The following is a 144,179-nucleotide window of genomic DNA, read 5'->3' on the forward strand; positions in this document are numbered from 1 at the left end:
GGGGTAGATACCTTTCAACTCTCTGAAGAGTTTGAGGTCTCGGTTACCTTCAACTTGGTTTAGCCTGTCTGATGAGACAGTTTACCCGAGTATGGCTATTATACATGCTACAACTTCTTGGAGCCACAGATGAGAGTTGAGTTTCAGGTAGACACCAAGGGTGGACAGGCAGCCATGAAATAGGCTCAGCTAGTTCTCATACCAGAGCTGCTAGTTTTCCTTGAAAATCCCATACATGGTATTCTGCATGCCAACATTTGGTGAAGAATATGAAGTCCTGCGGAGACCCGGAGAAGGCTTCCCTTTTTGAGCTAGAGAATTCTGAGCCTCCTAGAGAATGATAAAGAGATCTAAATTCCTTCACTGCTCCTGTTTTCAGTTACCACTGAAAAAATGTATGACATTTTAAAAAAGTTCCCTACCCCTGTCAAAAAAGGACTTGAAAGACTGGGTAAGATGACAGGAAAAGATAATGACGAATGTTGGAGGGGATGTAGGAAAACTGGGACACTGATACATTGTTGGTGGATTTGTGAATGGATCCAACCATTCTGAAGAGCAGTTTGGAACTATGCTCAAAAAGTTATCAAACTGTGCATACCTTTTGATCCAGCAATGTTTCTATTGGGATTATATCCCAAAGAGATCTGAAAAGGGGGAAATTTTGCACCCACATATGCAAAAATGTTTTTGACAGTCCTTTTTGTAATGGCAAGAAACTGGAAACGGAGTGGATACCCATCAATTGGAGAATGGCTGAATAAATTATGATATATGAATGCTATGGAATACTATTGTTCGGTAAGAAATGACCAGCAGGATGATTTCAGAGAAGCCCAGACAGACTTACATGACCTGATACTGAGTGAAATGAGCAGAACCAGGAGATCATTATATATGGCAACAACAAGACTACATGATAATCAATTCTGACAGATGTGGCTCTCTTCAACACTGAGATGATTTGGCCCAGTTCCACTTGTGCAATGATGAAGAAAACCATCTATATCCAGAGAAAGAACCATGAGAACAGAGGGTGGAACACAGCATAGCATTCTCACTCTGTTATTATTTGTTTGCATTTTGTTTCTTTTTTTTTTTCTCAGTTTTTCTTTTTCTTCCTTTTTAATCTGCACAGCAGGATGGCTGTGTGAATATGTATACACACATTGGATCTGGCATGTATTCTGGCATATTTGACATGTATTGGACTGCCTGCCGGGTCGGGGAGGGGATGGGGAGCAAGAAGAGGAAAATTCGCGGCAGGGAGTTATGCAGGGGTCATGTTGGAAAAATTACCCATGCATATGCTTTGTGAATAAAAAGCTTTAATTAAAAAAATAGGACTTGAAACTATACTAGGATTCAAGGAAGAAACTAGGATTGTTAAATCTGGAAATGGGGGGGGGGAGGGTGTAAAAAGGTGGGTAGAATAGCTATCTTCAAATATTTAAAGGGCAGTCATGTACCAAGGAATTAGATTTGATTTGTTACACTGTAATGAGCTGAATTAGAAATAAATGAATAGAAACTACAAAGATAGATTTTGAGTTAGTTCCAAGAACATTTAAAATGAAAGTAGGACAACTGTTATAAAATGAAAGACTGCTACTGTTTACACAACATTGTATTTCATCATCAACAACCATGGAAACTCCACATTTAACTCTTAATAACTTAGCACTTGATGGTGAAAATGGCCTTTGTAACATATTTGAAAAGGCTGAATCATTTATTTCATTATCAGTCAATAAACATTTTTTAAGAACCTACTATGTGCCAGGTATTGTGCTAAGCACTAATAATATATGTAGAATACAAATGGAGAGAGAATGGACATTCTTGGAATATTAAAGAATTAAGATCCTAGAGTAATAGTCCAAGACCACTGGGTAGGTCTCTTGTGAAGGACTTATGGAAAAACATGTATAAAAATTATGCGTTGTGAGAAAGCATGGGTGTGTTGTGATCTGTATCATTGAAGGGAGCATCCAAATTCATGGGTTCAAAGAAACAGGGAATTCCTCAACCTAAAAGATCTTCATGTGAAAGCTAGATATTCACCTGTAAGAGATATTGTAGAAGGGAGTCTTCCTTCGATTATGAAGGACTGGAATAAAGACTGCAATAACTAAGCACCCAGCAAAGTTAAGGGAGATATCTAGAAATCATCAGTAAGGTGAAGTAATTTGGGTAGAACTGGTCTGGTAAATGGTTTTCCTACTGTGTGTGTGTAAATAAATTGTTTCATCCCTCTTCCCCACTGTTTAGGAACCTATTTGGAAAGCAGAAATAAAATGAAAAGAATAAGGTAGGTTTATTTAATTAAATAGTGTTGTGTTCAATCTTGTGTTTGCTTTTGGCTAAATAAACACCAAAAATTTCCAGGGATGGGGGAGGAGGCAGGCAGAGCTTAATAGGTTAGAAATCTAGAGGAATAGAAAGATTCCAGGGTCACAGAGACAAAAAGACCTCAAAGACCATCTAGTCCACTCCTCTCCATCTCCAATACACATTTTTATAAATGTGAAAAGGGCACCACATAGATATATAAGAGATAATTAAATAATTAGGCTACTGCTTCTGTTTGCTTTAGTCTGCCTTATGGTACTTCATGAGTAGGCAAATGGTCATCTAAAAGCAAGAAACAAGCCCTACATAAATTAAACATTACTTAAGACTACCAGTGACCAAACCTTTGGTTCATATTACAAAAAGGTGGCAAATGGGCAATTTATTTTAGCAATTAAATTGCCCCAGAAATTAGTTGTAAGAATTGGACAAGGGAGCTCCTAAAAAGTAGATGAAGGACTGTGAAGATCACTATAATCAAGCATAAAAAGTATGCTGGATTTTGTAGTGACCATTCTAAGTAATTAAAATTTGTGTAGGAATTAAGATAGTATGGTAGACTATGGTGGACTTAGAATCAGGAAGATCTAAATTTAAATATTGCTTCAGAAACTATATGATTCTTCAGGTTCTTAATCTGAAAAATGATAATGTAAAATGATATATACCTCTTAACAAATGTTGTAAAAATCAAATCAAACAACATATTCAAAACATTTTGCAAACTTTAAAATGTTATCATTATCATTATTATCCATGAAATACAAACTGGTAGGTGGAGACAGAGTCAAGATGATGCAGGAACTCATTTGAGCTCTCTCAAATTCTCCTAAGAAATTTTAAATAGTACCTTAAACAAATTCTGGAGTAGCAGAACCCACAAAAAGATGAGATGAAAATTTTCCAGTCCAAGACAACTTGGATAGTCAACAGAAAAAGTCTGCTCCACCAGAGTGAGAGGTAAATGTAGTCCAGTACAGGCCAGGTCCAAACAAACCAGTAAGTAGGCCTTAGAGGTGACTGAATCAGCAGTGGCAGCAGCAGTTTTCAAAGCTCTCAGACCACAGATAGTAAGGAGACTGAAAAACTGGTCAGAAAATTACAAGAATCCCTTTGTTGGCAATGGGTTCAAGATTGTTGCGTTCCTCACACGTGGATCCTGGTTATAGTCCTGGATCATAATCCCAAAGTGAGAAGGAATACTAGCACACTAGAGTTTGCAATAGCTGGGGAACAGGAACCCTGGTTATGGCTCCAGAGTGGAACCATGGAGTGCTTGGGGTCACTCACAGATCAGAGTACAGGCCAGGAAGATTAGTGACCAGACCTCTCCTTGGATCATAAGACTTTGGAAGAATTGAAAATTTGCTCTGAAAACAGTTGCACAAAACGACATTGGTCTTGATGCTGAGTCAAACTTTAATATAAAGTTAAAAATCAAGAAATATATTGGAAAAATGGACAAATAACAGAGAGAACCTGATCATAGAAAGTGACTATGGCAACAGGGAACATCAAAATACAAACTCAGAAGAAAACAAATTCAAAACTACTACATCCAAAGCTTCAGAGAAATATTCAAGTGGTCTCAGCACCGCCCCCCCCCCAAAAAAAAAAAAAAGTTCCTGGAAGAGCTCAAAAAATATTTTAAAAATCAACTATATGAGTTAGAGGAAATGTGGGAAAGAAATGAAAATGATGCAAGATAATCAAGAAAAAAAGAGTCAACTGCTTGGTAAAAGAGGCACACACACACACACACACACACACACACACACACACACACACACACAATACTGGAGAAAATACCTTAAAAACTGTAAGGCCAAATGGTAAAAGAGTCACAAAAACCCACTGAGAACACTTTGAAAAGTAGAACTGGACAAATGGAAAAGGAGGTACAAAATCTCATTGAAGAAAACAATTCATTAAAAATTAAAGTTGGGCAAGTAGAAGCTAATGATTTCACAAGATGTTAAGAAACAATAAAAGATCCAAAGAATGAAAAAAATTGAAGAAAATATGAAGTATCTCATCAGAAAAATTGATCTAGAAAATAGATTGAGGCAAGATAATTTAAGAATTATTGGACTATCTAAAAGCCATGATAAAACAAACAACATCTTTCAAGAAATTATCAAAAAAACTGCCCTTATATTCTAGAACCACAGAATAAAATAGAAACTGAAAGAATCTACAGATCACCTACTAATAGAGATCCTAAAATGAAAATTCCTAGGAATATTTTGGCCAAAATCCTACACTTCTCGGTCAAGGAGAAAATATTATAAACAGCTACAAAGTTAACAATTCATAGTCCGAATCACACAATATCTAGCAGCTTCTAGATTAAAGAACCAGAGGGCTTGATGACATACAATCTGGAGGGCAAAGGAGTTAGAATTACAACAGGAATCAAACTACCTAGCAAAACAGAATAATCCTTCAGGGAAAAATGATATTCAATGAAATAGAGAATTTTCTATTATTTCCTTTGAAAACACCAGAGCTGAACAGAAAATTGGGCTTCCACATACAAGCCTCAAGACAAGAGTAAAAAGGTAAATTGGAAAAAAAATCACAAACTGATTTAAAAAAGATTAAACTGTTTACATTCCTATATGGAAAGAAGATACTTGTAATTTCTAAGAACCTTTTCATTATTAGGGCAATTAGACAGGAGTATACAAGACAGAGAACATGGGTATGAGTTGAATATGATGGGATAATATACAAAAAATAAAATTATGAAGTGATAAAGAGAAATGCATCAGTAGAAAGATAAAACAAGAAAATGGGGGTAAATTATCTCACATAAAAGAGGCAATAAAGAGCTTTTGCAGAGGAGGGAAAGATAAAGAAGGTAAAGGAAAAGCGAGCTTAAATCTTACTCTCATCAGAATTGACTCAATAAACACCCTCAGCATATCATTTGGATATAGAAATCTGTATTATCCTAGAGGAAAGTAGTTCGGAAAGGGGATTGGGATAAGGGAGGTATTGTTAGAAGGGAGGACAGACTGAAGGAGGTAAAAATAAGTAAAACACTTTTGAGGATGGACAGGGTGAAAGAGGGGAAAGGGGAAAGGGAGGGAGGGAGGGAGGGAAGGAGGAAGGGAGAGAGAGAGAGAGAGAGAGAGAGAGGAGAATGGAGGGAAAGACAGAATGGAGGGAAAGAAATATACAGTAATTGTTACTATGTAAAAAAATTTTACACCGAGTTTCTCTCATAAGGCCTCATTTCTCAACTGAGCAAATGAGCAAAAATATAAAAATAAGAACTATTATACAATTGATAAAATATTGGGTGTGGTTAGCAAAGGAATTGATAATTAATCCCTGAGGCAAGCAGAGAGAAGGCTCTAATAAAGATCAGTTTAGCTCCATGATCCCACCCTCTGGGGAGACGGTCTAGTCAAACTCCTGAGACCTACCCTCTGTAGGGGTTTCAAGAACAGTCTTACCTTGCCATGCTCTGTCAAAAACCCCAGTCATGTCCCTGAGGTTAAATTTTCCCTACAAAAATCTACTAATGACCATACCATTGCTGATGCCTTTCTTTGGGTTAGTCCAACATGTCTCAAGATATCTTAAAAATGTAATGTGTAAATGTAATGTGTACAAAAATGATGAAAAGATATGAAAAGGCAGTTTTCAGTTGAGGTGTAATGCTGGAGAAACTGAGGCAAGATAGAGATTAGAGAGTTTTTAGTATTTTATTTGGGTTTCTGAGAGGGAGAGACCAAAGGATCTATTTTGGTCCCAAGGCTGATGTCTTAAAGCATTCAGCTTTGAATGTGAGATTCCAATGATTTTTATATGTAGCTCTAAGGAACCAGGGGAGACCAAAGGCAAGGGGTGGAGTTCGAGCATTGGTGAGCATGGGAATTTCCAGAAATGGACCATCAATCTGGTTCTGACAGGATGAGGGATAGGACCATAAATTCTGATAAACTGGTAGTGAAGGGGGACTCACTAGAGACAAAAAAGTCTGGAATTTAGAGAGAGAGGATGCCAATTAGGTATCTGAGATAGGACATATGGAGTTTTATCATTTGGAATACCAGAGTGGCCAGATCTCTACAGCCCTAATTATCTCAACCCTAATGAATAGGCAAAGGGGGGGGGGGTTGCAACCAGGGGGGACCGAGGCAGAATAATTCAGGAAAACTAAAGTAGAACAATTAGGGAAACTGAGGCAGGACAATTTGGGGAAGCAGGCAGAATGATAAAAGGAAACTGTAGCACAACAGAAATAATCAAAGCTATCTATAGTCATATGAAATAACGTTCTAAATAACTATTGATTAGAGAAAGATAAATTAAACCAACTCTGAAGTACCACCAACCACCTATCAAATTGTTTAATATGTCAGAAAAGGAAAATAACAAATTTTGAAGGGGACGTGGAAAAATTGAGATACTAATACACTGTTGGTGGAATTGTGAATGAATTCAATTACTTTGGAGAGCAATTTGGAACTATGTCCAAAGGACTATAAACTTGCGCATGCCCTTTGATCCTGGAATAACATTACTAGGTCTGTATGTAATACAGATTAAAAAAAAAGAAAAGAATCTATATGTATGAAAATGTTTTAACAGTTTTTTTTTGTGGTGACAAAGAATTGTTAATTAAGGGGTTACCCATCAGTTGAGGAATGGCTGAACAATTTGTGGCATATGATTGTGAAGGAACATTATTATACTATAAGGAATAACTAACAGGAAAATTCAAAAACATTTGGAAAGACTTGAACAGATTCAAAATGAAGTGGAGAAACAGAAGAACACTATACAAAATAACAGCAATCTTATGATTCAAGACAATCCTGAAGGGCTTATAATGAAAATATGCCATCTATCTCTAAAGAACTAATGAAGTATGAATGGAGGTTGAAACATACTTTTTAGGACTTTCTCCTTTTTGTGTTTTTTTTTTTCACAACATGACTAATATGGAAATGTTCTACATAACTACACATATATAACATATCATCTACTTGCCTTGTCAATGAGAGAAAAAAATTAACAACTCAAAACTTGAAAAAATAAATGGTAAATAAATGTTAAAAACTGTTTTTTTTTTGGATTTTTGTTTTTACATTTAATTGGAGATAAAAATATTAAGTAAAAATATAAGTTGTTCTAGAGGAAAAAAATGAAAGCTGTTAGACTAAATCTAAATACTATCAATTATTAAATCTCTTCTCTAGGATACCAGGAAGAATGAAGTTTTCTTAAGAAAAAGAAGTACTTCAATAAGGAAACAAAAGAAAATGAAGAGACACACTCCCAGGGGTCCTCAAACTATGGCCCGCGAGCCAGATGCAGCAGCTGAGGACGTTTATCCCCCTCACCCAGGGCTATGAAGTTTCTTTATTTAAAGGCCACAAAACAAAGGCTTTGTTTTTACTATAGTCCAACCCTCCAATAGTCTGAGGGACAGTGAACTGAGCCCCCTATTTAAAAAATTTGAGGACCCCTGCATCCTATGCCACAGGGTAGGGTGGTGGGGGTGGAAGAATGTGACCCAGAGAAGAAAAGAGCATAGAACATGTGAAACCAAGAAACAGGTATAAGGTTCCTCATGTATAAGAAAGAGCCTACCCTTAGAACATGGAATAGAGAAGACGATGTTGTCTAGCCTTTAAACCCCAAGCACCTGAGCAGATCTGGGGACTCTAACATGTGACCTAATTAGAATGAAAATAGGTAAAGCTTAAAAATGTCTTCTTTTCTCACCTTTCCCTTTCCCCATATTCCACCACAACTGCTTTGCAGGAATGAGAGAGGTCCACAGGTATGAAATATTATACATACATACATATATTTTTTTCAGATTTTTTTCTCCTATGAATTAATCGATTTTGCTGACTTTTTCTTTTAAAATATTCAATATTATATAGAATGGGTTTCTAGGGAGTAGGAAGAATTCAGGTGGAAATTTAGGTGATGTAAAAACAAAAGTTATCAATAAAATCATTCAAAAACAAAGATTTTCTTAACTGTAAATGTGATGGAAGATTAGGTTGGGTGGGACTGATCCATAGGTGTGAAAGTTTGTGTATATTATAAGATCCTCTCCCCACTATTGGTTTCCCCCCCGCCTTTTTCTTTTCTTTTATTAAAGTATTTGCTATAAGAAATAGCTCTCTGGAAAGGGTAAGAAAACGGATAACAGGGATATTGCGGCAATGCAAAAACAAAATATATCAATAAAACTTTAAAAAATTACAGGTCTTCTGAAGTCAGATCCTATTGAGCTGGGTCAATGCTCATGCTCTCTCTCACACTCTTTCCTATAGAGCTAAATGTTTGGCTTTGGGTACTTTGGTTCTCTTTTCTTTGTGTATCCAGCAGAGAAGGAAGAATAGGCTTCAACTCTCACTCCCTAATGCACTGAAGAGCAGGGCTCTTCTTACATCAGTTCTTTTTACCTATAGTCAGGAAAACAGAAATCTTTTGGCTTTATTCCTTTTCCTTATGGGAAACACAATACAGAATAAAGCTCACTCTTCTTTTTCTAAAAGTGGGCAAACAAGCAGGAACCAATGAGCTAAAACTTCACAAGAGTGATAGAAACTCAAAAGAAGAAATTATGAAAATATATACAGAAATCAATCCATTGATAGAAAAGGGAGAAGCTGCACAAATTTAAAAGAGACTAGCAGAAAATACCTTCAAAGTAATAGAAGACTGATGTAACCAAGCATGTGATTTTTTTAAGAGTAATGTTGGGATATATAGGACTGCTTGCCATTTAGGGGAGGGGGTGGAGGGAGAGAGGGGAAAAATCAGAACAGAAGTGGGTGCAAGGGATAATGTTGTAAAAAAATTATCCTGGCATGGGTTCTGTCAATAAAAAGTTATTATAATAAAAAACAATTTTTAAAAAAAAGTAATATTGGGGTAGCTAGGTGATGTAGTAAATAGAGCATCAGTCCTGAAGTCAGGAGGTTCTAAGTTCAAAATTGGGCTCAGACATTTAACACTTTCTAGCTATGTGACTCTAGGCAAGTCATTTAATCTCAATTGCTTCAGCAAAAAAGAAAAAAAAAAGAATTATGTCAAGAGTTCTAAAGTATAGAATGAGAACAATAAAAATATTTTTGTTGGGTTTCTTTTAAGGTATTTGGGTAGAAAAAGAATTATCAAAAAGAATGGATAAGCATGAAAAAGATGAACTAAGTACCCAGCAATGATCTTTAATTTTGAAAAAAAAAATTAGTTTGCAGCAAGTAGAACTCAAGATAAATGATAAGGAACTGAGAAAGCTTCTTGTTATCAGCTATGAGTTCATTTATGAAGTTGGACAAAGCCTAGGATAAAGAATTTTTATCCTAAGATAAAGAATTCACAGATGTAATTGCTGAGCCTCTATGGGTAATCTCTGAAATATCTTGAAGAGCTACAAAGATGCTACTGAAATTAACAACAGAAAATGACTAAAATTTTCCCAAAAGGGGAAAATAGGAGGGTAAAGACTCAAAAATTTATTGATAAAGAGTAATATAATTTTGTTATCTGTGGATAGTTAGCTGCAACTATACAGATAGTTATACTCTATTTTAAAGAACATTTTGAAATAAGCACTCATTTGCAAAAGTACAGTTACAAATATTTACCTATTCACAGGATGTGACTGTCTTTAATAATTCTGAAATTTCTCCAGAAATAAAACTAAGTTTGGACTTTACCTAAGCTTTACAGGAAAAAAGGAGGCAGCACCTATCATTCTCATTCAATGACTATTTAATCATAAAGTAAATGGTAGGTACAAGGAAAATATATCTTAGTAATTTACAACTCATATATGTCTAATGTTTTATAGCTACAAATCAACTTTACATGGGTTATTTGATTCATATAAGAAATTTATGAGGTAGATAATAAATTCTTTTATATAGACAATACAGGAGAGTCAGGAATTGAATTCAAGTCGTCTTAGATTGTCCAAAATGAGAATAAATCAGATTTCTTCCAAATATGAGACTATTTACTTAATTGTAGTTATCGATTCAGTTATATTTTATCACAGTTAATAATACCTAATACTTGGTAGTAACTCTATATGGCTGAGTTACATGACATTAAGGAAAGGCTGGATAGGGCAGAATCTTGGTAACTATTGAATGGGAATTATCAAGATTTAGATATTTTTTTCCAGAATCATACTTTGATTGAAACTAATCATACACAAGGCATAAAGATCTGATAAATACAAAAAGGCAAAATATTTCACTTAAAGCCTGTAACCTGATAATGACAAATGGTAAACCAATAAAGAAACTGAAAGATAAAGGTTTAAAGACTCAACATTATCCTAAAGAATGAGTTGGTTGAGGAACAAACCATAGAAATAATCTTATTAAATTTTAATAATAATTAAATATATCAAAATTTGTGGAATGCACTTAATGCAATCCTTAGTGGAAAACTGCTGCTGTTGAATATTTATATTAACAAGAGAAAAGGTGAATTGAGCCTGCAATTAGAAAAATAAAAAAAAAATTAATAAATTAAGCAGAAAAATGGAAATCATGAAAATTAAAAATACTAAAACATCAAAAAGTATACCAGAGATCAGGTTAGAAAACATCAACAAAACCAACTATTAGTTAATAACTTCAAATTAGGAAAAATAAAAATGAGGATTCAGAAAGATAAAGGATTTTAAATACAACCTAGTCCAATCCCACCATTTTCAGAGGAGGGAATTGAGGCCTAAAGAGTTTAAGTGCCTCACCCAAGATCACAGAGAGGTAATATGTGGCTTAGTCAGGGCTCAAACTCAGCACCTCTGACGCCTCTTTCCCACTAAATCATATTGTTCTTCCTTAAAATGGAGAAAGGAAAGTTTCAGATACTAATAAACAATTGTATTCCAATAAAACCAAAGATTTCAAAGAAATTGTTATTCATAAAAATCCAAAGTTTTAGAAAGAATTGATTAAAAACTAATCAATTCAGGAAGGACCTCTCCAAGTTTTTTTTTTTTTTAATTGCTGGTTAAGAAATAAATCTATCAAACAACTAAAATACAATGACTTCTTTGTTACATGAGCTTTCTACAAAATTAGAAGCTACCCTAACAAACTCCAGAGAGAGGGAGAAAGAGAGAGAGGTAAGAGGGGGAAAGTACCACTATAACTAATTAATTGTAATACAGAAATATTAAATAAAATATTAGCAAAGATGCTCTCCTGGCATATTAAAAATTTATCACGACCTAGTTTTATTTTTACAGAAATGTCAGAAATTTTAAACATTAGGAAAACAAAATAATAATTTAACAGAAATTTTATGATATTGACATATGTGGAAAACGATAAAATAAAGCACACATGTTAAATATTCTAAAAAAGCATAGAGATAAAAGGACTTTTTCTTGATAAGGATTAATTTAAAACCAAAAATTAGCATTGCTCATAATGGACAAACACTGGAATCTTTCTCCAGTAAATCTAGGGGGGAAGGGGCTGTGTGTGAAGCTAAGATTCTATCTCCATGGTTATGGAGTAGGAAGTAGTAGTAAGCTACTAGTAGTAGGAAGCTAGCTAGCTAAAGAAACATGCATTAGCAAGGAAATTCCTTGATAATTCACAAATATGGGTGAGAAAAAAATTCTGAACCACATGTTAAATAGAAAAAAGTCACAAAAGACAAAATAAATTACTTTGATCATATAAAAGTAAAAAATATTTACATAAATAAAACATGTGAATATGCTTTCAGGAAAAGGTCTCGGTTGTTATTCTGCACAAACTATTTCTAGTAAAATTTAATGTAAATCCATAGGGATTTGACACAAATCTCTAACTAAAAGCTATGGTTTGTAAGATAAGTGGTCTAAAAGACATGAAGTTTTCAAAAAAACAAACATAAACTATGTATATTCACTTAAAAGTACTCAAAATCACTATAAACAGAGAAATACAAATAAAACCAACATGAGGTATCACTTCACATTCATCAAGCTATCAAAGTTGGCTGAGAAAGGAAAATGAATTGTAATTCCCTGCTATGATGGTTCAACTATTCAACAATCAGTAGGAATTGTACAAAAAAAGTTGCTAAGCATTTTGGACCCATGAAATAATTTTATTGCCAGGATTATCCAAGGAGATTACTGGAAGAAAGAAAAGACATATATAAAGAAATTTTCGGGGCAGCTAGGTAATGCAGTGGATAGAGCACCAGCCCTAAAGTCAGGAAGGACCTGAGTTCAAATGTGGTCTCAGATACTTAATGAATTCTAACTGTATGACCATGGGCAAGTCACTTAACCCCAATTGCCTCAACAAAATAAAAAAAAAAAAAGAAATCTTCACAAAAGTTTATTTACAATAACAAAAGGCTAGAATTAAAATGTATGGCTAGTGATTAGGGAATGAACAAATTTTGGTGCAGTAATAATATAGTCAAGTGTTGTTGTTCTCAACATATAGAATGTTAAAAGCCTGAAATGATATAAAGCAAGCAGACCTAAAAGAACATGCATAATGTTGATAACAATGCAAATAAAGTTAACATGTAGAAATTCTGGTTAAGTATTATAATAGTGTTAAATATTAAAGGACATATACCCCCTGATTTTAATAACTGACATTGTTTCAGGGGGAAAATGTTCATAAAGAAGTTTGGATGTTTGGAAATGCTATAGTGTCAAAACCTATTATTAAATTTCAAAATAAAAAAGTATTTTTTTTTTCTAATTTCAGTATGTTTAATAATTAATATGTAGTGTAAGGTTTGCACTTCTCTCATTCTACAGTGTGGTACAAGATAGGAAAAAAGTAACCAAGGAGGACTCACAGAAAAGACTTTTCAACAGCAGATCTCTGATCTGCAATGTGAATACTCCTTTCAGTGATATACATCTATGCCTTCTCATCTTGTCTGATTCTTGTCAATGAATGTCTATAAATTCTGCGTTAAGTATCTATTAATAAACTTGCTAAAAGGCCTTTCTTTAGAACAGGGGGATTTAAATCCTTGCACCTCTCCCACAAGGGATATGAGAATCTGCTCAAGAGGACATGGGAAATTTTTGGAAAAGATGTCTATTATTCTATTAAAAGAATCCCAAAGTAGTAATGTTAATGAAAAAAAGATGGATTGGAGTGATAGAGCATTTATTAAGTACTTACTGTGTGGTAAACAATACAAGACTTTCACTACCCTCAAGAAATTTATAATCTTATGGATGAAGACAATACCCAAAAAGGAGCTGAAAAGCCTGGGTAAGCAGCTGATTAAGAGGTGAATAAGTCCAGAGACAGTTGAATCAATCCTGAGACTGGAAGTGAGGGAGGTGATGAGAAAAAGTAAGGAGAAAATGTTATACAGAACACCTAAAATTTTTGAAAGATATACTGACATAAACCGAATGAGTTTAAATACAAAACTCTTTTGATACTAAGTTAGAAAAAAGCAATGACAATAACCTCAATTGAGTTCAAATCAGTGAAGTTACAAAATGTTTGGTGACCCCTTGGAGAAGCCTATCTCTTTCTTTTTAAAAATTTATTATATATTTTATTTTCCCCCATTACAAGTACAAACAATTTTCAACATTCATTTTTAAAACTGAGTTCCAAATTCTCTTTCTCTCCTCAAAGCCCTCATTGAGAAGGTAACCAATTAGACATAGGTTATACATGTGTAATTATGCAAAATATATTTCTACTTTAGTCATGTTGAAAAGAAAACATAACCTAAAATTAAAACTCAAGAAAAATAAGGTTAAAAAAAAAGTGTTCAAATTCCATCACTTTTTTCTCTGGGGATACATAGTTCTTCAGAGCTGTCTTTTATCATTGTATCACTAAGAATAGCCAAGTAATTGACAATTGATCATTTTAAAATTTTGTTGTTACTGTGTACAATGTTCTCTGTATTATAATTTAGTAAATTTTCTAGACCGATTTAACAATTTGTAGTTCCACCAGAAGAAATATTAATAGTATTAAAAAAAAATTAGTAGTTTTTCCTTGGTCTGATAGTTCTGGAATTTAGCCACAATATTTTTTGGAGTTTTGATTTTGGAATCTCAGTAGGTGAACGAGAAATTCTTTCAATGTCTATTTTATCTTCTGTTTCTATAACATCTGGGCAATTCTCTTTGATGTTAAGTGTTTATTCGGACATACACACACACCACACACAGAGTAGGTGCTTAATTAATGCTTGTGTCTTTTTCCATTTATCTTTTATGATCACTAATATCAAAAGAACATAATTTACTTTTAAGAAAATGTCTTTATCTCTTCCTTATGAGCTCTGCTGGGTAATATACAGAAATGATGGTGTTATGTCCACTTATTTTGTATCCTGTAACCTTGCTTAAATTATTTTTTTAGTTGATCTCTACAATTCTCTGAGAAAACCACCATATCATTTTTTAAAAAAGGGCAATAATACTGTTTCTTCATCTATTTTATCCTCAGAAATTTCATTTTCTAGCAATAGCAAGAACTTCCAATGCTAGTAACCATAGTTAGCATTTATATAGCACTTTAAAATTTTTAAGTGTTTTACAAATGTTATCTCTTTTAACCATCTATCCTGAAGGCAGCTTTGTGATGGGGATAAAAGAGTTCTTTCCAATACATGGTATACCACAATATATCAAAAAATAATAGTGACAAAAGACAATTTTGCTTTACCTTTAATCTTAATGGATTAAGGAAAAGTTTATTTATTGCCATTTTGTGTGTGTACACACAACAGGAATATGTTTTATATCACAGCAAAAGCTTTTTTTGCATTTACTGACATAATTGTATGTATTTTTTTATTGATAAATTTCCTAATTTTGAACTGTTACATCCAACCTGGCCTAACTGTATTACTCTTTGCCACTATTTTATTTAAAATTTATGCATCAATGTTTATTGGGGATATTGGTTTATACTTTTCTTTCTCCGTTTTGACTCTTTGATTTAGTCATTATGATAGTAGTTGTATCAAATGAGGGAAACTGGTAGGACTTCTTTTAATATTTTTCAAATAGCATATGTTATATAGGAATTGTTCTTTAAATGTTTGATAGAACAAACTGTGCATACCCGTTGATCCAGCAGTGTTACTACTGGGATTATATCCCAAAGAGATTATAAAGAAGGGAAAGGGACCTGTATGTGCACGAATGTTTGTGGCAGCCCTTTTGTAGTGGATAGAAACTGGAAACTGAATGGATGTCCATCAGTTGGAGAATGGCTGAATAAATTTGTATATGAAAAATTATGGAATATTACTGTTCTGTAAGAAATGACCAACAGGATGATTTCAGAAAGGCCTGGAGAGACTTACACGAACTGATGCTGAGTGAAATGAGCAGGACCAGGAGATCATTTATACTTAACAACAATACTAGATGAGACCAGTTCTGATGGATCAGGCCATCCTCAGCAACAGATCAACCAAATCATTTCTAATGGAGTAGTAATGAACTGAACTAGCTATACCAGAAAAATAACTCTGGGAGATGACTAAAACCATTACATTAAATTCCTAATCCCTATATTTATGCACACATGCATTTTGATTTTCACAAGCTAATTGTACAATAATTCAGAGTCTGATTCTTTTGTACAGCAAAATAATGTTTTGGTCATGTATACTTATTGTGTATCTAAGTTATATTTAATATATTTAACATCTATGGTATCCTGCCATCTAGGGAGGGGTGGGGGGTAAGAGGTGAAAAATTGGAACAAGAGGTTTGGCAATTGTTAATGCTGTAAAGTTACCCATGTATATATCCTGTAAATAAAAGGCTATGAAATAATAAATAAATAAATGTTTGATAGAATATACTTGTAAATACATTTGATTAGTTCCCCTTTCTCCCTTCTTCATTTATACTTTATTTAGTTTCTCCCCCCATCCCTGAAAAATGGGTTATTTAAATTCTAGCTTCTATTAATTGGGACATTTTATATTTTTGTATATACTCATATTTCATCTGGGTTATTAGTTATATTATGGGCTTCTGATTTTTCTTTTGCTTTCAATTTTGGCAATTGTTTCTTTTCTTTCCAGAATTTTCATTTTAATTCTTTATTTGACTTTTTAAATTGATTGGTCTGATTTTTTTCTATTTTGCTGACGAATGCACATAGATATAAATTTTCCTCTGAGAACTGCTTTAGCTGCACCCCTTCCCCTCCTCCACATTTTACTATGTTGTTTTATTGTTACTGTATTTAGAGCAATTTTTGTTCCTGTGATTTGTTCTTTGACCTACAAATTCTTTAGGGTCAAAGTCTCCTTTAAAAAAAATAACATAATAAGACTACTGAAAAAAACTTCTAACTAAAAAGCCTTATTCATGCCTCCTTTCTTTAGAAGGCCAGAGGCCAGATTTGAACGTAGGTCCTTCTGACTTCAGGACTGGTACTCTACCCACTATACTATCTAGCTGCCTCCTTTATAAATTTTTTTAAAAGAGAATTAGCTATATTACATTGATATTCTATTGGTACTCTACCCACTATACTATCTAGCTGCCTCCTTTATAAATTTTTTAAAAAGAGAATTAGCTATATTACATATACATATATTACATATATACCAACTCTCTCAACAGCTCTCTGGAATTAATGCTGTATTCTATTATTCTACAGGAATCTTCACAGATGCTGGTGTTAAAGAGCCAATATATGCTACCATTGGTGCTGGTGCGGTGAATGTGGTTTTTACTGTAGTTTCGCTCTTTTTGGTGGAGCGAGCAGGAAGGAGAACCCTTCATCTAATAGGATTGATACTCATTTGTGGATGAGCTACATCTGTATCGCCGCCATCTTTGGATTTGTAGCCTTCTTTGAAATTGGCCCAGGACCCATTCTTTGGTTCATTGTTGCCAAGCTCTTCAGTCAAGGACCCCGCCCGGCCGCCATGGCCGTGGCTGGCTGTTCCAACTGGACTTCAAACTTCCTTGTGGGGATGCTCTTCCCTACGGCCATAAATATTTGGGATCCTACGTTTATTGTCTTTACTTTCTTCCTCATCTTCTTCTTTTTGTTCACCTTCTTCAAAGTCCCTGAGACCAAGGGCAGAACTTTTGAGAATATTGCCCAGGTCTTTGAAAGCAAGAGTCAGGGTTCTATGAACCCCACCTTAATGGCAGAGAAAAGCCCCAGTGTGGATGTAAACAACATTGATCCAGTCAAGGAGTCCTCATCATCCGCCCTCTAAAATCCCACCTCCTTCCATACCTCTCCTCTTCCAGTCTCCCAACATGGAAAAACATCTCTCTGAGGTGGTGGGCCCTCATCAGGATACTTATAACCCAGGACTGTTTGATTGCTGCTACTGTGTTTCTTTTTCACCTTACTCCAAGAGCACGGAGATGAACCTAGTGCTGGAGTCAACTCAGCTTTACCAGCTTTTAAACATTTAATATCATGGACGCTGAACATACTCTGCTAAAGAGAGATCAGGTGAACTTTCCCTCGTTTCTGGAGGGATTGGCTCCTTGGCACATGTGCCTAACCTTTGCCACTTCTTCATTTCCTTGGGTTCTAATAGTGATTCATTGAGGTACCTAGAAATCAGAAGAAGGGATATCATTCTCATCCCAATAACTACAAGAGATATTATTTCAATAGTTGGGATAGGAGCTGGGTACGCGAAAGAGTTGGGGACCAAATAAGAGCTTCTTCCTCGCCTTTTTTTTTTTTTTTAAACAACTGCAGAGTTCATTAACTTGAGTTTTATTTATTTTATCTGCCGGTTTTATTTCATAAATATTTATTTTTCTAGTGTAAAAAGAAAATTGCACAAAATAATGAAAACTGTTGAGGGCAGAGAAGGGAGAGGGGTATAAATTTAAAACAAAGACTGGGGAGAAGTAAAAAGTATTTTGGAGGACTTTATGCAGCAAGGATGGAAGAAATACAGGGAGAGATGGAGTGGAAGGGCATGTGAAATGGTAGTGGAGGTTTTCACATGACCTATAGCGATTTCTGTACTCCATGAAAACGATAATAGACTTGGGAAAGAAGACAGGCAGTGTTGTGATGCCTGCAGAAGCCACTGTTTTCCTTTGGGTATTTTTTTCCTTTTTCCTTTTTTTTTTTCCGTTAAACTATATAATGTTACTTGGAAACTGCAATATTATTGACATCATAGGCAGTGAAGTTGAATGCGGTTGGAGGGTTCTACCTCTGGAGAAAGATGGGTTTTCTAAATTTCTCTGAAAACTCCCCCTTTCACCAGATGGAACTCATTTCACTTTATAGCTTCTATTTTTCCCCTCCCCTTGAGGTGGGAAAATAATGTTGAGAATTGTTTCTCAGTACAGAAAGGCAAAATTTTCCTTGTTTTTGTTCTTTGGGATTTTCTTAGGTTTTGGGTGTCTTTGGTTTCCCCCACCCCCACATCCCATTTTAGAACAGGATTTAAGGGATAATATTCATAAGGCACTAGAAATTGGAATGGAGGTAGATTATGGGACTACGAGTTTTAGTTTTTAGTGGGAGGGGTGACGTTTTGCCCCTGTGTCCTTATTCAAGTGAAGAAATGGTCATGGCTTCCTTGTAAATATGTTGGCATCAGTCCACTGGAGGAAACTTGGGTTAGGTGAAGGTCCATTCATAATTCACATTTAATTTAGATAGTAACAATATATATCTAAAGTCATTGTCTTCCTCCAGGGTCAAATGTGTCTTAAATTGTTCATGAATATTGTTGCTGTTATGATTTATGTGTTACTCCTCATTCCTCCTGGTTCTCTGTGTGTATAAACAACTACTGCCTTGGCTGGACATTATTTAACCAGCCTCCCTACTAATACTCCTTGAATCTTAAGTTTCCCCAGGACAGACACACACACACCCATTCACACCCTCTACCTCCCTGATGCTGGCTAAATTGTATATTCTATTGAACCACCAATTAAGAGTCCTTTACTGAGAACAAAATAACCTTTAATGAGTTTCATCAATTCTAGGTGGAATGGGAAAGAAAGATGCTCTGAATATTTAAGGGGCTCGGGACAGGGAGAAGGTTTGACCTCTGTAGACAAAATGGGTATCAGAAAAAGGGTAAAGTGGGGGTACTATATCTCACAAAGAGGCAAAGGAAACCTATTATATCTGAGAGAAAGAATGGAGGGGGATGAATATAGTGGGTATTTTACTGCCATAAGAATTGACTTTAAGAGAAAAAATTTTAGACATATTCAATATATGGTGAAACTTCTCCCATCTCACTGAAAAGTGAGAAGGGAAAAGTGAAAAGGGAAGGAATAAGCTAAGCAGAAGGGAATACAGAAACTGAGAGGCAAAGGAGTAAGATGGGGGAGGAACTCTAAGGTGGGGAGGAGGGATACTAAAAAGGGAGGGCTGTGAGAAACAAGTGGTGCTCACAAGTTTAATACTGGGAAGGGTTGGGTAAGGGGGAAAGAAGGGAGAAAAGCATAAATAGGGGTTAACAAGATGGCAAGTAATACAGAATGGGTAATTTTAACCATAAATGTGAACGGGGTAAACTCCCCCATAAAGAGGAAGCGATTAGCAGAATGGATTAAAAGCCAGAATCCTACAATATGTTGTTTACAGGAAACACACCTGAAGCAGGGAGATACATGCAGAATAAACGTAAAAGGATGGAGCAAAATCTACTATGCTTCAGGTGAAGTCAAAAAAGCAGGGTAGCCATCCTGATCTCAGATCAAGCAAAAGAAAAATTGATCTAATTAAAAGAGATAAGGAAGGGCACTATATCTTGCTAAAGGGTAGCACAAATAATGAAGCAATATCAATATTAAACATATATGCACCAAGTGGTGTAGCATCTAAATTCTTAAAAGAGAAATTAAGAGAGCTGCAAGAAGAAATAGATAGCAAAACTATAATAGTGGGAGATCTCAACTTTGCACTCTCAGAATTAGATAAATCAAATCACAAAATAAATAAAAAAGAAGTCAAAGAGGTAAATAGAATACTAGAAAAGTTAGATATGATAGACCTCTGGAGAAAACAAAATGGAGACAGAAAGGAGTACACTTTCTTTTCAGCAGTTCATGGAACCTATACAAAAATAGACAATATATTAGGACATAAAAACCTCAAACTCAAATGCAGTAAGGCAGAAATAGTGAATGCATCCTTTTCAGACCATGATGCAATAAAAATTACACTCAACAAAAGCCAGGGGAAAGTAGACCAAAAAATAATTGGAAACTAAATAATCTCATACTAAAGAATGATTGGGTGAAACAGCAAATCATAGACATAATTAATAACTTTACCCAAGAAAATGACAATAATGAGACATCATATCAAAATGTGTGGGATGCAGCCAAAGCGGTAATAAGGGAAATTTCATATCTCTAGAGGCTTACTTGCATAAAGTAGAGAAAGAGAAGGTCAACAATTGACTTGCAACTAAAAATGCTAGAAAAGGAACAAATTAAAAACCCCAGTCAAACACTAAACTTGAAATTCTAAAATAAAAGGAGAGATCAATAAAATTGAAAGTAAAAAACTATTGAATTAATTAATAAAACTAAGAGTTGGTTCTATGAAAAAACCAACAAAATAGAACAAACTCTTAGTAAATCTGATTAAAAAAAGGAAAGAGGAAAATCAAATTGTTAGTCTTAAAAATGAAAAGGGAGAACTTGCCACTAATGAAGAGGAAATTAGAGCAATAATTAGGAATTATTTTGCCCAACTTTATGGCAATAAATTTGACAACTTAAATGAAATGGAAGAATACCTTCAAAAATATAGCTTTCCCAGATTAACAGAGGAAGAAGTAAATATCCTAAATAGTCCCATCTTAGAAAAAGAAATAGAACAAGCTATTAACCAACTCCCTAAGAAAAAATCCCCAGGACCAGATGGATTTACATGTGAATTCTACCAAACATTTAAAGAACAATTAACCCCAATGCTATATAAACTATTTGAAAAAATAGGGACTGAAGGAGTCCTACCAAACTCCTTTTACGACACAGACATGGTACTGATACCTAAACCAGGTAGGCTGAAAACAGAGAAAGAAAATTATAGACCAATCTCTCTAATGAATATCGATGCTAAAATCTTAAATAAAATATTAGCAAAAAGATTACAGAAAATCATCCCCAGGATAATACACTATGATCAAGTAGGATTTATACCAGGAATGCAGGGCTGGTTCAATATTAGGAAAACTATTAGCATAATTGACTATATCAATAAGCAAACTAACAAAACCATATGATCATCTCAATAGATGCAGAAAAAGCATTTGATAAAATCCAACATCCATTCCTAATAAAAACACTTGAGAGTATAGGAATAAATGGACTTTTTCTTAAAATAGTCAGGAGCATATATTTAAAACCATCAGTAAGCATCATATGCAATGGGGAAAAACTGGAATCTTTCCCAGTAAGATCTGGAGTGAAGCAAGGTGCCCACTGTCACCATTATTATTCAATATTGTATTAGAAACACTAGCCTCCAATAAGAGTCAGAAAGAGATTAAAGGAATCAGAATAGGCAGTGAGGAAACCAAACTATCACTCTTTGCAGATGATATGATGGTATACTTAGAGAACCCTAGAGATTCTACAAAAAAGCTATTAGAAATAATCCATAACTTTAGCAAAGTTGCAGGTTATAAAATAAATCCCCATAAATCCTCAGCATTTTTATACATCACCAACAAAATCCAACAGCAAGAGATACAAAGAGAAATTCCATTCAGAATAACTGTACAGCATAAAAATATTTGGAATCTATCTACCAAAGAAAAGTCAGGAATTATATGAGCTTAAATTACAAAAACTTTCCACACAAATAAAGTCAGACTTAAACAATTGAAAAATATCAATGCTCCTGGATAGGTTGATATATAATAAAGATGACAATACTCCCTAAACTAATCTATTTATTTAGTGCTATACCAATCAGGCTTCCAAGAAAATATTTTAATGATCTAGAAAAATAAAACAAAATTCATATGGAATAATAAAAGGTCAAGAATCTCAAAAGAATTAATGAAAAAAAAAATCAAATGAAGGTGGCTTAGCTGTACCTGATCTAAAACTATATTATAAAGCAGTAGTCACCAAAACCATTTGGTATTGGCTAAGAAATAGATTAGTTGATCAGTGGAACAGGTTAGGTACACAAGACAGAATAGTCAACTATAGCAATTTAGTGTTTGACAAACCCAAAGATCCTCACTTTTGGGATAAGAACTCATTATTTGACAAAACTGTTGGATAACTGGAAATTAGTATGGCAGAAATTAGGCATGGACCCACACTTAACACCGTATACCAAGATAAGATCAAAATGGGTCCATGATTTAGACATAAAGAACGAGATTATAAACAAATTGGAGGAACATAGGATAGTTTAGCTCTCAGACTTGTGGAAGAGGAAGAAATTTGTGACTAAAGACGAACTAGAGACCATAATTGATCACAAAATATAAAATTTTGATTACATCAAATTAAAAAGCTTCTGTACAAACAAAACTAATGTAAACAAGATTAGAAGGGAAGCAACAAACTGGGAAAACATCTTCACAGTTAAAGGTTCTGATAAAGGCCTCATTTACAAAATATATAGAGAATTGACTCTAATTTATAAGAAACCAAGCCATTCTCCAATTGATAAATGGTCAAAGGATATGAACAGACAATTTTCAGATGATGAAATTGAAATCATTATCACTCATATGAAAGAGTGTTCCAAATCATTATTAATCAGAGAAATGCAAATTAAGACAACTCTGAGATAGCACTACACACCTGTCAGATTGGCTAAGATGACAGGAAAAAATAATGATGATTGTTGGAGGGGATGCGGGAAAACTGGGACACTGATACATTGTTGGTGGAGCTGTGAACGAATCCAACCATAATCTGTAATTATGCCCAAAAAGTTATCAAACTGTGCATACCCTTTGATCCAGCAGTGTTTCTACTGGGCTTATACCCCAAGGAGATACTAAAGAAGGGAAAGGGACCAGTATGTGCCAAAATGTTTGTGGCAGCCCTGTTTGTAGTGGCTAGAATCTGAAACTGAGTGGATGCCCATCAATTGAGAATGGTTGGGTAAATTGTGGTATATGAATGTTATGGAATATTATTGTTCTGTAAGAAATGACCAGCAAGATGAATACAGAGAAGCTTGAGAGAATTACATGAACTGATGCTAAGTGAAATGAGAGAACCAAGAGATCATTATATACGCAACAACGATACTGTATGAAGATGTAATCTGATGGAAGTGGATTTCTTTGACAAAGAGACCTAATTCAGTTTCAATTGATCAATGATGGACTAGAAGAGGTACACCAAAGGAAAGAAAAAAAAAAACACTGGGAAATGAATGTAAACTGTTTGCATTTTTATTTGTCTTCCTGGGTTATTTCTACCTTCTGAATCCAATTCTTCCTGTACAACAAGAAAACTGTTTGGATCTGCACACATACATTGTATCTAGGATACACTAGGACATATTCAACATATATAGGACTGCTTGCCATCTAGGGAGGGGTGGAGGAGGGAGGGAAAAATCGAACAGAAGTGAGTGCAAGGGATAATGTTGTAAAAAAAAAAAATTACCCTGGCATGGATTCTGTCAATAAAAAGTTACTATAATTAAAAAAAAAAAAAAAAAAGAGAATTGGCTATATTATATTGAGAGTATTCTTAATAAAAATATGTGAAAGAAATATAGGCTTTGCAAACAAATTTCCATAGAAAGGAAAGTATTTAACATAATCCAGTTTACAGATAAACAGTCAAGATTTAAACTAGTATAATCTTAACTCAGTACTGTAATAATAACTACTTTGTGTGAATAGAAAAATCTAAAAATTAGATGAGAAACTAAGTATTAATACTAATACCACTGGCCTATCCAAAGTTCTAATGCTTCCATGGAGATTTGCATACTTCCGCCCATACTAGCATCTCCATTATGTGAATTTTTTTTTTCCTGTACCATATGAGTTAGGACTTTCTCTTTAAGTATGTGGTAAAGAATAAAAATGCTTGCATCATAGAACTTCATAGTATTTCAGTTGAGGAAATCACTAAAGAAACATGCTATTGATGTGCTTTAATATTCTCTCCCCATTTAGATAATAAAATTCCATGAAAGCCGACCCTCACAATGCCCAGTCCAGTTATGGGTATATAGAAGTCAATCATTCATTAAGCCTTGGTAGTCTAAGAGTAGGTAATGAGAATTTATCATCAATGTTTCTTAGATATGGAACTAAAACAGGAAAGTATCTTCCCCAAGGTAAACCAATAACTGGGTGGCAGAAAGAGTATTAAAATTTATACTTGCGTGAGTCTCCAATGCTTAGTAATTTAGTTTTATTACTAAAAAGTTTATTAGGAATACTAATACTACCTTCCACAGAAAATCCCCTAACACCACCTCTGGCAAAACATATTTTCTTACCTGATGGATATATTGCAGTAACAAAAAATGAAACCTAGGTTGTGTAGGAGAAAATTAGATGAAACTGAAAAGATCTCTTCAATTTTTTTCCTCTTTGACATGGACTGATGCAATTCACACTGTGAAACCTCTGGAGAGGATTCAATCTTTTCTAGAGTATCAAAGAGTTCAAGAAAAATAAATGAAAAAAGGAATACATTTGTTACACTGCTAAACTGTTTTCATAAAAAAAAAAAAAAATACTTTTTGTAGGCTTCCACATAAATCACTTGACTTTTCTGAGCCTTAGCTGACTTTGCTTCCTTCACAATCTCCAGGCTTTTTGATTTCTTCACATAATAGCCCACAATTTCTTTGGCATGTATTTTATTTCACCTTCAGTCATACTTTTTCTTTATTGTGGTCACATTAGTCAATGTTTATATAGCAGTAATCTTAATGAAACTTTGTAAAGACGTGTAAACTACTCAGAGAGTGCCACTTAATGGCTCTGACATATGTAGTCTACATTAAAAACTGGTCTAAGTATCTGAATAGAGAGAAGCCTATTTATGTACATATTTTGAGAGCAACATTAAATGTAAATACCCACGTGAAGATTTCAGATTTTTCCAGTATCCAATAAACTGATTTAGTACAGGAATTATGTATCTTAGTTACCTTTGTATTTCTCACAGCTCCCATAAAACAAGTATTTTAATTCATTCAATCAACAGTATTTATTAAGCGCCTATTATGAGTGTATTGGAAATATGAAGATTAAAAAGGAAAAAAAGTCTTTTTCTTTAAGAAGCTTCTAATTTAGCCAGTGGAATTGACATGTGTACACACATCCACACCCACATATGTATAAATAAAAAATTTGGGGGAGGAAGCTATAGTAGGGGTGGGAAGAAATAAAGAATTAAGAAAGACTTAATAACTTAAACCTTGAAGTTGACAGTACCTTTAAGCAGAAGTAAGGAGGGATCGAATTTCAGACATGGGGGTCAGGCAGTGCGAGGCAGAGAGATGGGATATGGAGTACTAGGTATGACAAACACCAAAGATGGCAAGTCTAGTTGGACAACAGTGTGTGAATGAAGGGAGAAATAAATAAGACTGGAATACTAGGTTTGGGCCAGGTTGTGATGGGTTGAAATGACAGAGGAGCTTGTATTTTATTTCATTGACAAAAGTGAGCCCATGGAATACATTTTAAGGACATGGCATGGACAGAACTATGCTTGTGGAAAAAATTTTTATTATAATGATTAGCTTTTCAGCATAATATTTTATTTTTAAGATTATAGACTGAGAGTTAGAAGGAAATCTAAATGTCACCTAGTTCAACACTTTTGTTTTACAAATGAGGAAACTGAGACTGAGAGAAATGAAGATACTTGTTTAAGGTTATAAAAATAGTTAATGGAAAAGAGAGGAAAATCTGAATGTAGGTCCTGACTCGAATGCACTTCTTAGGCTATTAAGCTCTATCCTTCCTAGGACTACATATGTCTATCTTCACCCTGGCCTTTCCTACTCTGCTGTTCCTATTTTACACTAAAGGCCATGTAGCCTTTCTGTACTCCATGGGACCATGAATCCTCATCTTTAGTACCTTTCCACACCTTTCTATTCCCTCCCTCTGCCTTTCCCTGAAAACTGTAATCAAATCACCACTATCTTATCCGCTGAAATGGTATGCTATGGACTGCTCCACTGTTCTAATCACCATCTTCCCCTGACCAACACAACTCCTTTTACTGGCCACAACTCTCCTCTTTGTGTTGTCTCCTCCATTAGAATATAAGTTCCTTGAGGGCAGAAATGATTTCACTTCTGTATTTAAATCTCCAGGGCTTAAGGCACTGGCACACAGAAAAATATATACATATATATATATGTATGTATGTATATGTATATCAAACCCTATGTCACCAAGATGTTAAGTTCTTTGGGTGATTTTATAAAACCATAAAAAATTCAATGGCTCTGATTTTAGACTGCATATGAAGACCAGTCTTCACTATGCAATGAGATATACTCAAGTTTTTCTGCAGGCAATGAACATATTTTTGAGGGGATGGAGGCAGGAAGAAGGGATTAATGAAAAAAATTGTTTTAAAATTTACTCATTTGAAAAATGGGAGAATTAGATATTTTCTAAAATTCCCTTCAATTCTAATAGTCTATAAAATGTTTCTGAAACAATCTTTCAAGAGGATTTTTAAAATCCACACACACACACACACACATACACACACACATATTACACAAATATAGTTTTTGTAAATTTTCAAATATATATTGACATATCATTTGAACATAAATTATACAGATCAAAACGTTTCTAAAAACGCCGCCCAGCAGAACCAATCCTTTTCTTTGAATAAGACTTAGCGTTTCTTCCAGGTGAATTTCCTGCGGGCTCCCTCTTGGCCTGGTTTCTTCCGTTCTCTGACACGAGGATCAGGAGTCAGTAGACCAGCTGTAACACAAGATGAAAATTAATGAATTAGGGGACTTACATGCTGCCTAAATAAGGAAGAAGGTGAATGGTATGCAATTTATAAGTACTGGGAAGAAAGATAATGAAGTAAGACAATTTCAGATGGCTGGTAAATTATTTTTTTTTTGTGGGGAATGAGGAACCAGATGTACTTGGGATTTAGCTGGTACACAAAACTTCCATTGAGAAAACTTCTTCCACCAATACAGATATGCAACTGTTCTGAAACTCCTGGTCTCTTAGAGAGTCACCTGGGGTACCCAAAGATTCAATCAATAAATATTCCCCATATATAATAAAACTGCATTTGTGAGCTGCCATTCAAAAACTAAAGATTCATAAAGATCATAAATCTCAGTGTGACCGATTTAAGATAAGAGGTATAGAATATGTGTAGTAACTTTTAAAAATATATATATATATATTTTAACATTTATTATTTTAAAATTGGGTTCCAAATTTTCCCCCTCCTCTCCTTGTTTATCTAACTCTTCTCTGAGAACAGTAAGCAATAAATGTGCAAACATGCAAAACATATTTCCATATTAATCATATTGTGAAAAAAGACAAACCAAAAGAAAAAAAAAATATGAAAAAAATAAAGTGAAAAATAGTATGCTGCGATCTGCATTCAGACTCCATCATTTTTTTTTCTGGATATGGATAACATTTTTCATCATGAATCTCTCAGAACTGTATTGGTCACTGTATTGCTGAGGATAATTATTCACAATCGATCATTATATAATATTGCCGTTACTGTGTACGATGTTGTCCTGGTTCTGTTCACTTCACTTTGCATCAGTTCGTGTCTTTCCAGGTTTTTCTGAAATTTTCTGAAATTCATCATTTCTTAAAGCACAATAGTATTCTATTACAATCACATACCACATTTTGTTCAGCTATTCCCCAATTAATGAGCATCCCCTCAATTTCCAATTCTTTTATGTGTAGCAATTTAAAGAGCCAAACTGGAGCTGCTAAGTAGACTAGTTTTGAGTGTGCATGTGTATGTGTGCATGCCTAACAAGTAACAAAGCTGGTTTCATCTTAAACCTGTTTCTTTCTTGATTTTTCTATCTTCTACTCACTGAGGTCTGGTTCCTTCTTGCCCTATCTCACTCCCTATAACACAGCTTTTCTGAGTATCCTTTCCTGGATACTCTCTGGAGCACTCTCTGGACCTGATGGAGGCACTCGGATATTAATGGCTCTCTATTGTCATTTACAAGCTTTCTCTCTACCATCATAACTTGAAACACTCTCCACATTAGAGGTTCATTCAAACCTTCTCTATCATACAATCAAGACTGTTATCTATTGACCTCTACGACATTCTTTACTTAATGAGTTCAGTGCCTCACTCAGAGTTTTCTATTTCCCCCTAATTCCTGTTCTCATATCAGGGGACTTACACATACAAAGTAATAATTTTCCAAGTTTAACCTACCAGTTCTTTAGCTTATTTTCTATAACTACTTGTCTATATCATCTCAATTACAAAATATGATAAGATGGTCATATCTTGACCTTGCCAAAATCCACAAGTACTCCACAATTATGTTCATGAACTCTGAAATTCCTTTATCTGATGATAACTTATTGCCATTCCAATTCTTCCCCTGCATTGTAACCCCTAATCATTTGTTCTTTGTTCTCATTGTCACCTATAATCTCTGTACTCAGTTCTTGCCAGGGCAGGGCCATTAACTGCTGGCTATATTTACCTTTTCCATTTTGATCTCTTGATTAACCTGCTTAATTCTATACTATCTTCTCCTTTTTAATTCTTTATTCTATCAGGGTCTTGCCATGTCAAGCCTCAGCTTTGGACATCTCCTGCTCATGTGCTGCTGAATAGAGCTTTAGAAAATCATGAAACCAAGTTGATGGTCCCTAACTACTAGTGGAATAGCCAGAAAGGTAGGGAGGTACTCCTTTTATAACTCCCTAACTGATCTATTATACCATTCCCTCTAGAGGGTTTTCCATATCTTTTCATACTTCCTCAAATCTCCCAAAGATCCCTTTAGCATGCAACCCTCTCAGTTAAAAACTCTGCCTCATATTTCACTGGAAAAACTGAGGCCATGTACCAAGAGCTCCCTCTTATCCCTTCCTCTCATATTTTTTCCACTACCATCTCCTCTTTTACTCCTGTCCCACATGAGAAGGAGGTCCTTCTCCTTGAAAAGGCAAATCTTTGTAGAATTATCCACAATTCATATCTTATTTTCTAGCAGTCTCCTTCCCACCATCCTCACTTTCATTAATGATTTAGCTTAATTACTCAGTGCTTCAGACAACTCTAAAACAATACCAGGCTGATCCACACTGACAAAGGAAATTTCCTTATAATGAGGTGCCATATGAAATCACAGATCTAATTTAAGAAAAAAAAAAAGCACATTTGATAAGGGGAAAGGAATAAACATTTATATGTTGTCAAGTTCTGTGTTAAGTGTTCTTACATATATTATCTCATTTGATAAGAAACAGTCAACTGACTAACAAAGTATACAAGAACAAATACTCTATTGTTTTAATGAATGTATATGATTAATAAATTAATTGATTGATTATCATTTGTTTGATAAATCATTTTCAAAGACAGCATAAAGATTACCTTTGCTTTAGGGACAAATAAGTTTACCATATATTCCAAAGACCCTAGTAAAAGATATTAGCCAACACTGTGGATCTTTATAAGAATGTACAAAGATGGGTCAGCTAGGTGGTGCAATGGTTAGAGCATAGCCCTAAAGTCAGGAAGACCTGAGTTCAAATATGGCCTCAGATACTAACACATCCTAGCTGTGTGACCCTGGGCAAGTCACTTAATCCCAAGTGCCAAGAAAAGAAAGAAAGAAAGAGAGAGAGAGAGAACAAAGATTTCTAGATCTCAAGAAGAAAATTAAATTCCAGCTATCATCATAATAGTAAAATAAAAATGTTTGCTAATTTTTAACTTGATATTATAATTAATCAACAAAAATGTTTATTACAATATGGAAAATGACCAAATATAATCTCATAAAAACAGCTTTACCTGCTTGATACATAGGGCAAATGGGCATACCTCAAGAACAAATTATATTTCTTTTTCCTCTAAAAGAATTTAGTATTTTATTTTCCCCTGGTTATATGTAAAAATAATTTTAAACACTTGTCTTTAAAACTTTGAGATCAGAGTTCCCTCCTTTTCTCCCTATCCTTTCTCATTGAGAAGGCAAGCATTTTGATATAGATTATAAAAATGTGGGCATGCAAAACATTTCTGTAACAGTCATGTTGTGAAAGAAAACAGACTAAAACCAAAACCAAAAATAAAACAAAAAAAAACCAAACAAACAAACCCAAACTCTCAAGAAAAATTAAAAAGAAAAAAAAAAAGCATGCTTTAATCTGTATGCAAAAAACCACCAGTTCTTTCTCTGGAGATGGGCAACATTTTTTCCCAACAACAATCCTTTAAAGCATTGTCTTAGATCACTGTATTGCTGAGAATAGTTAAGTCATTCATAGTTGATCATTTTACAATATTGCTATTACTTTGTATAGAGTATCAGATCACTGAAGTTTTTCCAGGTTTTTCTGAACATCCTGCTCATCATTTCTTATAGCAGAGCTGTTTTCCATCATAATCACATACCACATTTTGTTTAGCCATTCCACAAGGGATGGCCATCTCTTGAATTTCCAATTCTTTTCCCCAGGAAAAGAGCTGCTATAAATATTTTGGTACATACAATTCCTTTTCTTTTTTGTTTTTTAAAAATCTCTTTTGGGATTCAGATTTAATAATGGCTTTACTAGGATATGCATGTTTTTTTTGGTCCTTTGGGCATAGCTGCAAAATGCTCTAAAGCAAGCTTCTTAAACTATGGGTTACAACCCCATATGGAGTCTTATAACTGAATATGGGATTATAAAATTATGATTTATTATCAGTAAATGTTTGCATATTATATACAAATATACATTTGTATATTTTAGAGACTTACATATCTGAGACTGCATAAATATTTCTCAGGAGAAAAATGTCACAATTGAAAAAAGTGAAGAAGCACTGCTCTAGAGAAAGGTTGAATCAGCTTACAACTCTACCAACAATGCATTAATGTCTTATTTCCCACATCTCCTCCTTCTTTTGTTATTTTCCTTTTTTTGTGCTGTTATACAATCTAATAGGTATGAGGTAAGACCTCAGAATTGTTTTACTTTGCATTTCTTTAATCAATAATAAGTTAACAGTAGTTTTTTATATGTCTATAGTTTTGATTATTTCATCTGAAAACTTCAAATCTTTTGATTATTTATCAATTGGGGAATGACTTATTTTTATATATTTGATTCAGTTTTCTATATGTTTGAAAAATGAAGTCTTTATCAGAGCAAATTTTCAGATCTCCTCCAGTAAGTGACCAGTGGATTCTTTCAATTTCTATTTTATTTTCTGATTTTATAAGATCTGAGCAGTATACCTTGATAATTTTAAAAGATGATGTCTAGGCTCTTTTTTATGAACATGGATTTCAGTTAGTCAAATGATTTGTAGCTCTTTTTCTTGGATCTATTTTCCAGGTCAGTTGTTTTTCCAATGAGATATCTCATACTGTTACATTCTTTTTGTTTTGTTTTATTGTTTCCTGTTTTCTCATAGTTACTAGGTTCTATATGTTTAATTCTAATTTTTAAAGAATTATTTTTTTCAATGTAATTTTGTTCTTCCTTCTCCATTCAACCAATTCTACTCTTTAAGATTGTTTTCTTCAGAGAATTTTTGTGCTTCTCTTTCCTTTTGGCCAATTTTGCTTTTTTAAGGCATTCTTCTCTTCAATGGTTTTATAATATGGTCTGTTTTTTAAGGTGCTATTTTCTTCAGTATTTTTTTGTCTCTTTTACCAAGCTGTTGACTTTTTTTTCCTCATGATTTTCCTTCTCATTTCTCTTCCCAGGTTTTCCTTTAACCTTTTTACTTGATTTTCTTTCTTTCTTTCTTTTTTGCAAGGCAAATAGAGTTAATTGTCTCCTTTGCCAAACTGTTCATTTTTTTCCCCCAATGATTTTCTTTCTCATTTCTCTGTCCAATTTTTCCATTAGCTTTCTTAATTTTCTTTCTTTCTTTCTTCCTTTTTTGTGAGGCAAATAGTTAAGTGACTTGCCCAGGGTTACAGAGATAGCAAGTGTTAAGTGCCTGAGGACAGATTTGAACTTAGGTCCTTCTGACTCCAGGGCCAATGCTCTTATCTACTACATCATGTAGCTGCCTCTTTTTTCTTCTTTCTCTTACTTAATTTTCAAAATCCTTTCTGAGCTCTTCCATGACCTGAGACCAATTCATATTTTTCTTGGAGGTTCTGGATATATGAGCTTTGACTATGCTGACTCTTCTGAGTATGTATTTTGATCTTGTCACCATGGTAACTTTCTATAGTCAATTTTTCTTTCTGTTGTCTACTCAATTTTCCAGCTTATCACTTGACTTTTAATTTTTTTTTTTTTAAAGAAAAGCTCTGCTTCTAGGGTTTAGGGTGCACTGTCCCATACTTCATGAGTTTTTCTGTAACTGTTTTCAGAGAGATATTTCTAGGAAAGTTTTCAATTCCTTTAAGGTGATATAAACTAAGAAGAAGCGTTTACTACTCTGCTGGCATGTTCTCTGGTCTTTGAGTGACTACAAGCATTTTTTTTTTTTTGCCCTGAAACTTTGAGAAGGTTTCCCATTCCACTATAGTTGTGGATGAACATGACAGGAGGAAGTATATAATACGGTATAGAGAATAATAACATTCAACTGGCAAATCATCACGCTTTTCTGTCCTGATAAATGTAAAAAGTAGATCACAAAAACTTGCTTCTTTCTTATCCCACAAGAATTTTGTAAGAATTAAAAGACTCTATAAAGACTTAGACCCTAGGACTACAACTTAGATTTGAATATGAGAAAAACTTCCTTCCTCTAGTACCAACAAAGAGCCTATTAATCTCCTTGTGTCCAATTGTTTGATCCCCTTACTCTTTATGTAGGCTAAGAACTCCAGAAGTAGTTACTGTTGTAGCTGCTGATTCATACATTCCTAAGATCTGTTCCTGGTTTGTTGGTGCTTGGTTTCTGTTGGTGCAGTCTGCATCCAACTGACTGTGCTCTATTTTCACTCTGGTGCAATAGATCTTCTAACAAACTTTTAAGTTGTTTTGGGCTAGAAAACTGTTTCATCCCCATCCTTTTGTGAGTTCTGCAACTCCAGGATTTGCTTTAGGGTCTTATTTAAAGGGAAATTATGGGTCTTATTTGAGGGAAAGCTCAGACACCCTGCCTTCTTTCTGACATCTTGGCTTTAATCCCAGTTGCTATGTTTTTAAAGACATGAATTCTTTGATCTCAAGGGGAACCTATAGTTTATAAAGTTGTATCAATTTGTAGTTCCACCAAGAAGAAAAAGTAAGCATTAAAGAGTACTCTCCAACATTTGTCATTTTCCTTTTTCTTTTTTTTTGGTTAGCTCTGTCAATGTTATAGATGTGAGCTAGAACCTCAAACTGTTGGTTATTTGAAGCATCCCTCCTCCCCCCATATGTATGGATAGCTTGAATTTCTTTCTCTTCCCTCTGACTAATTTTTTTTATTTGGAGAATGGTTTTTATTGTAAATTTAAATCAGTTCCATATTAAATATTATCAGGGAAACTTGTGAAGATTTTCTCCTTTACTTAAATGTTCTTTCTTAATTTTAGCTCTGTTGATTTTTTTGGTGCAAAAACTTATTTTTATGCAATCCAAATTGCCCCTTTTGTCTCTTGTGATCTTTCTTATCTCTTGATTAGTTATGAATTGTTACCCTCTCAATAGTTTTGAAAGATAATTTCTTTTCTGCTCCTCAAACATAAAACATCATCCTTTATGTCCAACTCACATACTAATGAGTGAGCTTAATTTGCTGTACAGTACATTGTTCTGTATTTAGTTTCTGCCAACTTGTTTTCTAAAGCTCAGAGGAGTCCCTGCTTTCTTCAGCTATCTTCCTAAAATGTATTCTAAAACCTTCAGGTAAAGGAAATTTTAACAATGCTAAACAAGTTTCCTACTAATTCAAATTTACTATGGCAGAAATCAAGACTAAAAGTTATTGTTGTAAAAGTATGAAAGTTTCTGTCAGTAAAATCAAATATTTAGAAATATTATTTTCTTATTAAAGTTAGGCAGCTATTAGAAAAGTTAGTTAAACTAATATTACTGTGAAAATATGCCTCCTTCTTAAATTCATACCTTGTCTCATCCATTCTACTTCATTTTCAGTGATAAAACTACACAATGCATTTGCAGTTGCTAAGCGAAGTGCTCCCGCTTGTGCAGATCTCCCTCCACCTGAGACTGTGCAGTCCATGTCATGTTTTCCAAGTCGGTCAAGGAAATGGAATGGGAACATCAGTTGTTCTCTGTCAATATATATACACACACAAATAAAAATTAAAATAAGTATAGGTTAGTTCCATATCTACAAAATAAAAGCACATCATTACCTTATCATTTTTTAGGCTTGTTCTTTAACACATTACAGTGAGATATTAAATTGCTAACATGACAGGAGGAAGTATATAGTACGGTATAGAGAATAACAACATTCAACTGGCAAATCATCACGCTTTTCTGTCCTGATAAATGTAAAAAGTAGATCACAAAAACTTGCTTCTTTCTTCCCACAAGAATTTTGTAAGAATTAAAAGACTCTATAAAGACTTAATTTTTGAAATGAGTAAGGTTAATACAATTACTTTATGCTACATGATTATATTTATACTTTGAATATAAAATGCTTTGAGCTATGTAAACCATCATCTTTTGCTTCTATAATCATGTTCTTGATATGATTACTTTGCAAATTACCAATGATGACACTCAACTTTCTTTTATATAAAAATCTTATATTACTTACCTGTAGCCTAAGCCAACCACCTTAATAGGCTTTTGTAAAATGAAACAATTGTAGCCATATTAATTGCACTATCTTTTGTTCTGAATGAACAACCTTAGAGTAAGCCATTTCAATTATTTGTCTAAATGAGATAAGAAAATAAAGAAAACAACTGAATTCAATTTAATAATCATTCATTAAATACCTACTATGCATAAAGGACTGTACTTGGGTCAAGAAGAGGTAGAAACTTAGACATGTCCCTGAACTTTTGTTCCAAAATCTACTCAACATTTCTATTTACAAGAAGCAATTATGATTCCTAATTTCTGCAGACTAACTAGGTTCATCTTTCTGTCAGTTTTGTTTTCCAAAATTGAAGCAATGATTATTACCAAACAACTATGATAAGACTGATGACAAAACACTGAAGTAAATGCTAGATGAAGAATACTGGTGGAATAACCACAAAAAGGGTAGAGAGAAGAAAAACTTCAAAAGGGCAGCCTGAAGAACAATTTCCAGAAACATTGGGCTCTGACCATTGTGGCAGAATTCTGAAGGTAATTGGAGCAAAGAGATCAAAGTAGACATATATATTGATAAGAAACAAGGTTGCTCTTTTTCTCTCCAACAAAAGCTTTAGGATGAATTTTTAGGCAAAATGGAAGGGCCAAATACTGTGGCAGACTACAAAACAGCGTAATCAGAAAGTGAAAGGCACAATCATTTACTATTGCCTGTAGGAACATGTAAATAAGCCTAAAGAAATTTCTTATAAGCAGAATTTTAGAACACTTGAATAGAAAGGAAATTTCTGTTTTTAGAATATTTCAGGAAGATAAAAGATCATTTATTCTGGATGGTTTACATCAGCAGTTCTCAAACTTTTTGTTCAAGGATCCTTTTACATTTTTAAAAATTAAGACTTCCTCCCAGAAGAGCTTTTGTTTATGTAAGTTATATATTTTTATACTTACTATATTAGAAACTAAAATGTTTTATTATTATTAATATAATTTTTATTGAAGAAACCCCCTGAGAAAATTTAGGGAATCCCTAGGGGTCCCCAGACCACACCTCTGGTTTAGTAAATATTCATTAGCCCTTCCTATTTTATTTTGATTTACATTTTATAACTAAAGAAATTTAGGTTAATGAGCTTAAACAGGGACCAATTTGATTATCAGTATCAATATCAACAATTTACAATTATATAGCACTTTACATAATGATAGACAGATAAACAACCCTAACTCCCTTATCTGGGAGTTCCCTATCTTACAGTTAGATCATCTTACAGAGTTGTCTAGAGTTCTTAGGGATTAAATGACTTATCCAAGATCATACAGCCATAAACTATCAGAGACAGGACTTAAACACAGGTTCTCCTGATTTTGTAGCTGGTTCACTATTCATAAAGCCCTATGCTGCCTCTAAAAGCACTTTACATACACTACCTCAGTTGACTCTTTCAACAACCTAATGAGATAGGTACTATAAGTATTATTATTCCATTTTATAGATGAAGAAGGTTCAAAGAGGCAGTATATGAACCCAGTTCTTGACAGAATCAAAGTCCATTCAGATTTCCAGAACACTTTAAAATACTGGCTTTAGAATTAAAAGGTCGAAGACTAAAAACCAGCTTTGCCAATGACTATATGATTTTGGTATCACTCAGGTCCTTAATTTTCAAAACTGTAAAATGAAGGGATTGGACAATAGGCTCCTTAAACTCTAGATCTGTGACTCTCTGATGCCTCTTAGAGGAAATTACTTTGAGTGTAATTTATAATTTTATTTCAAAGGAGTTATTAACCAAGTAATACCTTCTGCTTCTTTTTAACTTTCCTTCAGTGAAAAAATTATTTGAAAGAAGCCCTAGTTTTAAGAACTAAATACCTGTGCAATTTATACATATTTGTGAAATACAAAATGACAGTAATAACAGAATTATAATTGATAACACAGGGAAACATGCTTATAAACAATGAGGTGCTAATACTGTCAATTCTCATTATTCTAGGGAGAAGAGAGGAAGGGAAGAAGTTGAAAAGAGAGAAAAAAGGAAAGGATGCTGTCACCTAAACTGACAAAAAGCAAGCTACTGGATATTTTTTTAAATGCATAAAAGAGCAAGGGAAGTTCAGAAGGAAGCACAAATAGTTACAAATTTTAAAGTAATTTATTCAATTTAATTCTTTTTTTTTTAAACTTTATAAAATGAAGATTAATGATTTCATTTATTCCTTTTGTGTTATTGGGTATAAGGAAATAAGTATATTCTGTGTGCACTTAAGTCCAGAATTTTAAAAAATTAATATAAAAAACTGCAATCACAACAAAAACAAAGCTGGAACACCAAGAATTCCAAGATCAAGATACAATGAATTGATTGTAGGATGAGAAGACTTTGAAGGCTTCTAAGTTCCATGCAAATGAGGTTTAAGTCTAGTGTATATATTTGGAATCTGCCCTTTTTTGGGTAAAGTGTCATATAATAGCAGCAGTAACTCATATTTATATAAGACATGTTCATCACAAAAATCTTATGAGATAGGCGCTATATTATTATCTTCATTATAAATGAGAAATCTGATCCTAACTCCTAGATCATACAACATTAAGTGGCGCAGCCAGGATGGAAACAACTATTACGTGGCAAAGTCAGGATCTCAGACTTTTTCCCTCAGGACAACTATGTTTCAAGTTGCCTTTTAAAAATTGCCTGCCCTATCCTAAATTCCACTGAAAATATATGTATGGTGGAAGTCAGGAGGACCTGAGTTCAAATCTGGTCTCAAATACTTGACATTTCCCAGCTTTGTGACCCTGGGCAAGTCACTTAATCCCAATTGCCTCAGCAAAAATAAATGAAGGAATGAATGAACAAATAAATAAATAAATAGATTGCCAAGCTTGGCACATTGGCACAATTTTCTATACATGGGAAGGGTTCAAATAAGTTTCCACTTATTTAACTAACTGAATCAAAAGGACTGAATGAAGGAACATTTGGTTTATATAAGAAAGTCAGTTGCTAGATGGTGGTCAGGAGACATATATAACATGATGTCTGAATAGTCTATGGAAATTTGGCTGTCACTGCTGAATGCATCAAAAAATGGCCTTAGATGGCCTTTGGCAACAATTTATAAGAACTCTGTAGTGGCTGATAGGAAAGCAACACATCTGACAAAACTTAAAAATCTGTTGTTTCATATTTAACCTAAGAAAAGAACTCTGCCTAAAAACACATTTCAATTCATACATATATTTTCAATGGAATTTAAGATAGGTCATGCTTTTTGATATAGAAATCAAAATAATATAATCCTTATTAAACATATATCCTGATGAGAAATTTATAGAGTATTAAGAGTAATAATACCCATAAGCATTGGGAATAGATGCCTGGGATTCTTATTTGACTGTATAGCCCAAGAAGCTTTAAAAAAAGAAAGAAGACAAAAGGTTACACATGGGATCATCAATAGAATTTCTGTTCCACTGAATAACCACATTTTCCTTTGGATGTCTTATGAAAATAGGAGTTCAGAAAGGCAACTAATGAAAAAATATGAAATGGTGGAAGAAAAGGTCTTTATTACAGTGATTTACTCAAAGAGAATTTGCCCATAATGATGATGACATTAATAAAAATTGAATTTATATAGTGCTCTAGAATTTGCATTAATCTTTATACACCAACTTACTTATAAGGTAGATACCATAGGAATTATCACCTCCATTTTATTGATGAGGAAAGAGATTCAAAAGATTAGATAACATGTCAATATTCTCCATAAAACTAGTAGGAATCAGAGAAGGAAACCAAAGTCAGGCTTTTCTGACTTCAAATCTAGTGCTAGTGTTCTTTCTAATCAACAACGATTGTTTGTATTTATTTCCTTACAGATAATATACAATTGAAAAAAATATAATGGCCACAGAGAAAAATGCAGTAATTACTGCACAGGATTTTGCTATTGTCCTAGACCACTAAAGGATAATTTCTTTGCCCCTCAACTCATAAGCAATTTTTCATACTGAATTAGAACTCTACTTCTTTTCTAACATTTGGGGAATCAAAGAAAAAAATGTCCTATCAAATAAATGGCAAGGAATTCATCGTTGCCAAGTTAAAATAGCTCAAGTTTCTCTGGAATTGAGAAAGACAGAAAAAAAAAAATAGACAGACAGACCAACATTGGTTCACCATAAGAAGATGAAATTGACAACTTCTAAGAGTACCTAAATTCTAATAATCTTGTGAAGAATTTTAGGCAAATTGTATAAAAATTTTAATGATGCCTATAAAATCTCCCTTTGCAGCTTAATGAATTCATCTTTCTTTAAAACAACAAAAAAAACTCAATGAGTCAGGAACACAAGATGGGAACTTACTTAAACGTGATCAAAGGAGCTTCATATCAAAAAGTAAGTCAAAACTTACCTGTCCTGTGTTACTGGAAAATAAAGCAAATAATCTATTCCATTTACTTTTATTCTTCCACTTCCATGTTCATAGACTATTACTTTTGCTTTTGCAGTTTTTCTTTTGCCTTAAAGATAGAAAGTTCTTATTAGTTCACTTTGGGCTATTTAAAAGTACACAGTATTTTTTAAAGTAATATATGCTGCTGAATAATCTTTGCATTAAAATTCAACTAAAAGAAATCTGATCACCCTGAAACTTTTCTAAATTATCTAAAAAAACTATATTTATATTTTTCATCCTTAAAATCATCACTTGGGAGAAAAAAGTTTTAATACATTATCATCAATCCAGGGTCATTTCCTGGTTTCTGTAAATCTTTTTTTTAGATATATTTCACATTTAACAAAAAAGAGATTTATGTTTGTAAAATTAAAAGTATTAAAGTAAAACTGCTGTCTAGTAAAAAAAATGTCTTTCAGAGAACCATCTGTAAAAATGGAAAGACAAAACTGAAAATAAAAAGTTTATTTAAAAGAAGATTCAAAAGAAGTACCGTAGTTTTTGCTACCTAGAGCTTAACAAATTCTGGTAAGCTACTCTGTAACAAATGTTTCTGCATACATAAAGAAGAAAAAATATTTAGGATAATATAAACTAAGTTTATTGTAAATACAGAGTAAATAAGTTTCACCTTGGTTGGCATATGGGTTCACTATGCACAGTCTTTTACAGAAGATTTATTTTAAACACTTTATTTAATCTCAGTTGAAAAAGAGATGTGTATACCATTAACAGATTCATATAATATAAAGACACACATCTACATTTCCCTTGAAATGTTATTATATATAGTTTTTTCTGAGAGACTACCTTTAGCACAATCTTAGAAATTGGGGAAATGTTAAATGAACATCAGGGATGGATGACAAATGAAAAAGTTATTTTTCTATCTGAGGTTAAAATGGAGAGATAGTCACTACCTTCCCCACTGCTGTAGGCCATTCCTTGTTCATCATATTGTAGAGGCTCGATCAGCTTTTTTTTGGATTGAATAGGTATATCTCTGCGAAACTTGCGTATGTATTCTTCTTCAGTGCTACCACATGGCAATGTCAATAACCTTTCGAGCAGCTGAATGAACCGCATATGCTAGAGACAATAAAAATTCATTAGAAGATGCAAGTGTAATTGCATTTGCTAAAATTTTCTATTTTTATATCCTTGATCTTTCCTATGTTGCTTTTCTTGATGAATTGTGACAGGATGACACTTTTGCATCCACATGCTGCTTTTAAAACTGCACACAGATGCATCTTATTCTAGGGGCCTGAAAATACTGAACCTTTTCCTTAGCAAACAATGAAGTCTTCCACTCAAACAGAAAAAAACCCCACAGTATTATAATGTTTGAATGATGTTTCTATTAATTTTCAAAGAAAACATATGGATGATCTTAAATGTGATTCTAATTCTTTTATTAGAACTGCATCAAGCAAAACTTGCATGCTTTTTCCAATAACTTGTGTACATTGAAATGGAAACAGTTTGATTTCATGAAAATGTACCTCTTAAATTATATTTTATAATACATTTGGCAAATATATCTTTGCCTGTTCAAGCTGTGTTCTTTTAATGTTTATGATTTCCTTTAAAACTGAACAATCAAGCTATTTAAAAATTCAAGAGATACTTGACTTAAAGGGCAACCTCTTGAAATAAATTATCCCTGCTACTCTGAGTTTTTTTTAATAGTTCTTGAACATGTGATTAGAAAGTAAACAACTTGATATTAACCCTTTACAAATGGAAGCTAAAATAACTCACCTCTAAAGTGTTAATGCAAAATCAAATAAATGTTATAAAGTTCCCTAAAATATGGCTAGCTCTGCCCTCATGGTGTTACTTAAAACATTCTTACAAAAAATTTTCAAACTTAAACATTTCAATAATTTACATAAAAAATTATTACCAAAAGCATTTTCACAAGAACCAATCTCCATTTCAAGCTCTGAATAATTCTTAGTGATGTATGAAATAATGCCAACGATGTCAAAGGTGGACAACCAAGAGTATCACAATAATCAACAAGTCCTCCCTTTTTTAGATGCTCTTCTATGTTTTTAATTCTTATAATTTTTCCCCCTCCTTTTTTGTCTATGCTTAGCACCTGCAGGGGTTACTTTAATTTTGCTGATGAGACTAATGGTTGAAACAGTTGCTGGGACTCCCACATTTTAGTCTGTCCCACATCACATACACTAGAAGGTGTAGAAATCATACTGTATACCTTAGAATGCTTAAAAATTGAAAATATAAATTCATAAAATGTGAGTAGCATGAAAATGCAGCTAACAATGAAATGATCCTCTGAAAGAATAAGGGGAAAAAAAAGTTACACCAAGAGTACTAGAACTGGAATTGTAATTCTGATTACAGAAAACAAGGTTTAGCTTTAACACTAACCAAACTCTTGACATCAAGCAAACCACAACCTCTCAAATTGAATTTATCAAATAAGGATAAAAATAATTAAAGTGAATATATAATAACATATTGTGTGTTGGGAAGGCTAAGTGTTAGTAGTACTTTTTCATAATGCTATTTGTTTTATATAGAGTTACAGAGATAGATGGCTACATTTGATGTTCAGCCCTCTCTCAGTTTATGAATTGTAGAATTCCTTCAGATAGATTTTAGCATGGACGCAACTATTATTTATTTAATTATTTATAGTGCAAGATATCCTACAGCTATGTATAGCCATGGCAAGATTTAACAGAATGTAATATAGGAAAAAAATATATAATAGTATAGACCAAATATAGCACAAAAGTTTTCTTCCATATCATTTTAGCTTATCTACTGTAAATAACAGTACCTTATTACTTACTGTTAGTCAGCACAAACTAGCTAATGTAACAGACTTATATTGAGTAATTCTATCTGCTAAGTTCACCAAAGCATTAGATAATGTTGGGGGTATTGATGAAGAAGTATCTGGAGAACACTCATGCCATTTTCCTACCCATAGATATTACCTCAAGGCAGAAAATAACTAAATGTTTGAAAAAGAAGAACATTTCCTTCAGAGCACCTGCCTCTGAGGAATATATCTATTGGGTTCTTAAATACTGCATGTGTCTGCTTTCTTATGACACAGGTCCCCTTAAATTAAAAGGATTAATTACTCACATCTTGATCTGACAGTTTTTCCACTAACATTTCTTCTAGTTCCTCCTTAATCAGCCATCTGTTGCCAATCAGGTCTCTGTTAAAATATCACATATATTCTCATTTTAATTAACTATGCAATTAGAGTTATATCACAAAGGATCACATATAGTCATGCATGATTCAGAAAAACATTTTTATACCATAAAAGAATTTAACTTCATTCAAGTACCAGGAAACTCACATCAATTTAGCTGCATTTTACTCTTTTGTTAATGTACTTTATGAGAGAGATCTTTATATATGTATAAAAAATGATCTTACTGTATCAAGAACCAAATAAGGAACTGAGTAACATATTTGCAATAAAAGGCTATCCTAAATTCTTTTTAAAAAATCATCTTTGCTTGTTTCATAATTAAAAATGTACTTTGGGATCAAACAAAATATTAATGGACAAAAATATTCTTAAAAATTAAGGTTATTTAGCAAATGTTAAAATATCAATGCAGCTCCAAGGATAATAAAAAGAAGCATGCAAAATCAAGGGAAGTTATTTTCAAAGATTTTATGCATAAAAATACAAAAAAAGGATGGATTTAAAACTCTATTAAAGTTTACAGAACTACTCACTGATTAATCTCTACATCAAAAAATACACCCAACATCAGTGAAAAAGCACATAACTTTTAAAAATGTACATTATGTTCACAGGTGAAAGGATATATTAAAACAAAGTATTATAACGTCTCAATCTTAACTATAAAAACAAAAACAAATAAACTAAGAATCCAAGTACTAGAAGTCAGAATCAAATCGTTAATTACAATATCTTTCCACATAAAAATAATGTAATATTATGGACCCAAATGATGATAAATCTTTAAGTAATACAGAATTTTTAAGCTTTGGAAAAATTATGTTAATACAAAATATTACAAGTTCTAAAACAAAATATAAGCTTTAGAAAAATAATAATTTTTAATACAAAATATAAACTTACTGTTTGTTTTTTTGAGGCAACAGACCTTTGGCTCTCAGGTAATCTGAGTGTTTTTGCAGGTCTAATGTCATTCCATATACTTCCTAGAACATCAGAAATAATCAAATAAAATGTGTACTATTTTAACTGTCTTATCAAAAAGTATATTCCATATTTCTTACTATATACAGTATTTAAACTTTTAAAAAGGGGCATCTCTTAGCCACCATCTAGATGCAGAAGGGTAAAACTAAGTATTAATTGGCTTAAATGGGAAGGATAGCCTTTACAGTAAAGAAGAGTTAGTTAATAGACACGGGACTGAATCCTGCCTTATTTTTAAAGTTATGTAAAAAAAAATCACAACTTTCACTAAACTTTTGAATGGCACAAATAAATCATTACAACTGTAACAACCTATATAAGGACATATTGAAAGAGAGGTGGTTGTGGATCTGAAAATAAAAATTACAAAATTCAATCAATTTTAAATGGAGAATTTGTCAAAATAATGTTCTGTAGATTATAAGTACTTGCACAATTTTTGCTAAAAAAAAAAAAAAGCATATTCTGTTAAATTTGTTTTCCATTTTGCTCTGTGTTCAACTATGACACTTTAGAACCAAGTGTTTGTATCCAAAAAACCTAAAACAACAAATACAGGGTTTTCCAAAAGTCTGTGCAGTTTTAGATCTTAACAGTTTAATTAAGTCATAGTCATAGTCATAGTAGCTTAAAACTTTTAAAATATAATAATCTTTTATAAAATCCTATTGTGCAAGCAGGGTAACGTTTGCAAACATCGGGTAATATGATAAGCCTTTCTTGGATTATCTCCTGCACTTATTTGAAGCAGTCATTTGCATGAAAACATTGAACAACAAAAATGTTGGTAAATTTTAAGTTACATCAGTTGGTTAATTTCTTTAGGAAAAATTTCTGTACAGAATCTTACAAATTATCCTTCCAATATTCAACCAGAAAAATCGGTCTTTGCCTTAAAACATGTATCAAGATTTAAATGCGCATTTATAAAATCTTAATTAGAACTACTTCCTTACCAAAGTAAAACGTTCAGCTTTTTGGAACAACTCTGAACCCTAAAATAGTCTCACTCCCCACATCTCTAATCTTTGAACAACCATAAATAACAAATATGTATGATCATTATAATGATAATGATTGAGATTTGAACCTAGGTTTCCTAACTAAATCAGGGCTCTTTCAATTATACCACATGGTATCTCCCAAACAAAAAGACCAGAATATTATATTCATAGACTCTGTTTTGTTTATTTCTGGTAAAAAGGGAAAAGAAGACTCTCACTATCTGGTCATGTTCATAAAAGGCTTATAAATGAGTACCATAAGTCAAAGTGACAGAAAGAAAGGAAAACAAAGGAGCCCCCCCCAAAAAAAGGAAGGGGAAAAATACTAAAGGTGATGGCAGGAACAGACAATAACAATAAGTGCCAAAAACATACAATTTGGAATAATATTTCTATCGTAAGGGGCAAATTCAATAAACATTCACTAATGATCTACTATATGTAGTGAAGGTTGCTAGTTCCTGGAGATACAAAGAATAGAAAAATGTCAGGTTCCACCCAAAAGGAACATTGAATATAGAGGGATAAGGCATGAATGGTCATTATTTGAGTATTAAAAATATCATTAATTGCATAAGCATATGATTAAAGTTAAGCATATTGGCATAAGCTATCCAAGGGAGAGGGATTTCTTCTAGCTAGAAATGAGATGTTTAAAAGGCAAACAAATTCTGAAGCTGCATCTGAAATAGAATTTGAAGAATGAGAAGTATTTCAGAGGGAATAATGTGAATGAGAAAAGTTCCAGTATCACTGGAGGAAGTTATTACCTCTACTTGGCTGATAATTGATTTTAGGAAGAAAAAAAGTATGAAATGAGGAAAGAAAGGTTAGTCTAGAACCAGACTGTGATAGGCCGTGAACAACAGGCTTAGGAGTTGTATTGAGAGGGCAATGCGAAATCACTAAAGGTTTTAAAGTAGGAAAACAATGCGATTAGCTTGGAGGAACACTAAGTGCACAAGATTGTAATGGCAATAACTTATAATTATAAGTTATAACTACAGTGAAAAAAGTGCACAATCAAAAAGCTGAGGATTTACAACAATGTCAGAAATATACTTGCTCTACAACAATCACCAGACATGGTCATTTAGCCTCTCACAGTCTTAGTGTCCTCAGCTATAAAATGGGAATACTGACAGCATTCTATTGAAAAAAGCATTTTCCAAACTTTAAAACACCCATTTATAAACAATTACTGATCACATTATGTCATCTGATCCTCACAACTCCTCGAGGTAGGTACATAGAATTATTACTATTTCCATTATGCGTTTAAAGAAACTGGATCTTTTTTTTTTTTTTTGGTTTGATTTTTACTTTTTTTGCTGAGGCAAGTGGGGTTAAGTGACTTGCCCAGGGTCACATAGCTAGGAAATATTAAGTATCTGAGGTCATATTTGAACTCAGAGCTGGTGCTCATCCAATGTGCTACCTAGGTGCCTTGAAGAAACTGGATATTTGAACTACTTCATGGTTTCTCAGCTAAATCTTCTGACTGAGCCTCAGTCCACTACTCTCTACTACATCACTGTTCCACACCATTACCACTTTACACCTGTATCTACAGCTGCAGTAGAGAATGAATATTTAAAATAATTCCCATGAAATAAAGGATACACCAATCAATAACACTAACTTTTCCAGAATAGAAAACCTTCCTTAAAGGTGCCAGATAATCTATCTTAGATTTTACTAAGTTTATTTTTATGTCTAATATTCTTTTAATTTTCAAAGAATTTAAAGAAGCTTTCAACCTTACAAATTAAACTGGAACAGTATGCCAAAAAAAAAATTCTATGTATCTCTGAAAAATATAAAGGGATTAATTCTCACATGTTCTGACAAAGTACAAAACTAGATAAAGATAAAATGTATAATTATATAATCCCACATCTCTGAGGAAGGCAAAGTACAAAAACTACTTTATAGGTAATGATTGTCTGCCATCCCGTGAACCTAGAAGATCCCAACTAATTCTCTACAATTTTTTTTTAGTTGGAGGTAGAAGGATGATTTTATCTTAAAAATACAAAGTCTCTAGATTTTGCAGGATTATATTAATTAGAGCCATGAAAAGGCCTTCTAAACATCAGTTTAGGAAACGTAACAATTTACCAAAGAGATATACATCAATCAATAATTAATATGATTAATAATTATTTATATTTATAGTTGATGCTTTAAGTTTACAAAATGCTTTTCTGGTAGCAATAGAATGCCACCAATATTCCCATTTGATAGATGAGGTAAGACTGTGAGAGTCTAAATGACAAGTCTGCCGATTGTTACAGAGCACATTTCTGACATTGTTGTCAATTCTAGGTCTTCTCTAATTATGCACTTTTCACTGTACCATCTTTTATTAAGAGCCTGCATTATTAGTGCATAGAAAGAAATACAGATGTTATCTAATACCAACTAGAGAAGTATTTTTCCTCTCTATTGTTTTATCATATTTTTCTTCAGAAATGAAGCAATTATCATAGCCCAAAGCAAGAATTTTCTTGTTTTTACTAGAATATGAAATCTATACTATATCTTGTTGATAAGCTTGTTAATATGAAGTCTGTTGAGAGAATTATCTGAAATATAAATTTTCTACATAAAAATCAATAAACTAAAATTGTTTTTTCCACTGCTGTATTTTGGAACAAGTAGAGTGTGAGTGAATTTGATGGATAGTAGAACAACAATGTTGGGGTTCTTTTACATTCTAAAATATCATGCATTTTAGATACATTAAGATGAGTTTCACTAAAATTATCTTAATATTCATTAAGTACCAATATGATTGTGAAACCTTTTAAGATACAGTTTTGTGTTCAGGATGCTGATGAATAAACAAGTAATACAACATATTCTAGCTAATTTTTCTTTTTACATACTAGAATTTTTTCTCAAATTTTACACAGTACACTAAAGAATAGATTATATAGCCTTAAGTCTCCAAAGAGAAGTTCTCATCTGTATCAAAAGATCCTTGAGAGGATAAAATATAACAGGAAATATAAAAATCAAAAAATTTCACTGGCAATTTCTCCTATATCATTTGGATTTCACTTAGTTTTACAGGGACACTAGAGAATTAGTATGAATACTCTTACAATAAGTTCATATACTCTATTTAGTAGTATAATTTTCAAATATGACAGAAATAACCCAGATGTGAAATGCTGAATCATTAATCACAGTCATGATTAATATTTCATAAAATCAAAGCAAGCCTATCCACCCCTAGTGTCATCAGATTTCCATAATGTATGAATCAAATTTAGAAGATGTCTGATTTGAAAATACCAGATGCTCAGGTTATAAAAAAGGAATGTTCAAAAACTATACCCAAGAACAGAACACTATTTAGCTTTACAGTTTAAACTTTTTAAAATATTAATCATGTGGAAATTATGAGTTTAGAAAGAATAAACAAGCAACATTAAATGGGAGGAGAAATAAAGCTAGCTGTATTTCTATGCTTAAACAATATATTAATATTTTAGAGATAATATTTTTCAAAAACAGAAAATAAAAGATTTAAAACTTAAAGACTACAGAAGAGATTCTAGTGATGCTACATGGTTTCAAAACACTACACTGAATTTCTTGAAGTTTTAGTCAGTGGTACTCACATACCAGATGAAAAAAAATGTGAGATCAAATAAAATCCTTTTTATCATAAAATCAGTAAAGGTTTACTTCAGTCCTGGAAGCTCAAATGACAGAAATCTACCGTTGGTCACTATTGATTTATGAACTATAAATTGCTAATATATTCTTCATTCATTGAGATATTACAAACAAAAAAAGCCTGTTAATGTAGGTCATATTGCAAAAATAAAAATACTCTGGGGAAATATGTACCCACTAGGAAAGTATGCTTTTAACTAAGGCCCCATATATTTCTCAAATTAAAAGCTAATTATTTACTATAACACTAGTTCAAGTATAACATAAGTAACTCGTTTAAAGTGAAAGTAATAACACTCAGGAAAAGTCAATCTTCAAACAAACGCTCTCTTAAGTAAATTTAAAATGTATTTCAACTTGCAAAAATTCAGTGAATACTATTTTTAGGAATTTACCTGACAAAAATATAATTCAGAACTCTTTTTTATAGCTACAATGTGTAAATATGCATATTAGCACCAATTGATGTATACTGGCAAACTTGTCAAGGTATGCTGACACATTATAAATTTTAATCTTGAGACTATGCATCCTGTTGGGGCTAAAAATCCAGCCTGACAGTAGAATGCACTTTTCAACAATTTCAGATAAGTATTTTCCTTCTTCCCTTAACCTTGTTATAAAATCTCCTTTACTACCATTTTTTCCTGAGCAAAAAAAGTGAGCAGGTATAAACAGTTTTGCAATATATGTGTGATGCTGTATATTCTGTATGAGGTTCTATTGATACAGTTAATAAGAATGAGTCATAAAATATTTTTTCATTTTCCTTACTCCTAAAGTAATTTTAAAAAATTAAAATGTCTTCTGGTCCCTCCTTTCCTCTCATAACAAATTTTTTAGAAAAAAAAATACTTGATGTAATAAAAGTCTTGTTAAAATTGAAATATAGCACTTTCCAAACTGATTTACCAAAGTTTTATACTATAAAATACATACTATTTTCCTCTCCCAACTCCAATACTACTCTTCTTTCATATGGACATCTTCAAGCAGAAGGTTAAAGATCAACTACTTGTTAGAGATATCATAATGGATGGACCTAATCTATGGGTGCTTGTTCAAGACATTTTTAACTCTGCTTAAAATTTTACAGTATAAATTCATATCTTTCTGCAAATTGTATATTTTGGAACTTATACAAGATTAGATAACCTCGAATCTTTCCTAAGAGTTTCTGTGAACCAATGACTCTATTGGTACCAGTTTCTCTTACCTACCATCCTCTTTCTTAGGGTCACTGTATGCATTTATATCCTCTTGAACCCCGAATATTTTCTAAACCCGTATTCATTAATCTCAGAAAAACTTCTAATTCTCTCTCATTTGTGAACTTCTAATTGACTCTAATCTCTCATGAAAAGCAAAAAAAGCAACGCCACACACACACACACACACACACACACACACACACACACACATTTTCAAGAAAACAGAAAGGTATATGTTTTGAATTGAAAGAAAAAAACTAGTGTCATCAACTTCAAAGATCAAAGAAGTATCTTTAGCATTCCCACAAGTCACCTGATACCTCATTTTTTTATCCATCAATTTTTCCCTTAATCACCAGTCTTCAAGATTTCAATTCCATTATTTAAAATGTTCATTACTAACTCTGCAATACTATTGTTTTCTATTATTTTTTCCATCACAAATATATAGTTTTCAGTTATATGGTTTCATACAAAAACTAACAACAAAATTATAACCAACTTTTAGGGAAAAGTTTTAGGGAAACAAATCTTATAAACAAACAAATTACAGACTTATGTAAGCAGCATCCTAATTTACATTTCTGAACTTCTATCTTCCTACTCCCTGTAATAATCTTTTGTCAGTCTCAAAAAAAAAAAAAAATAATGGGATTTTTAGTAACCTAAGAGAAAATATAATTGCATAAAACAGTACTCTAAAACTGCAATTTTTTTCACTCTTCCCTGAGCCCCTTTTAAAATAAGGTTGACAATCATATCTAGCTAATTTGCTGTTGGTAAAGGTTAGAATTCAGAGGCTAACAAAAAATACAAATCATTTAATGATTGCCCTAAAATTTAGAGTTGCATATAGAAACATTAGCTGCTATGCCTAAGTACCAACATATGATGAAAATAAGAAGGTTTAAATTTAAATAATAAATTTTCTGTGTAAAGAATGTAATATTGTTTCAGCATAGATTTATTATTGCATAACTAAGTCAAGCAATAAACACACTGCATCAGGAAAACCTTTTGGCACAACATGGACATCACTATATGTGATCTAAATCACTCTTGTCAAAAGGTTTGTTGGCCTCACACAAATTACATGTTTCCAGGCTATAATGTAGGAAAAAGATATTACTTTTGTATATCAAATTTTGATGCCAGGAAAGGAACTACGTTAACACAACACAAAAACTGTTAATAGCTTCAGATCTATTTAATAAATTACAATCTGAGAGGAATTAATTCTTTTAACTGTACACTGATGACTCTTACATATACTTTCTCCAGACTAGAGTTAACAAAAAAGAACAAAAAGGACAAATGAATACAAAAGATATTCAAATTTTAGCAAATATCATTTTGTATCTAAAAGGCTGAAATAGAAAACAAATTTTGTAAGCTTTAGAGTTCATGTGTTTATTCAGTAAAGTTAGATAAGCAAAAGAAATGATGCTGGGTACAATAACATCTACAAATTTAATAAAATGTATGATACATTATATTCAACTGGCACATACCTGGATTAATATTCAAATTTCTGAAGCACAGTAATTACTTTAAAAATTGCATTAAAGAATTCTCTAACATATTTTTATTAATACTTAATTATAGTTTTTCTGGTTTAATAAGTACATTTGTAATTTTAAAAAACGTAAACCAACTTGATTAAAGATCAAATGTTAAATATCAAGTTTCCTATAACTGTTTAATTAAATCTAATAACAGCCTGCAGAACAAAATGACCTAAACATTTTGTTTAATGAAAAGCTAAGTCATAAAAAATTCTTCAACAGCTAACCTTCCACTTCCACTATTGCTACTACCACCACCACTTCTACTATTACTACTACAAATTCACATGGTGTTCTCTGGTATTTTCCTCCCTCAAACCCTCAAAATGAGTTAATACAAATTTAAATACCACATAACAACTAATAAAATTGAAACTCTGGGGTTAAGTGAATTAGAGGCTCCTTGTCATAAAGTTAGTAAATGAGAAAGGTTTAATACTTCATACCTGAAGGTCAGGTTTTTCAACCATAATATGCTGTCTCATAATAATTCCAACTTGCATTTATAGCATTTAAAAATTTCCAAATGATTTTGCATATTATATTTCATCCTCAAAACAGCCCTGTGCTTCATAGGTTAGTACAAGTGTTATTACCCCCATTTTACAGGTCCAGAAAGCAAGATTATGGCTTTCTCAAGATTATACAACTAGTTAGTGTTGGGGTTTCAAACCCAGGTACTCTGACTTCAGATTTGATATTTTTCCAACTAAACACACAAAATGAATGCCAATCAGATATAGTTTGAAGTCTCAGTCAAGTGATAGGGAAACATTTGGCCCCTTGAGAAGTGGTATAATCTTGGACAATCTATATGTCTTAAAATAATACAAAGAATTAAAAGCAAAGTTATATTCCTTGTAAAATATGTAATTTCTTCATTATGATGGAATGCAACAAAACATCTTGCCCTTGGGTTGCTCTGTTTCAGCCAAAACAAATGCAAATGACTTGTCGGATGACAGCTGTTTGATAAGGCTCCTCTACAAGACCTGCATGCTTTACTTTTTTCCGTGAAACTTGGGATGAAAGGCAGAAGGCAGGAAGAGAATTAATGTAGCATACAGTCTAAAGGCAATGCTACAACCGTGATTAAGTAGAAAAGTTAAAAGGCACAGATTTTCCACAGCTTCGCTGCGTGCAACCCATCCGTGTAACAAGTTGACAGGCCTAGCGCGTCAGCTCCATCATCCTCTCCGACAGCTAAAACGCAGCATTGCATCCCTTTTCAGAGAAAATTTGCGTCTGCACCATGAAGCGTTGTACATTATTTCTTAGCACTGCAGGGGGCTCAAGTCCATATGGAACCTTCACAAATATTACCACAGATCAAACCAGCGGCGTTTCGAGGCAGATTTGACATACCTATTTAAATGAACAGCAGGGGTCCTTGGGCTGCCTCAGGCTGTGCAGGAGAAAACCTCTGTGGAAAGTCTCGGCTGTAGCTCCATTACTCAGCAAAGACACATTCTACATTTATCATTCATTTCATTTCTGCCAGGGCAAGAAGCTCATTTGCCCAAGGTCAACAAAAAATGAAAAAAAGGTTGTTTCCCCACCCCACCCCCTACCAAGAAATGAATGTATCTGACAAGTGGGGATTTTGTCCTTTGGGTTTGTGGAGCACAAATAAACACCAGATAATCTATGGATAGAAAAGCTTTGTATAGCATAGGAATGTTTGAAATCTGATATCAGATTGGGAAGGAGAGGATGGAGTATGTCTGATAAATACTTGAGTAACTTTTGAATAAGCATGAAATGGATGAAATAAAACTTGACAGGTTCAACTTATTTTTTAAAATGTTCAATGATTTCTTTCATTCATAAGTGACTATCTTTCTATAGGACAATTCTGGCAAGTCAAAGAATTTGCACACTATCAACGTCCATAGCTGTGAAAAAACTGTTAATAATATGGCAAAATGAAATGGAAGTTAGAATGTAATAAGCTGATATCTGAGATAGCATTATTGTAAAGGTAAATTTTAAGACTAAAATTCCAGACTCCTATTCATTTTCATCCACAAATATGAAAATCTCAGAACAATTTTAAAATGTAATTATATGTAACTGTTTAAATTCTCTCATGTCAAATGCCTAACTGAACCTAACAACTTTATGTCATACTAGATCCCTTCTTTTCTGCCTTGTTGCTTTACTAGACATCTAATAAAATGCCTTTAAAAAAAAATTTAACTCTCTAAGCAAATCATATTATAAAATAAAAGAACTGGTATATTTCAAACTACCTAGTAAAAGAAAATATTTAAAAAGAAAACAAACCATTCAATCATAAATTCAATAAATGAAACGTTTATTTAAATTAATAGCATCTATAACAAGCATAAAATCAAACCTCTAGAGGTCTTATTGTCCGTTATGAAAATGAGTAAGTAAATTCTGAAGCTTCTGAAAGCTTTAATGTAATTAGTTAACTTATAGTTTATATTATTTATCATAAAATATGATGTACTTACATGCATTAATGAGTAATATGACGGCTTGCCAGTATAAAATAGAAAGTGAAATGGACGGCCATCTTCTCCCCATTGGATTGCTAAATGAAAAGCCAGATGAGACCAAAAAAAATTTGTATATAGATCATGCCGAATTGTAATTCTAAACCACTTTTATAATGCTGATTAATTTTAAAAATACAAGCTAAAAAGAAATAAAGAAAAGAAATATCATAGATATTTAGTTAGATATTTAATAATTTAGGACATATCTTATTTAAATTTATTTTAATGAGAAATTACAATATTCTAATATAATCATCCTAGCTATTTCACCATAGGATAGATTCTTATTATGTTCTCAATAAAAATTTATATGAAATGGGCACTATCACATGATTACAAACAGAAATATTAAATGCGAATTTATTATGCCTATCAGGATGTGTAAGTATATCCAAAAATGACAAACTAGGTGCTATATGATACACTCTTAGCAATAGGAACTATCAATCAAATATAAGAATGTATGGGAAAAAGCTTTAAAAACTGAAACAATACATAAATCTTAAAAATTTTCTGAAGATTTTATTCTTGTACATGCTTTTCTACACTGTACTATTTGAATCAGTACTATTATATCAATCCACATACTTCCTAGTTTATTCACTTTTCAAATACAAGTTCTAAAGGTATTAATTAGAAATTAGGTCTGTAACAACAAATTATTCCTGTGGATAAACAATTTGATATACTAAGTTCTAATATGGGGAAATTAACATGGAATTGAAAATTAAATAAAAGATCCTTTAATTTAAAAAATACTTTAAAAAAGATATTTGTGTCTAACATAAGAATAGTTCCCTAATTTAGAGAATCTAGAACATTGTTGATATCTGGTAAAATTCATATAGGACTATTTTTTGGAACATTTATTACATTAAAACAATATCAGCTCAAAAGTCCTAATCTAGACAACCATTTATGCTAGTTTTAGAACCCTCAAAAATTCTATTAAATAAAAATTAAACTTGAACTATAGCCTAAATTGTAATATGCTTCCACATTGTAAAATATGGCTAAAGAAATAAAATTGTAGAAGAATGGGACAATAAAAAGTTACTTACAGAATCAATCTCTCTATATATTAGGTGTATAATCAATCAATATTAAGCACTTACTATGTGCTAGGCACTGTGCTAAGAATAATAAAAAGAAACAAAAGACAATCCTTGTCTTCAAGGAGCAGACAATCTAATAACAAGCCACCATCATGCAAATAAATATTTACAAACTAAGAATATGAAGTATAAATAGGAAATGATTTGCAGAGGGAAGTCACTGAAATTAAGAAGGGTTGGGGAAAGCTTCCTGTAGAGGTACAATTTTAGTTAATATAAGAATCTACTGTGACCACATAATCAGAACTTTAGAGATCATCTGTTTACACATAAAAATATATTGTTTAAAAAAAGTTTGTCATGAAGCTTCCCCCATAAATGAGCCTATGTTTAAAACAGCCCTGTTTAAAATGTATCTGAAAGATGCAGAACAGAATTGGGACAAATCTACTTCAAGCAGGGAAGTGAACAAATAGACTCCAGGAAGAAGAAACCTTAATAAAAGTAAAAAAAAAAAAAAAAGTCAAATTCACTTGGAATTACTGGGTTAGTAACACAAACATGAAGAATCCTTAGTGAAGATAGAGCCATAAGGCAATCATATTGTCTTTGATATTTTTCTTCATTAACCATAAATAAAATAGAAAAAGAAAAAACAAAAGTAAGCAAACAAAGAAAAACAAGAGAACCAATATATAAACTATGCTCCAAATGGGAAACAATTACCTACCTAGGAAACAATGTTTCAGAGCTCAAAAGTGATTTTATATTCTACTAAAAAGCAAACTCTAGAGAGATGCACATACCCTTCTAGGTTTTAACCTGAAAAGATACAGCTATAACTGATTAGCATTTAGGCTGAAAATATTTAGGCATTGTACTTCTCTATCAATTCATCTTTATAAAGAATGGTTAAGTAATTCATAGTTATTTCAAGAGATATATTTAACAGGAAAAAAAAAGCACAAAATTCTGAATTGTGAGCTTTTACTTCTTATTCAGCTATCCCATTTAACCATACCTGATGATAGTGTGGGTAACTATTTGGGCTTAGCACATCTTAGTCTCTACCTGAATTGCAGACCCAGAACACTTAAGAGCAAGTTTAGATTGAGCTTCTACCATAAAGATTCAATATTTTGAGAAAATATTTTAACTCAAATACTTCCATTACTATAATATAGACAGAATCCTATTTTAGTGACCTTTGGGTTTCATTTGGGCTATTGCTAAGAACATTGGACTACTATTAATGACTCTAGTTCCAGCTTAACCATTAAACTACTGGGTGACTGAAGGCAAAATCACTTATACACTTACTATACCTGTGTTTTGTCATTTGCTAAATGAGGCAGGTGGCCTACATAATTTCTAACCTTAACTTTTACAGCTCTAAAATTATGAAATAGCATACCCTTTGGTTATTGTAAAAATGATCTAAAAAGGTTAGGATCTGTCTGGACTTGTGTAATAGAGCACTTTCAGAGAAGCATTTCCCTCTACCAAGGCATAGTAGCACTGTTACTCTAACTCAGAGAATTGCCTCAAGTACTGTAAGAGTAAATAACTTGCTCAGGGTCATATAACCAAGTGTCACCCTGCTGTTTTTTTTTTTTTTTTTTTTCCTACACTCTCTTCCTATAATAGGGAAGGCTGTTTATTGCTACAAGATGCATAGAAATAAACTGTAGTGCTTATTTTTAAATATTCTGTTTCAGTTTTCAAATTTTTATGTAGACCAAATATTTGTTTTTTAATTTTTAAAGTTTTTTATTTTCAAAACATATGTATAGTTTTCAACATTCATCCTTATAAAACTTTATGTTCCAAATTTTTTTCTCCCTCCCTTGCCTTCAACCCCTCTCCTTGACAGCAAGTAATCCAATCTATGTTAAACATATGCAAATAGATCAAATATTTGTAAAAATAACTGGGAGAACAAATGAACATAAGGTTACACAAGAGGATGTTTTGTCAATTCCAAGGCAAAGCAATATTCCTGATTCCATTTAACAAGTTTTAAAAAGCACTATTAGTCAACAAACATTTATTAAGTGCTTAATATGTGAAAGACACTGATAAATACTGGAGATACCAAAGGCAAAAATACAGTGTCTGTCCTCAAGGTATATTCTAATAGAAGAGAAAATATGTAAATAAGTAGGTAGATACAAAATATGAAAACTGCAGAAGAAAGGTAATCTGAAAGAAAGGTCCTAGCATCTAGATGACCTTTTGCAGAAAGTGAGATACTAGCAGAACCTTGAAGGAAATCAAGAAGCAGAGGTAAATCATCAGATTACTCTAGGCAAGAGGGACAGTTACTACTGGTGGAATGGTGGGAAGTGACCACGAAAGGTATAGGGGTTATGATCTGGAAAAGGACTGAGGGGTGAGGGTAAAAAAGAGGGAATAGTGTTAGGGAAAATAAAGCAAATGGATCATGAACCAAGAATAGAACACTTGCGATGGCAAGATGAAAGGGGTAACAATCCTTATGTGTAGGTGAGGTAGAGGAAAAGGAGCAAATAGATCACAAAAATTAAAAAGATAGGCATTTTTTGTTGTTGTGTCACTCTTAATGACCTTGTTTGGGGTTTTCTTGGCAAAGACACTGATGTGGTTTGCCATTTCCTTTTTCAGAGGATTAAGGCAAACAAAGATTAAGTGACTTGCTCAGGATCACATGGCTTGTGAATGTCTGAATCCAAATTTGAACTCAGATCTTCTTAATACCACACCTAGTGATCTAACCACTGAGTTATTTAGCTGCCTTCAAATGCTAGCACTTAGCAGACATTTAATAAACAAACTTAGGTTGGCTGGTTGAAGGAAAAAGGACCAGGAGATCATAGATTTAGAGCTGGAAAGAAACTCAGAGGCCATTTAGTGCAACCATAGATAAGCAAAGTGAAGCCAAGAGAATGACTAGAAAGGCCACCCAGAGAGGAATGGTCAGAGCCAGGTTTCAAACCTTGATCCCCTGAGAAACAATCCAGCCAAATTCTGCTTTGGCCAGCAGCAATATGGTTTCTGTCCTCAAAGTTAGTTCCAATGTAATCTGGGGGGGAAAAAAAGTACTTGGGTCTGGGAGACATTCAAAAATGAAAGCAAAGAACCTGCTCAAAAAAAATTTTTTTTGAATAAAAAGCAATGGACAGTGAGCAACGCAACAATCAGAGATGGGTTAGACAAAAAGGTAGAAATCAGAACACCAGTCAATTTAGGGAAACTTCATAAGATACAAGATAGTAAAGACTCATGGTTGACCAAAAGAAAAGTCTAGCCATTCAGGGAGGAAAAACAAAATAGACTAATAATGTATATTACTTTGAAGATGCTGAAATATAGTAAGACAGCACTGAATTAATTCATTATTACATATGCATGCTTAGACCGTTGTGCAGCTATTTAAATCATAAAATGCTTGCTATAGTCAAGTCCATCTTTGAAATAAAAATTTTTTCAAATTTATTAAGAACAGGATGGCTAGTCTCTTGGTAATTTATTTATTTGATTGTCAACTCATGAAACAAACCAAAAAAATTCCAAAAAACTGGTATTTACTCCTTTGAATACGCTGGAATTCTGTAGTGTGATGGCAGACAAAAATCAATTATTTAGACCATCCATAAACATTAACAGCCACTGATCCTCTAAAAATGAAATCCTTATTCAAGGGCCAATGCAAAAGTGTACTACACTACTGTCAAAATAGAATTTTACCATTCAGGAGGTTCTGGCTATACACAAAAGCAGAAGAGAGAAGAAAGTTGAAGCTAAAAGGATGGTTCACAGGAACTATATTAACATGTAAACAAAGTTGGTGAAATGGTTTTATCATGCAAACAAAGGCAAAAGCAAACAACTGCATGGTTTATTTGGTGTTTGAAGATCACTAGAAGAATAACTGTAACCTATCTACTAATAGTTCTAGAATAAAAAGAGATAAATTCTTAATGAACTGAGGAGACTACATATAAATATACTAATCTATATTCTGATTCTCAGTAATTTAAAGGCAGAGAAGAAAAAGTTAATAGATGTGGTTTAGGAATTTGGAATTAAAGATTAAAAAAATTGTAGAATATACAAAAGCCTCACATAAATACATCTTGAATACTTTTCTTCTGTTCTTGTTCCTAGTTATCCTAAAAACTAGAGATGATGAGCAAAAACTAACATCACACAAAAAAGGAATTTGTTATATGTGAAAAACAGGAAGTTGCTTGTTACTGATATAGGAATCATTTCTGAATCAGCTGTCTGCATACACTAACTTGGTAGAACAAATTTCGCTTTTAGGAGAAATAAAAATTAGTATAGAATATGATGTACAATTAAAATACCTCCAAGCTGGCCTACTTAAATGAGTTACTGACATTGAAAAAAGAAATAGAAGGGGAAAAAATGCAAATATTTAATTTTAACAACTTTATAGAGACATTTAACTGATATAAATCAATTACTATGGAAACCAAAAGACCCTAAAAATCCCACTTAGCAAAAGACTTAATTACTTGCCAAGCAAGGAAATATGGCACTGAAAAACATGGCTTAGAATGTAAACTCTTTTGTAAAATAGGAGGAAGGATAGTGGAACATTATGAGCTACATTATCCCATGAGAAAATCAGTAGTAATGGAGAGAAAAGCATTTTAAGAAAGCTTGGAAAACAAAATTCCAAAATTCCAACTAAAGTCATCTAGATGTGATTTAAGAAAAGATAGAAAAGATCTGCAAATATTTCTATACAATCTTTTTCCCCAACAAGGATTCATTACATGAGTCATTACATTTGGACTCTAGAAGAAACACAAATCCTAATAAAGAAAAAAAAAGATGGGAAAAGATGTGGTACTGGAGTACCATAACTATACCAAAAGGAGGCTTGTGGTGGAAGCCAAACAATTTTGAAGACGATAAGTATAGGTGAAAAAGGGGGAGATATCAAAGGCAAAGTTATAATCTCAGAATTTATTCTTACCTCAAAAAAGTAACTGAGAACAACTGTTAAGACAGGTCACCTAGAGTTCTCATAACACAGTGAGACAACAAAAGGAAAAAAAAGTTTTTGGTTTAATTTACTTACAGAGGAAAAATGAAGTAAAGAATGATGTGAAGTTGAATGGACAACATATAAAATTTGTCATCATCTTTTTCTCCCTCTGTCTACCTGTCTGTCTATATCTCAGAAAGACACTGCAGCTTATATTGTCCTTAAGATAAGAAAATGCAAATTTCCTAAAATGATCTCAAGGTTTTCCAAGAAATAAAGTTACCTTTCTAATACTGAGATTCCTTCAGTTGTAATACAATCGTGAGTCAATGATGACTGTCTCTAAAGAACTGAAATTGAAAATTACCAATGAGGAGAGGCACATGCAAGGTATAAACAGATATGTTGTAAATAAAGAATTAAAAAGAATGAGTATAAAAGATATCATCAAGTAAATGTACAAGCAAAAATGATGGGCTAGTCACATTTTAAAAAGGATAAATGATGGATAAGTTGAATGTTCACAATGTTCAGGAGAATGTTTTTGATGTCAAGAAAAAACAAGGAAGACCTTAAATGATTCTATCCTTCCCCATCCCAAGTCCCTCAAGAATCAGCAATTAAAAAGAGAGAAGATCAATAATTGAAAGTAGTATTTTCCAGTTAAAAACTGTGATTCAAGTCTCAAAATCTCCCAAGAAGGAAGAAAGCTTAGAGGCATCCAGAAAAAGAAAAAGGGTAATTTTGATGTTACAATTGCATTTTGGCTTGATAGCAACTCAATGTATCACAGATGGAAAAAAAAAAAAACCCTATCAAATCAAGGATCTGAATAGAAGTTCTTGGTTTGAATGACAAAGGGTTTCTTATAGATTTTATCAATGCATAAAGAATAGAAGAATCACACAGGAAGGACAGGCATGAGTGAATTGTAATCTGTATCATCAGTGAGAATATCTACTTTGATATCAGATTCATAGGAGTATGGACTAACTGAATATTTTTTAGATAATTGTAGGTGACAACTGTAGGTCAATGTATATGAACACGAAAGATAAAGAAAGCTGAAGTTTATTCCAAAAATGACTTGTATGAGAAATGACGTAAAAAACCATAACAAAACTTCAAGGATATTGACAAGGTTTTGTGCTGTTCATTCAATTTCATATCTGAGTCTCAACAGGAATTCTTTATTGACTTCATTTCTCTTGTGTAGGTAGTTAAGTCAAATTTTATCACTTCTTGCTGTTTTAATAACTGTAGATGGCAAATATTGATCCTTATGACTCAAAAAGAGGTAAGCTAAACAGGAAGCAAGAGTGAAAGAAAACTGACAGAAAGCCCAAAGACTTAATTTGTATCCATGAAACACACACAAACACAAACACACACAGTGCAATAAAGAAAGGTTGATAAGTAAAAGTATTAGGATGTAAGTTATTAATTCTCAGTAGGTTCAATAAACATAATCTTTAACCATGATTTCAAAGAAATGATGAAGTATGTTATCAACTTAACTGAGAGAGGTGATGGATGGACTCAAATTATAGAATAAGATAAACATTTTGAAATGTGCCCAATGTGAGAATTTGTAATTTTTACAAGAGTTTTGATCACCCTCTTTTCTTTTCCAATGAAATAACAAAGGTAGAAAGGAGAGAGGGAATAGGTTAGTGAAAGGGAAAGAAAAAAAGAATAAAAGGGGGAAAGCTGGAGAGGGCACACAGAAAAGGGAGGAGAGGAAAAAATGAAAGGAAGAAAAGGAAAAGAGGTCAAGGACACATTAATTTTTTTAAATGTATAGAAAAGAAGTTATTACAGAGAAAGAGGGAAAGGAAGCATTTATTAAATGCCTATTATGTGTGAGCTGTGTGAGTAAGTACTTTAAAAATAGTATCTCATTTGATCCTTACAACAAACCTGAAAGATAGGTGCTATTATTATCCCTAGCTGAGGAAAATGAGGCAAACACTTGCCCAAAGGCCCACAGCAATTTATTATAACTATAGTTAAAAGAAATGCAGTTTCATATTCAATACTATTTTCTTATAATAAAAGCATTTTACTACAGCAGATAAGTCAAAAAGGAGGGCATGTACAATCTCTCATTTTCTATATGATTCTGATGATCTCTGCTATTTTATATTTTAAAAAGCTTGTTATTATTATTATCAAAAGACAAAATTCATATAGCACTTTTGAGTTTTACAAAGCATTTTAAATACACTGTCATTTCATTTTCAACAATCTTGCAAAATAAAGATTATAGGCATTATGCCCATTTTATAGATCAAGAAACTTGAGGCTTAGAGAGATTAATTTGCCCTTTTTGATTTGCCCAATATTTACACAATATAAGAAGTAAGTCTTGAATTTGTGTCTCCTGACTTAAAAGTTATATACAATACTGCTTCTCTCTTTTTAAAAAAACAATAAAAAAAAGAGATGACTTCAAAATTTCTATGAAAGGCTTATGGGGAAAAAAATGAAAAAAAAAAAAAAGAATTAAAAGACATGGATAGATTGTTTTCTATAATGGTGAACTACCTGCATTTAGAAAATCTTGAATCCAGTGCAATATTAAATAACCAATGCAAATTATTGCAGCAAGTTATTGTAACAGTCTATGAAATCACACGTTTTCCCTTTGCATGAATAGAGGTCAGCAAAATCTGGGCAGGAATTGTGAAACTTTAAAGACTTAACAAAATGCTAAACTTTTAAAAATCTAAAGTGGAAATTAAATTTAGCTTAGCAAAAATTAAATTATATTAGGATTTTGCCCAACATACTATACTCTAAACTCCAAATGGATAAGTAGTCAACATATCAAAGCTCATGTCATAAGTAAAAAAAAAAAAAAAATTGGTGGTAAGGATACAATTTTTAACCAAAAATAGGAGAAAAATAACAAAAGATAAAAATTGTGACTATATAAAATTAGAAAACATTTGTACTAATAGAATCAATTTGGCTAGAAAAAGAAAAACTGAATGGGAGAAAAACAAAAACACAAAAAACTCAAATACCTCTACTAAAATTCTTATATCTAAACTGTATAGGAACTGACATTAAAAATATAAAACCACGAACCATTTCCTAATACAGTGGTCAAAGGATATAAATAAAATTTTCAAAAAAATGTAAACTTTTAATTACCACATTAAAAATGTCTAAGATCATTAAAAATCTGTAAATTAAATACAAATGCAAAACTTGCACACTCAAGTTTACCAAAAAAATAAAATAAAATAAAACTCTAACCACGTTCACTCTACTGCTGGAAGAATTGTGACATGGTTCAAATGTTCTGAAATACAATTTAGAAACACAAGCAAAGTCACTAATCTGGTTTTACCTCTTTATTTGAAATACTATCATTTTATATAAAATGAAGCAAAAAAAAAAAAGGAAAGAAAAACTGAATGCCAATTGTTTGGAGACTGGCTGAGTAAACTGTGGTAAATGAATTTAATGACTGGACTATAAAAAACTATGAATATAAGAATTTCAGAGAAATATAAGAAAACATTTTTGGTCACAGAGTTTATAAAAAAATCACTGCCATAGGGGCAGCTAGGTGGCACAGAGGATAGAATAGCAGCCCTGAAGTCAGGAAGACCTGAGTTCAAATCTGGCCTTAGACACTTAACACTTCTTACCTGTGTGACCCTGGGGAAGTCTGCCTCAGCTAAAAAAAAAAAATCACCGCCTGACAGTAGAATGTAAGACAACATCAACAGTGTTGCTTAACTTTAATTAAGTGTTTTTCTATGTTACAAGAGAAGGTTCAGTGGAGCCCTCAGTGGAGAGGGAAATATTCAGAAACAACCATAATGTTAAAGAATAAAGCATCAATAGAACACTATACATATACTCAGTGACAGCGTTTAGGAAAGTCAAAGAGACAAAAAGGATCTATAAAATCAAATCCAAATAGGAAAAAAAAAAAAAAAAGATTAAAGAAGTTGTACAAGGGGAAAAACCCAAGCCGTATAAAAACATTAGGCCTGAAAATGTGATTCCTTGATTGTAGCCAATTTAGAAATTCCTTCTTAAAAATAGATTGTAAATGAATTTTCAGAAGGACTCTTGAACCTACTTTTCTAATTCCAATCCCAACTAAACCCAAATGCCACAGATTCCTGTTTCATTTAACCTTTTTTTCCTTTCCTATATCTTTTTAGAACTGATGCTTCTCAGTATTGCTCTTCTTAAATCACTGTTTATTCTATAAATGTCTTGAACATCTGACATGGTATTAAACAATGGACATATCCACTACCCAATCATTTTCCTTCTTAACTATATTTGATTAGATTATTTTGTTGTGTCTTACTCTTCATGACTTCATTTGTCTTTTTGTTTGTTTTTTGGTAAAGATACTAAGAGTAGTTTTGTCATTTCCTTTTCCAGATCATTTTACAGAGGAGGAAACCAAGCTAACAGGATTTAGTGACTTGCCTAGGTCACATACTGGTTTTGAACTCAAAGATGAGTCTTTCAGATTCCAAGCCCAATGCCCTATCTGCTGTGCCACTTAGTTACCCCTAAAACAAGTGTATTGTAGCTCAATGATTTCAGTCAAATCTGACTCTTTGTGACTTCCTTTGGGATTTTCTTGGCAAAGCTATAGGAATAGTTTGTCATTACCTTCTCTAACTCATTTTGCAGATGAAGAAATAGAGGCAAACAAGTTTAAGTGACTTCCCCAGGGTCACAAAACAAATTAAGTGTTTGAACTCTTCCTAATCTAGACTGGGTGTTCTACCCATTACACCTTCATACTTTTTTCATTCATTGAAAGGTATTTTTTACACTTTATTAAAACAGGGTATAGTTTCTGTCACTTTCCTAGGAAAAATCAACCAGCTGGAAAGACCTGAACACAGTCAGGGAGGCATCTTTATTGCAGAGAGCAAAGAAGCCTCAGCAACAAAATCAACATATATTTAGTAATCAAAATAAAAAACCTACATCATTTTAAAATATTATTTAAAATGAAATTAAGAAAATCTAACATTATATGTGTTAAACAGCAAAAAAAATCTGTAATAGACATACTAACTACTAAATTTAAGGCTCTAATAAAATCTTATAAAAAGGATACAAGATTTTGCTAAGCTGGAAAACTGAATTGCTATTTAATCTTTATTCCAAATATACTTCCATGTAATATAACTTATGAGCAAAACTTACTTTTACTTATCAGTAAAGTGGATTAATTTCTGTATTTTTTAATAATTACATATTACTAATTATATAGCATCTTTTGGTAGACTTGAAAAGTTGAACTACATGCTTCTTTTAGATCAACCAGATATAGAATTATCTACTTCTACAACATACTATTTTTCCTATGCAATTGTTATTTGAAATCAAATTAGAGAAAATTGGAATGATTAGTATAAATAAATTTCAGGTATAAATAGCTAACATATTTACTAAATTTATACTTTTTAAAATAAACTTCCATTAATCTCAAACTTCCTATGAGTTTTTGTCCCTTTATCTTGAACTGAAATTCTAGTTCCCAGAGAAAAGATAATCATTTTTTCTACTAAAAGTAAGAAGACTTCTTGATCATTGCCAAGTTAGCCTATGTACATTCTAGCCATAATTCTCATCTTTCTCCCACTGGAAACTTGAACTTAACCTATATGTCACCAGGATCTGAGAGATGAGCCTTTTTATCTTGCCTGGAACCAGTCTTCCAAGTCACTTGTAATCTTGCCACCATGGCTCTGGGAACACATCTTCCCCATTTTATTTCCAGTTCCTCTTTGTGTGTTGTCAGTCTCCATTAGAATGTGAGGTCTTTCAGGGCAGAATCTGTTGTGCTTGCTTAAATTTGTATCCCCAGAACATTCAGAACAGTGCCTGGTATGTAGTAATAAGCACTTTAAGTTCTCTCACTTGCCAATAAAGGTTAATTATGTTCCACAGTTGGTAAATGAGTATTGAAAAAGGCTTTGAATTTAACTCCTGAACTGCTATTTGAAATGCAACTAGGAATTCTACAAAGTTTTGCAATTAAATCTTCTTCCTCCCCTCCTTAATTTTTCCTTTAATATGTAGCCCTGATTTATAAAATATGACCTTTTGCCATACTTACATCATCTTGGCCTTAACTAGATAATAAATTTCTTCATTTCAGGGCCTTATTTTTCATTTCAAAACTTAGTTCCAGTAATTTGTATAAACTATGCTGTTTATGACGAAAAGATTGAAAAAGCATTTATTGTGTTTACCATGTACTAGGGTACATGGGCACTACACTAAAAGCACTGGAGATACAAAGGAGCACTGGGGATTCAAAGAAAAGCAAAAATACTCTTTGTCTTCAACGATCTAACATTCAAATTGGAGGAGGGGGAAAGACAATAAGTACTTATTGAGAATAAGTACTATTACAGAGAATAAAAACAGGGTAGAAAGGTACTAGCATTTTAAGGGATGGAGAAAAAGCTTCATCTTGAAGGTCCTTGAGATATATTATGAAGGAAAACAGGTTTTCTTTGATAAAAAATTTGGAGAAAACATTTCTAGCTTGGGTAGTAGTGTAAAGGTAAATAAATAGAAGATAGAGTGCTGCACAGAAAAAAAGTGAAAATTAGAATTTATATGTAATAAGGCTAGAAAGGAAGGTTGGGATCAGCTTGCGAAGGACTTTAAAAACTAATCAGATAATTGTATATATCTATTCATATACCAGATTTAACATATATTTCTACATATTTAACATATATTGGATTGCTTGCCATCTAGGGGAGAGAATGAGGAAAGGGGGGAAGGGGACTGGAACACAAGGTTTTTGCAAGAGTTAATGTTGAAAAATTAGCCACGCATGTTTTGAAAATAAAAAGTTTTAATTAAAAAAAAAAAAACTAATTGGAAGGCTAGAAATTTTATAACAGAAGCAATAGGAAAGCAATGGAGATTTTGAGTAGGGGACTAACATGGTCAATGCTATGTTTAAGGAAAATCATTTGACAAGTACCTATTGAATTAGGGTTAGGGCAGGGAGACCAATTACAACATCATTTTAATAGTCTATCAGAGGTGAGAGGTGGGAGACTAGAATAGTGGTCCCTTCATTAGGAATAAGGAAGTTGGAAAAAGGGGCTAATTTTGTATAAATATGAATTATTCTGGGCATGTTAAGCTTGAGTATGAGATGCTCCCGAGAGGATTAGAATACTTCAAGTGCTAGTGGGATTAACTCTCATTGGAAAGTCTTCAAGCAGATCCTGGTCATAACTACTTGCAAGGAATGTTTAAAATAAGGATTCTTTCCATTTGTGAGGTTGGACAAGATGGCTATTGGGGTCCCTACCAACTCTGTAAAATATTGACCTTGATATTTGCCATTTTATTTTTCTTCAGTCACTTTTTTCCCTTATTGGTCAAAATAATGCTGCACTAGAGATGGATGGTTTATATATAAGGCTATCTTACAAAGAGCCAATAGTTTTTACTTCTTCATCTAAGATGTCTACATGTTTCTAAAGCGCTTAGAAGCTACACGGTTTCTTCACAATGTTTTCCGCTTTCATGAGTATAACTGAATTACACACACACACACACACACACACACACAAAATTTTAATTTCAATTAAAAAAAAGATTATATAGCACTTTTAGGAAAAGTGAATGAATCAAAGATACTGCTTTTAAGAAAAGAAGAAATGAGGCGACTCAGTAAAGAAAGGGCTTTATAAATGCTATGGAGTCAGTAGAGGTAAGGAAACCACCATCCTCTGAATTTTGAAATTGCTACATTTTCTAATTTCTGAGTACAGTGGGAAAGAGAATTTTATGTATATAATTAGACATAAAATATATCTGACATACCCTAAGATGTATAATTGATATTTTTGATAGTATATAATTTAACACTAACTATATATAATCTACATAACACAAATAAATATAGTCAGTCTCATATAGCTTTTATGATGAAGTGTTCCTGAACAAGTTGATAAAAAATTGCTAAAAACATGGACCTTTAACACAAACATTTTATAAAATTTGGTGAGTTGCAGGGTGGTACAAAGAATAAAGAGAAAGTCAGAGTCAGAATAATTTGGGTTCAAAGTCTGGCTTCTGACAGAATAACCCAGGTTAGAAAGAATTCTCTATGTAATTCTTTAAGGCAATTAGTTGCAGAACAATTACTTGTTTACATAAATAGAATTCCTTAGCACCATAAAAATAAAACAAACAAAATGGACCAAAACACACACCCACACCCCAGAACACAAAACTCATCAATCTATTACTATTATGCAATATTGTTAAACTATTTCTATCTGGACTTTTAATTTTGTCATAACAATTTCCTTTAGTAACATGTTAATTTATTTTAAAGTAAATTTTTATATTTTCACTGAACTTTACCAATATTAGTTTAAAAAATATAAAAGGAAACTGGCGAGGAAGCATGGCTTGAATGAAGAGTTGGCCTTGAAATCTCAAAGACTTGGGTTCTAATCTCATATCTCCTAGATAATGACTATATGACTTGGGGCAAGTCATTTACCTTTCTCAATGCCACAGGCCACTTTAAGGTAGAGTTTACTTGCAGAAAAGGCCTGGGCTTGGTTTAGTTCCTTCATTTGGGAGTTTCCAGAGAAAATGAAATTACAGGTCTAGCTCCTAGTCCTATTCCCTATAGAAGAAAACTAAAGACTAAAATTTTAACTGTTTAAGATGTTTTTCAAAGTTTCCTTTGGAAATTGTAGTTATTTCCTTCTGTTTTTAGTTTTAGTTATACTGTTTCTGTTTTAGACCAAGGAATTGGTTTTACACTTATAAAAATTATTTTGGAAATTTTACCCACTATATTATAATATAGCACTTTGTCTCTAAAAAAATGATATAAAATGAAAATGGAGTCTAAGTATACTTACCTCTACGCTTTGGAAAAATGTCATCAGGATGCTGTAAAAATAAGTAAAAGGTACATTAATCACTAGATATAACATGAAAAAAATATAGTGAAAAAATTTTATAGTAGTAAATAAAATTAATATACCTTCATAATTGGCCTGGCCCTTTTCTCAAATAAGCCACTTGGGAAGAGATATGCAATAGCTCTCTAAAAATTAAAAAAAAAAGCATTTAAATTATCAATTTAGAATGCCAATTATATGCAATGATACAAAAAAGACCTGAGTTCATATGCTTAGAATCTACAAAGATATTTTAAATATATATGCAAATAATATATAATAATTTAGAGTATTATGGGTGCTAAGAGAGTTTTAATGCGTTATTAAAGGAATATAGGAAGGAGAGATAATTTTCATCTAGAGTAATAGAGTGGTAAGTTTGTGATTCCATCCAAGTGGGCATTCTCTATACTAACATATAATACAATGCTTCCAACATCAGTTCTTCAGATAATCACAGAAACCCACAGGTTTCAATAAGCTCCTATAATGGGAAAAAAAATTATAAGCTTCTGATAATAAGTTTCTCTGAAGTTAGCTAGATAAGTCTTCAGAGAACAAGACACAATCCTTCACTAGGCCCAAACTCAAATGACATTTGCAATCAAGAACTCAAAAGAGTCATTTCCATAGCATAACGAAGCACTGAAATATGACTTTCATTTTAAGGACAACAGTAGAGGTAAAAAACACATCTCAGACAGAACCTGACAACCTGAAACTATGATTTTTAATGTAAACATAGGAGACCAGAAATACTGAGGATATAATCTTTTCACTATGATATGATGTGGGGGGAAAAAAAAACCAAACCAAAAACTATTGTGTCTTATAAACCTAATTTATTCCACTCATTTCTTACCCAGTATCAAATGGTTTTGATGATCACTGCTTTTTAATATAGTTTTAGGTCTGGTACATCTAAGCCATCTTTATTTGCATTATTTTTTCCATTAATTTCTTTGAAATTCATGACCTCTTGTTCTTGTTATTTTTTCTATCTCTATAATTTCTTGGCAGTTTGATTGATATGACACTAGAGCTGTCATTTTTATTATATTAGCTTGGCCTACCCATGAGCACTAGACATTCTTCCAGTTGTTTAAATGTAATGCCAGAGAAACTGAAGCAAGACAGAGATTAAAGTTTTTAATATTTTAATAGTGGAGAATTTGGACTAGTGAAGCCATACTCGCCATAGCCAGCCGGCTGGATTAGACTCTTGTCTCAAAGCATCCAGCAATGAGCAAGTAATTCTAGAGACTTTTATAGGGGTCTAGCAATCAGGGACTCAAAAGCAATGGGAGTCAGAGCACTGGGTGAGTGGAAATTCCAGAAAGGACCATAACTCTTTAATTCTGACAGGTTGGGAGTCAATAAGATGGTTGAGCAGGAGACTGGAAGTCTGGGCCCAGGAGAACCCAAGTATTTGAAATAAGCCATCTGGAGTTTTATAACTCTTTGGAATGTGAGAGTGTTCAGGACTTCAGAAGTGAGGCCCTAATTCTCTCAGTCCTAATGGCCAGGAAAGGGGGATTGCCGCCAGGGAAACTGAAGTATTACAATTCAGGGAAACTGAAGCATAACAAGAGCTGACTTTATTAGTATAAAAAGTGTTTTGTAATTGTGTTCATATAGTTTCTGACTTTGTCTTGGCAAGTAGACTCCCAAATATTTTATATTATCTACAGTTATTCTAAATGGAATTTCTCTTTGTATCTTTTGCTGATGGAATTGGTTGGTAACATATAGAAATACTGATGATTTATGTGGATTTATTTTGTGGCCTGTAACATTACCAAAAGTTGTTAATTGTTTCTAATAGTTTTTTTAGAGTAAGATCATTTTCATCTAGAAATGGCACTATATATCATTATCTGATTAAGCTGTTCACTGATCAAATTAAAGAATTATCTCCAAAATACATGAGTTAGCTAACCACTGGGAGAAAATTCATTTTAGAAGTTGGCATATTTTTTAGGCTGGAAGATAAAATTCTAAATGGTTAAGACACATAAGCTATTAGGAAATTAACTACTAGAACTCAATTGAGCATCTATTATAAGAATACAATGGAATGCACTCAAACTCTTCTAACTAACCTCTGCTTGAAATATGGAAGCAGTAAAATAGAAATAAAGTTGTCTATGCTTTCCGAAACTTCAATGAATGGAAAAAGAGGTCCATGTATTCTCCTTAAGTGAAACATAGCTAGAAGAACTCATAAAGATTGTCTAGTCTAATGCGCAATTTGCAGACAAGAAACTAGAATCTAGAAAGACTAAGTAGCTAGCTTATAGTCACAGACAATGTACTTAAGAATTTAAGTTTTCTCATTGCTCTCCCTTTTTTTTTTAATTAAAGCTTTTTAGTTACAAAACATATGCATGGGTAATTTTTCCAACACTGACCCTTGCAAAACCTCTTGCTCCAAATTTTCCCCTCCTTCCCCTCAACCCCTTCCCCTAGCTATAGCAGGTAGTATAATACATGTTAAATCCAATATATGAATATATATTTATAGTTATCTTGCTGCACAAGAAAAATCAGATCAAGAAGGAAAAAAAAACTGTTTCTCATTGCTCTTAACACTGAATGTCAACTTGTCTAAAAGTATTATTCTGTCTCACCTATAAGGAAGATGTCCTAGAGAGCATTTTTAACAGTCTTGTACTAGATACTGAAGAGGGTCCCCTAATTATTATATAAGACATAATCCTCATTGTGGAGATTATAGAGGAGGGAAATAAGATTATGTATTTATTCTCCTGCTAAGTTAGTAGTGATGGGGGATAGGCAGAGTATGATGTGACTATCATAAGTCTATCATATGTACAAATGCTTTTATTGTCATACTCATAGTCTGAAATGTTATCAGTATGTTGACTCTTTCTTTTCCAGACTCCCATTGCTAAGAATATAGTATAATCTACAAAGGCTGGATGCTCACCTGTTGGGGATACTATAACAGGGATTCTTGTTAAATATAACCTGGTCCAGTGAACCTCTGAGATCCCTTTATAATCCACATTTTTGTAATTCTGTGAATTTCAATTCAACAGGTACCGTTGTAAAGCACTGTGACATAAAACATATCTAACATAAAGATTCATCTATAGCAGTAATTACAAATTCAGCAGAATGATAACATATGGGGAGGATATGTGTGAAGGATGGGAACAGGACAAAAAAGAAAATAGTAAATAAAATAGCAACAATTAAAACAATTTTTAAAAATGTTTGCCAACTGAAATGTTTACAAAGAATAAGTATGCTTGACAATGCTATAAACTAGTTAATATACAGAATGTGACCAACAAGATTTTAACCTATTACTTTCATTAATCTCCTACTGGCATTCTGAACAGAATTTAAAGAATTTTCAAGCAAACAAAGCACTACCTTGATTTTGTGAAGAGATAATTTGATTTCTTTCTGTATCTATATAACAGACAACCAATGGAACTCCAAAAGGGGAACATTCCATTTGGGATGTAAGGAATAAAAATTCACTAAGTCATAAATTGAGTACCCTTAAAACATTAAAGTATACTTTGGAGAAGAGTATAAATTGTACATGCTCCGTTCTTTTCCACTCCTCTTCTGATATCAGGTAAATAAAGGTAGTAGATAGCAGAAAAAATATGAAAGCATAAAATAAATATATTAATTGATTTTTCTTTTTTATTACTGTGAACTTAGAAAGATAACAAAAGAAAAGTTTATTTGCAAAAAAAATTCACTTAAGCTTACAATCTATTATGGAATGGTATAAACACAAGTAAGAGGAAGCTAATAGAGCAAAATATTGGATCTGAATTTAAGAAGAAGCGAGTTCAAATTCTCACTCTTATATTTATTATATGTGTGACTTTAAGTTACTGAATTTTTTTTTGCTGAGGAAACTGGGGGTAAATGATTTGTGTAGGATCACACAGCTAGGAAGTGCTAAGTGTCTGAGGCCAGACTCAGGTACTCCTGACTTCAGGGCTGGTTCTCTATTCACCTAGCTGCCCCAAGTTACTGAATTTTTAAGTGGTTCAATTAACCCTCTAGGATTTATCTACTAAGTTATGGATATGGTTGCAACTGATCGATAGAAATTAGCAGAACATGCTAAACACTGTAAGAGATTCAAACAAACTATGTAAGAAGAGGAAAGAGATCACTCCTGGTTAGAGGGAAAAGAGATAACTTCATGGAGGAAGTGATATTTTTCTTTATTACAAGTAGAAAAATATAAATTCAGTTGATATGTTGGTTAGTTTTCTCAAATGTCTTTTTCCCCTTTCTTTTTTGTGCTTTGTTACAACAAATAGTCTGGGTAAAGAAGTAGATATATTTTTGGAAATCAAAATGATGAAAAAAAATAGCAAATAAAATTATTTTTTTAATTTAAAAAATATAAGCAACCAAAACTATAGCCTTTTCTTCATTTTTATTTTGTCCTTTCAGTTCCTTCTAAGAACAAATATTAATACTGTTTTATTAATGAAGCATTATACAATACTGACAAAACATTGATCTTTTATTTTTTTTAATTTATTTTATTAAAGAAAAAAGAAAAAAAAGACAAAACATAACATTGTCATGTGCCCAGTAGAACAATAGGGAGAATTCTAAATATATAACAACAGATTACTAGTTCAATTAAGAATATATAATAGAAGAAATTATATTCATAAGTGTTCATCTTTATTTCCTTGTAAGTTGTTTTTTTGTTCTGTTGTATTTTTTACTTTATTCTGTTTTCCCCCTTTCATCCCTACCGCTTACCTCCCCCAAGTAGACTATAGTTAAGATATAGTTGCATGTACACACACACACACACCTTTTATCCCTCCTTTCTGTCTACTCCCCTTCCCCCCATCTGTATTTTTTGTGTCCCTGCTAACTCTGCTTTAACTTGCCTGGCTATTACTGAATTTGCCTCCACCCATGGATCCCTTCCTTTTCTTTCCCTTCCCTCTGCTTTCCCCTGTATCCAACCCTCTCCCCTTATTTCTTTATAGATTTTGGAAGATGTTATACCCTTTATGGTATATATTTAAACCAGTGCCAATAGTTTTCAGAACTACAAGCCCTTCTCACACTAATGCCTCTGTGTTTATTCTTTCTCATTTCATGTACTTCATTTGCATAACATAATTACTATTTTTACCTTAACTCTGCCCCAATCTTTCTTTTGTGCTAACCAATTGCTGATGTCAATCTTAATACGATTTACATTTCCATGTAAAAAAAATTGTCTAAATTCCTTGAATTTGATTCTTATATATTAAATTTTATATTGAGTTCAGGGTTTGTTGAAAGTCCTGAAAACCTGCAAGTTTGTTGAATGTCTATTTTTTTTTTTCATTCAACATTATAACATATTTTTGCTGGATTTGTTATTTTTGGGCACAAGTCTGGTTCTTTTGATTCCTGGTAGATATGATTCCAGGACTTGCAATTTTTTTATTGTAGTTGCTGAGGTAAGTCCTATACAATTCTAATTATAGTTTCAGTGTAAGTGAGGGATTTTTTTCTTGTTTCTTGCAAGATTTTTCTCTTTGACCTGGGGATTTCAAAATCTGGCAATAATATTTCTATGTGTTTTCCACAAAGGGTCTCTTTGAGGTGGTGATTGAGATTTTTTTTTCTATTTGTACTTTCCCCACACATTCTACTACTCCAGGAAAATTTTCTTGGATTATTTCTTACATTATTGTGTCAAGGTTCTTTTTTTGGTCACCGCTTTCAGGTAGTCCAATTATTTTTATATTTTTTTCTTCTTGATCTGTTTTCTAGATCTGTTGTTTTTCTTATGTTTCACATTCTGTTTTGTTATTTCTTGGTCTCTTACAGCTTCACTGGTTTCCTTTTGCCCAATTCTAATTTTCAAATAATTATTTTCATCTTTAAGACTCTGTACCTCCTTTTCTAATTGGACAACTTTTTTTTTCATAATCTCATTTTTCTTAGATGGTTTTTATTAATTTTTTTAAAAAGTTTTTCCTCAATGTCTCTCATTTTATTTTAAATCCTTTTTTGTGTTCTTCTGTAAGAATGATTTAGCATTATTCTTTGGGGTAGAAATTATTTTTACCTCAGTGTCTTCCTCTGAAGATGAATTTCCCCGATTCCATAGTAAGTTTTCATATTTGGGTTCTTCTTTGCCCAATTTTTTTTTTTTTTTTAATGAGAAGTACTGGTATAAGATCTCCAATCATGGGGAGGGTAGGGGAAACCTCTAGCTTCACTTCATCTCTTCCCTCTGATCTGGAACCCCAAACCAAAAGGTCTACTTCCTGCAAGTGCCCAATCAGCAGTGTTCTTGCCCCACTGCTTCTGGACTCATCAGGTGTGCTGATTCCCTCTCTTGAACTGCAGCACAGATACAGTGTTTCTGTGTTTCTGTAGTTCAAACCGAGTAAGCCCCAGGGATCCCAACTTGATGTTTGTGCAGAGCTAGCCTGACAGAGACCATTGTATTGGGAGAACTTTCCAAATGTTGATAATACATGGAAAATACTTCTTAAATTACATCTCAAGTATTTAAACAAGCAAACTGAAACCAGGAGGAATTTGTAAAGCCAAGAATAGAATCCAAAGGAAAAAAATTAAGTAAAATAAAGCTCTTGGTATATCTACTTTTGGATGGTAGATATTACAAATGAAACAAAATAGAAAACATTCTGATGAAATAACTTTTAAACTAAAAAATTACTTCCTTTAAAGATAGTGATAAATGTTGGAGGGGATATGAGAAAACTAGGACACTAATGCATTGTTGATGAAATTGTGAAATAATCCAACCATTCTGGAGAGCAATTTGGAACTATGTGCAAAGGGCTTTAAAACCATGCATTACCTTTCGACCCACCAGTGCCATTGACTAGGACTGTATCCCAAGGAAATTTTAAAGGAGGGAAAAGGACTCACATGGGCAAAAATATTTGTAGCAACCCTTTTTACGATAGCAAAGAACTGGAAAATAAGTAGATGCCCATCAATTGGGGAATGGCTGAACATGTTATGCTATATTTAGATAATGGAATATTATTGTTCTATAAAAAATGATTTAAAAAACTGATCTTAGAAAAGCCTGGAAAGATTTTGCTGTGCAAAGCAGGCAGAACTAGGAATACACTGTGCATAGTAATAGCAAGAATGTGCGAGGATCAACTATAAAAGATTTGGATCTTCTTAGTGGTTCAGTGATCCAAAATAAGCCCAATAGATTTTGGACAGAAAATGCCATCTGCATCCAGAAAAAGAACTAAGGAGAGTGAATGTAAATCAACACATGCTATGTTGACTTCTTTTTTCCATTTTTAAAAAAACCTCCCCTAGTTTTTCACTTTTGCTCTGATATTTCTCTCCAAACATGATTTATAAAGTAATATATATTAAAAATAAATAAATTTACTAGAAAAAAAGTTGCTTCCTTTTTTTTTCTGCTTTTAAAATACCAAAAAAGAACTCTCCTTTGAGTCAAATAAAATAAAAGTACATTTTAAGTTAAGTACTATGGATTCTTTGAATAACACTACAATTTGTTCTAGAGGAACTAAATGAAACTATATGTTCACCCTATTTTCTTTAATATTCTGGAAGAGGAAAAACTTATTTTTCATCTAAGTAAAATATTAATTCGTATTTCTTATTTTAAAAATACATCTAAGAATATATACAACCAGAAAACTAAGAAATGAATTTATCTTGGATATTTTGACACTACAGACGTGTTCAAAAGATATTCAAATTATTGTTTTTAACCAAAGTAACTTTCTGAAAAGTAGCATTATATGATATGATATTACATACATTATTATTATATACATTACATATTATTATTATATTATATATTATATATACTATATATAATACAGTATTATATACATATTAATCTAACTCCAAATAATTAGCTAATTATTTGAAGATGCTTTTTCCAAAAATAAATGTGTAATATATATTAAATATAAGATCTTTTAGATTTTTGAATATATGTGCAATACAGATTCTCTAAGGTGAGCAAATGGCTATATACACATACAGTGAATACTAATAACAGTTAATCTAAGTAGGTCATGATGCTTAAGGTAATCTTTGATTAATAAAACTATTAGTTACATTTTCAGAAACGGGAATATCAATGATTTTGACTGCTGAAAGGAAGGCAAAGTATTTACTACATCCTTAAGCTTAAATTGAGAATTAAAAAAAGATTGCAGATTCAAACGGGGAGAAGCACTGGGTCAAGACTGCAATCTCTATTAATTAGGTATCCCAGCTGGGCAGTGGGTATGCAGCTGTTAACTTGATCAATGACTTACCTAAATGTCATCTCTACTGATTCGCTTATAAATTACCAGCAAGTGAGACTAATGTACAGGTGCTAATTTATTTAAACTGTTCTCTGCAGTTCTACATAGCTTTATAAACTGCATCTGGCACCTAATGTTAGCTGTCAGTTGTACTTAGACATGCCTGTCCTAACGACTCTGTTCATTAGAAATGAGCACAAATTATGAAATATTGTGAAAAATGATACATCAAATGGAATGGGCACAGCAAATCAATTAGAGAAACTTCATACAGCATATTCACACTTAGGAGAATAAAACATTCTGGTTTCAGAGCAAGGTCTATAATACCAATTAAAAAGTAATTGGTAGACTTCTGCAGTTATATATCAATTTGCTGGCTTTTCCCCTGAAATTCAAAAGTAATGTACAGCTTAACTTTAATTCCTAAATATAAGCATTAATAAATTCCAACTCAAACAGTCAACATAACTGAAATGTCTTTAACTACTGTCTCAAATTACTATAGTAGTAATTTAAAAGTTCAAAATTCTATGTTTAATAAAGAAAGACAAGTAAGGATACAAAGTCACAATGATATTGGCTAAATCTCTTTCATTTTTTTTTTTTACAGCAGAAATGTAATATATATATATATATATATCAAATAAATCATTTTCAGCATCTGACTTTCAGTGAGAAAATTAAATTGTGTGGTAGACGCAAGAGACCCTGTGGTGTATTCTACTTGTTTGTTTTAAATCTTCTCAGAAGACCTGGGTTCAAATTTTACCAGCATTCTGAGATCCAGCCAGATTGTTCTCCTTGCTATTCATCACATACAAAATTTTATCCCCAATTTATATGCATCTGTACTGACTGTACTGCATGCTTGGAACACACTCCCTCCTTCACTTCACTTAGAATCCCTGGTTTCTTTCAAAATGCACACAGCTGAAATGTCACCTTCAAGATGAAGGCTACCCCCTCACACATACCCTTATTACCTTGTATTTATTTTATTACTTATATAAGTACATGTTGCCATTCTATTACACAGTTAGCTCCTTGAGAGCAGAAACTTACATTTTAGACTTTGTAACTAGTATATAATAGCTTAGTAAATATTTGTTGATTAATTGATCCTTACTACTTGTGTAATCAAGGTACGTATGAACCTTAATTTTCCTAGGTCTCAATTTCCTTATCTGTAAAATGAAAAAGTAGACTACACTATGTTTTCTGAGTCCCCTTCCAATTCTAAATCTATGTTCCTTGGAATATGATTCTAAAATATGTGTAAGTTAATACTGAGTACCAGTTATGGGACCACAGTAGCTTGGTTTAAAAACCACCATTGGTTATAAGATTTGTTTTTTTAGAATTCATTTATTCAATGACTAAACATGGAAACTGATGAGCATCTTTTTATTCAATGCTACACCAAAAGCAAAGTGAGAATTCTGTGGATCAGATCTCTAAAAATGTTTTTGAAAGGTATAGTTAATCATAAGTAATCCTGCCTGATAGCTTTTTTTTTAATGATAAACTTTCAATTTTTTCATCTTCCATATTTTTGTCAAGCTTTCTACTAGATATCATATTATTTAGTTAAACAATCTTAGATCATGCTGGTGCCATACAAGTTTACCTATAACAACTTTCAATATTACTATTTGCTGGGATGGCTAACTTTTAGCAGATTTAATTACTTGGAAGATAGTTATGAGGGACAGACAGAAACAAGCATTTATGAAGTGCTTACCAAATGCTATGTTCTGCATCAAGAGTTGAGAATACAAATACCAGCAAAAAGAAAGGCAATCCTTGCCCTAAAGGAACTTTCATTCAAAAGGGAGTTAAGCAAGTGGGGTGGTGAATTGGGAAGAGGGAATGGTTTGAGGATGAAGGTTTGAAATCCAGAAGTCAGGCACAGGAAGGGGAATGAAGAGAAGCTAGTTTGGACCCCTTAAATGTCAGGAGGACTTCAACAATGGTAGAAGGAGGGCAGACTTTGCAGAGGGATGTTCCATGATTAGTAGGTCACAGAAGTGAAAAGCTATTTTAGGGGAAGGAAGTCCTGGGACTTAAGGTACATTCTAGGAAAAGCCAGCAGTTCTGAAGCCAAGAGGAACTTAGAATCAGAGTTGAATGGGACCTCAAAGTAACTAAGATTGAGTGAAGGATAATCTAAAGAACAGAAATAAATATCACAAAGGTTGTACACTTAAATTCACAGTAGAGGCGAATTTAGGGTTAGCCTAGGGAACAGTCAGTGCAAAAGTTTAGAGACAGGAGATGTTGTCATGTATGCAGGATAGAATATAGGCCTGTATTTCTAGATTGTATAGTTCACAGAATTAGAAAAAGCAAACATTTATAAAAGCACAAAAGCCTGGATCATTTTTTGTTAGGAACAAATAAGACTCACACATCAATGATCTCTAAGGATATTACAATCAACTGCAAGAAGTTTAATAATTATATATTCTTAAAGACAACAATCTTCAGAGGGTCAAATTATGCTCTGTTTGGCACTTCTAGAATTTGTGCAGGTGCTAGTTCCATAGACACTTACAATAATAGTAAGGCTATTTGTACTGCCCTACAGTTAGTTAACCAAAGGAATAAACATCAAATGAGAAAGATAAAAAGAATGTGGTCTGAATACCCAACCATTCTCAAACAAGTTACTAATGCTGAGAAATAGGAAGAAATTAATGACAAATCATTTCTAGGGCCTACCGTTATTTCCTTTAAAAAACGTTTAATAAATGTAAAGCAATTGCCTAAATCAGGAGGCCAACATGGCCCACAATCAACAACAATAAAGCAACAAGCAATAAGTTACTTGATTTCCCTGAAGAATAGAGACCAAAGAGAACCAAAGCAACAGTGAATATTAACTTACTTCAGAACAGAAAGTGGTGAAAAATTATGCACTCTATCACCTGATAAAACAATGAGAAGTGAAGGGAAAAACAAGTCTTATGTGTGAGGTTCAATTAGATAAAATGATTATAAGATAATTCAAAGATGAAACTGAAAGAACAAGATGAAAATAAAAAAGGAAGAGATTTTTTCACTTTTTCTAAATAGATCTTTTTCCCAACTGACACCAGCAGAACCACCAATGAATGACCTGTGGATTTTTAACATGTCATGTGAAGAAGAAAAAAATGACACTAAAAGTTGATGACAACTGGAACAGCTGGACCAGGTCATTTGCAAAGAGGAAATCTGGGCTGGAGATGATAGAATTATGAAGGCATTGAGAGACTGATATCTAAAAAAGGGAAAGTACTGATGGAAGAGGAGGGGGGGGAAATCACAAATGGCTTCAACAAGCAATGAAAAGGACATCAGTAACTAGTGATCCATATTCCTAATTTCTTATCTCTTTAAAATCATGGGAAATAATCTACATATATACTGAAGAAAAATGAAAAGATGAAAAAGCAGACTTTCACATATAATATTCTTCAGTAGACCAGATCAATATTTCATTGAGCATGTAAACAGACACTACACATAGATAATCAAACTATGTCCAAAATAAAACAGAAGAGAATAGATGGAATTTCATTTGGTAAATTATACTGTATTTTCAACTATTCCAATCTGCTTCCTGACCCAGAAAAACTTTTCTTTAACTTTGACACTCTTCTGGTGATGATATATATGGCTATGGATAGAACACACATAATATACAGAAAAAAAACCCCAAAATTTTAGGTGGTCTAAAGAGCAATGGATAAATGTATGGAAGGAAAAAGTAGGATTAGCAAAAGAAAAATCATTGGCTCAGCATTATAGATAAAACAGAAAAAAAAAAAAAGGCCATTAAGTCCAATTCCCTCATTATACAGATAAGGCTAGAAAGATCTAATTTGCACAAGGTCACATAAGTTAGTAATGAGAATAAATCTGAACATAAGAATCTTACCAACTATAGTTTGTGTAAAAGAAGTTGTGTAAAGAATAGCATCTGGGAGATGTAGGAATAGAAAAAGTGGCAAAATGGTCATAAAACAATACCAAGAGATATCAGATGGGCACCCTAGAACTGGGGGGAAAGGAGAGGGAAAATTGCTGTGTGCGTATGATGAACTGCTTATAATGGATTCATGGACAGACATAAAGTAGAATCTCACAGGAAGAGAAGATGCGGATAGGTCATGAATTTTACCACTGGATAAGGAGTCCACTTTGAAATTAGGAATCCCTGAAATACAAACTAAATTATTTCATGGTATAAGCAAAGTACTTCATAAAGGGTTTTGCACTATACTATTTCTTCTTCCCTTGCTTACATAAATTGCCTGGAAGATTTACAAATGACATTACAGATACTTCAAGAACAAAAGCAATAATCATGGAAAGATTTTGGTTAGTATTTTATTTATTACTAACAGTAATAATAAGAATACATACAGTATATTCTATAAAATAAAATGGAACACATCAAGGTATAAAATGATTATTATCTTTCAAAGTATAAAAGAATTTTGAGGCAGTAGTTAATCAAAATAAAAAAACTAAACAGAATTTTTTTTTAAAAAGCCATTTGGATGGCTTTTAAAACCCTCTTCAAATGTGATTTTCTTTTAAAAACCGTAAGGTTCAATCTCACTTTTGATTAAAGATTTGGCTGATACTTTGTACTTGTTATTGTAACTATGTAATTAAAAAAATAGCTATAAATCAAAGATGTAACCAATTACGATGTTATCATCTTACTATTATTCATGAAATAGACAGATCACCTAAAACACCTAAAAATTCAAATGAGCTTAATGGAGAAAGCAATATTACAATGGAGTATTATATATCTAATTTTTAAAAATAGATAAAAATTTTCTAAGACATTAAGGATATTTTTGGTGGCATTCAACACAGAGGTTAAAAGAGAAACTAGGCATTTTAAGAAAGCTATAAGTTAAATAAAACTTAATTAGAATACAAAGCTAACCGAATAAGTAGTTGGTTCTGAATGAACTACTGATTATTTTATAACAGAATTAACATGGAATTACTGCTACCACCACCCTCCCCCCCAACCCAAAAAAGAACAAAATAAACAAAAGCAATTCCAACTTAGCTGGATTTCAAATGATACTAATATACCTTTGGTTGAAATTTCTGGACAATGTGAAAATAATTAAAATGTATAAAAAAAAGAATCATGTTCTACCAAATACTTTAACACTCTGATAAAGATTAGACTTTGTAATAAGATTCTTATACCTGGTTATAAATTATTCATAACATTTAAGAATAAGATTATATGGATGTTAAGAGTCGGCATTTTTATCAGAGCATGGTGAATAGTTTTTAGTTAAATTGAACAATTTCTCCAGTAATTTCAAGTTACTTAGCAATCAAATATCACCAACTATTATTAGTAATTCCCTAATTTAACATAATTTTTTTTATTCAAGCTTTTTATTTTCAAAACATATGCATGGATAATTTTTCAATATTGACCCTTGCAAAACCTTGTGTTTCAAATTCCCCTCCCTTTCCCCCACTCCCTCCTTTAAATGTCAAACAATCTAATATATATTAAATATGTTTTTAAAAAATTACATGTTAAATCCAACGTATTAACATACAATTTTAATAAGTCCTTGCTATACGAGAACTAGAATGAAAACTCAAGTCCAATTCTCAATTTTTAACCTTTTTAATAATGCAAGTATATATTAACAAATATTTAACACATCATATTCAGGTTTATTTACATTAATTACCATAAATCTGATATATCATCTAGCAAGAAAACATAACCTAACTATTAACAAAAAATTTTTTACTCATATTGTAATCACCTAAACACTTGTAGAGGTCTCATGACCTTGAAACAAGGAGATTATCTACTACCAGTTAAAACTGAAAGTTACAAACAAGACACAAACAGCAATCTCATACTATGATATCTGACCTTACACAGCAGTAGATGTATTATATCTATTCAACGATGAAATACCTGAGAAATATAAATGATATTTTCATCTAGACAATTCAATTAAAATTTAGAAAGACTGAGGGGTTCATATGTTTTTAATATCCCAACTCTATACTGTTATTTCTCCAAAAGAGCAACTGTACTTACATCAATATCTTCTTGGGTAAAAGTTTCTGGATCTTCTCCCATCATATTGGCTAAATGTCTCTTTCCTATGTTGAATTCTTCAATCTGTTTTTTAATAAAAGCCACTGTATATTCTCCACGTTGTGAGGTTGCAACATTTTTCTTCTGTGTAGTGTTGGTGGTATGTATTACCCTTAATACCTGACCAAAAATTTAAAAAAGAAAGAAAATTTTATTTTGTTCTTGCAACAGTCATTTTTAAACAAAAGAGGCTGTAAGCATACATCACCTCTAAATAAAAAAGCTATCAAAGTAGAAGGGATTTGTTTATAATGAGAGACTAGGGTAAAAGAACTTATTAACAAATTTGCTGAGGCACCTTAGCAATGTTAAAGACATATTTTTACTTGTAATATCTTGGAAAGTCTAATAATCAAATGAAGATATGGAGCTTATTTCCTACTGGAAGCTGCATTTAAAACACAGACTTTAATTAAACTATTTAGTAAAGAAACAATTGGAAATATATATACAGACACAAAATGTTAAGTGGAAATTATAAAAGAAAGTCAGTATATAAACAAGCATTCATTAAGTACTTATATTACAGCAAAGAAGTAAAGTGTATGGAGGGGAATAAAGTGAAGAGAGGAAGGTAGTATGCAGAAGGTGGCCTGGGTAGAGGCTGTTGTACTACCTGACAACCATATAAGACAATCCCATAAGAGCCACTGGTGAATAATTCTCTTTTACTCATCATTAGCCCTTAGTATGGACAACTGGAAGCTGGGCACTTTGAAGAAACTGTTCTGAGGCCAGAACAAACAAAACTGGTAATTGGCAATTTTGTAATTAATATACAGCAGATATACTGTTAATAATGTAATCAATAATATTAATGTAGTTAATAATTTTTACCCAGTTAAAAGAGTGATAAACCAATTGATTCTCTCATGGGTCTGCCAAATGGGATTCAATGCCATTTCTTCTGGTGACTATCCTCAACATCCAACTAATGTGGAAATTCAACAAAAATGGAGAAAATCTGGAATCTAAGCAGGACAATGATGAGACTATAAGTCACCAGAAAACACCAAGGAAAGACGTTCCTGACTCCAGTAGGATGTCAGATGTCAAGGTCTACTTCAGGAAGGGAAAAAAATATGTTGCTATGGATGGCCCCATGTGCCTAGAAGATTAGGCTTGGGATGAAAGATGAAGCATCCACATCATTGCTCTCAACCAGACTACGTGCTACCTGATATGTGTGTGTGTGTGTGTGTGTGTGTGTGTGTGAGAGAGAGAGAGAGAGAGAGAGAGAAAGAGAGAGAGAGAGAGAGAGAGAGAGAGAGAGATCTACAGGCTACCATTAGGTAGCACATAGACTGGGATGTACACACCGATAACAAGATTGACATAGGCATTGCCAGAGCTGGCTCAGTGTTTGTAAAGTTCCAAAGGAAAATGTGGGAGAGAAGAGGTATTAGACTGACTATCAAAGTGAAGGTCTACAGAGCCATCTTTGGTAATCTCATTGTTGTATGCCTGTGAAACCTGAACATTATACCAGTCTCATGCCAAAAAACTGAATCATTTCCATTTGAATTGTCTTAAGAAGATAAGATACCAGACACTAAGGTCATTTTCCAAACTAAACTGCCAAGCATTCAAACTATTGCAGAGAACAAAACTCTGTTGAGCTGGCTGGCTATATTGTTCAAATGTTAAATATATGCTTGCCAAAAAGACTGTTTTATGGAGAACTCAACTCAGCACAGGAAGTGCTCATAAGGTAGTCAGAAAAAAGCAATACAAGAACATTCAAAATCCATCTTAAGAACTTTAGAACTGATTATATGACATGGGAGACACTGGAACAGGACCGCTCAACATGGCATGTGCTCATCAGACAAGGAGCTGTGCTCTATGAGCAAAACAGAATTGAATTAGCTCAGAAGAAATGTGAGATGTGCAAAATTTTGAAAATCCACCCCAAATGTTCACAGGGATTTTTTGGGGTCCAACCTTTGACAGAGCAAGCTTGTATTGGTCTGATCAACTAGTCAGACACACTATCTTGACTCTAACATAGTGATGTCATTTTGGTCCTTTTTGAGAATGAAGGGTACCAACCAACCAACCAACCTATATCTATATCTATTTTCTCCCCATGAGCATGGTTTTCTTCAACATACTGGCCCCAAGTCACATACTCATCTGTATCAAGGAAAAGAATTCCTTTTATCTAAAGGTTATAGCCAAGGTTCTTCTCTAGAGGATGCAAAGTCACACAGAATTAGTCCTAGACAAGGTTGTAAGAAACATAGACTGAAAAGGAAGGGCTGTCTTCACCTAAGAAACACTAGAAATCACTTATCTTGTTCTCATGGGGAGGGGTAAGGTCCATCCTGCTAAAGATGGGTATCCAATTTAGTTTTGCTGAAAAGACACTAGATAGATGTGGAGCTGAAATAATCCTGAAAGATTCTGAGGCAAAGCTGAGAGGGTATGAGGATAGTTGCAGCTACTAGGATGTTGGACCTTCTGATTTCAACCATGTTCTACTCACAGAAAAGACTGCCATTGTGCCTATGGCAGTCATTATAGGATCTAGTCCAACTACTCATTTAGAATGATATGTTCTCTACTCAGGATGTAAAGTTCTAGATGACAAAGGTTTCCATTGACAGGTCCTATGAGGACTAGACATGGTTTGAGGAATAGAATCTGTTTGGTCTGAAGGAAATACTATCCATTAGAAAAAGGACACATGGGTATTTCAATACTATAAGGCCAGTCTCTCTTTACTCTAGGGCAAAGTTTGCTGTAATCCTACATTATGGGCCAGAACTCTGAAACAAGGATTCTTACAAGGTGTTAAGTCAGTGGAATTGATGAGACAATGGTTATCTAGTTTAGCATGGTGATTAATAGTTTTTTAAATTCAATATGATTGATTTAATCTTATAACAAATAACGGTTTCCTAGTGATATAATAATTGGTTTATACTCAGTGTAAAGCATATAAGCTAGGAGCCTCAGCCAGATTCATTCATCTAATCTCACATGGGTAGTAACAGCAATACAGTTCAAGAACTGTTTCTTAGCTATTCTCAGTATACAATGATCTGAACCAGATCTGATGAAAAATGCTATCTACCTGCAATGAAAGAACTGATGGAGTATGAAAGCAAATTGAAGCATATTAAAAATGTTTTTTTTTTTTTTCCTGGAGGGAGTGGATATTGTGTTTTCTTTCACAAAATGATCAATATGGAAATTGCAGTTTCGCAGACTACACATGTATAACTGATATCAATTGCTTGCCTTTTCAAGGAGTGGGGAAGGGAGAAAAAAATCTTAAATTCAAAAAAAATTTTTTTTAATGTTAAAAATTGTTTTTAAATGTAATTGGAAAAGAAATTAAAATTTTCCCCAAAACACCACCCAAAAACAAAAACAAATTAATCCAACCCTTAAACCTATCATTCCCATAGTCTAACTCAAAAACCTAGAAAGCCTAAGGAAGTACATATATAAGCCAGAAGTTTTCTGGCTGCTTGGTAAGGTTGAGCTACTGAACTACAGCAAATACCTATATATAAGGCTTCATATATACATGATATATAAGGTCACACATCTGTGACCTATGTTTTCATGGAGTAGGACAAGTTTACCACCTGGACCCAGCTTGCCAGGTGCCTAAACATATAGCACCTGGATGAATGACGTAACCACCAGAAGCTATGGAAACTTTTTCTGGAAGAGGAATCATTTGCTGAAGGCAGAAGTTCCTGCTTTCCCATCTGGGACCCTACAGTCTGGAGCTGGGGAAAGAGAAAGGTGAGTCTAGAGCAGAGAAAGGAATGTCTTACCAGGTAGGTAACTGGGGACACCCCCAAGCATTTTTACTTTTATAAGCCTTTGCCCAAGGCTTGGGGTGTGATTCTGCTTATGATTCTGACAATACTATTATCTAACTTCTCTGAATGAAGAAACATTTCCCTTCTTTCTTCCTGGACCATCAAAAGTTGAGGGCTTGGTTTATTCACTTCCTGGGGTGTGCTTCTAGGCTACTCAAGGAGGAGACTCTGAGGGGGACCAAGATGAAGAAGAAACTCAGACTTAGGCCGTGAGCCATGACCCTCTTGAGATCAAGATTTAAGCTAGGGCAAAGAAGAGGACAGAAATCTACCTTATTTATTCAATGCCCCTGAATATACATACATTCCACCAAAGGACAGACTGTTGGGAAAGCTAAAGCAGCAATGAGTTTTGCTAATCTTTGCAGGAGGTGCAGCCAACTTGGGAGGCTGCTATTTGGGGCTGAGAGAAGAGTGATACTTCTTATTTAGCTCTTATTCAGGAACTGATTATAGGCAAATGTATACAAGACACATATTACATGCATTTGACCCCCCACCTCCCCACCCCCCGCATATACACACACATTTGGAAGCACTGTCTTTCTTTGTGCTAAGGTTGTAATTCCTGTGTTAGACTGGATAAACTGACAATTGATTAAAAAAAAAAAAAAGGAGAAAAATCTAAAGAAAATCTAGCAAACTTAAAAAGTTAAGAGTATAAAGTGTTACTATGCAAAAGAATATAACAAAAAACACCAAAACTCATTAACAATTATAATTGGTATTGCCTTTTAAAAGTCAATGCACTGAGATTCCTTTGTGTTAATAATCAATGAATGAGTCAATATGGTATAAACAGAGATGATTTCTGAATCAAGAAGATCTGAATTCGACAAGTCTTGTTTCTGACATGCTTGTTATGTGGCACTGGGCAATTCTCTTGGTAAGTAAGACTAGAGACTACAGAGGTGTTAACTTTTTTTGGTAGAGAAAATTCCTTACCAGAAGCTCTTTAAATAACTCACACATGTACTTTTTTTTTTTTTTTTTTGCTGAGGCAATTGGGGTTAAGTGACTTGTCCAGGGTCACACAGCCAGGAGGTATTAAGTGTCTGAGGCCAAATTTGAACTTGGGTCCTCCTGACTTCAGGACTGGTGCTCTATTCTGATACCAACTAGTTGCCCCCACATATGTACTTAAAAAAAAAATATGACAAATAAATAACGCTGTGGTGATGTGCCATGATTCATCAACTTTTCTCTGATTGTTTATGACTTGTCCTCTTTCTTTCTTCCTTCCTTCCATTTTTTGTTCTATGATAGGTTGGAACTTCATATTTTGTGCTTATGAATTTAAATATTATCTATAGTTCGCCTATAGATAGGCAAATGTAGCTTTTGATAGAAGCTTTTAAAAAATAAGAAAAATGCTCTTGTATTTCTCAGCTGTTTCCTCACACAAAAAAACTGAATTTTAGTTCTACCTCCACCATTTAATAGAAATAAAAGCAATATATTACAATAAATAATAAGAATAGGTTCAGTTTAGCTTGAGAATGAATAAACAGGTTCCCTATTCATTTAAAAGGATAAGGGAGTTGCTCAACTAAATATAAAGATGATTTTTTTTATTGCCAATTAGATTCAACTTGCTAGTTTTCACAATAAGAGCTTTCACATCATTTTAAAATACCAGTAATTATATTACACTGGCTGCTACTGATCTCTTTGTGCTATGGCATTGAAAATTTCCCCCCAAGGCACTAATACTTCACCTTTGACAAAGTGATTACAGAACCAGAAAAAATGTGTTCAAATGACATTCAGTTGTCATTCAATAGTCTGTACAATGAGAACATATCCTTTTTCTTATCTTTTTGTTTTTTCTTAATAGTTTAAATTGATTTAAATTCACCTATCATTAAAGCTAAAGCAGAGGGAAAAAAAAGCTAGAAGACTAACAATTAACTAGTTGCCAATATTAGAAAGAAATATATTTTCATATTCACTGATAATCTGGAAAATTATTGGTGATAGTTTGTAATTCTTCTTTTTGGAAACTGAATGTTTATATCTTTTAACTTTTTAACTTCCTAGGGCTTTAGTGATCTGTAGGAATGGCATTGGTCATTTATTTCATTTAATTCTCTCTATATTAGATGTCTTAGATTAGATGTCAAAAGACATTTTATATAGAAATTTTCTCCTAAATACTTGTCTTTTTCTTTCTAGTTGCATTAATTTTGTCCACACAAGAGATTTTTTCCATTTCAGGCAGCTATTTGGATATTATTTTCTAATTCTACCTTTGAATTGTTTCTAACAAAGTGGATCACTAAACACAAAACAAAACAAAATTTTGAAAAATATAACTTCAGTATCAAAAGGCAAGTGTAATTCCATAGACCTCTAAAATATAAAGATAAAGGTATAAGTACTTGTCTTACTGAAATATAAATTTCTTCTCCTTAAGAAAGCCCAAGAATACAGTTCTTTTCAAACATTTTTTAACATTATGGCTTTCACAAATAATATATTTAACTTACAATTCTTCACAATTGTTTCAAAGACATTGCTACTATACTAACCAAAGGAAGTTCTGTTGGAAGTACAGTCCTTAGTATAGTTCTTAAGGGAAAAAAAAGAACTGCTTTAAATAATGAATTTATTCATTAATCAATAATAATTATTTTCATCTTAAAAGCTGTATCCAAGTATAAAAACTAACTTCCAAAGTTTCACAAAAGGAAATTATTGAAAAGTTTTGACACTTTTAATATTCAATTTTACACATGTGCTATATTAAATCATCTAATTTTTTGGGAAAATGTACTTTGGATTTCTTTTAATACAGACAGCTGTGCATAATTGTTTAACTACATAGCACAACTGAACATTCATAATATTTATTAAAAACATCAGACTAAGTCAAAAAATCATTAAATATATTTGCACAATGCTAAGAATACTAGAGAAAAAATATTCATATGAGGATAATATTGAAGCTCAAAAGATAGTCGCTTTAACTCAATCTAAACTAAGCATTTACAATGATTTTTGAAATAACTGGACTTTTAGTTGGTATTGAAAAGAATTGTCTTTTTTTTTTTACTAGAAAGAAAGATCCCCTCCCCCACACACACAATGCTGTTGTTTCTAGTAATAACTGAAAATACATGATTTGAGAGACAATTCTTCAAGCTTTTCATTCTTATAGAATAGTATGGATACGACTAGACAGATTTAGATTTTTTTTTCTTTATTGCAAAGATAATCAGTGGCTTAGACAGCTATAATTTCAATCAAACAGTCTGCCAAAGAAATAGAAGCTTCAATGACAGAGCAGTTATGTCCCAATTTTGGCCAAATGCCAATTTTATACACTACTTTATTTATCCTGAGGCATTATTAAGTAAGCCTCTTTTTAGTTTAATTATACTGCTGACTGAACTCAGATGAAGTAATGCACAGATAATTAAAATGGTTTGTTTTTAACAAAATTTGTTTTAGAAGTCTTAGACTAAAGGAAAGGAATCAGGAACAGCAGAGAATATGAGGAAAAATGTAAATTTAACTCAGAGATTCTGGGGAAAGTGATCACTGTAACCTACTTGAGATTAAATAGCTCCATTTTAATTTCTACTAATTCACTTCTGAATTTATAAGAAAAATTTATAAGAGGAAAAACTGAATGAATATAAAAACAACAGATTAAAAGACATGATATTTGGGTGTAACTTACTAAACTAATAGCACTATATAGAAGTGTTATGTCAAAGTAACTATTGTCATTCATTTCACTAATATGCACTGAACAGTTGCCTTGTGTTTTAACACAACTGAAAATATAAAAGATATGATCTTGCTGTCATGTATATACAGATTCACTGGGAAAACAAGACAAGATACTACAATAAAACAATAGTAAAATATAGCAAAAACTTACTATTGGATTTAAAGAAACCTGAACAGCTTCCAAAGTCATCAGTAGTCTATATCAAAAGCTAATATGAAGGCTATGGGGAAACTTGCTAAATAACTACAAAAGGGTAGAGCCAAGAGGAAATATGGGTGAGAAGAAAGATACCTCAACAATCTCTAGCTGAAACAAGAGATTAGAAATTGGATGTTGCAAGGGACTATTCTGGTATGGTAATACACTAGCCACAGAGGCAAGTCAGTAAACTTGAAATGACTGAGGAAACAAAGGTTTGGGCTTCTGAGCATATCAATTTATTAAGCAATGCATGCTTACCACATAAGATCCTAGACTTCTTCAGTTTTGCCACTGGACCACAAATACAGGGGGAGACAGATTTTTATGCATTATAAACAATACATCAAAAAAGACCAATTAATTTTTAAAAAAAATTAATCAGAATACAAAATTAGGGAATCTGCTTTCTAATTGAAGAAAAGATTAGGAGCTTTTCAAATTGGATGGGGAAGAGCAAACAGGTACAATTATCTGAAATCAGAAAAAGATTTTCCTGTGTTTTCCAAAGGAACAGGAAACAACTGATTGGCTAATACAGAACCAATTTTTAGATAAGACTTATGAGTTGCTTGAGATGTGAGAAAAATTGTATGAATCTTTGGATCTGACTGGGTTTCTAGATCCTTAGTTAAAGCAGGTTGAGGTGTTTCAGCTTCTTTTTTTTTTTTTTTTTTTCAAGACTAGGCTCAAACAAAAAAAGCTTTTTGAAAGTTCTCATTATTGACTAAAATTTTCTCACAAGACAGAAAGTGAACTAAACCAACAACTAAATAGAAAAAGAACTGAGTGTTCCAATGATCTTGTGATGATGAGAGCCACCTACATCCAGAGAGATGATGGTGGGAACTGAGTGTGGATCACAATATAGTATTTTCACTTCTTTTGTTGTGGTTTATCTGAATTTTATTTTCTTTCTCATTTTTCTTCTTTTTGATTAGATTTTTCTTGTGCAGCAAGATAACTATATAAGTATGCATGTCTATATTCGATTTATATACATTTTTAACATATTTAACATATATTGGATTATCTGCCATCTAGGGGAGCGGGTGGAGGGAAAAGGGGGAAAATTGGAACACAAGGTTTTGAAAGGGTCAATGTTGAAAAATTATCCTTGCATATGTTTTGAAAATAAAAAGCTTCCAAAAAAAAGAAAGAAAAAAGAAAAGGAACTGAGCTACCTCCAGAATTGCGTCACAAGATGTAGTCAGTATGGTTATGGTTTACTCAGTTCCTATTACCACTTGATGTTTTAATTCCCTCACCTCTGATGAAAGGAATCTATCTGTGTCCAGCTAAATAGAGTTGGGTTGACTGGAGGCAGGCATTTTAACTCTGGACAACTCAATTGTTTGACTGCAGGATGCTTAATGCTGGCAGGGAACAAAGCAGCTCTTCCAGAGAAGCAAGTGAACCACATCACTGAAGTAAAGGAAGAAGAATGAAGTTAAAGAACACTGAACCAGTAATCTGGATACCTAGATTTTAATTTTGCCTATGTCACAGATGAGATTTAATCTTTTTGGGCTTCATTTTTCACAGCTCTATGGAGATTAATTAAATGCATCATGGTATAGTGGAAAAAACCTCTAGATTTGGAGTTAGCTTAGAGCAGATGACCAACAATATATAGAATTAAATCTGTTCTCAATTACCTTATAGAATATTTAAAAAGTCATAGAAACATGTATTTAAAAGACCAGAAGTTCTAAAATCTCATTGAAAATAATGAATGTGAGGGACAGCTAGATGGCGCAGTGGATAGAGCACCAACCCTGAATTCAGGAGGACCCGAGTTCAAATCTGATCTCAGACACTAGTTGTGTGACCTTGGGCAAGTCACTTAACTCCAATTGCCTCAACAAAAAAAAAAAAAAGAAAAGAAAAAATAATGAATGTGAGAAGGAAAGAAGGCCTTGAGAATTAAATATCAAACTAAATGATTAAGCACTAAGTCATTCAAACTATTTGGTACTTATTAAAAGTAGATCATTGCAACAGTTAAGATAAGCAAAACTGAGAAGAAATTTAACAAAAATAGCAAGGGGGTAAAAATCATGGAAAGAGAGTTGAATAGGTCAGAAAATTTCAAGCTTTCCATATTTCCCCCACAAACAAAACAAAATAGTCTCTCAGGGAGAATAAAGAAAGACAAAAAACAAGACTTGGAACAGAAATCCTCCTGGGACTTCTTATCCTTCTGGGATAAGACCCAAAGAAACACCCCAGGAATGGAGTTTAATCTATTTGAAGTCTAAACACTTCCAGGTTAGCTCAATGAAACAGCAAGCAGTGAACTCTGGAGCTACTTAGGTTTGGAAAAAGCCTCAACCCAAACCACAGGAAATTTTACTTCCCTGATAACATGGGGAGTCAGGAGTTTGAGTCTGGGAAGACTGAGAGAACCTCTCCTGATTAGGAACACCAACCTTTATCTATACTGAAGAGGCACAGCCTCTGATCAAGAAGGAACCAACACATTGGGTGAGTGCAAAAGCAGTGAGTGGAGCAGGGATGCTTCTGGCTGTTGGCACTTAAGGGAGGGTGAAGCTTTTGGTTTAAGGTTACAGGTTAGAGAGGAGAGCTGAAGTGAAGCTTAGAGGCATCATCTCACCTACCCCTCAGTCCAAGGTGAGAGGTGCTTACACTAATTGTTCTCATTAAAAAAAAATTAACAAAGAATTGAATCAAAGAAACTTACTATGGGTATAGGGAAGACCAGAGTTCATCTTTAGAGGCAGGCAGTGAAGTGAAAAAAGCCTCTTCTACCCCAAAGAGTAATTAAATGGCTATCTGCCCAGAAAAAATTTATAGAAGAACTCAAAAAAAAAGCAACTTCAAAACTCAAATGAGTAAGACTGAGGGGAAAAAAAACCTGAAGAAGAAAATATAAGAATAATTGGATTACCTAAAAGTTGTGACAAAAAAAAAAAAAAAAAAAAGATCTCTGACACAATAATGCAAGAAATAATCAAAGAAAAAAGAGATCCTTTGTGGAAAATATATAAGAATATTCTTGCCAAATTCCAAAACCCCCAGATTAAAGAGAAACTTTTACAAGAAACAAGCAAACAAAAAACATACCCCAATTCAAATATGTTGAAGCTACAATTAGAATAGCACAGGATTTATCAGCAGCTACAATAAGACACCAAAAGTTCCCGGAAAAATATATATCAACAATCAAAAGAATTAGGCCTGTGGCCAAAAATATTTTATCTAGCAAAACTATGATAATGAATTTTAAAAAAGGACATTCAACAAACTTGAAGATTTTTCAGGACTGTCTCAAACTATCTTGAACTTAATAGAAAATTGAACATATAAGTGCCAACATCAAAAATTAATTTTAAGGGATTCAAGGACAAATTGTTAATGTTTTTTACATGGAAATGTATTCCATATATTTAAGACTAACATTAATAATTGGGTAGCTCAACAGAAAAATTGGGGCAGAGCCGAGTATCATCTGACTCCAAAAAGCAAAAATTGTAATTATACTATCCAAATGAGATGCAGAGGAAGAAATAATATAGAAGCAATGGGGGTAAGGGGAGGGCTGGTAGTTCTGAAAATCTATAACTGGAATGGGTTAAATGTGAACAATACATATATACACCATGAAAGGTATAGCACCCTCCAAAATCTATAAAGAAATAAGGAGGGAAAGAATAGGATAAATTGGGATATACAAGAGAGAATAGATTTATGGCAGTGAGACCAAGTTGTGTAGATTAATAGGAAAAGAATAGGAGGAAAGGGTAGCATAAGATAAAATGGGGTTCCAAAGGATATTTAGATTAAGAGATAAAGTATATAGATTAATGGGAATGGTATAAAGAGGGAAGGAAAGGGGGGGGGAGAAGATAAGGGAGGGATTTATAGATAGAGGGAGGTTTAAGTAATAGCAAGGCAAGTTAGGAAGCAAAATTAAAGTAGAAGAATTAGCAGGGATAGGAAATATACACAAAAAACAAGGATCAGGAGTAAAATTTATTAGAAAAAAAGTAGGGTTAGTAATCATTGATCTTAGACAATGTCACGTTTAAAGATTCAATCAAGAGAGAAATCTATACATGTTAGCCATTTCAATATTGTTTTAGATATATGTTTACATGTGTAAATGTATGTGTATATATATGTAGATATGTAGATGAACAAATTGTGTATACAGATATAGGTATGTGGGTGGGTGTGAATATATATATATATATATATATATATATATATATATATATATATATCTCCATGATTAACCGTAGTCTGCTTGGGGAAACAGAGGTGAGAGACCTGTTTCTAACCTACAAGGAAGCAAAAAAAAAAAAAAAAAAAAAAAAAAGGTGGCCAGTAATTAATATAATCTTTTCTATTACTATATATGTTTTCTTGAAATGGAAATTTGCTGTTACATATTTTGAATCCTCTTGCTGTTCTACTGAGCACATGGCAGTGCTTTGTTTTATTTTTTATTTTCTTCTTTCTTTTCTATTTCGTTTTTTCTTATTTTGTATTTAGTTTAAATAAAAAAAAATTTAAAAGAAAAGAAAAAAGGAAAAAATCTAGCCTCTGTCTAATAAATTCATTATCATAACATAGTAGGAAAAATCTTCCTATTTAACAAAAAGTCCTAAAAAGACCACATTACTCAATGGATAAAGTGGTCATAAATCATTCTCAAAAGAATGACAAATTATTAAGAATCATATGAAAAATTGTTCCAAGTCAGAGAAATGCGCATCAAAAAAGTCTATACCAGAAACTTGGGGAAGGGACCCTCATGGAAGATAGGAATAGCTTATATTAGCTTTTTAGTGATCTCATCAGCTCCCAAGGCATCAATATGATTCTGTCTAGCCCTAATTCTGTGGCTGACATCCATTCTCCTAGCTGAAATTGCCAATCAATGCTCTCAAATTGGATATATGGACATCTTAAGCCTAACATGCCCCAAACAGAACTCTTTATCTTTCTCCCCAAACTCTCTCCTCTTTCAAACTTTCCTAATACCGTTGAATTCAGGTTGAGATCAACACCATTTTCCCAGTCCCACAAGCTTACAACCTAAGTGTCATTCTTGACTCCTCACTTTATCTCACAACATTCTCAGCCCCTCCCCACTTCCAAACAGTTGTCAACATCTCTTGAAAACACACTCTTCTATATACTTCTATTATCCTGTAGAGGCTCTCATTTCCTACTTCAACAGTCTACTGTATCAGTTCAGCCTCCTTTTAGCACCCCAAGGCAAATTCTACCAAGGCAACTCCCTCCTACTCCCTTTCAATGAACTCCAGTGGCTCCCAATCACATCCAAGATTAAATGCAAAATCCTTTGTTTGGCATTCAAAACCAATTCAAACTCTGTAGCCCAACCCCACTTACCCCTGTAAGGAAATTGAGGTCCTAAGAGATTTCGACAATTTGCTTAAACCCCAAGGTCACACATTAAGCATCAGAAGATGAATTTGAACTTAAGATGAACATGAACCTACATATTCATACAGATGTAGGTATGATTTTACTTGACCATTGTTCTTTGACTTCATCAGGGTTCATCACAGTGGAACACAGGCACTGATTATGGTGGCATGGCATTTTCCTGCAAATGGCAATCACATTACCGTGAGCCTGTCCTTCATTCCTTTTGGAAGGCATACAAACTTGTTTACTAGATTAGTTTTGATTACAAACTTACACTAGTTTAACGGTGCTCCCCTTTACTATTGTCAGGCCAGAAAAATGTATATCCAGCTCCAACTTCAGTAAACTGACTTTTATTTGCCAACCTTGTTTCACTCAGGGCTGTTATTTATAACTCTTGAGTTCTCTCACAACAAGAGCTGTTCCTTTTTCAGTGGATTTTATATTGTTAATAAGTGTGTGTACATTCCATGTATTGATGTTGAGCAGAACCAACTTTGCAAAAGTTTTTGTACATTTTTTAGTGTTTTGACCACAGAGTGGGATGCAAGGTATATTCATGAAAAACTAGGCCAGGCCTGGCAAGCTCTTTCTGGACTGTTTTCCACCTTTGGTGGAACTCCAACTCTCACCAGTGGCTCCAAGAAACTGTAATATGCACAGGGACCACATCCTAGTAAACTGTTTCTGCCAACAGGCTAAACCAGGTGAGGGATAACAAAGGAATCTCAAACCTTAGAGTGAATTGGAGGGATGGAAAGGATGTCTACACCAAGCATGTGAAGACATCCTCTGGTAAAATGGGCGGATGAGAAAAACTTGTTCCGACAGCTAAGAAGGCAGATAAAGCAGGTGAAGCTGAAGAGAGTTCAGTGCCTGGTTAGACATGAAGACGCCAATAAAAGACTGCATCTCAAGCCATTTCCAATAGTCTTAACTCTGTCCTACCACTAGACAGTGATGACTCTGGAAGAGACAGTGAGGCTGATAACTTCTTGGACTTCTGCCTCACTTAAATCCAATTTACACATGAATCAAAAGACATCACCATACTATTTTACAATTTCTACCTACCTTAAAATTCTGTGGCAATGGGCCAGTGACAAAGTAGCAGGTTCAGATACACTGAGAATTGTAGTCAACCCTGTACACAGGCAGCCCAGGCCTCAGGGTCATCTTCTCACTGGAAGCATCAGTAAAATTTAGCAGCCCATTAGGTGTCTGAGCAGCCTTTTTAAGAGCCACACTGCTCACCTCTGAGTGTGAGAAAGGGGTAAGAAAAGGTACTCTAAAAATTGTCTGCTTACCCAACCCTGGGTTGATTACTGCGGCAAGCAGGAATTCTACCCTGTGGTTGAAACACTAAAAAAGGTGCATAGTTGATGATTCCACTCACCATTGGTACATGGAATATGCAATGGTGGGTCTGTCTACCTCAAGTCTCCCCCACTCCAATCCAATCTCAACTCTGCTGTCAAACTGATCTGATGTTAGTCCTCAATTCAATCAACTTCAGGAGCTTCCTATTGCTTAAAGGATCAATTATAAAAATCCTGTTTGTCTTTCAAAGCCTTTCATAACCTGGCCTTTTTCTACCTTTCCAGTTTGTTTATATCTTATACTCCCCCACATGAGATCCCATCACACTGGCCTCCTTGATTTTCCTTAAACAAAACATTCCATCATCTCCCAACTTAGAGTATTTTCAGTAGCTACTAGTTACCTCAACTCTGCCTCTAAATTTCTCTGGTTCCTTTAAGTTATAGCAAAAGTCCCACATCTTACAAAATGCCTTAATTTTACAGCTCTGCTTCAGAGACTATATTCAATTCACTATACATAAATACACATAAAATATATGTATATGTGTATTTGTATGTGTGTATGTATATATATATATATATATATATATATATATACATACACACATACATACACACTCACATATATATTCTATTTATGTATATTGTCTCCATAAAACTGCAAGAGCAGGGACTTTTTTTTTTTTTTTAATTTCTTTGTTTTGTTTTTACTATTTTTCCTTCTTTCCTTCCTTAGCAGTGCTTGGCACCTAGTATGCACTTAATAAATGCTTATTTGCTTTTTGCCATTTTACTCATCACAGTAGCTATTCCAAACTTTTTCATGCTTCCTTAAGACTCCTTTGGCATACTCTCTCCTACTAATCTGGTCCTCAGCTAAGGACCTTGATTCATACTTAAAAAGAAAAATTTGAAGCCATTTACTGAAAATCCCCAATTCTTCCCTTGTCTTCTCACATCACTCAGACATCTTTTCCTACTATACTCTTTCTCACATAAGAAGTGGTCTTCCTTGCCAAAGCAAACAAATCCCTTGATTCCATTTCCAGCAGATTGCTCCTATGCTCTCCTTAAAAATCTCTTCCTATATGGCCTACAAACACTGTGTCTTCCTTATCCTTAAAGACCCTTCACTTGAATGATCTCTCTGCAATACTACTTAAAGTCACCTATAGCAGATGCTTCTACTTTCTATCTTCTCACTTGCTTCAAAACCCTTCAAATCTGGCTTCTAACTGAATTAAACTAAAACTACTCTCTCCAAAGTTAGCAATGTTTGCCTAGTCTAATGGACTGGCTAATGCAGGTTTTCAATCTCATTCTTTTTGCCCTCATTATAGGGCTTCCTTATTCTTACAGTACTTTCTTCTTTTTAGGTTTTTATGACAATACCCTTACTTTTCCCTCTATGTTTGATTACATCTCAGTTTGCTGGATCTTCCACTAATATTGGATGATCCTCAAGGCTATATCCTAGTATTACTTATCTTTTCTCTATCAAAAGGAGTTTTTAATCTGGGGTCTGTAAACTTGCTTCTTTTTAAATTTTGATAACTATTTCAATATGATTTCCTTTGTAACCCTATGTTTTTTATGCATTTAAAACATGATTCTGAGAAGGAGTCCACAGGCTTCACCAGATTGTTGAACAGGTTCATGACACCCAAAAAAGTAAAGAATCCCTGCTCTAATCTATCACACTTGATCTTTGCTAAGAAAATACCAAATGGATCATGAAGTGTTGGTTACAATTGAAAATGACTGAATAAGGCACAGGAAAAAGAATACTAGATCTGGACCAGAGGACCAGGATTCCCAAATGCAACCAGAACCAAATTAAAAATGTAATGAGGGGGTCAGCTAGATGGTACAGTGGATAAAGCACCAGTCTTGGAGTCAGGAGGCCTTGAGTTCAAATTCAGCCTCAGGAACTTAACACTTACTAGCTGTGTGACCCTGGACAAGTCATTTAACCCCTATTGCCTTGCCCAAAACTTTAAATGAATAGATAATGTTAATGTGGTTTTCTATGTCAATATGCAGCCAGCAAGGATGATTTAGTGGCCAAGAAGACCCTGAAGGTTACTTTCAGCTCTAAATTTATGTTCCTATGTATATAACACTCTTTTAGACACTGAAAATAGAAAGGTCTAACATATAGTCCATGCCCCTGCAAAACTTAAAATCTAATAAAAAAAGATAAGACATATGCCTAAAAGATAACTACATAAAGCATATCTTCTAGAGGAACTGCATTAATTTAAAAATACCTGGAACAAAGCTGCCAGTAAATGCTTGTTGACTAACGTGAGGAAGACTAGTACTGACACTTTTTATGTGTGAAGACAAAGGAAATGAAGAGTAATGTCGTCAAATAAAATTGGGAATTATAAACCCATATATATCAAAGATTGGCACTAGATAGCCCAGTGTCTCTTCAAATACAAATTATGTTATCACAACAAAAACACGCAGTTTCTCTTCTAAAAAGTTCAGAAGCTGCCAAGTCAGTTCTAAAAGCAGTCATAATTTCAGAGAGGAAATGTATTTGGATCATGGTTTCAGTTATGTACCCAGCTGTCAAACAGCTCTTCCAAAAAGGGAAAAAAAAAGGAGTGGCAACATAGTTGTTACATGCCTTAAGAGTCAGCTTTTTAGTACATTAAATGACATCACACAGTAAATCTGCCATTATTGATAGTGGATTAGGAATCTTCATGATAAAGCAATGTAGAAGAGATTGAATTCAATTCTAGCTTGCCCAATACAAAGTATTCACAAGTAGATTATATCTGTTTCTTCCAAGGTGAAAAAAATAGTCCTTATTTTCACTGTAAAAGTAATTTGTTTCACTCATCTGTTTTGAAATCTGTTCATTTTTATAAAAATTGTTATTGATGTTTTTTAAAACTCAAAACCACTTTCCAGTACCCACTTTCCCCATAGAATTTCTTCTTATGACAACATAGTTGAGTTAAAAGGATACCACCTACAATCTACCACTAATGGAATCCAGAAATTGAAGATGATAGCTTTTAATATATATTTTTTTCACTATTGTGATCATTGTGCTTATTATCCTGCTTACATAAGTAGTTTACTATACTTGGGAATCAGGGAATCTTAAGCTCAGATCCAGTCTCAAATATTTACTAGTTGTATAATAACAAGTATATTATTTAAACTATCAGCCTCAGTTTTCTAATCTGAAAAATGGGCATCATAATAATAGCACTACTTTAAAGTGTTACTGTGAAAACAGCACTACATATATGCTACTGTTGTTATTTATACAAAACTTCCTAAGTTTCTTAGAATTTTTCATATACAATAATGTAAAGGGCTAAATCTCTGAGCAGACACACTTGGATAACTGAGCACTTAAGGCTAATTACCAATTGGACAATACTCTATTAGCATTTGCTTGGAAAATGGCCCATCCCACCATTCTATGCGGGCTCAATCTGTTGGGATATAGAGAAAGGAGGAGGGATAAAAGGGTGGAGTAAGAAAGTCAGAGTGACTCCTGGCTGGATTCCTGTCTCCATCTCTCTTACTTCGTGTTGCCATTCCTCTCATGTCCAAAAAGAATAAAAAGGACTTTTGCTGATCCTGATTCCGGCTGATTCTAAAGTATGCAGGGTGCTAATGCGGTCATCACACAATAATAACCCATTACCTTCTTTTGTCACAACTTGTTCATCCATTTAACCAATCAACAAACATTAACAGAGACCTATGTATCAAACTGTGCTTGGTGCTAGGAAAAAAAAACAAAAAGTTCCTGCCCTCAGTAAGCTCACATTGTAATGTGAGAACAACCTGCACATGTACAAAATAGAGAATTTTGTGAAAAAGGGCACTAGCAGTTGGGTATTAGAATTCTTACAAGCTAAGTCATTGGAATTGATAGAGACAATAATTGTCTAATTTAGCATGGTACTTAACAGTTCTCTAGTTCACTAATGAACTTAGTACTTATTAGAGTTCACACCTTTAAGAGAGCATATATAAGCTAGGAGCCTTAACCAGGATTGAGTCCAGGGATTCACAAGTCTAAGAAACAAGCCCACTCTCCAAGGCAGCGTCAGATTCATCCCAACAATGTTACAAAGGTAGGTTGAAGTTGGGATGTAAAAAGCTTTAAAAGACAAAGAAGGGAATTTATATTTGATGCTAAAGACAATCACTGGAGTTTATATTTAAGAGTAATATGTTTAAACCTAAACATTTGGAAAATCATGTCAGCAGATGAAAAAATGATAGAATAATATAAATAGAATAATAGAAAAAATGATAGAAGTAGAAAGACCAATTGGGAAATTACTAATAGTCTAGAAAGATGATATAAGTGACTTAGTGGCAACATGACAAGCAAAGTGAAGAGATACAGGAGATGTTGTAGAGTGACTTTGACAGAAATAAATAAGTTTCAAGGAGATGGACAAAATGGAGTTGGCAGGGAGGAGAGGAAGAAGAGATAAAACTATTTTGGACATGAGCTTGAAAAACTTATGGGACATGCAGTTTCAAACATCTAAAACGAAGGAGAGGAATGAGACAATCACCTTATCAGCAGACAATAGACTATGGGGACACAAATTCTCAAAAAATAAATAATCCATGTCCTCCAAGAGCAGCTTACATTCCAAAGAAAAACTAGAACTAAATTTACAATTCCTTGAGGACTGGGAATATTTTTGCTTTTTTCTTTGTATCCTCAGTACTTATAAATGTCTGTTCATTGACTGATAGTAAAGCACATTGTTATGAGCTGGTAGTAAAATGGCTCTATTTCCCACCCCTTTCTTTTCTCTTTCCTCTGCTCCTCTCTTCTCAGCTCTTCTCACCCTAATAGGCTGATATATATTATGTGTCAGCCACTGTACTAAGCAGTGGGGATACAAAAAAAGAAGGAATAAAAAAACAGCACACCAGTCTTGTTCTTAAGGTACTCATATTCTAACACAGGAGACAACATACCAATATGTTTGAACAATACACACACACATACACACAATACATTAAGGATATCTCAGAGTCATTATATACGTCAACAATGATACTGTATGAAGATGTAATCTGATGGAAGTAGATTTCTTTCACAAAGAGACCTAATTCAGTTTCAATTGATCAATGATGGACAGAAGCAGCTACACCCAAAGAAAAAACACTGGGAAATGAATGTAAACTGTTTGCATTTTTGTTTTTCTTCCCGGGTTATTTTTACCTTCTGAATCCAATTCTCCCTGTGCAACAAAAAAACTATTTAGTTCTGCACACATACATTGTATCTAGGATATACTACGACATATTCAACATATATAGGACTGCTTGCCATCTAGGGGAGGGGGTGGAGGGTGGGAGGGAAAAATCGGAACAGAAGTGAGTGCAAGGGATAATGTAAAAAAATTACCCTGGCATGAGTAGTGTCAATAAAAAGTTATTATTATAATAATAATAATAATAAAAAAGGATAGTCTCAGAGGAAAGGCACTAAGATTATAAGGACTGGGAAAAGATTCTTGCTGGAGATGGAACTTTAGCTGAAATCTGAGGAAGATAGGAAAATCAGAAAGTATACACAAGGTAGGAGAGATTTCCAGGAATGGGGAACAAGCAATGTTGTGTTCTAGAAACAAATAGAATGCCTGTGTCACTGGATCATGGAGGACAGGAAGGTTAGATCTGAAAAAATAGGAAGAAGGAAGGCTATGGAGGGCTTTAAAAGCTAAATGAAAGTTTTTTTACACTGGATCTTGTGGACAAGAGGGAGGCAACTGAGTTGACTGAATGGGGGGGGGAGGGGTTGAGGAGGAGTTGAGAATGGTCAGAACTGCTCTTTAAGAAGGTCAATTTAACAGCAGGGTAGAGGATGGAATGGTTTGTCTCTATTCCATCCTTAGCATGGTACTTAACAGTTCTCTAGTTCACTAATGAACTTAGTACTTATTAGAGTTCACACCTTTAAGATTTGCATCTTTAAGAGAGCATACATAAGCTAGGAGCCTTAATCAGGATTGAGTCCAGGGATTCACAAGTCTAAGAAACAAGCCCTGCCAAGGGCTTGTAAGCTACTAGGGTAGCTCAGGCTTAAGATGAAGAGGGCCTGTACCAGAATGGTGGCAATGTCACAAGAAAAAAAAGGGACATATTCAAGAAAAGTTGAAGTATAGGGTTTTAAAGTATAGCAGTGGCATATCCTTTTCCCATCCCCAAGCTTGGTTCTGGCCCATTTTACATCCTTCCTAGTGATAATGGCCAAGGTCACATAGCAGTTAGTGGTGGAGACAAGAGTTGTTTCTCTTACTCCCCTCACAGATGAATCACGTTTGGAATAATTCACAGTTCCACTAGTAGTGGATCAGTGTGCCTGCTTACATTCAGGCCTTCCAACTTTAGTAATTTTCATTCTTTTTTCTGGTCTACCTGCATTAAAAAAAAAGTTTTGGGTTTTTTTCCCTCAGAGGGACAGACGGGAGGGAGAGAAAATAAATGCTTTGTAAATTGGAAACAGGAAAATGTAATAAATAATAATATGACATATTGTTTGTTTTTGCTATGCCTGATATATGGTAGGGGCTTGATAAATGCTTAGTGAAAGACCGGTGGTGGAAGTGGATAATGTTATTATAAGATATGACAATACAATAAAAATGAAAATATGAAAAATAAGAAAAAAATCACCAGAAGCTTTTGCCTCCATGCGGCATGTGTCTCTATCTAAAAGGCTTCAACTCACAGCGAACCCAGACAATTGAACATCAACAACATTGAAAACCTGGGCAGCACTCACTAGTCTAGTGATGCGTTTCTTTCCCGCCTCCTTCCAGACAACTAAGAACACAAGGGGGGGGAGGGGGAGGGGAGGAAATCGGGGCGGGGTTATCCGGGGAGGGGCGGAGCCAGGAACGAGGACCAAACACAAGGGGGGGAAGGAAGTCGGGGCGGGGTTATCCGGGGAGGGGCGGAGCCAGAATCGAGGACCAAACATAAGGGGGGGAAGGAAGTCGGGGCGGGGTTAGACGGGGAGGGGCGGAGCCAGGAACGAGGACCAAACACAAGGGGGCGAAGGAAATCGGGGCGGGGTTATCCGGGGAGGGGCGGAGCCAGGAACGAGGACCAAACACAAGGGGGCGAAGGAAGTCGGGGCGGGGTTATCCGGGGGAGGGGCGGAGCCAGGAAAGAGGAACAAACACCCTCCTCGCGCGCCATTTCCCCGCCTCACGCGCTGCGGCGTGCAGGAAGGAGGAAGAGCCTGAAGCCGAGTCCATGTTTCCCCACGCCCCTGGTTCTATGTCCCCGTGACTCTCCCTTTCCTAATCTTCTCCAGTGATTACCTGGGTCCCACATGCCGTTCGCTGCTCAATTGCCGCTGCTTTCCAGGCGACTAGGCTCCGAGCCAGGCCACTCCTACTGCGAGTAAAAAGAAAGCTAGTGACCGTAGCGGTGAAAGGCGCCCAGGGAGCCGCCATGTCTACCGCGGGAAGAAAAGAAAGGGGAGGAGTCGGTCTACTGCGCAGGTGCCGAGGGGGCGGTATCTTCTTTTGCGCTCGTTGACGTCGCATCACGCATGCTCCTTAGAAAATCCTCTGCGGAGGGTTGTTCTTTTCTGCCCGTCAGTGATTGGCTGGGTAATAGGGGAGGGCGCGGGGTGTTATGTGCGGGGTTCCTAGTGTGGATCCGCACGTCGGTTGAATTTTGGAGTGCAGTCAGCGACTAGCAGCACCGTGCTATACGCTCCTGGCCGTCCAAGTTTTTCTGCTAGGGTTTGGCCCCCAAAGGGGGCGAGCTTCTGACCTCTCGTCCTTAATAACTTTTCTCTATATTCCAGGCGTGGCTAAGAAAGGCAAAAGACAAATCTAATGGAGATCTAATCTAAATCTAATCTAATCTAAATCCAAAAGCATCGATCGTCCAATCCATCTTCTACCTTCTACCATTCTCTTAATTTGAACTATCCCAGGAGGTAACATTGTCCACTACCACCACTGATTATTCAATAAGCATTTATCAAGTCCCTACCATGTAGCAGGCATCGAAAAAACAAGCAAAAAGACAAGTTGATGGAGGCACACTGGGTAGACTTGTGTAATCATTGATTTCTATCTGCTTGTTTCAGACACTCCCAATTTACTTCTATCCATCCTACCTAGAGCTTCTAAATCAAATCATCTTGGAAAAATGTTTTTATCCAATCACCGTCCTAGCTAAATGGTGCATTGGATAGAACATGGGGCTTACAGTCAAGAACACCTGAGTTGTATTTGGTTTCACACTTACTAGCTATGTGAATGTGGGCGAGTAATATAATTTCTATTTGCCTCAGTTTTCCTAATTGTAAAATGGAGATAACATCACCACTCTCTCAGGCTGTGAGGATCAAATGAAATAATATTTTTTAAGTGTTGAGAAATGTGCCTGGAAAAATAGTACTAAAAGTACTAAGTCAATGTGAGTTATTTAAAATCCTTCTATGGGCCTCCATTTCCCAATGTAATTTCCTCCATAGGATCTTAATTATTGTTTCTTTCAACATTCAGAGCATATTTATTAAACTTTTATAGTCCCTGGGGGGATGTGAAGATAAAAAAAAAAGATCCTTTCGACTTTGGATTTAAGACAGACAATATGAAATCAATTACACATGTGAAGTCAAGCAAAGCATTCCCATAGTCATTGAGGGGTGGAGGAGACAAGAAAAATAAAGTGAAAAAATTTATGTTGCAGTCTGTACTCAAAATTCCTTCGTTCTCTTTCATCATCGGTTCTTTGTTTTGAATCATTGTCTTATTTTTATTTTCACATTTTACTTTTTCCCAATTACATGCAAAAATAATTTTTAATATTCATTTTTCAAAATTGTGAGTTCCAAATTTTCTTCCTCCCTATCCCTGAAAAGGCAAGCAATGTGATATAGGCTATACATTTGCAGTCATGCAAAACATCTCTATATTTACCATGTTACAAAAGAACACAACCCCTTCCCCCCCCCAAAAAAAAACCCCAACAACAACTCAACCCAAGAAAAATAAAGGAAAAAAAATATGCTTTGATCTACATTTCAAACTTCATCAATTCCTTCTCTGGGGGTAGATAGAATTTTGCATCATAAATCCTTTGGAATTGTCTTAGATCATTGTATTGCTGAGAATAGCCAAGTCATTCACAGTTGATAATTGTTACCATATTGCTGTTACTATGTATAATATTCTTCTAGTTCTGTTCACTTAAGTCTTTCCAAATCTTTCTGAAACCATTGTTAGACATTTCTTGTAATACAATAGTATTTCATTACAATCATAAAAATCAACTTGTTCAGCTACTCCTCAATTGAAGGGCTTCTCCTTATTTTCCAGTTCTTTGCCATCACAAAAAAGAACTGCTATAAATATTTTTGTTCAAATAGGTGCTCTTCTTTTTAAATCTCTTTGAAAAACTGGCCCATAGTTGCTATTGCGGGATCAGAGTTTGCACAATTTGTTTGCTTTGGAGATAGTTCCAAATTGTTTTTCAGAATGGTTGGATCAGCATTGTACACAGCATCAATATTATACCACGATCAATTCTGATGAGCGTGACTCTTTCCAACAATGAGATGATTGATGCCAGTTCCCATGATATTGCGATGAAGAGAGCCATCTGCACCGAGACAGAGGACTGTTGGAACTGAATATGGATCACAACATAACATTCTCATTCTTTTTGTTGTTGTTTGCTTGCATTTTGTTTTCTTACTCATTTACTTTCTTTTTTTGATCTGACTTCTCTTGTGCAGCAAGATAATTTTATAAATATGTTTATACATATTGTATTTAACATATATTTTAATATGTTTAACATATATTGAATTGCTTGCCATCTAGGGGAGGAGATGGGGGGGAAGGAGGAGAAAATCTGAAACACAAGGCTATGCAAGGATCAGTGTTATCTGTGCATATGTTTTAAAAATAAAAGGCTTTATTTAAAAAAAAAAAAAGATGGTTGGATCAATACACAACTCCAACAACACTAATGAATTGGATCCAATACACAACAGTAAAAGCAATATTGTAACAATTATCAGTTGTGAAAGACAGCCGTCTAATCAAGGGCAAGTCTTTGGGTAAAGGCAATAACTTGTCTAAGTTCTCCCAAATTCCTCTTTAAACAACTTTAAAATAACATTTCAAATTTAAATCTGGAGCAGCAGAACTAACAAAAGGTTGAGATGAAACAACTTACCAGCCAAGAAAAATTTAGGAGGTTGGAAGAAAGGTCTGTCTTATAGGGGGAATACAGTTGGACTTGGAATCCAACAGCAGGCCTTGGAAGCAGTTTGAAGAGGAATTTGGGAGAACTTAGACAAGTTATTGCCTTTACCCAAAGACTGCTCTGCCCTTGATTAGACAGCTGTCTTTCACAACTGATAATTGTTACAATATTGCTTTTACTGTTGTGTATTGGATCCAATTCATTAGTGTCCCAATTTTCCCACATCCCCTTTGACATTTATCATTTTCCTTTTCTGTCATATTAGCCAATTGTAGGTATAAGATGGTACATCAAGAGTTATTTTAATTTGTATTTTTCTAATTGAGAATGATTTAGAGAATTTTCTTCATATGACCATAGTTTTGATTTCATCTTCAGAAAATTGTCCATATCTTCTGATCATTTATCAATTGGAATGACTCATAGTCTAATAAATTTGACTTAATTATTTATTTAGCAGAAAAACTTCCTGTGATTTTTTTTTCCTTTTTAAAGTAATATTTAATTTTTCCCAATTGCATATAAAAACATTTAACATTTTTTTAATTTCAAATTTCACATTCTCTCCCTTCCTTTCTCCATCCTCCTCCCTGAAATAATAAACAATTTGATCTAGGTTATACATGTGAAATTATGCAAAACATTTTAATATTGGTCATGTGAGAGAAAATACAGACCCTCCTCCAAAAAAAAAAAAACATGGAAAAAAATAAAGTGAAAATTTACCTTCAGGTTCCATTTGTTTTTTTTTTTTTTTTCTGAAGATAGAGAATATATATATATTTTTTTTTATCATGAGGCTTTTGGAATTATCTTGGACGAATTCTGCTTTTCAGAGAGTTATTTTTTTTCAGTGAATGTTATTCTTCCACCACTTGGCCCATTCTGTTTTCTCAGGAGCTATATTCTTCAACATTTCTCTGTGCTTCCTCTACCATGATGGACTCCTCTTTCATGATTTTCTTGCATCACTTCCATTTCTTTTCCCAATCTTTTCTCTACCTCTCTTATTTGATTATTAAAATCCTTTTTGAACTCTTCCAAGAATTTTTTTCCCTTTTTTGGGGAGGGGCGAGGTTGTGACCAATTTATGTTTTTCTTTGATGCTTCACATATAATTGTTTTGAGTTCCTTTAAGTTGTCTTAATCTTCCCTGTCATCATAATAACTTTCTATGATCTAGGGTTTGTTGGGTTTTTTATTTTTTGGTTTTTTTGGCTGAGGCAATTGGGATTAAGTGATTTGTCCAGAGTCACACAGCTAGAAAAGTGTTAAGTATCTCAGACCCCATATGAACTCAGGTCCTTCTGACTTCAGAGTTGGTGCTCTATGTACTGCCCCACCTAGCTGCCCCTTGTTTTTTTCTTTTTTAACTCACTTTTCCAGTTTATTTCTTGACATAACTTTATATAAAAAGTGAACTCTGCTCCTAGGGTTGAGGGGATACTATCCCAAGCTTCAGGCTTTTCTTGCTGCTATTTTCAGAGCTAGCTCAAGGGGTCTTTAGGATTTTGTTTCTTCCAAGTTGGCATGTAGTCCTAACCTGCACCCTGGTTTGGGAGTGACCATAATACTCTTTTCTGTCCTGGAATTATGAACAGAATCCCTGCATCCGTATGGGTGCCTGCAAGCGCTTAGCTCTGGGATTGTGACCCAGTACTGCGTATTGACAATGTGACAGAATCCTACACCCAATTCCAGCAAATTGTCCCTTATAATCTTCTGACCTCCCTTCTTTGGGTTGAGAGTTCCAGAGGTTGCTACCACCACTAATGAACTGCTTCCAAGGCCTGCTGTTGGATTCCAAGTCCAACTGTATTCCCCCTGTAAGACAGACCTTTCTTCCAACCTCCTAAATTTTTCTTGGCTGGTAAGTTGTTTCATCTCAACCTTTTGTTAGTTCTGCTGCTCCAGATTTAAATTTGAAATGTTATTTTAAAGTTGTTTGAAGAGGAATTTGGGAGAACTTAGACAAGTTATTGCCTTTACCCAAAGACTGCTCTGCCCTTGATTAGACAGCTGTCTTTCACAACTGATAATTGTTACAATATTGCTTTTACTTGTACTATGTACAACAGTACATATTTGAGATCTGGACAGATCTGAGTATCTAATCTAAGATGGATTCTAATGATGAGCCATCTGTTATCTAGAAACCTGGAAACCTGAGTCTCCATTTCAGCAGTATCTAAGGCTCTAGGGTAACAACTGAAGTTTTGTTCCATCCAACTCAATAGCAATGGAGAGCTGTAACAACTTTGTTGAAGTGAGTGGGGGCAGAGTAACAGTAGGTTGGGGGGAGTGAGAAGAGGCTAGGGAAGCTATCGAAGGTCCCAAATCACCATCAAAGCTCCCTTGATGGTTCACATGAGCAGCACTAACTCTCCTGTGCCTTGATTATTGCCAGTATCTTAATTCTTTCAGCATAGGAAATTATAGGATTTAGTATTGGAAAGATCCTTATACCAGTGTTCTTATTTAATAGTTCACAAAATACAAGCTCACAAAGGTTAATTAATGTGATTAATTAATATTACCCGGGTCACAAAGGTTTTAAATAGCAGAGCCATAATTTGAACTCAGGTTTTCTGGGTTTAATTACATCAGGAAGTCTGGAAGAACTCATGAAAACTGGTGGGGGGTTAGGAGGATAGGGGCATAGGAGCAGGAATATGGAAAAGGAGTGGAGAGAATCTAGGGATATGGAATTTTTAAAAAATTTAATAAATTACATAGTGTCAGGCACATAGTGCTGTTATTATTATTAATAAATTTAATTTTCTTTGTTCTGAAATTTCTCAGGCTTTCTTAAGTATTGTGGAAAGATACTGGATTTGGAGGTGGAAGGAATCAAGGAAGAAAGGAGAGAGGAGAAGCTAAAGATTAGAAAGAGAGGGGAGATGATCAAGAGTACATAAATTGGAGAAGTTTGTATGGGTTTAATGCTCATAGAGATGGTTGGCCTTGGCAATGCGAGAGGCCACTCTTTTGTCACAAACCTAGGGAATAAGAAGTGGGAGATAATGTCAAGGAGGTTTGAGGTTAAAAGAATTGGAGAAGAAGGAACTCAATTTGAATAGTCTCAATTTTTTTAGTAAAGTAAGAGGTGAAGTCCTCAGGGGGAGGGAAGAAGGAGATATGAAAAGTATTGAGGCAAGAGTTGGGAATAAAGGAAGATGGTATACTAGGTGTTGAACTCATTGAGAAGAGGGAAGGGAGGGAAAATAACCTGGAGGTCAGTGTACTATAGTCTTCACAATTTGGATTGGGTAGAAATTTTGATTGAGAATACTTTAAGGAAGAAATATTGCTATTTAAAGCAAATGGAGAGTATTGAAGTGACAGTGAGAGTAAGGAGCATTCTAATGCCTTCTTCAGGAAAGATATGGGAGGAAAGAGAGAAATGTAGACATACACACACACACATACACACACACACACGTACAGAAAGAATATGTAACAAGGACGCAATTTGGTACATGCTGAGCAATATAAAAGCTATTTAGTATTCTATCCCATTCCTCCACCTCTCCATCTTATATCTTAGCACAAATGGCCATACTTATTCTCAAATTTAAGCTGAGATGACCTTTAAAGTCCCTGCAAGTGCTACATTGTATGAATCTGCTTTTACTCATGCTTCTACCTGTAATACCCTTCCCCATTTCTGCTTTGTTCAAACTCTATTCATCCTTCAGCACTGTTTCAAATTCTACTTCCCAGGACAGCTTTTTGAAATCTCTACTTTTGTAATGCTTTTTGAAAGCTCCATTGATCTTTTCCTTCTTGAAAGACTCATAACACTTAAATATTTGCATCATTTTATATCAGGACAGTTATTTAATTGAGACAGAATTATACATATATTTTGTCTCCTGGGGATTTTAAGATTTTAAAGATAGAGGATCTTATAATTTTTTATATTCTTATGAGCAATCTATTATGCATATAAAGAAAATAGTTGTTGAATGAAATCTTGTATAAAGTTATAGTAAGTGCAGTTGCATGGGGTTATAGATTTAAAGCCAGAAGGGACTTTAGAAATCACCTAGCTCAACATCCCTTATTTTACAAATGAGGAAAAAGATATCCAAGAGAAAACTGATTTGACCATGGTTACCTAGATAGTAAATTATAGACCTGGGATTTGAGCTAGAACTCTAAATTTTGCTACACTTCACTTTCTAAACTCCTAAGGCTCTTCTATTTAAAATAATGTTAGGAATCACACAACTCATCAGGAAAGGCAAAAGAGGTTGTACTATGTAATTAAAAGAGCACTAGATTTGGAGTCAGAGCATCTTGGCTTAAATCCTCATCAGCTTGATATCTAAGATTTTAGAGGTCTTTCAGTCAAGAATATCCACATCAACTGTGATATACCATTAAAAATGACCTAATTTTTTTTGTCTTTTGCTAATGGAGTGACATTTGACAAATCCTTTCCTCTGAGAATATTTGGCAAATGATGAGGCCACTCAACTAAAACAGTGCAGAAGGAGCTGGTTTGGAAAAGAAGATAAGATCAGAGAATCAATAGGCATAATAAACATTTTAGAAGTTTATACTTCAGGGCAGCTGGGTGGTGCAGTGGATAGAACACCAACCTTGAAGTCAGGAGGGTCTGAGTTCAAATCTAGTTTCAGACACTTAACACTTCCTGATTGTGTGACCCTGAGCAAGTCACTTAACCCCAATTGCTTCAGCAAAAATAAAAAATAAAAAAAAGAAGAAGTCTAACCTCTTCTCCCTCCTCACACCTTCCCCAGACTTCTACAACTCCAGCTGAATCCTATAGTTTTGGTCCAGATTATCCTTTCCCTCCCTACTTCCCTACTTTTATCTACCCTCAGGCACATAAGTACAATTCAGAAAGGAGTTGTTTTCCTGGTAGATGAGCCCATGAACTCTGCACAGTTCTGTGCATCTGTACTTTTCTCTTATACTGCTTAACAAAATACGTAAATATCCAGCCAGTGATCCTTTATGTAAAATGCCCAACATCTCTCTGACATGGTCTATAATGTGAATTTTAGTCAGCAACAATTGGTGATACACTTGTTGAGTACCTCATGTGAAAAACACTGTAATCATTGTCATTTAGACACTGGATTCCCTGAAAGGGATTAGGGTTAACAGTTTATTTGAGATTGTAAAATTATATTAGAAGGCATCATGGTGATAAGAAGATGTGACAGTATGTGGGAGTTTTATTACATTTTCATTATAAAAGCAATAATGGAAGATCCATATGTAGATTAACAATTCACATAGACTATGCACTCGTATACAAAATGTAGCCAAATAGTTTAGAAAAAGAAGCCTTCCTTGGTTTAAGTTGAATTATAGTTAGTGGAATAACCTGAAAATTTAGTAGTCAATTTGTTCTTTGTTGTGTAGATTAAACATAGTTTAATGAACAATGTACATATTATATAGGGAGATAGGTAATATTGTATTTCACTGAGGCATTTCAGATATTTTGTAGCAGAGATATAATGCTGATATAATCATTCTTAATCTGCACCAGTATAAAAATATACCTATCAAATCCCACAAGTAAATAAAAATCCACACATTTACCCAATATATTAGTTGAATTTTAAAAAGCAATAATTAGAACAAATTTTCCTTTGCATTTTACTTTATTCTATAAGTACAAAATAATGCCACTCAGCTACATGTGCTCTTTACCTAAGAGCTGTCAATTTTGTTTGCTATAAAAGCCAAGCACTTAGAGAGCTGTCAATCAAGTCTGTTGTGAGAGACGTTTCAAGAATCATTACTCCAGTCATAGTTATAAAAAATAAAACAAATTTACATGCAGACATGAATGCAGATCCATCATTTGTTTTGTAGCAAAATTCACTTTAAACATGTATATAAGTATAGCAGAAGTAATGTCAGAATGTTTGTTTCCCTGAAGGTATTTTTAAGTATTTTATAGAAAATGTTTTATTGAATTATGAATAGATGTTGTTGGGCTAAGTTTGTAGCCTTTGTAATAAAATAAAACATACTTGTGGTATAGACTCAAAGAACTTTTCTTTATAGTATAACAACTTAAGTTCAGAGAAATGCAACTTAAATGATAAAGATAAATCAACTCATAGGACTAAAGATATCAGAACTCTTAGGTCACTCTTTAGTGAAGAATTCTTCACTAGAGGGAGTATGATTGAAGTCTACAAAATCATACATGGCATGTATAAGGTAAATAGTACTTAAATTACTGGAATATAGTTCTGGAAATTACTGGAAAAATTAAATACTAGAATATAGAATTAGGAGACACTCCTTAAAGGGTGAAAAGGATAAAAGCAAGGATTAAAATATGCAGCTAAGTAATCTACTTTAAAATTAGAGATCTTAATGGAAAGTTTGAGCATCTTATAAGTTACTACATTTCTTTTTTAAATCAAGAATTTCCCTTAATGATGAGAGTAAGCCAAATAGGATGGTTAAAGAAAAGAAAATCTGAGAAATGTACCTAGATGTCCATGATGGAAATAAGAATAAACCAAATAGTCTTGGTTAGGCAAACTAAGAATATAGTTCACTGAGAGGCATATCTCATCCCTACTTACTGTATCTTCATTACCACCTCCATCTCCCCTCACTTGCCCCAGCCACATTGTCCATATTGCTTTATACTAGATCAATTCAGTGTTTCATGAAAATAGGCATGCAACATTGCTTCCTTATGAAGAGGATAGGATTCTTTGATAGGATAAAAAATTTGTGAACTCAACAATAATAAGAATCTGAAACCCTCACAAAAAAGAGAAGTTTGATCTAAACTCTGATCTAAATTGCACGTTTAACATATATTGGATTATTTGCCATTTAGGGGAGAGGGGGGGAAAGGAGGGAGAAAAAATAAATTGGAACACAAGGTCTTGTAAGGGTGAATGTAAGAGTGAAGCATCTACGCATGTTTTAGAAAATAAAAAAATTTAAAAATAATAAATAAAATAGTCTGATCTAAAATCTCACTCCAGCCTAGAGACTAGCAATGCAGGGATTGGAGGTAAGAAAGTAATTTTCTGCCGCTTACTTCTGATTATATTAATGACAAAGAGACTGGCTGCAATCCTGCAAATTGAAGGGTGGTGGTGAGAGAGGCTGAACACTTAGATGATGGATACAGGGACTCTTAAAAAAGATTATGGTGTAATTGTGAGGATAAAGCATACTCAACTAACTATAAGGCAAAATATGATAAAGGAGAAAGAAAATGTTAAGAAAATTCAGAGAAGCAGACCACTCTCAGTTGAATGCTTAATTCTTACGGTGTCTTAAGGTTTACAAAGCTTTTCACATACATTGTATTCAGTAAAACCTGAGTTCAAATTTGCACTGAGACTCTGACCATGTTTTTGATCTTGGGCAATCACAAAATAATCTATGAACTTCATCATAAGATACTTTTTATGGTAATGTCATAACAATCCTTTGTAAACACACCATTCACAAAACTCAAGTAAGAAAAAAGTTATTTTTTAGGTCAAAGAAAACAAATACTCTTTTCAAAGCTCATGGAAAGTATCAACATCTATCAAAGAGCTGCTTTTTTTTTTTTTTCTCCCTAGAAATCTTTATAACTCCTCTGATTTTTTTGTCATGCTGGTGAGGTCCTGAGGTGAGGTTGGCTGAGAAAGACTACTGATAAAATTACCCGCTGCTTGAGGCAAGCAGAGGGAAGGGCATTGATGGAGGTCAATTCAGCCCTACAATCCCACCCTCTGTGGACATTTGCTATGTCCAGTAAGAAATCCAAGTTATGACAAACTCCTGAGATTAAATTTCCCTTATAAATCTATTCATGGCCTATGCCATTTTTGCTGAACCCCTTTTGGTCCTACCTGCCACAGCATTACCTCTTAGTATCTTTCCTCACCCCTCTCTCTCATGGCTTATTATGTTTTTCCTCTAATCCCTCCCTCAACCATGGTTTATATTTGTCTCCAAAAATAAACAACAATCATTGTGAGTAGGGCTGCCCCACTGAGGACCCAACTGGAACTGGTCCTTTCTTTCCCTTCCTTCTGTCCACAGAGGGTATCATACGCTTTCCTGCAGATGATCTATCCAAAGAAATGTATTTTTTGGGGGGTGAGGACATATATACTGAAACCTCTCAAGGTATCTTGGGGTTTGGGGAGCAGGTTTCTATCTTAAGGATCATGCCTTAAATCCAGATCACTGTAGCTCTTATTGATTGGCCAACAATAGGTCTCAGATTGTTTCAGTAAAAGTAAATAACAATTGTTGTTTTGTCCTGAAACCCTGAGGATCTTTCCCACCCAGATTAATTTTTCTTTTTTTACTAGGTAAAAAAGACCATTCTTTGGTCTTAATTCTTAATTTTTACTTGGTCTTAATTATAGAAAGGGTGTTGCTTCAATCAAACTGAGACCTATTAGAAGTCCTGATCTATAGCTTGCCCCTGAACCCAGATGACTCTAGAGGAGAGAGTAAAGCTGGTGACTTTGCACAGCCTTTCTCATTTAAATTCGATTCACTTGCAAATTTTGGCATCACTTCCCTAATTTCATGGTCCTCTTTGAGAAAGAAAGGACAAACAAATCAACAACAATAGAAACCATAGTGGGAAAATGTGATTTCATAATTTGTTTCCTCTTCCCCAACCCCCCCCCCCCCCAAGTTCTGCATGGTGTGTTTTCTATCTACATGTCTAAAAACTTCTTACGTGTCCCATACTGTCCCTTCAGTTACTCCTTATTAGTCAAGTACTTATCCCCATCCCCTCACCCCAAGGTCAAGCTGGCTGAAGATACTCACTTTTACTTCAGGCTGTTTTCCTAGATATCTCAAAGAGAACGTGAGGGTTGGTGAGAAAAGCCAAGCAAGCTCTACCCCAGCATGAGCCAGAAAGAAAAAAAAAATGCTTTATTTAGATATTTATGCCAAATTATATCCAGACATACAGATTGCTAACTTTAGTATTTAATTAGTCATGTAATTATGTTCTTTGTAACTTCTATCTTTTATACCTTATTTGAGGGAAAGTATTTTCTTTTTAGAATACCAGAGTTATAGATAAACAATTCAAGAGTTGAAGAGACTAAGTTTACATTTCAATTTCAGTTTAGAAAGCCAAAATAGCTAAGACCTACTTGAACTGCTTCTATATAACAATCTCTCTCTGTGTATGTATGTATATATATATATATATGTATATATATATATATATATACATATATGTAAAATCTACAGATATAGTTTTTTCTTAGATTAGATTAGATTTTTTTTCAAAAAGTATTTGGATAAAGGGCTCATTTCCCAAATATATAGAGAACTGAATCAAATTTATAAAAATACAAGTCATTTTCCAATTAATAAATGCTCAAAAGTTGTAACTATAACATTTTTATAAAAAAGTAATTTTCAGATGAAGAAATTAAAGCTATTTTTAGTTATATGGAAAAATCCTCTTAATCACTATTGATTGGAGAAATATAAATTAAAACAACTCTAGGGTACCATTGCATGCTTCTCAAAGTGGCTAACATGACAAAAAAGGAAAATGATAGCTGTTGAAGGTGATGTAGGAAAACTGGGACAGTAATGTACTATTGGTGGATCTGTGAACTGGTCCAGCCATTCTGGAGAGCAATTTGGAACTTTATTCAAAGGACTCTAAATCTGTATATATCGCTGAGTGAGCAATACTGCTACTAGATCTACATCCCAAAGACAGAAGAAAAAGGAAGAAGAAAGAAAGAAAAAGGACCCATGTGTACAAAAATAATTCTAGCAGGTCTTTTTGTGATAACTAAGAATTGGACATCAAGGGGATTTCCATCAAAAGAGCATGGCTAAATAAACTGTGGTATATCTTTTTGATATAGTTAGTATTCTATAAGAAATAACAAACAGGATGATTTTAGAAAAACCTGTAAAAACTTAACGTGAACTTATGCAGATGAAGTGAGGGGAACCAGTACATAGTAACAGCAATATTGTACAATGAAGAACTATGAATGACTTAGCTATTTTCAGCAATTTAATAATCCAAGACAATCTCAAAGGACTAATATAGCATACCATCTACCTTGGGGGGTGGGGGAGGGAACTGATATTTTTTGAATGCCACTTAAAGCATGCTGTTTTTCCATTTTCTTTCTTTTGTTCTTTTTCTTTTATTTGAGTCTTCTTATACAGAATGACTAATATGGAAATGTTTTACATGATTACACCTGTATAACCTATATCTGATTACTTACTAACTCAGAGAATAAAGAGGAAAGAAAGGGTCAGAGGGATAGAATTTAGAACTTAAATTATTAAGTTTAAATAACTTAATAATTATTATTATTCAGCTGGATAATAATAAAATTATTATTTTATTATAATTATCATATATATTTTATATAAAGTTTATTATATCATTGTCTTAAGTATCTTTCTCCCAAATGCTTTTAGTCTCCATTGTGGGCTGTTTTCCTGTCCTAAGTTCAAACATTTGCCTTTAATCCATTGAGTAGTATTTGCATTTTGTTTCAGTCTAGATTTCTAATTTATCATATTACCAAGCATGTTTCTGCTATTTCGATAGAAAAGAGATGTTGGTGAGCCAAGTTACTGTAAGGTTCAAGATTTGGGATGGATTACCTCCTGGCCCTCTACAGAATTTAAATTTACTCTCTCTCTCTCTCTCTCTGGCATCTTTCTCACCCATAGAAAAGACAAGCAATGTGATTATCAATTATACTTGTGAAGTCATGCCAAGCATATTTCCATATTAACCATCACACACACACACACACAAAAATTAAAAGTAAGAAACAAAGAAAAAAAACTTTATAGATATATATACTTAAAAATTTAAGCTAAGTGTAGCATCTACAGCAGCAGTATTAGATGCATTGAATTTTTTAATCCCTATAGGCAAAAAGCACTCACAGAAAGGTGTCAGTGTGAATATTGAAGGGCATTGTAGAAAGTTTTGTGTTGACTTGGGATGCACACTGGGTCAATATTGAAACTTTGGGCAGTTCTGAAAGTACTGCCCCTTAATAAAGCGATCACTAAACAGGACGTTATGGTTAAATCCTGGCTTGACATTTCTTCTTCTTCTCTTTTCCTAACTCTTTTGCCCAAATTCAAGCCTATACCTTTGTCACAGTTTCTTAGATTAAATACACCAAAAGCATGTTTATCTTTTCAGAGTTCAAGCTGGGGTAACATCACTTACTGGATCATATCCAAGCTTCTGGAAAATGTAGTTCTGAGATTCTTGGATCCTGTTATATGTGTATACATATAAATAGAGTAAAAAGAAGAGTGTTCAATTCTTTGCTATTACAAAAAGAGATGCTATAAATATTTTTGTACATATAGATCCTTTCCCCCTTTTTTTGATCTGTTTTGGTACAGATTAATTAATAGTGGTATTTCCAAGTCAAAAAGTATATAATTTTATAGAATTTGGGGCATAGTTTTAAACTGTTCTCCAGCTTGGTTGAACCAGTTCACAACTTGTCCAACAGTGTATTTAATGTCCCTATTTTTCCACATATCCTCCAGCATTTGTAATTTTCCTTTTCTATTGTGTTATTGAAATTGATAAATGTGAAGTGGTACCTCAGAGTTCTTTCAATCTGTATTTCTCTAATCAATAGTGCTTTGGAGCATTTTTTCATATGACTATTGATAATTTTTATTTCTTTTTCTGAAAACTGCCTGCTTATATTTTTGACCATTTATCAATTAGAAAATGACTTATATTCTTAAAAATTTGGCTTACTGAAATGACCAACAGGATGATTTCAGAAAGGCCTGGAGAGACTTACATGAACTGATGCTGAGTGAAATGAGCAGGACCAGGAGATCAACAACAATACTATATGATGACCAGTTCTGATGGACCTGACCATCCTCAGCAATGAGATCAACCAAATAATTTCCAATGGAGCAGTAATAAACTGAACCAGCTATACCCAGAGAAAGAACTCTGGGAGATGACTAAAAACTATTACGTTGAATTCCCAATCCCTATATTTATGCCCACCTGCATTTTTGATTTCCTTTACAAGCTAATTGTACAATATTTCAGAGTCTGATTCTTTTTGTACAGCAAAATAACGGTTTGGTCATGTATACTTATTGTGTATCTAATTTATATTTTAATATATTTAACATCTACTGGTCATCCTGCCATCTGGGGGAGAGGGTGGGGGGTAAGAGGTGAAAAATTGGAACAAGAGGTTTGGCAATTGTTAATGCTGTAAAGTAACCCATACATATAACCTGTAAATAAAAGGCTATTAAATAAAAAAAAATATTTGGCTTACTTCCCCATATATTTGAGAAGTGAGATCTTTATCAGAGAAATGTTGTCCAAAAATTCTCCCATTTTCTTACTTTTTATTTGATCTTGGCTATGTTAGTTTTGTTTGTGCAAACCCTTTTTAATTTCATGCAATGAAAATTATCCATTTTCTTCCTGTGATCCTCACTGTCTCTTGCTTGATAATACTCTTCCCTTATTCATAAATCTGACAGGTAAATTTTTTTTATGCTTCCCTAATTTACTTATGATATTACTTAACCTTTATGTATTTTGGCATATGGTATAAAAGGTTTATTTATGCCTAATTCTGCGAACTACTTTCCAGTTTTCCTAGCAATTTTTGTTACTCCCAAAGCTTGGATCTTTGGCTTTGTCAAACAAGTTTACTGTGGTTACTTACTACTATGTATTAAGTGTCTAATCTATTCCACTAAAGATACTCTATATTTTAGCTAGTACCATATTATTTTGATGATTATGACTTTGTAATATAGTTTTAATACTGTGACTCCTATGCTGCCTTCCTTCAGATTGTTTTTCATTGATTCCCTTGATATTTTTGACTTTTTGTTCTTCCACATGAAGTTATTATTTTTTCTAGCTCTAGGAAATAATTGCATGGTGATATAAACTGAAATCTGTTCTCAGGGGAAGTTCCTGAGTCTCAAACTCTCCTCTGAAAGAGACCCATTCTTCAGGGAATCTAGTTATGTGGTCTCATTCAGTTGGAGATCTTGGCCAGGGATATCTATTGAGTTGAAGATTAGTCCAAAACCACTGCCAGTAGCTCAAACTCCCAGTTAAGTGATTTTGTTTATTTGGAGATCTCAGCCTGATAGTCCTCTATTTAATAGCCCAAACTGCTCCCAGCCCACAGGCCAAGATTTACTCAATATAATCAAGGGTTGGCCAAACTGTCTTTGCAGGCGTCCTAACAGGACCATGCCCACTGGTAAAGATATCTTCTTCTTAGTGTAATCCACCTTTGCTTATTCCTGGCCCACTAAGAAGATTGGCTTCCTAGCAAGCTGGCTTCTTAGAGGAAACAAAATTCCTTTTTGCCATGCAGATTTCAGGTTTGCAAATTCTTTCACACAGGACCTGCGGTTCCTGCCAGAGGGGATCTCCCACTCCAGTTTTTGCACCTCATCATTTGGTTCCCTGATCTCATCATTGGCACTGAAAAAGTAAACTAATTTAGGTAGAATTGTTATTTTTATTGTATTAACTCAACCTATAAGCAATATTTCCCTAATTGTTTAGATCTGTATTTATATAAAATATTTTATAATTGTGTTCACATAGTCTCTGAGTTTGTCTTGACAGATAGATTCCCAAGTATTTTATGCCTACATTCTATTTTAAATGGAATTTCTCTTTTTAATCCATATCTTCTGGATTTTGTTGGCAAAAACAGAAATAATGATGGTTTATGTGGATTTATTTTCTATTCTACAACTTTGCTAAAATTATTGTTTCTATTAATTTTTATTGTTGTTGATTCTCTGGAGTTTAAGCATACCATTATGATGAGGTGCAAATGATGAGGTGCGAGAATAGAGAGAAAGAGATCCCCTAACAGCAGTGGGATTCCCTTGGCTGGTGGAAGACGGAGAGAAAGAATTTGCAAACCCCAATGAATACAGGCACAAGGTTTGTGGCAAAGGATGGGTTCAATTACACTAAAAAGCCAGTTTGCTAGGAAGATAGACTTCTTAGTGGATAAGGACTATAGCAAAGGTGGGTTACACTGAGAAGAAAATAACTTCAACAGTGGACAGATTCCATTAGGATGTCTGCAAAGATAGGTTTGACCAATCCTTGATTATATTGGATAAATCTTGGCCTGGGACTTGGGAGCAGTTTGAGCCACTCAATAGAGTACTATTGACTATGAGATCTCCAACTGAATGAGATCATTTAATTGGGAGTTTGAGCCACTGGGATAGTTCTGAGGGAGTTATTCTTCAATTCAATAGAGGATAGTAATTATATCCCTGGTCAAGATCTCCAATTGAATGAGATTACTTAGGGTGTTTTCCTTATGGGCAGAAGGATATGCCCCTCCCAAGGAAGAGCTTGAGATCCTGAAAAACTTTTCTCTCACAGATTAAAGGGGACACAGTTTCAGGGTCTCCCCAAAGGTTAAAGGAGACACAATTTATATCATTTATACTATTTGCAAAGAATGAAAATTTTGTTTCTTTATTGCCCATTTGTATGCCTTCAATTTTTTTCATATTTTATCATTATAGCTAGCATTTCTAGAAAATATTTAATAATGATAGTAATAATGGATCTTCTTGCTTCATTCCTGATCTTATTAGGATGGTTTCTAGCTTATCCCCATTACAGAAAATGCTTGCTTTTGGCTTTAGATAGATACAGTTTCTCATTTTAAGAAAGGTTCCATTTATTCTTGTGCTTTCTAGTATTTTTAATTGCAATGGATGTTGTATTTTATTAAAACCATTTTTCTGCATCATTTGAGATATATGATTTTTGTGAATTTTGTTATTGGCATGGTTAATAATGCTGATAATTTTCTCAATATTGAATAAGCCCTGCTTATCTATGGATAGAATTCAGTTGTTCTGTACATAGATCTTTTGGTATATATTTGTATGTTGTCTCCCCCATTAGATTATTAGCTCCTTGAAGACAGGGGCTGTGTTTTGCCTCTTTTTGTATCCCCAATACTTAGTACAGTGCCTGGTATATTGATTAAGATGAAAGACTAGAAGTTAGGAGAGAGGTCTGCATTCAAAAGAAAAGTAGATTATAAGAATCATCTGCAGAAATGATTATTGAAACCAGGGGAGCTGCTAAAATCACCAAGTGAATTGGTATGCAGATAAGAAAGGAAGAGACTCCCTCCAAGACAAAGTCTGGATGGGTGGGGGGGAGCATCTCTGTTAATGGATGTGACCTAGATAAAAATGGAATAGGGAAGTATATAAGGCATGACCTATATGAAGATTCAGTAAAGGAAAAAGAGTAAGCATTAGAGAGATAGAACTAATATTACAAAAACTTAGAGAAAAGAGGATAATTCATGGTGCCAAAGGAAAAAAAGGAGAATAAGCCTTAGCAATTAAGAGATTATTAGTAACTTTGGAGTGAGCAATTTCAGATGAATAACAAAGCTGGAATTCAGACTGCTAGAGAACAGAAGAAAGTAAGAGGAAAGGAAGTAGAAGGACATATTATAAATCAAGGTTTCTTAAACTTTTTCCACTTGCAACCCCTTTTTGTGTGAAATTTTTACAAGACCCTGGCTATCAGAGTAAATAAATAAATCATAATTTAATGCCCCCACATTCAATTACAAGATCCCATATGGGGTTGAGATCCACAGTTTAAGAAGCTGGAATATAAATTACTTCAAAGAGTTTAGCTACAAAAAGGAGAGATGTGGGATGATAGAAGGGTTTTTTGAATGAGATATGGATGTGTTTGTAGAAAGTAAGGAAGCAGCAGGGGATAGGGAGCAACTGAAGTGAAAGAATAGGATAATATTGAAGGCATTCTGATATAGAAAATGGAATGGAATGCATCATTTGTGCATGTAAAAGGATTTGCTCTGGCAAGGAGGGTCACCTCTTTATGTAAGAAGAGTGGGAGAGATAGTAGCAAAAAAGGCTTTTGAGTGATGTAAGATAAGGAGGAAGGGAGAAGAGATAGCTCTCTGTGAATGACCTTAATTTTTTTCAGGAAAATAAGAGGCAAGATTCTTAGCTTAGAAAGTGGGGAGAGGGAAGAACTGTGGGAGGTTTGAGAAAGAATAAAAAAGTTTGAAATAGCCATTCTGGCAAGGGCAGCAGTAAATTAAGTTAGGTGAGATGTAAAGGGATTGCCTTGATGCAGTGAGGATTCACTTGAGATTATGTAACATAAACTTGTAGTGAACCTAAGTCAGCAGAGTTTCATGATTTTTCTCCAGCTTACTACATTGTTGTGATAAAAATCTAAAATGAAGAGAAACTGAGAGAGAAAAGTTCTGAGTATAATTTATTTATTAGCAAAGCTAAAAGTTGTCAGGAATAAGGATAATTGGCCCCTCAGTGATCAGAGATCCCTTAGAGCAAACAGAGTAGTCTTTTATATACAATTGTTTATGTAAGGTTCAATGATGTTAAACTAAGATTGTGATTATTCTATAGCAGAGGTAGACAAAAGGTGTGGGGTGGGCTTATGTTTGGCATAATCATGCTGACTTGCAAAATAGGAATTTCCCAAGTTTGGAACAATAGGGAAAACACAGAGTTAGGTAACATTCTCTGGCAAGTCTTGGTTTAGACAGCCCCTACACCAGAATGGTCTGGTGCTAGGCTTATGACCAGGCAGAACAGTTTATGACCATATTGACTCAATAAGTTCAGTCTGTAGTCCTGAGAAATGGGGAAGTAATTCTTCTTAAGAAATCATTTTATAGACTCTACTGCTAAGATGACTAATTCCTAAGCACTAATTCCAGTGATTAGCTTCAATTCTCAACAATACTTAATAAATACAGCAATTTTACAATGTGAATAAGAGGAAAGGCAGTGAATGGTGGTAATGAACTAAAGTTGGAATTCATATATTTTTGTGATAGCTTTTTATTTTTCCAAATGAATGGGACTAATTGGATGAAGTTTTCTCAGGTTTATGGGAGTAGGCCTAAGTCACATGATCCCTATATTCTGTTGAGCCTTGGGTTTCAGGAAGTCACATGATCTCTAGAGGCATGCACCTTGAACCCTGGGATGCAGAAAGTTAATGAAGTTACAGGAAGTGACATGATCCACAGGAAGCAGACAACATTGGTCCAAGATGGTTACGTCCTTTTAGTTTATCCTATGAGAAGGCTCGGGTCTTGCTTTTAAGTCCTAGACAAGGCAGAAGCTGGCCAGGTTCCAGGAGCACATGACAGGAGTTGGGATGGCTCTCCCTGCAGGGATTAAATAAATGCTTTCTCTTTGTACCTGAAGATGTCTCTGGCAAAGGGGGTCTTGCACCTGTCCCACATATAAATAACATGCAAATATAGTTTTCAACATTCACCTTTGCAAAACCTTGTGTTCCAAATTTTTTTCCCTCCCTCTTGCTCCTCCCTAGACAATAAGCAATCCAAATTAGTGTAAACATGTGTAATTCTTTTTTTAATTAAAGCTTTTTATTTTCAAAATATATACATGAATAATTTTTAACATTCACCCTTTTAAAACCTTGTGTTCTAATTTTTTTTCCTTCCTTCCTCCCACCCCCCCTCCCCTAGACGGCAATTGATCCAATATGTTAAATATGTGTAATTCTTCTATACAAATTTCCACAAATATCATTCTGATGTGCAATTCTTCTTATTTCCATATTGTTATGCTATACAAGAAAAATTAGATCAAAAGGGGATCATCCTGGATGCAGATGCCTCTTTCCATCACAAGTCTATTGGAATTGCCTTGAATCACCTCATTGAAAAGAACCAAGTCCATCACAGTTGATTACCATATAATCTTGTTGCTGTGTACAAAACGTTCTCGTTTCTACTCACTTCACTTAGCATCAGTTCATGTAAGTCTTCCAGGTTTTTATGAAATCAGCCTGCTCATTTCATTTTTCATATGCCACATTCATATACCCTTATATTCATGTACCATAACTTATTCAGCCATTCCTCAACTGATGGGCATCCACTCAATTTCCAGTCCCTTGCTACTACAAAAAGGGCTGCTACATGTGGATCCTTTTTCCTTTTTTATGATCTCTTTGGGTTACAGACCTAGTAGAGATACTTCTGGATCAAAGGGAATGCACAGTTTTATAAAGCCTGGGATTTAGAAGGACAAAATTTTTGATAGGAAAAAGTGTCAGGGACTTAAAGGAAGAAGACTATGTAAAGTTGAATTGGCTCACTAAGAGGTAAAGCTGGTGAAGAGAAAAGAGTATATAACCAGTACAGAGGTGATGGCCTGGGAAAGAACTGGTCAGTTGGAGGTTGTGGTAAGGATAAAGAACAGGATTTGGAATTACAGGCAAAGGAAGAGGTAGAAGAATAACAGATTATAATCAGATAAAACAATTCCAAGGTTCATGAATATGGAGACAGAATACTTGTGGATGATCCTAAAATCAAGAGTTTAATCATCTCTTTGTATAGCTTTGATGGAGTAGGGATTAAGTCATATGAAATGAATAGCTTGAGGAACTGAAGATGAACAACAGGCCTCAAACTTATTGATGATTTAGGAAATATCTAACCTGTGGTGTCCTTGTTCTTTAAAATATAATAATGGTTCTCTCTGGGTGTAGGTTTCTCAGGGAGGTTTTCTGGAGGCAGCCTTAGTTTCAGTTACAAGTAAATAATCACCCAAATGCAGCCAGGTGCTAAAAGTTCAGATCTTTTATTGTGTCCTTCAATATAGCCCAGTTAGCTTTCTTAGAGGCTTCTCTCTCTCCTTGGTTCTAAGAGCTCTTGCAGCTTGTCCTTTGCCTCTGCTTTCTTCTGCCTCCAGCCAGCACAAAGATGGAAGATGAAATGGATCTCTTGTCTCTTCCCTTGGGGCTTGGCTAGGTTTCTGGAGAGCCTTTCAGACCAGCTTGGTCTCAGTGGGGGAAGTGCAGGACCCCAGCTACCACAGTGGTGTGAGATTTAGTGAATCTGGTTGTGCCTCCGAGAGTGGACTTCTGCTGAACTGACCAACACTCCCCTCTCAATGTTTTCAGCTCAACTCCCCGAGAGAGCCTCTATCTGTTTCTTATATATAATCTCTTCTGAGAGAGTGCAATTATGGGTTTCTCCCAGAGTGCTCTCTGGCCCTGAGAGCTTCAAGGGAGGTGTGAATTTGGATTTCCTGAATCCTGAAATCTCCCAAAAGTGTGAACTCCAATGAGTACTTAAATACTTCTCGCTTATATGAGCTCTCTAAAGGTGTGAACACAAGCATTGTTTCTATCAGTTGTACTTAGTACCTTGTTTCAGGTTCTGGCCCATAACATCTCCTCGTAGGATCAGATCAATCATACTGAACCATGCTAAATTAGATAATTATTGTCTCTATCAACTCTAATGACTTAACACTTTGTAAAGATTCCAACACTAACCCATGTGAAGATTTCCCCTGGCAGAATAGATGAATGTGAGCAATTTACTTCAATGACCATAAATAGAGATGAAGCAGGTACTATTGATCACTTAGAACTTGGTCACACATTGAATTCTCTACTTCATCCTGAGTCATTGCCAGTCATCTTGATTTTTGTTTTGCTACTAGACTTCTATGACTGTAAGATGACTTTGTGCAATTCTGTCTCATTTAAATCCAGTCATGATATCATACCTGATGTCACTTGTTGTCCTCAAAAACAAACAACAAGCGACATATGTTTTGAAGTCTCGTATTATGGCAAGAGTTGGATGTGAAGACCGAGTTAGCACTCTGGATACCTTAAAATCAGCCAGAGTCAGGATAAGCAAAAGTCCTTGATCTTTATTCTTGATCTTTTGGGGCAGCAGTCAGGGGAATGAACACAGGAATCCCCACACCTTCTTTCTCTCTCTCCACAGCCAAAAAGTAACTCTCATTTGTCTTACTCCACCCTCTAAAGCCCTCTTACAATTCTCTGTCTACACCAACAACAGATTGAGCCAGCACCTAATAGTGGGGCAGGCCATTTTCCAAGCATATGCTAATAGAGTATTGTCCAATAAGTAATTAGACCTAAGTGCTCGGTTGTTCAAATGCATCTGCTCAGAGTTTTCAGCCCTTTACAATTGGAGAAGAGAGAAAAACTGAATCAGATACTGAGTATCACTGAGTAATGGAGAATCAGTAGTGGAAGTCTGTAAGTAAGAACTATTAGGCTCTTGATTGAATGATAGATATGAATTGAATAACACTCAGAGGAGAAGTTACTGAGTGTTTGTAGTAGAGAGAAGGATTTTAAAAGAAATGAATAATCCAACTCTTCTACTTTGACCAATGAATTAGGGGATATGTGTCAAAGTGCAACATTTCTCTTTCTGGAAAGTGGAAGCAGGGAAGTTGTTTCATCAGGATGGAGTCAGGTCTCAGTGCATGTAAAAAGAGAGAGAGAAGGAAAAAGGTGTAAATGTGAAAACTAAATAAAATGCATCCCCCCTCCCCCCAAAAAAATCTCAAGGTAGTATATTGTGTCATAATTATTTATTCTCTGGATTTTAGAATTTTGAGAGAACTGGTTGTTGGGATCATGGGATACAGAAGTTGAAAAGAATCTTAGGAATTTCCTACCCTATCATCCTCATTTTTTACAGAGAAAAAAACCTGATGTCCAGAGAGATACAGTGAATAGCCTAAAGTTGGAAAAAAATAATAATTTGCAGAAATAGAATTTGAAGTTTAAATTCCCTTGCTCACCATCAAGATTGCTCATTCTTCTCTGGATTCCTACAGCATGTTATATCTATCCCACTTATTGGTTACTTTGTGCCTTTTAAGAAATGATAAATGTTTATGCAACTGAAAAGAAAAAAATGCTATCTCTTATTTCTGCTGAAAGTTACATCTCACTTAAACTTTAAAATGATCATGTTATGTTTTATACCTTTTGATAGAGAGGTAATGGACTCAGAGTACAAATTGAGACTTTTGTTTAGATGTGGCCAATATGGGAATTTCTTTTCTTGACTATATGTGTTTGTAACAGGTTTTGTTTTTGTTGTAGTTTTCATTGCTTTCTAAATTTAGAGACTGGGAGGGAAAAGTAAGAGGGAGAGAAGGCAAATTCATGAAATTAAATTAATTTTAATTTTAAAAATATCATGTTAGTTTTATAAACTTAATTAACAGGACATAATTAATCAGTTAATCATAACAGTTTTCCAAACATCATGTCATTGGTGTGATTACATCATTATGATTTGGGTGAAAGATAGCAATGAAAACCATGAGTTCATCTGCAGATATTTTCTTATCATTATTTTCATGGTGTTTTTGTTTAAGAGAATCAATTTTCTTCAATATTTATAATTTATTCAGAGAATGTTTGGCTATATCTTCATAGTCAAATTAAAGCAAAAGGCTAATGATTAGTCACAGAATTGGTAAACTTTTTGTACTTTGGATTTGGGATTTATGTTTTTCAATAAAAGAATTTATCTGTAAAGATTTATAATATGGTTAGTAGGTAAAGTATTGCAATGAAGAATACTAAACTTAGAATATCTGAGATCAAATTATTATTTGATCTGTTATTGCATTACTGTTATTGGAAACTTCTATGAACTTAGGTAAATAACAACTTCTCTTGGCCTTAGTTTTATCTTTAAAATTAGAGTGGTTAGGCTGAATAATCTTTAAGGTTTCTGTAAACTTTTAATTAGTACTCCTCAAATTATGTGCATGTCAGTCCTTATTAAAATAAAGTTATTGCATTTTAATTTTATCATTTAGTTAAAGATATATATCATTGTAATGGTACTATATCTTCCTCAGTTAGTCGTCTGCTACTGGGAACAGAAGCCATATAATATACTCTGCCATGAGTCTATCCCTTCCTAAGGAAAGATAGATAAGCAAGAAAGTCTCTACTTTTCCTAGGGTGTAAAGTATGGGCTAGCTCCCTGGAGTGCTTCAGGGTTACCCAGAATCAGGATAAATCAAAGTCCTTGGTCTTTAGGGGGAGAAGTGAAGGAGGCAGGCAAGCTGCCACATGGGTTGCCAAAGATGTATCCTGAATTCTGGAGTCAGGAGTCTCCAGCCTCTCTCTTCCTCATCCTGCTGCCAAGTGTCTCTCACTTCTTTCCCTCTGCCCTCCAATCTTTCCCTATGATTATCTTACTACCAAACATTCAGGAAGCACCAATGGTGAGGAGAGCCATCATCTAAATATATGCTAATAGAACCATTGTCTCACATCAAATAGGTAGCCTTAAGTGCTTTTTTGTCTGATTCAGAGTTTCAGTCCTCTACACTAGGGAGCAGATCTCTTCTTTTAACCACAACTAAGGCCCTGACCTAAGAAAATTACAATATAAGGAAAAGGGTCAGCCTCCTGATGCCATATGGTAGATGGCTTTAAATCATGGTAATTGCAAGACATTTTTCTCTCTGACACAACTTTGAAATGTTCTATACTATATAGGAAAGAATAAATTTTTGGGCAACCAACAGTGAAGAGTTAATCTGTATGAGGTTTATAATCTTTTCTAAGGTGGGAGGGAAGGCTTTTATGTGAGCTCCATCAGTGGCATTCTGATGGATTACTGGAGCTACTCACAGGTAGATAAATTGTATGAATTTGTGCCTGGACTCAATAGCTCATGCGTGCTATCAATGGTTAAATACATGATTTACGTAATATCTAAAATTAATCCACTTTGGCTGAATTCCCTTACAATTCAGTCTGCTTTTTAATAGCATTACTATAACAATGAAACTTTGCCCCTTGGCTAAGGAGATGGGTTCAAGCATGCAAAAATTTTTTGAGATGCCTTGCAACACTGGTTTGGGACCCCAAATTTTGGGGGTTTCCCTTCCCCAATCTCAACAATTGGTGGCCTGGTTGGGGCAAGTTGGCCTCCCTGGCTTGATTCCCCTCTTGTCAAGAATTGTAAAGAAATTGACTTAACTCACGTTGGGAATGGCGATGGAATGGAAATCAGGCTCTATGGTCAGCATTCCTTGAGCCCTGGCACCTGAGATTGCCATCAAAGAGATATCCTGGTACCCCAGCTTTCAGCAGGTTCTGACTAGGAACTGCCTAGGAAGAATTTGGGTACCTCTGGCAGCACCCAGAAAGCCAGTCAGCCTCTGTATTTGAAAGATAATAATTGCAGGATATCCATTCCAAAATTATTCTAGTAAACTCGCTCATAATGCTTCTACACTACCTTTCTTGAAGTTTCTTCATAACTTCCTGAGAACTAACATTCCGACTCCTGAAGCTAGTCAGTGGAAACTTCTCTATAGTCTACATCAAGCTACTTACTTGGGAAAAAATGCTCTCCAATCCTTGTGAAACCTATTTTCACTGGTCACAAGCTAGGAGAAACAATTAAACAGATCTGTCAAATATGCCCAGTTTTTGAAAGGGCTGCTAAACCTCCCATTCTGAAGCCTATTTGGAGGAGGGGTACATACCTAGGGAAGAATTGGCAGGTGAATTTTACATATATGGCCCCTCTCAGGGGCTTCAAACTGCTTTTTGGTTTTTGTTGTTACCTTTACTAATTAGGGTAAAATCCTTCCCTTGAAAGACTGAAGGCTCAGGTTTTTGCTAAAGAAGATCAAACCCATTTAAAATGAATTATTATCTCCATTCTACATCAGCCTCTCTACCCAATGCTTAACATCTTTTAAACATGGTTCTTGCACTCCAGGTCATCTGAATGTTCTTTTCACTGTGTATAATGCCACTGCTTCAGACACTGCCCCCACCTCTTCAAGAAGACAAAAGTGGGGATATGGGGGAAAACATTCTTTGGTATTTATCCTAGTAAAAGCTGTCTGAATGAGAAGCCTTCATGATAGCCTCATCTTACCCCCACCAACCTTCCTTTGGGTGGGGTTTCTGACTATTGTTCCTACTAATTCCACTTTAAATTCTTTTTGCTTATATTTGGCCCCTGCATTCTAACCTACTTGTGAGATTTGTTTCCTTCAGCTTCCAAGCTATGAACTTCCAACTACTCATTCAATCTGAATACCACTGCCTAACTGATTCTGAAACCTAGCACCCCTTTGAATGCTGCTGCCACCATCTTGCCTCTCCTCCTCAGTGTGGATTCCACTAAGCAGAACCTATATTATGCCCCTTATCAGCATGAAGCAGCTCCAGAAGATGAGACTTCCATCCCTTTGTCCTAAATGAATTTGGGGATGATTGCTTGAGGGGGGAAAATGATGTAATGTGATTTTGTTATTCCTTGATTTTAGAGAGGCTTCTGTTATGGCAATCTATCTGATTCCAAAGTCCTTTGGCTCCCCCCTTCCCTTCTCAGTCTCCACTTAGGAATGCTATAGTTTTGACAATCTGCCTGATTCTGGAGACCACTTTTTTTTTTTTTTTTTTTTATACTAACTTTTTATTGACAGAATCCATGCCAGGGTAATTTTTTTACAACATTATCCCTTGCACTCACTTCTGTTCCGATTTTTCCCTCCCACCCTTCACCCCTCCCCTAGATGGCAAGCAGTCCTATATATGTTGAATATGTCCTAGTATATCCTAGATACAATGTATGTGTGCAGATCCAAACAGTTTTCTTGTTGCACAGGGAGAATTGGATTCAGAAGGTAAAAATAACCCGGGAAGAAAAACAAAAATGCAAACAGTTTACATTCATTTCCCAGTATTTTTTTCCTTTGGGTGTAGCTGCTTCTGTCCATCATTGATCAATTGAAACTGAATTAGGTCTCTTTGTCAAAGAAATCCACTTCCATCAGATTACATCTTCATACAGTATCATTGTTGACGTATATAATGATCTCTTGGTTCTGCTCATTTCACTTAGCATCAGTTCATGTAATTCTCTCCAAGCCTCTCTGTATTCATCCTGTTGGTCATTTCTTACAGAACAATAATATTCCATAACATTCATATACCACAATTTACCCAACCATTCTCCAATTGATGGGCATCCACTCAGTTTCCAGCTTCTAGCCACTACAAACAGGGCTGCCACAAACATTTTGGCACATACTGGTCCCTTTCCCTTTTTTAGTATCTCCTTGGGGTATAAGCCCAGTAGAAACACTGCTGGATCAAAGGGTACGCACAGTTTGATAACTTTTTGGGCATAATTCCAGATTGCTCTCCAGAATGGTTGGATTCGTTCACAACTCCACCAACAATGTATCAGTGTCCCAGTTTTTCCGCATCCCGAGACCACTCTTTAATTCATTGCTTACTAATAATCTGGTCAATGAGAAACAAATTTCTTCCTACCTTTGAGCCATAGAATTATCATATCAATGCTAAAAAGCTGGATAAATGTGTCTCCTTGCTTCTATTTCTCTGCTGAATTCCTTTACAATTCTGTTTGCTTTGTAATGGCATTGCTATTACAATAAAGCTTTGCTCCTTGGCTAAGGAAAACAAAAATTAACCTACTTCACACTTCCACATCTTCTCTCCTTAAAAGTAAAGTCATGGGTAGTTAGGTGGCATCATGGATAGAGCACCAGTCCAGAAGTCAGGGGGACCTGAGTTTAAATGTCACCTCAAATTACAGGATCACTCATTTTATGACCCTGGAGAAGTCACTTAACTCTGACTGCCTTAAAAATTTAATTAAAACCATATCAACAACAGTAACAACACCCAATATTCATATGCCCATTTATAGTCTTCAGAATGCTTTTTATATATTTTGCCTGACTCACAAAAATCTAATTAGAGTATAAGCCAACTGATTAGAAACTGTGCTGTTTGCCATCTACAAATAATGTTTTTGATTTTTTTAGTTTTCATTAAATGTTAAAAAGCAGGTGTTAATAATGATATAACATCAGAAGAAAAAAAAGAACAACATGCAGATCACAACAAAAACACATTTCTTTAAAATTTTTTTTTATTATTAAAACTTTTTATTTACAAAACATATGCATGGGTAATTTTCCAACATTGACCTTTGCAAAATTTTCTGTTCCAAATTTTCTCCTCCTTCCCCTCACCCCCTCCTCTAGATAGCAGGTAGTTCAATACATGTTAAATATGTTAAAATATATGTTAAACCCAATATATGTTAAATCCTACATATTTATACACTTATTTTGCTGCACAAGAAAAATTTGATCTAGAAAGAAAGAAAAAAACCTAAGAAAGAAAACAGAAATGCAAGCAAATAATACCAGAAAGAGTAAAATGTTGTGGCCCACATTCATTTCCCATAGTCTTCTCTCTGGGTGTAGATGACTCTCTTCATTACTGAATAATTGGAACTGGTAACAAAAACACATTTCAAAGGGGAAAATGTTAGACAAATGAGCTGTGAAAACCAACTTGCCTTCCAAATTCTTATGGGGTGAACAAAATCAAGAAAGTAATACGACAAAAATTTTTAGCATCTTTTAAAAAATTCAGATCAGAATTAAACTAATCATTTGTACAAAATATGAAGTATTGATGATGATTTTTCTAATATGATATTACATGATATTGTATGTAGATTCATACTGTGTTAAAAAATAATATAGGATAATTAAAAGCATTTTACACATTCCCAGATCTGATTCAGACTAATCTCTATTTCTTATTAAGTTCTGGGTCCAACTCAATGCCTATCTACAGTAAACTTGTCCAAGATGTATGTTTTACATATACCTGCATATTATGTATATATTTATGTTTTATTACTTCAAGCCCATGTCATAATTTGGGGAAAATATGTTCTTCGTCCCCTTAGTTTTTCTAGTTCAAATTATCTTATTTGAATGGAGTGAAGAAACTCTTACCAATGCAGGTTTTTCATCAACTCTCCAAATTATAGTCTTGGAAAGTCCTAGATTCCATACATTTAAATAGGAAATCATATATTTTTATTTCATTAAAATAATATAATTAACTTGTATTTTATATATTAAAATGCTTTTCTTTTTTTCCTGAGAAGGCATCTTTTGGCTTCACCAGACTGTCATAAAAGGTTAAGGGATTCCAAAGGCACTGAGAGATCAGGTAGCTTTCCAAGTATCACATATACAGCATGTGAACTCAGGTCTTTCTGTCTTTGAAGCCAATTATATCCATAATCCCAAGTTACCTTCTTACAATTGATATAGAATTATTTGTAAGGAAGAGCAACTGGAGAAACTCCCTGTCAATAGGAAATCCTTTTTCTCTTTGGACTTTATGCAGTATATAATCTGCATCTTGCTCCAAATATATTACCTTATCAGATCATAATTAATGCTTATGTCCACATCTTTTCCTATAGCAGATACTCAAAAATATTTGCTGAATTTTAATTTACATTGGGCTGACTTTTTATTAATTTTCTATCTCATTATTTAATTAAATTGCTTCAGTTCCTGAATCTGAGTCAAACAGCTATTTCCCATAAAGGATACAGAGCTAGAATTTTCAGACTTTAACATTGTTAAAGTTTAGTGGGAATTTATATAAAGAAGGAGGGATAGGGGAGCAGAAGGAGAGAAGTAGGGTAAAGCAAATAAAATTCAAATATTTATAAATTAATTTATTAATCTTTAAAGAAGTTATAACAATCATTGAGAAAGATTTCAATCTTCTCACAATTTAAAAAAAATATTTGTTTTTAAATTATCCAATATTACTATTTGGCAAGCACAAAGAAGAATATTAGTTTCAAGGTTAAGCAATTAAACTATGTAATAAATATAACTTAAAATTGTCAGAGATAAGTATGAAAATTTGAGCCTGCCAAAATTGTACTTAATAAACATATAGTGATTCTCAGTATTCACCTATTCCTTTCTGAACTGTTTATAAATACTCCCTTTAAATTTGGTTTAAGTTTTTTAACAGAAATCATTATCAAGTTACTAGTCTAAAGAAGCATTTATAAGATAAATCCAATAATACACTGGCTCAAGGTTTTTTAAAAGTTCCCATAGGATTAAAATGAAAATGGAACGCCAACAGGTTCTATTCTGGAAGCCATACTTCCTTTTTATAACTATAGTCTTTAGTAGTATTCATTTAGGAACATCTTAAATCCAAACTTGTGATTCTATCAATGAAAAATTATTTATAGGACTCTATAGAAAGGAACTCCTGCTGTGAACATTCTTTCCACCAATAGAAATCAGGGTCTATAAACAAGTTTCTTAGTAACCAAGACATTAAGAAACTTCTCCATCACTAAAACATTGTTGGTGGAGTTGTGAACTGACTCAATACACAATAGTGTGTGACTATTCGGTTTACAACTGACCCAGCTATTCTGGAGAGTCATTTGGAACTATGCCCAAAAGTTTATCAAACTGTGCATACCCTTTGATCCAGCAGTGTTACTACTGGGCTTAGATTGCAAAGAGATCTTAAAGAAGGGAAAGGGACCCATATGTGCAAAAATATTTGTGGCAACCCTTTTTGTAGTGGCTAGAAACTGGAAATTGAATGGATGCCCATCAATTGGAAAATGGTTAAATAAATTGTGGTATATGAATATTATGGAATATTATTGTTCTGTAAGAAATGATCAGCAGGATGATTTCAGAGAGGCCTGGAGAGAACTGATGCTAAGTGAAATGAGAAGAACCAGATCATTATACAAGTCAACAACAATACTATATGATGATCAATTCTGATGGACATGGCTCTCTTCAAAAATGAGATGATCCAAATCAGTTCCAATTGTTCAGTAATGAAGAGAATCAGCTACACCCAGCAAAAGAACTATGGGAAATGAGTATGGAGCACAACATAACATTTTCACTCTTTCTGATATTGTCTGTTTGCATTTTTGTTTTCCTTCTCAGTTTATTTTTACCTTCTTAAAAATTCACTTTTTCTTGTGCAGCAAGATAACTGTATAAATATGTATACACATATTGTATTTAACATATATTTTAACATATTTAACATGTATTGGACTACCTGCCATCTAGGGGAAGGAAGGGATGGAGAAAAGGAAGGGGAAAGTTGGAACAAAAGGTTTTGCAAGAGTCAGTGTTAAAAAATTACCCATGCATATGTTTTGTGAAAAAAATAAAACCATAATCAAAAAAAAGAAAGATGAAGAGAAGGAACATACTGTCTGCCTTTGTTCTTGCAAAGAAATGCTGAGTCATTCTTAATTGCTTATTATGACTCTAGAACTATTTAGTGACCATTTGGTGACCATTTGCTGGAAGAATAACATGGCAGTTTAGATGATCTTCCTGACATAATCAAGTCCACTCTATCAAAAAAAGTGATGTTTTAATTCCTCAGTGGTACACTTAAGATGTCAGTGTTGGCAAAGGAATTAAAGCTAGCAGAGTGATCCTGAGCCAGTGCTTCAAAAACGGTCCCTCCAGGACAGTACAACAGCAGTCTGAAGGCCCTTTGTTGAACACTCTGTTCTGAAACTGAATCAAAAGCTTCATTTTCTAGAGTTGTCAGTTGGATGTCTTTTTCAAGAATCAAATTTACTAAACAATTCACAAAAACTAAAAAAAAAAGAGAAATTAAACAAAATATCCAGATGTCATCTGTTAAAAAATGTTTTATAGAGACAATAAACAAATAACAAGTACTAAAATTTTAATTAAAATATGATTTATAATGTTGGAATGCACTTTGAGGAGCATTCTTCTAGACATGAAATAAGATTGTCTCTGCTTGTATCCTTAGGACACTCAAACCATTCAGTTTGACTTTGTAGTTCTCAGACTAGAGTATGGTGCTATATTATATGCCTTTTCTGTCTCCCCATAAGCATAAAATTTTTTTCAACACTTTGAAATACAATTACAGTATCAATTGTTCCCTTTCATTGTTGTCTATATCTCCAAATAAATGTATATTATGTTGTCTTCCCTTCTGCTTAGAAAATCTAACTATTGAATTTCTGTCAATTTACTGATTGAAAATCACCTTGCTCAAAGTGGTAACAGTTGCTTCAAATGTTTCCAAAATTGTTTGTATGGGAACTAGACTTATCACTGAAAGTAGGGCCTTTGTCTTTAATTATCTCCCACAGAATGCATTGTTACAATTGAAAAAGCTTTTTAATATGTTGCTTACAACTTGGCTACATGATTCCTATTAAGCTTGAGGGCAGCACCTACTGATGCCCCATTCCCATTTCGATTGTTTTTTTTTTTTTAATCTTGAATTTATCTTTTGGTGAAGACTTCAAACTGTGATCTAGTTAAGCTGACATTGTTTTCTGGCAAAATTCTAAAATAATTATTAAAAGAAGTATTTAGAGTAAATAGAAAAGGAGATGATCACTGAGGCAAATTATGAACAAGTTAGGTCAGACTAATCTAATTTCCATTTTTGATAAGGTTAATCAACATGCAACATAATAGAGTGAAAAGAGCACTGGAGTTGGATGAACTGGGTACAAATCCCATCTCTGACATTTATTATCTCTGTGACCTTGGGCAAGCCATTTCACTCCCTGGATCTGTTTCTTCCACTATAAAATAAGGGAGTTGTACAAGATGGGCCCTTTGGTCCCTTTGGGCTCTAGCTCTATAATCTAATCAGTGAGTTCCACTAAATGCATCTCTAGTTTAGCTGGGCATTTAACAAGCACCTCATGTTATACTAGTGGACTTCAGGGTTGGTGCTCTATCCACTACATCACCTAGCTGCCCTTGTAGCTTATTTTTTTTAATTAAAAAATTAATTGAGCACCATTTGGGGTTTTCTTGGCAAACTGGAGTGGTTTGCCATTTCCTTCTCTAGCTCATTTCACAGATAAAGAAGTGAGACAAACAGGTTAAGTGACTTGCCCAATATCACACAGCTAATAAGTATCTGAGGTTAGTTTTGAACTTGAGAAGATCAGTCTTCTTAACTCCAAGCCCAGAACTCTATCCACTGTACTGCTTAGTTGTTTCAGTCTAGAAGGATGGGAATTGCTTTATCCAGATACAAGGAATGATGAAAGAGGGGAGGGTTTAGAGATAAAAGAAAATTAATTTGGTTTTGAAATATATTGAGTTTAAAAATGTCTTTGGGATATTCAGGTTGAAATATCCAATAAGTAATAAAGAAGTAATGTGGTACTGAAGAATAAGAAAGACGCTTGTATTTCAAGAATCTGTAAACTGTTAATTTCTTTTCAAAGAAGCTTATATGTGTATATGTAAACATACCGCATATGTATTTCAACAAGTTAATATCTAAATTATGTCTCCTATACTTTTTTACTTTGTGAATTAAAAAATTAAAACAAAAAAAGATTTATTGATGGTCTTTTTTGTTTAATTTATATACCACTATCAGCTAGTCTACAATCACATTACACCCCTTCTCCCTCCTCCCCTAGGTTGAATTATGACAGATATGTACTGAAGCATTGGCAAGTATAAGAATACATATCTCAAACTTAATCTTGAATCCATCATCTCCCTTCCAAAAGGTGGGAGGCATGTTTCAACACTGTTATTGCTGCTTTGATCAGAGTTCTGAGGTGGAACAGAGAGAACCTCTATCCAAAAAGGATTAGATTCAGAATTTTGGCTTCATTATGTTGTGCTTTAAACAGCTGAGTGGCCAGACACATTGTCAAAACCATTTGAGTTAAGCAGAACATGGAGTCAGTACACCAGGATTAATGCTGTAGTATCTATGCCTTTTATACAAACTTAGTCTTTTTAGTCTCTCAGCATTACTCCTCCCCTTCCTCCTCCCCACCATTTCTTTCCTCTCCCCTTGTAGATTTCTCTTCACTTTGACACAATTATTATCCTCTGAAGGACAAAGTTCTTCAAACTATCTACTTCAGAGGTAAGTGCAGACAGAATGGCAATCTTGCTTCCAAGAATTGCCTATAGGAACTTTATGCTAGCTCAGTGTTTCAGTAATTGTGTACACACAGTAAATATTAACCAAGAATGACCCACATATTGTAATCAGTTACTCCCACCCCTGTTCTTTCCAACTTGATTACTGCTACAACTAAGTAGTTAAAGATAGTAAATTATTCTCGGACTCCAAAACACAGTGAGTGAACTTTTCTAAAAGATGTCCCAAGGGCACTTAATTGTATTTGATTTAATTTTGTATGTATACAAAATGAAAGTGTAGTGCCAAACAATGAAGAAAAATTAGTATGACAAACACACATTGCAGAACTGTGAGGCAACTTCAAATTAGTATATTTATTCAGATGTTTATTTTTAAATATTTTCAAAATTTCAATAAATACATCACCTGGAAAGAATACATTTCCTTTCATTATATTCATTCCTGCCCAGATGGAAAAACATGCATGTTTTTGTAATTCTTAGAATTGGGTACTGCCCATGCAGACACATGGTGTGGAAGGGGTGTGTGTGTGTGTGTGTGTATTTTCAAAGTATATCACAACTCTCTTTATGCCTGCAAACTGAGAAGGAAAATCAAGCTTTTGCATAACTGTAGCATTTAATATTATATATATTTAAGTTGTAGTTATAAACAAGTATCTAGACAGCCAAAATATAATTATTTACATCATTTCTTAAATAGAAATATAATTTAATGTTATAATTAAAACTTAACCTTTTCGATTTAAATTTTGTTACCTTTTAGAACATCTACTATTTTTGTTTCCAGAGAAACAGAATTCTGAAAATTGTTTAAACAGAATATATCCTTTTTTACTTCTACTTTCACAAAACAACATTCTATATTGATCTCCACAGAGAGCCTTCAGAAAATATTTTTCTTTGCTACCATATTTCTAGCAACCAAAGGAGCTTTCTTAATAGATCCAAAATTTGGATAGAATACATTCAGTACTCCAGATTCTTATATGATTTAGTCATCCATTTCTATTTTGAGTAGATTTCTCTTCTTCTTCTATTTTTTATTTTAAATTTTGACTCGAGACATTTGTTTCTTCTTTTTGTCCTATAAATGCTTTTTATACTTGTAATGTGAAAACATTAAAAACTTGAAATTAATTTCAGAATATCCTCTAAATATTTGAAAATGAGGCTTATCAATTTGATTAGTTCCAACATTCCATTATGCATATTTTTATGCTGGACAATATTTGGTCAGTAGCACTTTCTTTCATTTGATAGATAATAGATGTATTTTGGGACAAATAATTGATAGAGTGATTATTGACTGAAGATATATGTTCATATACAGTTTAATATACTGTTAATATATTGTATATATATTGTTAATATATATTGTATATAAAGATTACATATATATGTTTATATATATATATATATATATATATATATAATGTCTGCATAATAGAGGGGCAGTGTGATGTCATAGAAAGATCAGTGGCTTTACAAGACCTGAGTTCTAGTCTTGACTCTATTACTAATTAATTATATGATCTTGGGCAAATCTTTTCTAGGCTTCTGCTTCATCATTTATAAAATGGAGATAATAACTTGGAATATACTTGTCACTCATTTCCACCTCTTAAAATCCTAAGTTTTCTTCAAAATTCATCTCAAATGCTATACCCTACATGAGAATTTCCTGATCCATAACTCCTTATATCTTTCTCCTACTAATTTTTTTTTTGCTTTGTATATTTTTATATTTACTTCCTTATGCATATCTTATTTTCCAGATCAAATGCTGGGCATTGTTGTTTTTCTTAGTCATTTAAATCATTTCTAACTCATTGTGAATTTCTTGGCAAAAATACTGGAATGGTTTGCCATTTTCTTCTCCAGCTCATTTTCAGATGAAGAAACTGATGCAAAGAGCATTAAGTGACTTGTCTAAGGTCACACAATAAGCATCTGAGACCAGAAATGAATTCAGAAAGATGAGTCTTCCTGACTCCAGACCCAGTTCTCTATCCACTGTATCATTCAGCTATCCTAAGATACTTAATAAGTGATTATAATTGGTTTACATAATTGAGGATAGAAATTATTTGCTTTATTTATTGCACAGCATATATTAGATACCTCATAAATACTTGTTAATTGATTGATTAAATGATAATTTATGCAGAAGTACTAACAAAAAGCAAGGTATTATTATTTCACCAGTTGGTTAGCTATACTTATTTTCTTGTAGAATATTATCTTGTTTTAGTATAAATAAGTTTCTCAGAGTCACATTAAGAATTATAATTAATTTTTATTCATATTAAGTTTATGATTAATAACAATAATAACTAATATTTATGTAGGGATTTAATGTTTATAAACTGTCTTATTTGATTTGGGACTTCTAAAATTGCACTTATGTCTCTTTTTTGTGCAAAATAGTCACAGTTAATTTTGTTGTATTCTTCAAAAGGCTCTTTGTGCTAGAGGTTTTTTCTTTTTTTTTAGTTTGAGTTTTTAGAAGAACTAATGGTGCAAAAATAACTGACATACTATTGCTATAGCCCTGGATTTAAAGTAAACATTATTTTCATCAAAAAGAAAACCAGTTATTTGCATTAAGCCTCTGCACACCCAGGTGTCGGAAGGGTAATTAAAGGGGCATGTGCAATATGTCTGCAGAACCTGAAAACCAAGATAAGTCTTATTTTTGAGTCTATTGCTTGATTATATCTTTTCTCATCCTTCCACTTTTATTACTCACTAAATGAAAAATGAGGTTAAAATTTTTTTTAACAAGTTCTTGCAATAGGGCATTTTGTATTTAGTAAAAAAGGTACCTTTTATTTTTTGAAGTTTTATATAGGTATTCACAACTTGGTATAACTTAAGTTTCTTTTGAATCAAAGCATTTGGAATGATTTTCCAGTAAGGAGGAAGTTCAGGATCTGGTTCAGGGATGGGAAACCTTTAAAAGTCATTAGTCATCATTGACCCACAGAAAACTTCATTCAAAAACCAAAACTATTTGCATATAGACATGAATGTATATTTTCTCTATGTCAGTGACAATCAGGACTAAGTTAAAAAAAATAATTCCTTATTCTTGATCTAATACCTTAGAATGCATTTTTTCTTTCTTTTTTTGTCACATAAACTATAAAATATCAGGAAGTTCACAACAATTTCTATGTTTTTGTCTTAAAAAATATGAAAAATAAGAGTTACCACTGCCTTAGTTTAGGAAAGGTATCATGACTTGAAAGCCGATGATAGCCAGGAAGAAAACATGGAAATGTAAATATATACAATATCTTGTTGTTGAACAAAAATAGAAACCAATGGTAAACTTAAAGGATGTGAAACTGAATATTATGATTAAAAAAAAACCTTTATTTGCTTATCTGTCATTTTGGTTGTTTGATAATTACAGGAAACAATGAACAGTTTTTGAAATTTGTTTCTGTCTTCCTTGAGAAATAGCACGATTATGTGTATTCCAATGCTTATAAATTTTAAATTGTGCATATCAGTTAAGGTGACCTGGGAAAGCTATATATTCATATTACTATTCATAATGTTAGTATCTTATGCTTTATAATTTTCTATCAGAAATTAAATCTTCAGAGAAAAGCAACCCTAGAAAAGAATATTTAACATTCACTCCCAGGTGTTATTTTTTTTTTTTAAGCCAAGCTATTAATGCCAATGAAATAGATCTCACTTGATGTTACTTATATGGATATATAATATCCACCATAGAAAAGAAAAAAGAATGCATGTTAATCTTAATTTAAATATTTAATTTATTCCTCAATTGTACAATTCCATGTGTGTTCACATAGCATTTTCATATTATCATAGACTGCTTAAAATGTGTAATTTTTTTTTTACACATATATTTTATCTCCCTAAGAAGATCGTCCATGGGAACCCTGAGAATGTCTTATACTCTTTCTGGTGCTTTGAACAAACAGGATGGACTCAATAACTACTGACATTTTTTTTTTTTTTTTTAGTGTAAATTAGAATGAGGCAAAGATCAATCCATATAACTAACTGTACAGTTAAAGCATATCATCATGCTTAATAAACTGTAAATTTAATAAGGAAATACAGTATCTCAGTATCAACAGCACATAGCCTCCTTTAAATCAAGGACTATTTCTTTCTTTCCTTTTTTTTTTAAATTTTTTGTCCTTGTATTCCTTATTGTCTATCATAGGTCATAACATAATAAAATATCATTAAATGTTTGTTGAATGCTTGATTGCTTTGCTTTCCTCTTTATTAATCTTATTTGTGAGGTACTAGAATATAATGGA

General features: G+C 33.7%; 1 protein-coding gene and 1 pseudogene across 1 annotated transcript; one reads left to right on the forward strand and one right to left on the reverse strand.

The window, feature by feature from the left end:
• The first annotated feature begins 16,936 nt into the window (after nucleotides 1-16,936).
• LOC100928544 lies at nucleotides 16,937-17,858 on the forward strand (annotated as a pseudogene).
• A 9,189-nt stretch (nucleotides 17,859-27,047) lies between these two features.
• Nucleotides 27,048-105,467, reverse strand: MRPS9 (mitochondrial ribosomal protein S9). Its single transcript, XM_003765687.3, has 11 exons — nucleotides 105,225-105,467; nucleotides 83,300-83,479; nucleotides 68,980-69,042; nucleotides 68,855-68,885; nucleotides 53,844-53,923; nucleotides 43,810-43,892; nucleotides 42,828-42,903; nucleotides 40,616-40,784; nucleotides 39,651-39,759; nucleotides 34,546-34,715; nucleotides 27,048-27,255 (listed from the first exon to the last, which is right to left on the reverse strand). The coding sequence occupies exons 1-11, from the start codon at nucleotides 105,450-105,452 to the stop codon at nucleotides 27,164-27,166; spliced, it is 1,281 nt and encodes a 426-aa protein (XP_003765735.1). The 5' UTR covers nucleotides 105,453-105,467; the 3' UTR covers nucleotides 27,048-27,163.
• Nucleotides 105,468-144,179: the final 38,712 nt, after the last annotated feature.

This window comes from Sarcophilus harrisii, chromosome 3 (assembly GCF_902635505.1).
Source record: "Sarcophilus harrisii chromosome 3, mSarHar1.11, whole genome shotgun sequence".
NCBI classification, from domain to species: domain Eukaryota; kingdom Metazoa; phylum Chordata; class Mammalia; order Dasyuromorphia; family Dasyuridae; genus Sarcophilus; species Sarcophilus harrisii.

Bases quoted from the DNA above. Each gene is read 5' to 3' on its own strand.
- MRPS9 (XM_003765687.3), bottom strand. From the start codon at position 105,452: ATGCGACGTCAACGAGCGCAAAAGAAGATACCGCCCCCTCGGCACCTG. The intron at 69,043-83,299 runs GTAAGTACAGTT...TTTAATTTTTAG, and splicing joins TTACCCAAGAAGATATTGAT to AGAGCTATTGCATATCTCTT. The intron at 42,904-43,809 runs GTAAGTTTATAT...ATATTTTAACAG, and splicing joins TTGCCTCAAAAAAACAAACA to AGACCTGATTGGCAACAGAT.